General features: G+C 39.8%; 3 protein-coding genes and 1 long non-coding RNA gene across 15 annotated transcripts; 2 read left to right on the plus strand and 2 right to left on the minus strand.

Annotated features, from left to right (window-relative positions):
* Nucleotides 1-3,988: 3,988 nt before the first annotated feature.
* On the minus strand, nucleotides 3,989-57,676 carry RNF168 (ring finger protein 168). 10 transcript variants are annotated; one of them, XR_016392912.1, is made up of 10 exons: nucleotides 57,118-57,676; nucleotides 56,693-57,029; nucleotides 32,585-32,661; nucleotides 29,154-29,333; nucleotides 26,830-26,951; nucleotides 21,469-21,550; nucleotides 17,820-18,723; nucleotides 16,614-16,681; nucleotides 14,267-14,396; nucleotides 3,989-6,683 (listed from the first exon to the last, which is right to left on the minus strand). XR_016392912.1 is itself a non-coding variant. In XM_089910015.1 (9 exons), exons 2-8 carry the CDS (start codon nucleotides 56,991-56,993, stop codon nucleotides 16,653-16,655), a joined length of 1,695 nt encoding a protein of 564 aa, XP_089766141.1. In that variant the 5' UTR covers nucleotides 56,994-57,029; nucleotides 57,118-57,676; the 3' UTR covers nucleotides 3,989-8,290; nucleotides 16,614-16,652. The 10 variants fall into 10 exon arrangements, 3 of the variants coding, with proteins under 3 accessions (XP_089766141.1, XP_022424231.1, XP_022424218.1); XR_016392909.1 differs by lacking the exon at nucleotides 14,267-14,396 and adding an exon at nucleotides 8,077-8,290 and having other exon boundaries at nucleotides 16,614-18,723; nucleotides 57,118-57,675; XR_016392910.1 differs by lacking the exon at nucleotides 14,267-14,396 and having other exon boundaries at nucleotides 3,989-4,854; nucleotides 6,533-8,290; nucleotides 16,614-18,723; nucleotides 57,118-57,675.
* Nucleotides 54,024-73,582, plus strand: LOC115802364 (uncharacterized). Its single transcript, XR_016392915.1, has 2 exons — nucleotides 54,024-57,835; nucleotides 60,316-73,582. It is a non-coding gene; the product is annotated as an uncharacterized LOC115802364 (long non-coding RNA).
* Nucleotides 61,435-100,906, minus strand: WDR53 (WD repeat domain 53). Of its 3 annotated transcripts, XM_089910027.1 has the most exons (5): nucleotides 98,702-100,165; nucleotides 94,541-95,036; nucleotides 86,933-87,107; nucleotides 64,249-64,393; nucleotides 61,435-62,233 (listed from the first exon to the last, which is right to left on the minus strand). In XM_089910027.1, the coding sequence occupies exons 2-5, from the start codon at nucleotides 95,018-95,020 to the stop codon at nucleotides 61,789-61,791; spliced, it is 1,245 nt and encodes a 414-aa protein (XP_089766153.1). In that variant the 5' UTR covers nucleotides 95,021-95,036; nucleotides 98,702-100,165; the 3' UTR covers nucleotides 61,435-61,788. The 3 variants fall into 3 exon arrangements, with proteins under 3 accessions (XP_089766153.1, XP_022424254.1, XP_089766152.1); XM_022568546.2 differs by lacking the exons at nucleotides 61,435-62,233; nucleotides 64,249-64,393; nucleotides 98,702-100,165 and adding an exon at nucleotides 100,172-100,906 and having other exon boundaries at nucleotides 86,481-87,107; XM_089910026.1 differs by lacking the exons at nucleotides 61,435-62,233; nucleotides 64,249-64,393; nucleotides 98,702-100,165 and having other exon boundaries at nucleotides 86,481-87,107; nucleotides 94,516-94,611.
* Nucleotides 100,306-119,607, plus strand: FBXO45 (F-box protein 45). The gene is made up of 3 exons (XM_022568581.3): nucleotides 100,306-100,949; nucleotides 106,512-106,868; nucleotides 111,586-119,607. The coding sequence occupies exons 1-3, from the start codon at nucleotides 100,641-100,643 to the stop codon at nucleotides 111,769-111,771; spliced, it is 852 nt and encodes a 283-aa protein (XP_022424289.1). The 5' UTR covers nucleotides 100,306-100,640; the 3' UTR covers nucleotides 111,772-119,607.
* The last annotated feature ends 24,572 nt before the right edge of the window (nucleotides 119,608-144,179 follow it).

A 144,179-nucleotide genomic window follows, 5' to 3' on the forward strand; every position in this document is an offset into this window, starting at 1 on the left:
TTTTCTGCAAACTGAAAATTTTAATACAGACTCAATATGAGATGACATTAGGCAATTATTAATTTTCTTAGATGAGATAACATTGTAGTTATGAAAAAGTGGTTTTTATTTCTCAGAGATGCGTTCTAACATATTTAGGGGTAAAATATTATGATGTCTGCAGTTTACTTTTAAATGGTTCAGAAAATTTAAAAACTATAACAGAGCTATGATAAAATGTTAACAATTGTTGAATCTAGGTAGTAGTATACAGGTGTTCTTTCAAATTTTCTGTATGTTTAAAACATATGAAATACCTTAAAAAATCTAATTATTGTATTTTTTATTTCTATAAATTCTATTTATATTTCAAATCTGGTTAGGTGTTTTTTTCCTTGGCCACGCCGTGCAGCTTGTGGGATTCCCAGCTCCCCGACCAGGGATGGAACTCAGGGCCCTGGTAATGAAAGTGCTGAGTTCCAACCAGTGGACCGCCAGGGAATTCCCAGTTAGGTATTTTTTTTAAAAAACATTTCTTGTTCCTTGCAGGTGCTTTCAAGCTAGTATTTTATTTCTCTAAACATGATAATCATAGTTATTTTTTAATCCTTGTCTGGTAATTCCAATATCTGAAGACTTTGCATGTCTGTTCATTCTGTCTGTTATTTATCCTGTTTCTCATCCACTGTGACTGGATTTCTCTGTGTATGCTTAGATTTTTTTTTTTTTAATGTGAGGTGCTTATTTTTTGCAACATGACTTATGGGAATTCTTTGCAGTTTAAGATGAAATCACATTTCTCTAAAGAAGATTTACCTTTGTTCCTGCCAGCCATTTAGAGGCACTACTGTAAAAAATTAATAAATAGAAACCTCAATTAAATAAGAATCTTGAGACCGGAAGGGGGAGCTCTCATTCACTGTGTCCATAGCAGAGCCCAACAGGAAGAGGAAAGATTTCTTTCCTAGCTATGACTCAGCCAATGAAAAGCCATGGACTCCTTGTTTACTCTAGCCCTCCCAACTTCCTTTTCCTCTCTATAAAAGCTTTTCCTTCCCTTGCTGTGTGGGAACTTACACATGGCTCACCATATTCACAGGCCCCCAGTTGCAGTTCTCTGGTGATCCTGAATAAACCCATCTTTGTTGGAGAAATATCTGGCAGTCTATTTGCTTAACGTCAACACTACCATGCCAGGAACAATTTATAACTCTTTTTTTTTAATTAATTAATTAATATTATTTATTTATTTTTGGCTGTGTTGGGTCTTCATTGCTGTGTGTGGGCTTTCTCTAGTTGCGGTGAACGGGGGCTACTCTTCGTTGCAGTGCGCAGGCTTCTCACTGCAGTGGCTTCTCTTGTTGCGGAGCATGGGCTCTAGGCACATGGGCTTCAGTAGTTGTGGCACATGGGCTCAATAGTTGTGGCTCGCAGGCTCTAGAGCACAGGCTCAGTAGTTGTGGAGCACGGGCTTAGTTGCTCCATGGCATGTGGGATCTTCCTGGACCAGGGCTCGAACCCGTGTCCCCTGAATTGGCAGGCGGATTCTTAACCACTGCACCAGCAGGGAATTCCCTACCATTTGGTAAGTATAAATCTTAGTGTACAAACTCATGTAACGAAAAATGCAATTTTATTTTTTCCATAACTCAGTTTAACTTTTATTATTTCCAGACCAGGGAATATTTATGTGGTCTAGGGGTTGGGTAGCCATCATTTAATCTCCCAAACATATTGCCCATACCCTGAGGTTGTTTGTGGTTTTGTTTATCCTGTTTCCTACTTTGTCATTGGCATTAGTTAGGAAAAGTTATCAATAACAAAGCTTGATTACAAGTGGCTTAAGTAATAGCAAGTTGTTTCTCTTACATAACAAGATGTCCAGGGGTAAGCAGGCTGGTACTGGTTCAGTGAAGTCAGGCCTGATAACGCTTAGCTTCTGCATTAATAGCTGTAGGTTCTCTTTGTGAATTTAGGAATTGTCCATTTTTACCACAAAGTAGTAGTGGTGGGGGCCAGGGAGAGAAATGTTTGCACTTCCCTAAACTCTTAGCAGCAATCTTAAGGTCCTAAATAATTCCTCCCCTGGGTGCCAGGGGCTAGACAGTACTGTAGAGACTAGCTTCATCCTCCAAAACTCAGTTTCTCACCACCTAACCAGGCCACAAATTTTACAGCAGATTAAGAGGTACACCAGTTCTGGAAGGGTTTTGAGTGCCTCTCTACTTTGGCAACTGGGGTTAGTGCCATTGAAATTACTATTCCTTTCCTAAAAAGAGGCTCAGTCTTTTAGAAATTCCCCCTGGGACAAGGGCATTATAATAACTGTAATAGTTTCCTAGGGCTGCAGCAAATTACCACAAAGTGGGAGGCTTAAAACAACAGAAATGTATTCTCTCACAGTTTTGGAGGCTAGGAGTCTAAGATGTCAGCAGGATCATGCTCTCTTGAAGACTCTAAGGCAGAATTTATTCCTTGCTTATCTCTTAGCTTCTGGTTTCACCATCAATCCTTGGCACTTGGTTTAGAGCTGTATAACTCCAATGTCTGCCTCTCCCATCACACAGCGTTCTTCTGTGTGTCTCTGCATTTTCAAATGGCCGTTTTCTTGTAAAGAAACCAGTGATATTGGATTAGGGGCTTGAAATAAGCCAGTATGACCTCATCTTAACTAATTATATCTGCAATGACCCTATTTCCAAATAAGGTCACATTCTGAGGTACTGGGGGTTAGGACTTCCAACATATATGTATTTTTTAGGGGCATGTAATTCAATCCGTAACAATGACCTCACTGCTCTCTGATTTAGGAAATTTAATCATAAATGCAAACTCTAACAAGGAGCCTTCTTTTATCAATCACCCTGTGTCTGTCAAGGAATTTAATCATTCTGTAGGCCTCTTTCATACTTGGTCTCATCACTGTCCACTGGTATTTCTGAAATCAGCAGAGATTTCTGAGGGGTCACATCAGTTCTACACACCAAGTTCCAACCAGATCATGGTCTTTGTCTCAGGATGGCTCAGCTCTAATCCTAGTCTAGGGTTAGTACTCAGTCTTTAAGCAGATACGGGTTACCCCAGAATTCTAAGACATCCTAGATGAGCCCCACAAATGGCTGATACTAATCTTTTTTTTTTTTTTTTTCTTCTTTGCAGTACGCGGGCCTCTCACCGTTGTGGCCTCTCCCATTGCGGAGCACAGGCTCCGGACGCGCAGGTTCAGCGGCCATGGCTCATGGGCCCAGCCGCTCTGCGGCATGTGGGATCTTCCCGGACCGGGGCACGAACCCGTGTCCCCTGCATCGGCAGGCGGACTCGCAACCACTGCGCCACCAGGGAAGCCCTGATACTAATCTTGAATGAGAAGTAGTTGTACAATATCTTTACTCTTCTATAGTTTAATTTAATTTCTACTGAGCCCTTGTCATCTGGGATGGCAAGTTTCAGTTAAGTTGGTTTCCTCATGTTTTACCCAAGTTGTGCCTAAGTTCTAGAGTGTCTTGATTAGTTCCCCTAGGGGATATATGTGGTCCTTGGTTGTCATCTATTCATACCACCATCTTTGAGATATTGGCACAGCCTGTCTGGTGCTTAGTGGCCCCCAGGCATTGTAGGGTTCTCCCTTGCTCCCATCTGCAGGATTCCTTCGGGTCCAGAGGCCCTCAGGGCTACATGTCTGTGTCACTCTTGAGCATACAGGAAATGCCTTACTGCTCCTATTCCACAATGGGGCAAAGCAAGCTCTAAGGTTGTCTGCTCTATTTCCATGTTGTTTTGGATATGTTTCTGAGACATGCATAGATCTGAGCAAAGGGTCTCCTTCTCTAGGGACACATACTGCACCTGAACTTGTGATGCTTCTCCTTCTTCTCCCCTCTACCAGCCCAGAGAGTCTTTATTTGGGCTGAGGTCAGGAAATCCTGTCTTACTCATGTAGGGGAGGAAAAAACTTTTTCCTCTACTCTTTAGTTATTGGGGTCATGAGAATTAAACTGACAAAAGACAGTTCAACAGAAGAAAAAAAGTTTATTTTCACATGCAATGCACATAAATGCAGGAAAACTCAGTGATGAGTAACTCAGAGGAGTACTTAGAATTTGGGGCTTATATACCATCTTAGTAGGTAAAAGAGAGGGAGAAAGGCACTTACAGGAAGATAAATGACTTTTTGGAAAGATTTTTTTAAATTGGGGGTTTTAGGAGAATAAACAGGATATAAAAAAGTCATAATAATCTTTGTCTATATAGGTATGAGTGGTCTTCGTGTCTACTTCAGGGCCATAAAATTTCCCTGGAGAAGGAATTTGGGGTAGATTTTATTCGTATTCTCCCTTCTGGGAGTAGGTCTGCCCTGAAGAGTAATTTATGGCAGCCTTATTTCCAAGACATTTTTGCTTTGAGTCACATAAAGAGGCTTTGAGAAGACTATTTTTCTGTGTCTGTTGAATCTCAAATGTCTTCAGCTTAAAATAATCTTTATACCAAGTAGCATATTTTGTTTTTGTTTTTGTTTCTTGCGGTACGCGGGCCTCTCACTGTTGTGGCCTCTCCCGTTGCGGAGCACAGGCTCCGGACGCACAGGCTCAGCGGCCATGGTTCACGGGCCCAGCCGCTCTGCGGCATGTGGGATCTTCCCGGACCCGGGCACGAACCCGTGTCCCCTGCATCGGCAGGCGGACTGTCAACCACTGCGCCACCAGGGAAGCCCCCAAGTAGCATATTTTGGGTTGGCAAATTCTGATTCCCTTCACTCAGCATCAGGTATTCTTACAAATATATACTTCTTGTGTTGAGTTCTCTCTGGGGAGTAGATTTTGAGACTGAAAAGCATAGAACTTCTTTTTCCTCTGCTTCTTCCTGGGTGAATCTTTCCTGAAGGAATAAACATCCAATAGGCCAGCTGACTAAATGTGGGAAGGACCAAATAATGCAAAGACAAGGTAAAACATTGGTTACTATTCCAAAAACCTATCCTGACACACACTTGCCATATCATTTCATATCCTCAACAACTCTGTGAGGAAGATCTTTTTGTTTCTGTTTTACAGTTGAGGAAACAGAGAGGTTAAGAAGACTGCCCAACCAGAAGCAAAATTTGAATCCACATCTATCTGATCTTAGAAAATTCTCCATTTTCTCCCCTCACCTCAGAACCTGCTCCAATATGATTTCTGCTCACAGTGCACCCAATCCACTTTTACTGGGGTCACCTAAGACCTCAAAGCTAATTCCTATAGACATTTATCAGTCTTTATCTCAACTGACTTTTCAATAGAATTTGACATTTCCTTACTCCCCATTCTTACAACAGTCTCACTCTTGGCTTCCTGGGACCACACCTGCTGATTTTCGACCTATCTCTCTGGTCCTTCCCTCCTCTTCTGCAGTTTATTCTTCTCTACCAGCCATTCACTGTGTCCTGAGACTTGCCCAGGCCCACCGCTCTTCCCCTCTGTAGGAAAAGGGAAATCTTACCATACTCTCACCAGAAATAAGTACGATTTACAAATTTCAGGTGTTATATAATCCTTATATTTATTTTATATAATTTATATTTAACAAGGCAGCACATTTTGCTTGAAAGAACATGGGCCTTAGACTCCAATCTGGATACAAATCCTGGCCTTTTCCACTTACTATCAGAATGCCCTTGGGAAGTGACACCTGCCCCGATCTCACGTTCTTCCTCTGTAAAATGGGGCACGCCATCCCTTTACTGGATGCCTAAAACTGCACACAATCCCTTCCTTTCTTATTATAAATCAGATCCTAGCTTATTTCCTTTTTGAACAGAATAGAAGAGTGAGTCTGAGTTCAGTATCTAGAGTCAAATAGTCCTGTATTCAAATCCTGACTTGGCCTCATTCTTGCCATCTGACCTTGGGCAAATAATCTCTTTGAGGTTCCGTTTCCTTCATCTGTAAAATAGGCACAGTAATAGTGTCTACCTCATACAATTGTTGAAAGGATTAAATGAGATATCAAGCACACAGTGCAGTGCCTAGCCCGTAGTTAGTTTTCAGTAAATGTTAGCTCCTGAGAATGTGATCATGTCTTACCTTTGTGCAGTCATATTTCAATTTTGATTAGTTGGGACTCTATACTTGTCCCCAAACAAGACTTAATTTAGAGGTGATGAATGAAATTGAATAGGTTGAGGCTCTTGGCACACATTGTAGCAAGGCTAATATCAGAATAAATTATAATCCTGAGTGTGACTCATAAGACTACCTTAATCTCAAACCCTGACATTTATGCCTGCAATTAGGACTTTAAAAGTATGTAATGATAAGTTGATTTCTTTTGTTTAGAGTGAGGGTGGAGAAATTTAATTGTTTCTGAATTTAATTAACATACTTATATTTATACTAAAAAGCATGTGATATTAATAGTGCAGTCCTTGACTCATGTCCAAGTTATAAAAGGATACACACAAAAGACCACACAGTCTCTTTCTTCCATGATACTGCTGCTGCAGCCCCCTCACCTACAGCCCCATTACCACAATAAGCCCTGCTAGACATTTACAAGAACCTGGAGATGCACAAACCTGAAAGGTGTTTTGAAAAGCAGAAATTCTGGAGAAAGTAACTTGAGAGGGAGAGCAGATACTGGTAGCATCACAGGCAAGGTCATTTTTCAACAGCATTTCCAGGAATGTTCTGAATTTTAACTTTTCTTCAAAGAAAATGCCTGGAAACCTGTCATTGAAATTAATAAATAATATTTTGAATACAATAGGTAGTTATATAATAGTACATGGGAATAGGTGTCTTTTCCTCCTAACTACTGGTTGAAAATAACTAAAATGAGGGATGGCAGGGAGAGAGTAGAGGAAATAGATGACAGTCTCCAAACTTAGAGTAAGGCTGTTGGGGCTTCCCTGGTGGTGCACTGGTTAAGAATCTGCCTGCCAGTGCAAGGGACATGGGTTCGAGCCCTGGTCCGGGAAGATCCCACATGCTGCAGAACAACTAAGCCTGTGCACCACAACTACTGAGCCTGTGCTTTAGAGCCCGCAAGCCACAACTACTGAGCCCGTGTGCCACAACTACTGAGCCTGTGCTCTAGAGCCTGTGCTCTAGAGCCTGTGCTCTGCAACAAGAGAAGCCACTGCAATGAGAAGCCCGCCAAAATAAATAAATAAATAAGTAAATAAATTTATTTAAAAAAAAAAAGTAAGGCTGTCATTTCCTAAAATCTGCAGACAGGAAGAAGAAATAGAGATGCACACATGCAGCTGAGGTTCAGTTCTCTCAGTACCTTAAGATTACAAACTTTAAAAAATATATCTTTTACACACTACTATATATAAGATAGTTAACTAATAAGGACCTACTGTATAGCACTGGGAACTCTACTCAATACTCTGTAGTGGCCTATATGGGAAAAGAATCTAAAAAAGAGTGGATACATGTATATGTATAACTGATTCACTTTGCTGTACACCTGAAACTAACATAACGTTGTAAATCAACTATATTCGGATAAAAATTAAAAAAAAAAACTTTACCTAAGGTATATTTAAATCTAAATCTAAAAAAGAATATATATGCATATATATGTATAAATAAATCACTTTGCTATACACCTGAAACACAACATTGTAAATCAACTATACTTCAATTAAACAAATATATATATTTTTGTATATACATCTTTATTCAGAACAAATATATAGAACTAGCATAGCAACTTGAGCAAGCCATGAAGGTTTTTTTTTTTTTCCTCTGTTAACTATTTTTCTCTGTGGTTCAGGGATCTCTTGAGTCACAGGGGAGCATGTAGGCAGGGGTCTCTTGTGTCATGGGAAATATGCAAAGGATCATCAAGTGAGCCATGGGAGCCAATGGGCATGGGTCCATTTCATGGGCTAATTTTTTAAAAATCAACTTTATTGAGGTATAATTTACATGTAATAAAAGTGCATCCATTTTAATAGTACTGTTTAATGAGTTTTCAAGATATTTGAACATTTCCATGACTTTTAATATCTGGTATGCTTCTTAGTGTAGCTAACAGTACCAGTCAGGGGCCTGGTGAGAAATAGATGGCCCAGTTAAACTGGATAATTTGAGAAGAGGGATTACTTACAAAGGCGTGGGCGTGGTGTAGGGAAAGCACAAGATGGTTCTTTGTAGCAATGCCAGAGAGCTGTTCCCACCGCACCAGAGGGGCAGAGAGGAGGAAGCAGCTGCCAGAACCTGGAAAGAGAGGCTGTGTGGTGAGGGAGACTGTGTGGAGGGTGCACCTTCACAGGAGCTCTGACTTCCAGTTGAGGGGCATAGCCAGCCAGACTTCGGTGATCCTGCAGAGAAGTCAGGGAGATTAATGTTCCAATCGTACTCCCCTCTCTCTCTGATTTCCTGCTAGGGCTCCTCTTGGCATAATTCAACTAGACATCAGAAGGTCAGGGAGCCCCCCGATTTAGTCCTTACAGGTTACAGTCCTCCCGGGGCATTCCCAGGACAAGGGTGAAAAGGAGGGGCAATCAGAAGATACGTGTTATACTGTTTAGTGAGTTAGGGTTAGTTTAAGGACAAAGTAGCAAGACTTCTTGTGAGAAGGTGTTTTGGGGGCAGTGAATGGGGAGGAAAGGCCATTTCAAGCTGGGTGGTTTCTCAGTCCATGCCATAGGACCTGTATTAGTTGATGCACGACAATATAACCCTAATGTCTTGATATGACACACCTATATTATGCCAGCCAGGGGTCTGGGCACGGTTTAGCTATGTTTTCGGCTAGGGTCTCACCAGGCTGCAGTCAACGTGTTGGCCAGGGCTAGTTCTCATTTGGAGGCTCCACTGGGGGAAAGACCCACTCCCCTGCTTGCATGGTTGTTGGCAGAATTAAGTTCCTTGCAGCTGTAGTACAGAGAACTTCAGTTTTTTGCTGGCTGTTGGGTGGAGGCCACCCTCTAGCTCCTAGAGCCCATTTACAGTTCCCTGATGCATGAGACTCCCCAGCATGGCCTCAAACACTTTTTACCAGAATAACCAACCTGGGGAGCTGAAAAGGTGCAGTGGGGAAGAATGGGAAGTGCCAAGGGGTCCTAAAGGTAGGATCTCAGAAGAACATCAGCAAGCATTCATCTGCAGAAGGTGAGGGCCCCGTTCTGAGTGGAAGTCCTATGAGCGGATCTGAGAACAGAGTCAGGCAGAGCATTTGGAGAGGGTGGCAGGGGAGGTGGAAAGGAAAAGTCAAAAAATTACATAGGTCCAGTGGTGGCAGATTTAAGAGAGGGAATCCTTTTAGAAAGCAGAGGCAGTATCCTTTGGTAGCAGCCACTGGTGATGAAGGAAAGGAAGTGGCTGGGGGTAAGAGACTGACAGCAACAGAATGAGATTCTAGAGTTGATATGGAAAAATAACAAGAATAGCTGAAATACTGTGGGAGAAAACAAAAAGCAATGAGAGGTGACTTGCTGTATCATAAAACTTCAGTAACTAAAACAATATGCTATCAATGCACGGGTGGGTAGCATGCCAATGGAACAAAGCAGGAAATCCAGAAATAGACCCTAACATGTACGGAAACTTAGCATATAAGTAGGCTCTCGGATTAGTGGCAATAACGGACTTAAAAATAATGGTGTTGGGGAAACTGAATAAACAATGAAAAAAATAATAAAGTTGGACCGTACCTTACTCCCTACACCAGGTTGAGCATCAAATGAGAAAAAAATATTGAAATGTAAAAAATAAAACCATATAAAATATACATGTATTGAGGGGAAATGGTAACATCTTTATAGCTGTGAAGAAAATTCTTTCAACAAAAAAAATCCATTTTTTCAAATGATTGAAAAATTAAACTATTTGAAGGTCAAAAACTTCAGCGTGGGGGAAAAAAAAAGCACCTCATAATTAAAGTCAAATGATAAATGGCAAACTGCTGTCAAAATATAAGACTAAGGAATTCCCTGGCAGTCCAGTGGTTAGCACAGGTATGCTGGTGGTCAGGTGACTGCACTGCACAAAGAAAACCTCAGATCTCACAGGGAAGTGTGACGGTGTTGGCTGTGCAGGAAGTGTGTTTACTGGCCTGAGACAACTGATTAGCTGGTTTTCAAAGCATGAGGCTGTCACTGATTGGTTGGTTTTCAGAGGTGTGTTCAATGAACCAAGTTGTCATTGATTGATTAGACAGGTTTATAACCTGTTCTGGTGGTTACTTGTTACCATGGCTATCAAACAATCAATCTTTTCCCAGGTGTGTGGGGACTCATTCCCATGGGGAAAATGTTTTGTAACTCATTACTTAAAAGGGTCAATCTTCCTAATACATTAAGAGGCCCTAGAAACTGAGAAGAATGTCTGACAACCTAATAGAAAAATAAGCAAAGAATGCAAACAGAAAATAAATACAAATGGTCTTAGAACATTGAGAAAAAAAACCCAAAACAACAAAAACCCTCAACCTCATTTAAAATAAATGTTTTCTGTAGTGACTCCTCTCAAGACTCTGGAGAAAAACACAAACCACATTCCATAAAATTAAAGTGTCAAAATAAAGTTTTGACATTTAAAGATAATTTAATGTAGAAGCCACTAAATTTGTTTAGATTTTTTAAAAATATATTTTAAAACATTTTATTAAGTATAGTTGATTTATAATGTGGTGTTAGTTTCAGGTGTACAGCATAGTAATTCATATATATATATATATATTTTTTCTTTTTCTTTTTCGGATTCTTTTCCCATATAGGTTATTACAGAATATTGAGCATAGTTCCCTATACTATGCAGTAGGTCCTTGTTGGTGATCTATTTTATACATAGTAATGTGTATGTGTTAACCCCAACCTCCTAATTTATCCCTCCCCAGAAGCCACTAAATTTGGAATAAAGATTTCAGTAAAATACATGACGCATAAATTATTATTATTATTTTTTGCGGTACGCGGGCCTCTCACCGCTGTGGCCTCTCCCCCTGTGGAGCACAGGCTCCGGACGTGCAGGCCCAGCGGCCACGGCTCACGGGCCCAGCCGCTCCGCGGCATGTGGGATCCTCCCGGACCGGGGCACGAACCCGCGTCCCCCGCATCGGCAGGTGGACTCTCAACCACTGCGCCACCAGGGAAGCCCCATAAATTATTTTTTTAAACCAAAGAAAAGAGGCATGGTTGGTTCAGCTCCCATTTTTTGGGTAGTTTTTGCTATTATGCAACATTAAAATTGCCACTTCTCCCCAACCAAGGACCTAAGTCTTAGGTAATTAGACCTCTTATCTACTTTTTGGTTTGTGACATGCTAATCAGCACCAAAAAAAGTATTTTTCTTCTAAAAGTAAACCAGTTAACTAATGTAATTTGTAGCTTTATACAAATAAAAGCTTTAATTATAAGTTTTCTAAGCATTTTACAATAGAAGGAATCAAGTACATTTTTTTGTTTACAAGGTGCTTTTCCAAAAGGACAATCATTTTGAACACTTTTCAAGTCAATGAACTTAGAATACATTTGTATAAACTATAGCACTTCAAGTTCTTTGGGAGTAGAAAGATTCTGTCACATTGAAACCAAACTGATTAGGTATTATCTCAGTGCCTCTTGCTAAGATTATTACATAATTCCTGTCATCTTATTTTTTGCAATCTAGGATTACTCTGGAGTTGCTTCATTATGATCTATTCCAATTACTAAAATGCCCTCCTTTAAATCTTATCCTGGTGTTCTATTATTTCTAGGGCGCACCCTCCTAGGATCTCTGGGAATTTAGCGATGATGTCTGATGGCCTTAATTTTCTGTAGAAGAAATTTCAGAGGGGTTCTTGGCATCCTGGTAGGTGAGGAATTAGAAAGCTTTGTAGGCACTCGGGACAATGGTGGCTTTAGGTGATTGTTACCTTCTGTATAGGGTGGCACACACAAACCTTACTCTCTAATCATCAGTTCTGGTCGAGATGGGGACACTTGGGGATACAGGAACTGAACAATTGGCAGGGCTCTCTACACGTACTTGGGAAGGTTCTCCAGTTTTCTTCCATAGATCCTTTATGAGGTTTTACTTCTTCTGGGCATTTGTGCTTAAGCATAATTTCCCACACATATTACTCCATCTTAACAGGATAGGAACTTTCCAAGTTTTTGCCTTAGAGATTTCAAGACATCTTTGTACTAGAATCTATTTACGGAAAACTTCTCTGCTGTATTTTTTCCCCCTCTTATCTCCTAGCTCCTGTCTTCTCAAGCCTGCCATTCTAAACTCCGCTGGGATATAAAAAACACTTTTCCAGACTCTCCCAGACTCCTTTGCCAGCAAGCTTCCTATTAAGTTCTATTACCTATAAGAGGTACTAACTAGAAGGGAAGGGAAAAAGGGACATTTTTTTTGCTGTTCCTATCAGTGTTGCCCCAGCAGTGGCAGCTGACCCCAGCTTCCAAATGCCTTCAACTCTTCTAGAACCAGACTCACCGGGCCCTTTCAGAGTACCAGCAGTAGCTGGGAGGTGTTTCTTTCTCAAAGGTCTGAACACCAAGTCTGCAGGGCCCGCTCTCCAAAATAATCCTGAGCACCTACATTCTAGTAACCAAAACCCTTCCTGTGTGTTTCCCAGCTTTGAGAGTGGTAGCCACTTCCTGCAGTTATCATCTTTGGGTTATCTGTGTTCCCTTTTGTTTCAACACCTGTCTAACCAATTTCCTATACTGCATTTCCTCTGTTGAAATACCTATTTTGGTTGCTTTCTTAAGTGGATCCCAAGCAACAGATCCAATATAATCTACATTTGTCTAGTATAAACTGACCAGGGAGTGGGATTCCAATCCTGCAGTAAAAAACAGAGACACCCAAACTTTTTATGGGTCTTAAGAAATGAAGAGGAATGATACAAAAGATGGGCAAACTCAATTTATGATCTCCAATTGAGAGAAAACCTTCTGGATTCAACTAGTTTCATGGGTAGAGCCTAACTGCAGCAGCCTGGGACCACAAAAGCCAAGTTGAAGAGAAACGTAAAGTGAAATGTAAAGTAAGAGAACGGTCCCCTAAGTTGAACTCAGGGTCCATGTTGCTCCAAGTCCTGCCAAAACAAGGAAATATATATTGGGGAGAACAAAACTGACTCAAAACTTGAAGTCATGATTGTTTTTTAAGATCTTTACACAGGAATTAAGATATGGGCAAACATACAGTAGTGGCCCAACTCCCCATTTCAAAGTCTGTAGTGATTCACAAACCTTTATGCATACCAAATGTGTAGAACTTGTATAGGAATTTGAGGAAGCCACAAAATATTTCTGAGAAATGGTTTCTTCTGAGGCCAAAGTCTCTTGCAATCTGGGAACTGTGACACAGGGGAACTTATGGGCAGGGGTCTCTTGTGACATGGAGCTGTAGATACATCTGGTAGGGGAGAGGTGAGTAGTCTTCATGAGTAGACAAAAGGTAACTTGCAATTTACTGGATGCCACACGTGGGTACTTACAGTACACAAAGTCACTGGATAAAGTGAAACTCTCCCAAAAGTGGGAGTGATGGAGTAGTGGGGCTGAAGGATAGCCAGGAGAGTCACTATCACTTATTAAGGTTCTTTTTTGAGTCAGGGCCTGTGCCAGGTGCTCTATTACTTCCCTTAACTCTTTTTTTAAAAAAATTAATTAATTAATTAGGCTGTGTCGGGTCTTACTTGCGGCACACAGGATCTTTCTTGCGGCATGTGGGATCTTTCATTGAGGCACATGGGCTTACTTGCCCCGTGGCTTGTGGGACAGTTCCCCGACCAGGGATCGAACCCGTGTGCCCTGCATTGGAAGGCGGATTCTTAACCACTGGACCACCAGGGAAGTCCCACTACCCTTAACTCTTGATAGCAACTCTTGGTTACACTGATTCCCATTTACAGATTAAGAAAGTGAGATTAACAGGTAGAGACCAAGTTAAGAAGGAAATTATTCTTTCTTCCCTCCTGCACGACATGCCCTTGTTTTGGTGGTCCAAAACTCATGCACAAATTACTAGTCCCATCGTTCAATTCCTTATATGTGAACTAAGGAATCGAAGAGCCATTTAAAACCATTCTTAGCTCACAGGCCCTACAAATATTGGCGGCATGCAGATTTGGCCCCTGGGATGCAGTTTGCAGACTTCTGGGCTAGGGCTTTCAATTGAGGCCCTGGTGTGTTCAACAGGCTTCCTTCCCCGGTAGGTCCTGAACTCTGTTCTTGTCTCATCAGCAGTGTGAGCCTGACGACAACTCCTCTCTGCTTTTCAGAGGTTTTCAGCCTTTTAGCCTCTGCTCTGAACAGTTTCAAAACTGCAGTTATCTTGATGGGAAAACCGACCTTGTGTTTGATGACCCTCAAGTCTCCAATACTGTCACTCTAGCTTCATGAGATGGCCCAGAGCTCTGCCGGTTTCTCTGTTCACCAGCAGCAGCCTTGATTCTCGTCCTGCATTCAGAATAGGCACATGCTACAAGCGAAAAAGTGGTTGCAAACATCAGTTTACCTCTCAAATCTCCCCTCTCTAGAATCTTAGCCCCTAAGTTAGTCCTCATTGTTTCAGTAGCTTTCTGATGCTTTTAAGTAAAGCATTTTAATTTTTAAATGTAAAAATTTTACATTTTTATCTGGCTTTTCTCATTGTTCTCAGCAGGACTGCAGGTCTGCAGCATTGCTACCTGAAAAGCATAAGCTTTGCTTTCAAATAATTTAAAAATAGTATATTAAAGCTAAATATATTCAAATTCATTCACAACGCTATTTCCAAAAATTTGCATTATTTTTTTTTTTGCACCGAAAAACCTTCCTATGAATCTTAGAATTTAAAGGCAAAAAAGCACTGTCTAGAGTGGTACAGGTTGAGATGTCTAAGTATCCTTAATCTTGTAATATTTTAAGAACATTTAAATTTTGAGATGATATATTCAATATGATTGAAAATTTTAAAAGTATAAAAGAACATACAGAGAAAAGTCATTCTTCCACTCCTGTCTCCCAGCCACCCAGTTTCTCTCCCTGCTGGCAACACTGTTTATCTCTCTCTTAAATATATATTTCTCTTCTTTGGATAAATGGTTGCACACTATGTACACTACTCTACATCTTGTATTTTTTGTTTAACTCTATATCTTATAGTTCTTTTTGTATCAGTAAAGTGGGTTTTTTGCTTAATTGCTGTATAGTATTCTATTTTACCATATTTATTTAGTGTTTCCTGATATGATTAAGGTTGTTTCTAAGCTTATTACAAACAATGCCAAACAAAAATGTTTTATGCATGCCATTCTACATATATGTGAAAACAGCTTTAAGAAATTCCTAGAGGTAGATTACCAAGTTACCTCACTAGGGCTTTAAAAGTTTCTATACATACCAAGCAACATATAAGAGTGCCTATTTACCCACATGCTTGCCAAGACTGGGGAAAAAAAAAACCCCAAAACAAAACACCTTTACTAATCTGAAGGGTGGAAAAATGTATGAGTATTAGTATAAGTGATATTATGCATCTTTTCACACATTTAAGAGCCACTTATATTTCCTTTCCTGGGAACTATGTTTCTTGGGGACATAAACTTTTCTAATTTTCCTTTTGGGTTGTTAGTCTTTTTCTAAATGTATTGGCAGACACTTTATATAAAGGAAATAAGCTCTTTGTGATGAGTTGTATCTATTTCTTCTCAAGTTTGCCATGTCTTCCAATTTTCCTTTATGGTAGTTTTTGTTATGCAGAACTTTTTATTTTCATGTGTTAATTTTTATTTTTAACTGTGAAAAACACATAGTCCATTTCAATTTTTAACAATTATTTTAATTTTCAGATTCTCAACCTCTGCATAGTTTTAGCACTCCCTGAGAAATTAAACATGCCCATATCCCTTCCATAAAAATGGGAGGAAAGTATCAGTAAATTCTAATAACTGACACAAAACATTTACTAGTTTCTCACAAAAATGCATACACGGTAGTATCAGAAAGACTAATTGAGAAATTATCTTATGGGCTTCCCTGGTGGCACAGTGCTTGAGAGTCCGCCTGCCGATGCAGGGGACACGGGTTTGTGCCCCGGTCTGGGAGGATCCCACATGTCGCGGAGCAGCTGGGCCCGTGAGCCATGGCCGCTGAGCCTGCGCGTCCGGAGCCTGTGCTCCGCAACGGGAGAGGCTACAACAGTGAGAGGCCCGCATACCGCAAAAAAAAAATATATCTTAAAACCAACTTTAGTCAGGAAGACTTCTTCACAGACAAATGAGTGGTTATATATGTAAATCCTAAATACATTATACTATTTTCCCCCCTTTTTGGTCATGGACTATTCCAGGAAGATTTAATTATATAACTTTTAATTTGAAGAGTCACTAAAATGTAAAGCAAAATTGGTCTTAAAAAATATTGGTTTGATGAAAAGATATATTTTAGACAAATTTGGTTAGCTTCTAACTACATTTCAGCACAATCATTACTGAGGGGACAATCACTTTTGAGAAAAGGCAAACCAAAATTTAAATCAGCATCAGAATTCTACCCATAATTACCCAATCAATATTGAAGTAGACGCCATCAAGTATGCAAAGATTACAGAATTTCAGTTACAAAATTTGGAGGAAAAAAATCTTAATTATGTATAAAAACACTGACAAATTTAAGCTAGAATTATTAGCTCTAGGACAGTTCATTGCATTATTACCTTAAAAGGATGGCTAACTAGATATCAGCAGCAATGCTGTTAAAACAGTTGTTTGCTCAAAGTTGTTCCTATTAATGAAACAAAAGATTAGTAGTCTCTAAGTTAAATTTCACAAAATGAAATTGCAGCCTTCTGATTTAGCTTTCGGGGGCAAGACAGAGCAAAACCCAAATATCATACTTTCTATTTTTGTCCATAAACACAAATAAAAGTCAGTATCAATACAAAGGTTAACATAAGGAAATAAACACATGATTAGTCAGGTTCTACAACACAGGATACTGCGACATAACTCTCCTACAGTAAATCCCCCCCCCCCGCTTTTTTGGAATAGCAGATTAGATAGTATGGTATGAAAAGCTGTTAAAACCCAAATGTTTTCTGTGCCATCCAGCAAAGAAAGCACGAGGAAGAATACTTTGCCAAACTACACCTGCTACTCCAGCCTGGACCCAGTTGTCTGATCATCCACTCAGTTTCAAGGCCTCCAAATTGTCAATCTACCCCACTCAGCCTCATCCCAAGCTTAGCTACTTTTGCATCAAGAGTCTAGTTTCCTTTCTGTCAGCTAAGTCCTAATTTTCCAGAAAACTGATTTTTCTGCTTTCACGTTGATCCTAACCCATTTTAAGTAAAAAAAAAAAATGCTATAATACTTAAAGTAATTGAAGTGGACATGGAAATTAGATTACTTTAGTGTTATGAAAGATGTACTTCAAGTGCTCTGCAAATATATGGGAAAGTTGCAAGAAAACTGAGATTCTAAACCCTGCCTGGATTCCTTAGCTACTTGGTAGATTATAATGTTGCTTTGATTACTAGTCAGTAGAAAAAGGTGCGTGAAGGCCACAAAACATGCATATGGGGGGAAATGCATGGAAATGAAGATTTCTTGGGAGTTGGCCAAGGCATTTTTATATCCATAAGGACTGTCAACTTAAATTTAGTGCACCAGTGATTAAAAAAGGAAAGGAGTGGGACTCTTGCTTACAACCGAGTTTGGCAGAAACACATTTGTATATTCCTCGCCTGTAATCACATCGTCCTTTAATTAAGGACAGTGAGTATGCCCACGGAGCAGAATTAATGAAAAATTTAAAAAGAATCTATGATAGAGAGCTTCACTAGATTATACAACACTCCCCTTACCCAAGCACTACTTTGTGTATCTCTGAAACATCTGAAAAATACTTTTCTGTGACTTACTAGGCTGTAGGGAATGAGGAGTTTTAGATACATTACAATTATCTCTAGTAGAATTTGTTATCTTTCTTCCATTAACTGAACGTTTCAACTGGATCTTAAAAGAAGGTTGCCAATTTTCATTTTTTGAGCCTCTCCTAGGTTTTGGATGCTCTAGATTAGTTTGTCTTTTGAAGTTTCTATCTTTGGAATTCTTCCTTTGTTCATTTAGTAATTTGTCTGGAGGTGAGGATGTAGCACGTAACTGATATTCATCTGGGGATCCTTTTTGCCGGTTTGGCCTCATCTGTTCTTGATCCACCTCTTTCTGAAGCTGTAATGCTAATAACCTGTCCTGTTCTTCTTGCTTACGTCTCTCAAAAAGTAGACATTCCAAATCTATCAGTTTTTGGGTAAAGTTGATTTCTGTTTCTTCTTGGTCTGAGGAAGCTTTGGGGAACATTTTTCTTCTTTTTGCAGAAAAGCATGGATCCCTGACTGCTCCAGACAAAGATTCCTGGTTTTTTCTTTTGGAGATATCTTTACCTATCAGTAGGTGAGACTCTTCATTTTCTGTCTCAGCTGTGTTATTTCTAATTATCTGTGTCATATCTGATACAGTGCACCGACTCTCTGTTTTGCCACAAGGCTTAACTGCAGCTTCTCCAGAGCAGGGAACTCTGGCTTCAGGTCCCTCATGATTTATGACACACAACTCTTCTTCATGACTGCTTGGTCTTGTTCTGACTTTTCCTTCAGGCCACCATTCTTCACCACTGGCACGTAACTGAGGCACAGGTGGCTCCAGTGAAGATTGTGCACCTTGCTCATGAACTTCAAGGCATATCTGAGGAGAAAGTGTTGGCATATCTTCCTCAATTTCTGTGTCTTGCCATGTAGGGCTCTTCACATCACTGCTGTCAGTTTCCTGTAGAAAACAGAAAAACACTGAGTGAACCAGGGGAAAACATCAAGTCATAATACATAAGTCTAATTACACTGATACCAAAGCTGAGTTGTCACTATAAGGTAATTATTATTACTACTAATAAGATATATTAATTCTTAATAGTATTTTTATTCTGTGTGCCAATTTAGATTAAGGTATTTCTTCATTTTCACTCCCATGAAGACCTACAGTTTAAAATCCACAAACTAGTTCTATATATGGCCAGGAGCTGGCACGATGACTTGACTTCTCATCTTACAAACTTCCTCTAGCCCAGGGATTTTTAATCCCTTTTTGTGTCACAAACCCTCCTCCTTTTGGCATTTTTGTGAAGCTTACAGACCTCTTTGAGAATAATATTTTTAAACATAACAATAAATACACAGGGGGACTTCCCTGGTGGCTCACTGGTTAAGAATCCACCTACCAATGCAGGGGACATGGGCTCGAGCCCTGATCTGGGAAGATCCCACATGCCGCGAAACAACTAAGCCCGTGCGCCACAACTACTAAAGCCCGCGTGCCTAGAGTCCGTGCTCTGCAACAAGAGAAGCCACTGCAATGAGAAACTCACATACCGCAACAGAGAGGAGCCCTCACTGGTTGCAACTAGAGAAAGTCCGCGCGCAGCAACAAAGACCCAACACAGCCAAAAATAAATACATACATACGGAACAATTTATATTGCAACACAATTATTAAAATCTTACAATTTATGATGTAATAATGCATATCTATTAATAAATTAAATAATAAGATCTAGTGGCAAGTCTAATAATTTGTAACACTGAAGGAGGGATGAGTATAAACGATATTTCAAGAGATCTGCAACAAATGTAATGTGATTAAAAACCTGTGTTATCTATTGGTGACAAAGTCACAGGTACTGTTAACAGTATTATGGTTTACTGCCTACATTCATAACTAAAGGAAACGCTAAAATGAGAGGTCAGGTGGAAGTAAAGATAAACTTTTCCTTATATCTAGGTTCATATGTACTCTGTGGATTCTACCCACAGACCTTAGGTTAAGAACCCTTGCTTTAGCCAGTATAGTTCTTCTCACTTACAGGTCTTGGGTAAGTTAAGACCTAGGATCAGTTTTGACCATGAGAAAGCCTTAAGAAGAAAGGTTTCGGTACTTCCCTGGTGGCGCAGTGGTTAAGACTCCACGCTCCCAAAGCAGGAGGCCCGGGTTCGATTCCTGGTCAGGGAACTAGATCCCACATGCATGCTGCAACTAAGGCGCCAGCGAGCCGCAACTAAGGCATGCTGCAACTAAGACCTAGCGCAACCAACCAACCAACCAACCAACCAAATAAATAAAATAAATAAAAAAGAAGAAAGGCTTCAATGAGAACTTGCTTCAAAACAAAAATTCCTCCTTGTTTGCGATCTTAAATCTGTTCTTTTACCTACTTTGCTTTGCATTTATCATTTCTCATAAGATTTTTTATGAACCAATGTAGTTTGGATTGGACAAATTCTAGGTTGCTTACCTAGTTTTGCTGTGAATATTAACACCAGGATAGGAAAAAAAATCCCAGCCTACAATGCCTCTCCCATCAATCCTTAGTTCCAGCATAAGCAGGCCATCTGGACTTGAATTCTCCCTCTAAAACCTCTACTTAAGAGACACTGAGCAATTCTCTTGCCTCTGCATGCCTCAGTTTTCTCAACTATAATTGGGCACAAGAAGGGTACCTTATAGAGTTGGTGGCTGTGATGAAGATTAAAGAAAATAAATACATTATTTGGCACATAAACGTCCATTAAATGTTAGGTGCTATAAAACCACCTAGCTAAACTGAAAAAAGTTTAGGAACCTGTGAGTAAAGGGCTAATAAAACTTCCATGTAGGAAACTGAGCTTGGTGTCAGCTGGCTTTTCCTAGTTCTATTTTCCTGGAAGCCTGATACAGGTGAAATGTCACCTGTGTTACTAGGCCACATAGTTTATGGTAAAAATGACCCTTACTGGTGAACTGCATCTGTACTAGGAGAACTAGGAGTGATCTATAAATACCTTGCAGGAAGCCAAAGCTCAGGGCTTCTGTAAGTGACTTACAACTCTTTGGCTGTGTTCCTTCCTAAGACCCCTGGAAGCCACACCCATGAGTTGTTACAGTGAATAATTTACTCTTATGGGGCATGGGACTTCTAAGTCTGGGTGGTTACTACACTCCTCTGCATAGTCTCACTTCCAGGCCATCACTTAGGAGCTCTGCAGTGAGGCCTCTTGCTGAACAGATACGCCTGATGTCTGATGCTACCTACTAGCACGCTTTGTTTACCATTGTGTAATCCTTTAAGTGAAGCTGGTACCAGGGGTAGCCTATTTAGTTTTGTGAGTCTGATGATCTCGGTCAGGGATGTACAAACTACAGCCCATGGACCAAATTCAGCCTGGTGCTTGTTTTTGTACAGTTTTACTGGAACAAAGACAAGCTCATTTGTTTATATATTGTTATGGATGCTTTCAAATGACAACAGCATCATTGAACAGTTGTGACTGAGACCATTTGGGCCACAAAGCCTAAAATATTTACTATCTGGCTCTTTAGAGAAAAGGTCTGCTGACTCCTAGCCTAAGTGAGCCTAAGGTGACTAAGAAAGGTTGTTCCACTTATTATAGTGACTTAAAAAAAGTTAGGGAACTGCAAGTATTAACATTCTATAGCATTAATAAACTTGCCAAGCCAAGAATATCTTTAGCATCCACATACCTTAGACATGGAGTCTTTCCTGTCTTCTTGCACAACTTCAGACTGTGATGCTGACCAAGGTTGAGATTTAGGTGACAAATACCTTAAAAAAAAAAAAAAGTTTGCCAAAATTTGAATGCTTTGAAACACAAGTGGCATGTATCCAATATAATAAAGCCAGATTAGCTATTTATGCTGAAGGCTGTCTGGCTTGCTGCTTGGCTGATTTATCAGAAAGAGTGTAATTCATCTCCCTGTCTCAGGTATTTTGGTCTATTTCTGGAGCAAAACTTAGAAGTCTGACTATTGATATATTTTAGTGAAAAGCAGCAGAAAAGGAAGTAAAAGTCAAATCTAAATTATTCCTTAATTCTCAAAAGAATTTAAACAGGTAGGTACTAGCATCAAAACAACGTAAGACTGTATACAGTCTTCCCAAAAGTAATGGAACTGACATTTCAAGTCAGGAGAAGGAATATGTTAGTTTCTTTTTAATGCCAGAAATTCTACATTTTTTATCTCTATTTGAAAAATGGTCTATGATTAGATTCTTTACCATTTTGGTATAGAGATTTTATTATATACATATTTTATATCAACTATCTACTTAGAGATATAAAAGATTTATCAATGTATCAGCATAAGAGCACATCTCTAAATATCTAAGCATCTTTAATAGGCTGTTTGCCACTGAAAATATTAAGTCTGTAATATAATGGAAAACATAAAAGAAATGGGAATAAAAGGACAGGGTATAAGAGGTTAGGTATATTTTTTAAATACTTTTTTTTGGATTTTGTTTGGATTTTGTTAAAAAAAAATCCAAACACATACAACAACTCTGCTCAAAAATGGCACAAATGTTGGCTGTCTTCAAGTGGTGGTAACTTTGGGTGATTTTCAAAGAGCAGCTAGCTTTTATAATTGAAGAAAACAATGGAAAAATGTCTGATTGCAAATATGTAAAATCATAAGTTCCACTGTCCAAAGCACCAACGTGTAGCATGTAACATTAAAATAAAATCTAGACAAAGATCTCATATAAAGAATAAATATCCCTTATAGACAAAACAGTATCCAAACCACATATTTAGTTGCATCAACCTAAATATTTACTCTGAAAACTTATGAGAATAAGAACTACCTCTCAGTTGATAAAACAGGAGTCCAGGTTTAGTCTCATTTTAATTTTGTTTCCCAAAGCTGAAGAATTCCTTCTGCCAATGTTAGACATTAGTAACCAAGTATATTAAAACCAACATAGAATTATTACAGCTTAATAGTTGTTCAGAAATCCATAAGCAGAAAACAAAACAAAGTGTGATCAGATACCCATCTAACATAATTGGTGAAGATTTGTGAACTCTCTGGGATATTGTTTATTTATAATAACCAAGTAATACATGAATACATGTAGGAAATATGTGTCATCATCCCTTTCCATTCTTATTTGCTTCCTCATATGTAACCAATTTTTTAAAAAATTATTTCTATATACTACACACTATCTTTTTTTAAAGCAATCATATTCTTTTGTGATTTCCTTTTTTCACTTATGTCATAGATCTTTATAAAAAACTATATACATAGGCCTACCTCATAAAAACAAATAGTTTACAAGAAAATAGTTACAAAATATATGTAAGGGGTGGTGGTGGTGGTGATGTGATGAATTGGGCGATTGGGATTGACATGTATACACTAATGTGTATAAAATTGATGACTAATACATCATAGTTACAGGGAGGGAGATACTGACTGGGAAAGGATACGAGTGAACCTTTTGGAAACAGTCTGTATCTTAATCTGGAGTGTGGTTTATACATATGTAAAAATTCTCCAGAAGTTACATTTAAGATTAATATATATATATATACTTTAAAAAGTTTTAAAATCTTATATTATCGTAAAAACCCATATACTTATCACTCAGTTTAAGGGGAAAAAAATCACTGATTTTAAAATTCTTTATGGGGCCTTCTCTTTGTGCCCCAGCTGACAGGCTACAACTATCCTGAGATGCTCTTATCTCTTGCTTTTATTTATTTATTTATTTTCCCCTTGGTCTATTTTATTTTTATTGGGGTATAGTTGTTTTATAATGTGTTAGTCTTATGTCTTGCTTTTAAAAATAGTCTTAACACACACTAGTAACCCTAAACACTTTATTGCTTAGTACTGCATGATTTCTGAACTTTACATATATGGAATCATACTACATGTATCTTTCCACAACTTGACTTCTTCACACAACGCCTTCCTGAATCAGGCATGTTTTCCTTAGCCAGAATTCATTTTCATTGCTGGAAAGTAACAGTATTCTGGTCCACTGTTGGACATGTGGGTGCTTCTGGCTCTTTACTGTTACTAATGGTACTGCTGGGAACATTCCTGCACATGTCTTCTGGGGTTTTAGTGTCTACACTCCAGTCATAGAGCATCAACCTTTTACACTCCCACCTATAGTGTAAGTGCTCCTTATCCTCTAGGATACTTAATATTGCCAGAAAGTTTAATTTTTCCAATAGGGTGAGTATGAAATGTTACCTCATCATTATTTTGTTGCTGTTTTAATTGAGATGCAATTGACATATGACATTATATTAGTATCAGGTATACAACATAATAATTCAATATTTGTATATGTGAAATGACCTTACTGTAATTTTTAAAAAATTCTATTGAAGTATAGTTGATTTACAATGTGTTAATTTCTGCTGTACAGCAAAGTGATTCAGTTATACATACATACACACACATATATATATTCTTTTTTATATTCTTTTCCATTATGGTTTATCACAGGATATTGAATGTAGTTCCCTGTGTTCCAAGTAGGACCTTGTTGTTTACCCATCCTATATATAAAAGTTTGCACCTGCTAATCCCAAACTCCCAATCCTTCCCTTCCCCACCCCACCCCCTTGACAACCGCAAGTCTGTTCTCTATGTCTGCCTCACTGTAATTTAAATTAAAATTTCCTTGATTACTAATAAAGTTCAATCTTTTCACGTATGTTTTGGCCTTCAGCTTTCGTGTTCTGTGATGTCAAAATTTTTTGCCTCTTTTTCTGTAGTTCTGTCTTTTTCTCACAAATAGGTGGGTATTCTTTAATAATAAACTTTTTCCAGTAAATAAGTTGAAATATCTTCTTTTAGAGGGCAGCTTATCTTTTCATTCCCTAAAGGTATTTTGATAAAGACATTTTAAATCTTATTATAGTCTATTTGGTTTGCTCCTTAAAGCATCCCTCTCTACAGATATCCTCCTTTGTTATCTTCCTAAAGATTTTTTTTATGTATATATGTATATATTTACATACCTGCTTGCTTACTTATTTACGCATGCTGCGCTGCATGGCTTGCTGGATCTTAGTTCCCGGACCAGGGATTGAACTCGGCAGTGAAAGTGCTGAGTCCTAACCACGGGACCGCCAGGGAATTCCCTTGTCTTTTTAATAGGTCTTTAACTCGCCTTAATTTTTATAGATAGTATGAATAGAGGTCCAAGCTAATTTTCCCCACATATTATCCACTGTCCCACAGGCATTTATTGACAAGTACATCCTTTCCCCACTGACCAGCAACGATGACTACTGTGTTGGTTATCCAAAGTACCCCAAAACTTAGTGGCTTAAACCAACAAACATTATCTCATAGTTTCTGAGGGTCAGGAGTTCAAGAGCAGCTTAGCAGGGTAGTTCTGGCTCAGGATTTTCATGAGGGTCCAGTCAAGATGTTGGTCAGTCATCTGGTCAGTAGCCTGACTGAGGCTAGAGGATCACCCTCCAACCAGGCTCACGCACAAAGGCTATTCTGGAGGTCTCACCTCCTTACTGGTTGTTGGCAGAAGGCCCCAGTTCCTTACCATGTGGGACTTTCCATAGGGCTGCTCACAACATGACAGCTAACTTTCCCAGAGCAAATAATCCAAAAGAGAAAAGTCACTTTAGGACTTAGTCTCTGAAGTGTACAATGTCCCCCTCTCTGAAGTGTACAATGTCCCTTCTGGTAATTCTATGTGTATACTTAAGTCCAGCCCACATTCAAGGGGAGGGGAATTAGGCTCAGTCTTTTGAAGGGAGAAATATCAAAGATTTGTGAACATATTTTAAAAACACCAAAGCTAGGGCTTCCCTGGTGGCGCAGTGGTTGAGAGTCCGCCTGCCGATGCAGGGGACACGGGTTCATGCCCCGGTCCAGGAAGATCCCACATGCCGCAGAGTGGCTGGGTCCGTGAGCTATGGCTGCTGGGCCTGCGCGTCCGAAGCCTGTGCTCCGCGGCGGGAGAGGCCACAACAGTGAGAGGCCCGCGTACCGTAAAAACATAAATAAATAAATAAAATAACCATTTTAAAGCGTACATTTAGTACATTTACAAAGTTGTGCAACCATCACTTCTATCTACTTTGTTGTTTATTTTTAAGAATTCTTTATATATTCCAGAGACTAGACCTTATCTGTTTTTAACTTTGTGTACCTTTAACCCACCAGTTTCTCCAATTTCTGCTTTTAAATTCATCAGTTTATGCTTATATTTCTAGTAAAGTTTTATCTTTATATATTTCAAAATATATATTTAGATTCATGACAGTTATATCCTTTACGCAGAATAGTATTATATCAATATGAAATATCCCTGCTTTTCTTTTAATGGTTTTTCTCGACTTCTACTTTGCATTATATCAGGCATTAACAATATTGATGTTACATGTCTATTTCTTCTTTTAATAGCAACCACCTCATTTAATGCTGCCCTCTTCCCATCTATCTCCATCTCCCTGTCCCAAATTTCCACCATCTAAAATCCTAAATTTCTATGAATTTTGAAAGGAAGCAAATTACCTGCACATATTTACCCAGTTGAATCAAAAGCCCTTACATGTTTTTGAAGTCTAGATTGTAGCTGATAAACTTTTTCAACTATGAATTACTATGGAAAAGCTTATATCCTCATAGAGTCATCAACTCTTCCTGCTGCTAAGAGGGGCACTCTGGGGCAACTAAATTCACTCCACTGTTGACTACCTGACTCATGTTTTTTGTACAGTGGGGAAGAAATGTAATATATAAACTGGGAAAAAGAGGGTGGGGTAATGATCTAGATGCCAAACTGTAAACTCCTTCAATGAGGATGACCTTATATGGAACTAGATTCTCACTTGAATCTAAATCAAGAGAAAAAGGAAATGGGAACAACATGGAAATCCTGAGCAATGAAGATAAAAAAGGTTTCACATCCCTCTTCATGCTAGCCAGGAATCTAAGCTATGTGAGCATCTCTCTTATTTTCACTTTACATCAACCTCAGACTATCTGGAGGGTTTTCATGCAGAGCTGATGGGCCAAATTTTGATATAGCAGTAAACTATATTCACTTACTTCTGAATATCTCCAGTGTTCGTTTGTTTGTTCTTACTTTTCTTCTGTGACTTGGTTGTGAGTGGATCAGATTTTTCGGAATTCAAGGGCGAAGCCAAGATACTTCCCTCACAGAAATTGTTCTTCAACAGCAGAAAAAGCATAAAACAATTTTAAAATAAAATAAGCTATTAATCAATTCAGAATCCACAATAGAATTTTCCAGGAATTATTAAATTCTATATATCCTTTGAATAATACTGACCATGAAAAAATTAATATAAACAAGATAAAGTTTATCTAAGTTGGTCTAAATTGCATTTTTACTCTACATTATAAACACAAAGAGCATGATGGTACTAATCTCATTAGCTGATAATTTCTGCTAACTTTTCTAATGAATAATTTCATATTTATAACTACCGTAATCTGTAGGGAAAAATTCAGAGCTGTGGCTATACCTGGTATAAAATTTATTTTACGTTAAATAATTTAATTTGGGGATTTAAGGGCATACCAATAAATATCATCAATATTTACTTGCTGTCTTACGGCAGTCTCATAAGTTTCTTACTACACTATTGGAAAAATTAATATACTTGGTGGTGGTAGACATCTGGCCTAGGACGACCAAACTTTTACAAGTAAATGAAAAACTATTTTAAAATATCAGTAGATCTGCTCTTATAAGCCCATGTGAAAACACGAAGAATTAAAACAATAACTCTTGAAAGACAAAGTTGACCCCAGATTTTCCTCTCTGATATATTTTCTCTCCTATCCCACTTGTTATTCTATTGATCTATGTCTTTTTTTTTTTTTTTTGGCCACGCTGTGCAGCTTACAGGATCTTAGTCCCCAACCAGGGAATGAACCCAGGGCCATGGCAGTGAAAGCGCCAAGTCCTAACCACTGGACTGCCAGGGAAGTTCCATAGTCTATGTCTTTTATTTAATTTCTCAATTGTGTACTGCTCCAAAGCTATTCCACTTAAATTTTAAAAGGAAAAACATTTTTAAAAAGGGCATATAGGGCTTCCCTGGTGGCGCAGTGGTTAAGAGTCCGCCTGCCAATGCAGGGGACACGGGTTCGTGCCCCGGTCCGGGAAGATCCCACATGCCGCGGAGCGGCTGGGCCCGTGAGCTATGGCTGCTGAGCCTGCGCATCCGGAGCCTGTGCTCCGCGGCGGAGAGGCCACAACAGTGAAAGGCCCGCGTACCGCAAAAAAAAAAAAAAAAAAAAAGGGCATATAATCTAAAACTTGGGTATATTATTATGAATGGCAGGCCTCTCAAAAATGGGGAAAAAAAAACACAACCCAATTCTGGATATACTTCATTTTGGTAAGTATATTTTAAGATATTTGTTGTTTGAAAGCAGAGGAATTGTTTTTAGAGGCTCTCAAACCTGAATGTACATCAGACTTCCCTAGATGCCTCTGGGAGTGGTATTCCCTAAATCCCATCCCCAGAGATTAAGTATTTTAAAAGAACTACAAGTGATTCTGCCAGGTTCTTTCAAATCACTGGGTCCCACTGTATCCTTTGGTCTTACAGTATGTGTTTTATCATCCTTTCTTTAATTCATTGTCCCCTGGGCAGTAATTTAACTACAGCAAGATAACAAAATCCAGGTTTAATATGTTATTTAAGAATTTAGGGACTTCCCTGGTGGTCCAGGGAAGCACCGTTAAGACTGCGCTTGCACTGCAGGGGACACTGGTTTGATTCCTGGTTGGGGAACTAAGATCCTGCAAGCCGCACAGCGTGGCCAGGGAAAAAAAAGAAGTTAAAAAAAAATTTAATGTGCTTCACTTTCAAAAAGTGATCTGCATCCATACAATGGAATATTTTGCCACTCTTACAAAAGAATTATACACTATATGTAGTAATATAATAGGAAAAATCTCTAAGAAATAGCGAGTGAAAAAGGTCAGGAGAAAAACAGTGTGATTCACACATCCTTTTTAGGTAAAAAAAAAAAAAAGTTATAAGAAACTGTTAATAGTGCTAACTAACCTTTGGGGAAAAAGACTGATGTAATGGAATAGGAATAGGAGTGGAGAAGTGTGTGTGTGGGGGCGGGGAATGGAGCTTTCATTTTCCACTGAATAGCTTTCCTGCATAACTGAATTTACTAACAACTTACAAAAATGTTTTTTTTAAAGCATACTTGGATTAGAGCAAATATATAACAGTATGCCAAAAAAGTTTTGCTTTAAGTAGAGCAAATATGTCAGAAATAGTTTCTAGTTATGGTGAATGCTTCCTTTTTTAGATTGTTCAAACTCACATGGTCAAAGCAATAGGAATGTAAATACTTCAAAGTTCTTTCTTAAAACTTACAATATTAAGGCTTAGCTTTCTTGCCAGCTCTTCATCACTTTTCAGTTGTTCTTCCATCTCTCTTTGCCTTTTTTCTACCTGTCTCTTTTCCTCTTCTTCCTCCTCTGCCAGTAATCTCTGTATGTATTCTTCACTGGCTTTGTTTTCTTCTTCCTCATTGGCTCGTCGCTCTGCCTCCACCTTAAAAATGATTAATAAAGAACAATCCTTCTCTGAACTTTTTAGCATACTTGCAATATTTCTTTCTTTTTTTAAAGATTTAATTTTATTTATTTTTGGCTGTGTTGGGTCTTCGTTGCTGTGTGCGGGCTTTCTCTAGTTGTGGCGAGGGGGGGGCTACTCTTTGTCATGGTGTGCAGGCTTCTCCTGTTGCGGAGCACGGGTTCTAGGCATGTGGGCTCAGTAGTTGTGGCTCGTGGGCTCTAGAGCGCAGGCTCAGTAGTTATGGCGCACGGGCTTTGTTGCTCCACAGGATGTGGGATCTTCCCAGACTAGGGATCGAACCTGTGTCCCCTGCATTGGCAGGTGGATTCTTTCCCTCTCAAACACCCGGGAAGTCCCAATATTTCTTAATAAGAATAGAAAAATTAAAAAAAAAAAAGAACAAATTGGCAGGAATTAAAATTTCTCAAATGAAGTACAAATCTGGAGACGCAAATTCCTGTAGAATAGTTCAGGAAGTCTCCTTCAGGAAGCCTTCCCCAGTCCAATGAAACCTTGATCAAAGTCTCATCCTTCCACATTTCGGTCCTTATCACATTTTCCATTACACTGTCACACATTTTTGGAAGTCTTTCTAGGTGATACTTTTCCTCAGTTAACAGAAGGCCATGTTCTGACTAATTTTGGCATAGGTTTCTGAACTAAACCCTAGCAAGGTAGAATGGAAATGATAAAAACTGACTTAAACCAAACAGTGTCCTTCCCTGAAGTTGGGATGAATCCCCAAACATGGTGGGCAGGGGTGAATAGTTGCTGAAGAAACAACCACAATGGTCATTATATGATTTACAGATGAGGAAAGACACAGAAAAGCTTTCCTAGATCAGAAAGTGATCTAACTTTCTTTTCTTAGCTCAGTAATTGGCAGCGGGGAGACTCAAAACTCAAACTCAGCATCTAGGACCTAAGGCCATGCTTGTGGGCATCTGAACTATACTTCCTGAAAGAAATAATGTAACAACTACTTTAGACATCTAAAGAATTTGACTCAAGAATAAGTCCTTGACCCAATTCAAGTGAAGGTGACATGAGTAAAGGTTTGTTAAGGAACTTTTAAGTCTTCTTGCTCTTAAAGGAAAGCCACTGGAAGAGACAGCTGGTTCTTCCTCTGCATACTGTTGTATATGCACCTGAGGTTCAGAAATGTGCGGCTACCTTGTTATTAGCCTGAGGAGAAAGCCAGCTGACAGAAGTTAGCAAAGAAATGGAACTAGAGCTCTGGATGAAACCGACCCTGAAGCCCCTATTAACCTCTGGAATTCCAGTAAATTACAATTTTCTGTCACCGGTACTCAAAAGCATCCTGAAAAAACCTGTTCTCACTATATTGTTGTAACGATTAAATTACTCCTTACTTAAGGAACTTCCCTGGTGGTGCAATGGTTAGGAATCCGCCTGCCAATGCAGGGGACATGGGTTCGATCCCTGGTCTGGGAAGATGCCACATGCCACAGAGCAACTAAGCCCGTGTGCCACAACTACAGAGCCTGCGCTCTAGAGCCCGCATGCCCTAGAGCCCGAGCACTGCAACTACTGAAGCCTGCGCGCCTAGAGCCCATGCTCCACCACAAGAGAAGCCTGAAAACCACGAGGAAGAGTAGCTTCTGCTCGCCACAACTAGAGAAAGCACGTGCGTAGCAAAGAAGACCCGACGCAGCCAAAAAATAAATAAATAAAACCCTTACTTAAGAACATCGTCTAGACAATATGCTGACAATTAACTATCATAATTATTTACTAGTTCTTCTAGAGCTCTCATGGTCTAATACAGTAGCCACTAGCTACATGTGGCTACTGAGTAGTTGAAATGTGACTAGTCCAAATTGAGATGTATTATAAGTACAAAATACACAATTGCACACTAAATAAGAAAAAAAGTCAATACTTTCTATACTGATTACATAATAAAATATTTTAGATATACGGGATTAAATAAAATATACATAAAAATTAATTTCATCTTTTTTAAAAATACTTTTTAAAAATATTTATTTATTTTGGGCTGCATTGGGTCTTCATTGCTGCACGCGGGCCTTCTCTAGTTGTGGCGAGCGGGGGCTACTCTTCGTTGCGGTGCGTGGGCTTCTCGTTGTGGTGGCTTCTCTTATGGTGGAACATGAGCTCTAGGGTGCACGGGTTTCAGTAGTTGCGGCACATGGGCCCAGTAGTTGTGGCCCGCGGGCTCTAGAGCACAGGCTCAGCAGTTGTGGCACACAGGCTTAGTTGCTCTGCGGCATGTGGGATCTTCCCAGACCAGGACTTGAACCCATGTCCCCTGCATCAGCAGGCAGATTCTTAACCACTGCACCACCAGGGAAGCCCCTCATCTGTTTTTTGTTTTTTTTTTTAAATCTTTAAAAAACGTGGCTAATAGAAAATTTTAAATGATATATGAACCCACACCATATTTCTATTGAACAACACTGCTCTACATTAATCAGGGTAGGGGGAGTACTAGGGCTTTCCTAGTACTAGTGAAGTTCAAAGGCCGTAAGCACCACTCCCTCTTTTCATATTTAGGTTCTTCACAATTAGCCCTTTATGCTTTCCTCACCTAAATGCATTGTTTGTGCCCCCCAAACTTCATATATTGAAGCCCTAACTCCCAATGTGATGATATTTGGAGGTGGGGCCTTCGGTAGGTAAGGGTCATGAGGGCGGAGTCCTCACGAAAGGGATTAGTACCCTTAGAAGAAGACACACAAGACAGATGATCTATCTCTCCCTTCCTCTCTCTGCCATGTGAGAATACAGTGAGAAGGCAGCTGTCTACAAGCCAGGAAGCAGGCCCTTGCCCAATACCAGATCTCCCAGTGCCTTAATCTTGCACTTCCCAGATCCAGAACTGTAAGAACAAATGTTTGTTGTTTAAGTCACCCAGTCTATGGTGTTTTTGATATAGCAGCCTAAATGGACTTAAGACACCCATAATCTACCACCTTTTCCCCATCCTTTATGCTCAAAGCTTCCCGGAAATTAAAAAAATTTCCTTCATACTTAAATGCTTACAGATCACTATCACATAAGAAGAGCATGTATAAATATATTAAAGCAAGTTTTAAACTATTTTGAACACATGTAAAAAATGGAGCCTTTATAAAGCACATTAAAATTATTAACATTTCAATATATACTATTTATTTACATAAGCACATAATGTAAACACAGCAGAAAATTTTTCCAGAAAACAGCAACTATTTAGTACTTACCTTGCTTATCTCCTCTTCATATTCTCTTCTTAATTCCCCAGGTTTACTTAATAGGCGAACTGGCTGATAGTCATCAACTGTTTCAGATCAAGAAAGAAAATTATATTATAGGCAACACCGAATTCTATGGCTAGCTTTGATCTTCCACTAAACCTGTATTAATATAAAAATGCAAAATTAAAATAAACATACAATTATTAACAGATATAGCAATATTTTTTAATGGAATTCCATTTTAAAAGAAAGGCCAGGACTTCCCTGGTAGTGCAGTGGTTAAGAATCTGCCTGCCAATGCAGGGTACATGGGTTCGATCCCTGGTCCGGGAAGATGCCACATGCCATGGAGCAACTGAGCCCATGCGCCACAACTGCTGAAGCCCATGCGCCTAGAGTCCATGCTCCGCAACAAGAGAAGCCACCACAATGAGAAGCCTGCGCACCACAGCAAAGAGTAGCCCCCACTTGCCACAACTAGAGGAAGCCCGTGCACAGCAACGAAGACCCAATGCAGCCAAAAAATAAATAAATAAAATTAAAAGAAAAGAAAAGAAAGGAATCTACGTTCCCTGGAATTAACCAAATACAAAAAAAAAAAAAGGTCAGGGACTTCCCTGGTGGTGCAGTGACCAAGAATCTGCGCTCCCAACGCAAGCGGCCCAGGTTTGATCCCTGGTCAGGGAAATAGTCCACATGCTGCAACTAAGAGTTTGCATGCCACAACTAAAGATCCCGCATGCCACAACTAACACCTGCCTCAGCCAAAAAAAATAAAACTAAAATAAATAAAATAAATAAATAAGTATTAAAAAACAAAAAAAGAGGGTTTCCCTGGTGGCGCAGTGGTTGAGAGTCTGCCTGCCGATGCAGGGGACACAGGTTCATGCCCTGGTCCAGGAAGATCCCACATGCCGCGGAGCGGCTGGGCCCGTGAGCCATGGCCGCTGAGCCTGCGCATCCGGAGCCTGTGCTCCGCAATGGGAGAGGCCACAACAGTGAGAGGCCCGCGTACCGCAAAAAAATAAAAAATACATAAAGACCAAGGTTTGTGGCAAAGGATCCTTTAAAAAAAAAAAAAAAAGAGAGAGGCCAGAGGTTTTCAGGTTCAAAATGGCACATGAACACATATACTTAGCTCTTTCTCTAGAATCCTTTAACATAATAAAGGAAGTTTTTAAAAGTAATCCTACAATAATAGCAAACATATATTTCTCAAAAAAGGTATATACAAATGGCCCACAAGCACACGAAAAGATGCTCAACATCACTAGTCATCAGGCAAATCAAAACCACAAAGAAATACACTTTGTACCCATTAGAGTGGCTACTATAAAACAAACAAAATAACAAGCATTGGCAAGGAGATGAAACTGCAATCCTTGTGCACTGTCAGTGGAAGTGTAAAATGGTATAGCTGCTATGGAAAACAGTATGGCGGTTGCTCAAAAAACTAAACATAGAAATACCGTGTGATCCAGCATTTCCACTTTTAGATACATATCCAAAAGATCTGAAAGTAGGGTATCAAACAGATACTTATACACCATGTCATAGCCAGCATTATTCACAACAGCCAAATGGTGGAAGTAACCCAAGTGTCCATCAACATGAATGGATAAATAATATGGTAAATACATACAATAGAATATTATTCAGTTGTATAAAAGAATGAAATTCTGACACATGCTACAATATGGATGAACCCTGAAGACACCATGCTAAGTGAAAGAGGTCAGACACAAAAGCATAAATACCTACTTTGTCCTCTACTTATATGAGGTACCCAGAGTAGTCAAGTTTGACAGAAAGTGGAATGATGGTTGCCAGCGGTTAGTTAGAGGAAGGGGGAATTGAGGAGATATTGTTTAACGGGTCAGTTTCAATTGTGTAAGATGAAAAAGTTCTGCGGATGGATGGTGATGGCTGCACACCAATATGATGTTCTTAATGCCACTGAACTGTACACTTAAAAATGGTTAAAATGGGGATTTCCCTGATGGTAAAGTGGTTAAGAATCCGCCTGCCAATGCAGGGGACACGGGTTCGAGCCCTGGTCCAGGAAGATCCCACGTGCTGTGGAGCAACTAAGCCCGTGCGCCACAACTACTGAGCCAGCGCTCTAGAGCCCGTGATCCACAACTACTGAAGCCTGCACGCTCTAGGGCCTGTGTGCCACAACTACTGAATCCACATACTGCAACCACTGAAGCCCACACGCATAGAGCCCATGCTCCGCAACATGAGAAGTCACTGCAATGAGAAGTCTGTGCACTGCAACAAAGAGTAGCCCCCGCTCACCACAACTAGAGAAAGCCTGCGCACAGCAACGAAGACCGAACGCAGCCCAAAAAAAAAAAAAATGGTAAATTTTATGTTATGTATATTTTTACCACAATAAACAAAACTTGATAAAAAATAAATCACTTTGGGAGTTCCCCGGTGGTCTCGTTATTAGGATTTGGTGCTTTCACTGCCGTGGCCTGGGTTCAATCCCTGGTAGGGGAACTGAGATCCCAAAAGCCGCGCAAAAAAAAAGGAAAAAAGTAAATCACTTTACACATTAGACACAATACAAAATAGCTAAGATAATTTAGAAAAAGAACAATGAAGAGAGATTTATTGTATTAGATATGAAACACAATTAAGTAGAATTAAATGAAGAAGGCGTGGTACAAACACAGCCATCAAGAAACAGTTAAAAAAAAAAGAAAATCCCCCAAACAGCTCTGGAAAACAAGCAGACTGTTGTTTGATTAGGTAAACAGTATACAATGAGGATGTATTATTCACCAAGCAGTGTGGTTCCCCAGGAACTTTCAATTCCTGGGGGGAAGAAAAGTTAAGATGGCTGTTTTACACAATACTCAGATTGCAGGTGAATTTTAAAAAATTTAATGGAAACTAAAAATGACTGAAGAAAATATAAATGATAAATTCAAAATGTTAAGATAGGGTAGATTTCCTGAATAACAGAAGAAATACCCAAACAATACTTTTATATGATGACAAACATCACAAAGTTAAAAACAACAAACTGGGAGAAATTATTTGCAAATACAGAAATCAATAGACAATTAACATGCAGACTATAACAAGAACTTCTACAGATTAAGAAAAACACACTTCAGTAATGGGCAAATGAAAGGAACATGCAATTTACAGAAGATGCTTAACTACTCACTCTATAGTAAGCAGAGCATTGTAATTAAAAAAAAAATTGGGGACTTCCCTGGCAGTCCAGTGCTTAAGACGCTGCTCTTCCACTGCAGGGGGTGTGGGTTTGATCTCTGGTCGGGGAACTAAGACCCCACAAGCCACACGGTGGGGCAAAAAAAAAAAAATTTTTTTTAATAGAACTACTGAGATTTTTAATGTTTACTTATTTGTACACAGGTAAATCTAAACTAAGATCAATAACTTTTTCAACCAAAAACACAACAAATTTAAATTGCCTTAATATGCTTCCAATAATCTAAATGCAGCAATTATTTGCTGTTTCTTAAACAATTTCTAAGAGTATGACAAATTAAAAAAAATCCGTTTTATAGACTAGAAGCGACTATGACAGTCAGTAAGTGCCATCTGTTTAAAGTACCTCACAACACTCATTTGTGTTAGTTAGCTCTAAAATTTCTCTCGTAAACTACTGAAATTAAATGTTCCCACTGTACTTAATATTGCTTTCTTACGGTGAGTGTTCTTCTTAAGAAGTCAAGATTCACTAAAGGAAATTTATTCCCATATTTTTTATTTTACTCTGAAAGAAAAATCCAAGTTAATTAAAGAACTAAATGTCCAATACTGGACCAAAAATAAAAACAAATAATAAAACCTAACTTGAACAATTAGGCTGTTTATAAAATTATTCTTCCATCCCTCAATTTGACTCCACTTGCATCATCAAGGAAACAGTTTCTACTCCCAATTAAATTAAATTTGCTCTGTAATACCAATCTCCCTCTGAAACCTGTAGGAATTATTGACTTTTTCTAGCTTCTGGTGGTTTGCCAGCAATCTCTGGTGTTCCTTGGCTTACAGATGCATCACTCCAACCCTCTGTCTTCACACAGTATTCTCACTGTGTGAATTCACATCATCTTCCTTCTGTGTGTGTGTGTGTCTGTGTCCAAATTTCCCCTTTTTATGAAGAGACCAGTCATAATAGATTGCAGCCCATCCTAATGACCTTAACTTGATTACCTCTGTAAAGACCTTATTTCCAAATAAGGTCACATTCAGAAGTATTAGTGGTTAGAACTTAAATATATCTTTCTGTTACGTTACATGTAACAATGTGTAATATATCCTCACTGAAAAACTAAAAAACATTACTGAGAGGAATAAAGATCTAAATAAGTAGAGAAATATACTATTTTCATGGGTATGAGGGCTCTATATTGTTAAGATGTCAATTCTCCCCAAATTGATCTATAGATTCAGTGCAACCCCAATCAAACTCCCACTAGGCTTTCAGTAGAAACTGACAGGTTGATTTTTAAATTTACATGGAAATAGAAAGGACCTAGAATACTCAAAGCAAACATGAAAAAGAATAATAAAGTTGGAGAACTATTACTGTTACTGACCTAGGCTCTTGGACTCTTTAATCAACAGAAAGTGGTAAGAGGCCAGATGAGAAATTCAGGCAAGCCTTTACTGGGACTTGTGCTACAGCACAAGGGAGCAAGAACAAGTAACAGGTGCCCCCGTTCGCTCCCCAAGGGGCGCAAGCTGGGTCCTTAGATGGGGTGAGGGTAGGAGTGGACTGGTGGGTTGGGCCAGAGGGGTGGCTTAGGTGGTCTGCCCACCCCCTTGGTGGTGCTGTGTGCAGGGAGCATGCTATTGCTATTGCTCCTGGCACCTCAAAAGTGGCAGTTGGGTTTTGGCCTTTTTGTGTCTCATTGTCCATAATTTGCCCCAAATGCCCATGAATGTAGTTATTATTTTTAGTCCCTTATAGTTTTTGTTGTATTCTGTTGGTTGAGGAGATGTTTGTCCAGGCACAAGCACTCCAGTAAAGGGTCTCACGGCCCAGGTCATCTCATTACCATAAAGCTACAGTAATGAAGACACTGTGATTTAAACATTAGAATCAACAAATCAATCAGTGGTGGGACTTCCCTGGTGGTCCTGTGGTTAAGACTCCGTGCTCCCAATGCAGGGGGCCCAGGTTCAATCCCCAGTCAGGGAACTAGATCCCACACGCCACAACGAAGATCCAACATGCCCCAACTAAGACCCAGTGCAGCTAAATAAATAAACATTAAAAAAAAAAAAGTCAGTGGAATATAGACCCACACTTACAAGAAAAGCTTTTACAAGTGATAAAGGAATAACTAATATTCATAAGGAAAAAAATAACTTCTATCTCATCCACTATCCAAAAATTAATTTGAAATGGACCATAAGCCTAAACATAAAAGCTAAAACTGTAAAGTTTTTAGGGGAAGAAAAGGGGAATATTTTCATATTCCTAGGGTTTTCTTAGATAGGACACAGAAAGTAATAGCCATAAAAGGAAAAGTTTATGAATTAGACTTCATGAAAATTAAAAATTACAGCTCATCAAAAGACACCATTAAGGACTTCCCTGGTGGTGCAGTGGTTAAGAATCCCCCTGCCAATGCAGGGGACACGGGTTCGAGCCCTGGTCCGGGAAGATCCCACATGCCACGGAGCAATGAAGCCCGTGTGCCACAACTACTGAAGCCCACACTCTAGACCCTGTGAACCACAACTACTGAGCCCATTCGCCTAGAGCCTCCACCACAAGAGAAGCCACCGCAATGAGAAGCCTGTGCACCACAACAAAGAGTAGCCCCCGCTCGCTGCAATGAGAGAAAGCCCACGTGCAGCAACGAAGACCCAACACAGCCATATATAAATAAAAAATAAATTTATTAAAAAAAGGAAAAAAAATGAATATGCAAACCACAGACCACAGAAAATATTCACAAAACACATCGGGCAAAGTACTGATACATATCACTACTTAACTCCTACACTCAATAATACAAAGATAAAACTCAACGGGCAAAAGATTCAAGCAGGCACTTCACAATGGAAGACATACAAGTGGCTGGCCAATAAAAAATGAAAAAAGATTCAATATCATTAGTTACCTGGGACATGCAAATTAAAACTACAATGAGATACTACTACAAATCCCAGAAGGATTAAAATTAAAAAGATAGGTAACAGCAAATGTTGGTGAGGATATTGTAAGTGAACCAAACGTGTCCCCTCGAAATTCACGTAGAAATCTTAATTCAATGTGATGGTATTTGGAGATGGGGCCTTTGGGAGGTCTAATTAGCTCACGAGGGTAGAGATCCCATGAATGGGATCAGCACCCTAATAAGAGGCCAGAGAGCTGGCTAGCTCTCCACTATATGAGAACATAATCAGGAAGAGGGCCAAGCCAGGAACCAAATTGGCCAGCACCTTGATCTTAGACTTCCCAGCTCCAGAACTGTGAAAAACAAATCTATTGTTTAAGTGACCCACTCCATATACTTTGTTACAGCAGCCCAAACTAACTAATGCAGATGAGCAGAAGCCAGGATTTGTATGTTGTTGCTGGGATTAGAAAATAATACAACCACTTTGGAAAATGACCTGGCAGTTTATTTTATAACCAAACATATACCTACTCTATGACAGAGCACTTCCACTCCTAAGTATTTGTTCAAGAAAAATGAAAACATATGACCACAAAAATAAACTTGTACAAGAATCTTCACAGCAACTTTATTCAAAATAGCCAAAAGCTGGAAACAGCTGAGGGACCATGAACTGGAGAACCAACAAGGGAAGTGGATGGAGGAAGGGAGCCCACAATCAGCTCCACTCAGCTCTGCAGCACTGAGCTGGAAGTGATAAGAAATGCTGGCATTCTGCTCCTCCTGGAGGGATGCTTGACTGGGAGCTAGGGAGACAGGGAGCCCTGTCTTCCTGTCTTGGCCACACCCACTTGGAGTGGAGCTTCCCTCTTGCTGAGTTAGGGAGGGAGGAAAGCAAATTGTGGCTGCAGAGAACAAGGGAATTCCCTGGTGGTCCAGTGGTTAGGACTCCACGCTCTCACTGCCGAAGGCCTGGGTTCAATCCCTGGTGGAGGAACTAAACTCCCACAAGCTGTGCAGCATAGCCAAAAAAATAAGAAAGATTAAAAAAAAAAAAAGTATAGTAGAACAATACTTAAAAAGAAATAAACTACTAATAATCACAAAGGGATAAATCTGGAACATTATACTATGTAAAAGAAACGTGTACAAAAGAATACACACTGTATGATTACTGTTACGGATTGAATTGTGTGCCCCCAAAAGATATGCTTAAGTGCTAACCCCTGTACCCAAGAATGTGATCTTATTTGGAAATAGGGTTGTTGTAGACATAACTGAGTTTATACTGGAGAAGGGTGGGCCCTTAATCTAATATCACTGGTGCCCTTGAAATAGAGACAAAGAGAAGAGATGACTTTGTACAGACACATAGGGAGAATGTCATGTGACTATGAAAGCAGAGGCTGGGGTTATGCAGCTGCAAGCCAAGAACACCAAGGACTGTCAGCAACACTCAGAAGCTAAGAGAAAGGCATGTAACAGATTCTCTGAGAGGCTTCAAGAGAACATGTGTCTGGACTCCTAGCCTCCAGAATTGTGAGAAAATAAAATCTGTTATTTTAAGCCACCTGATTTGTGGTAGTTTGTTATGGCAACCCTAGGAAACTAATAGAATTCCATTTATATGAAGTTCTAGAGCAGACAAAACTCATCTATGGTGGGAAAAAATAAAAACAATTGTTGACTTTTGTGGGGTGGAGGTAGGGCTTAACTGGAAGGGACATGAGGATAATTTCAGGTGTGATGATAATGTTCTACATTTTTATAGGGGTTTGTGTTACAAAGGGTTATACTTATGTGAACACACAGTGAGTTACAATTAAAATTTGTACATTTCAATTATATGTAAATTTTACAGTGAAAGAAAAAAGTTATAAGCTAATATTTATCTTTAATAATATGTATACTTCTATGTGAAGATGTGGCACATATATACAATGGAATATTACTCAGCCATAAAAAGAAACGAAACTGAGTTAATCTGTAGTGAGGTGGATGGACCTAGAATCTGTCATACAGAGTGAAGTAAGTCAGAAAGAGAAAAACAAATACTGTATGCTAACACATATATATGGAATCAAAAAAAAAAAAAAAGGGGGGTGGTTCTGAAAAACCTAGAGGCAGGACAGGAATAAAGACACAGACATAGAGAATGGACTTGAGAACACGGGGAGGGGGAAGGGTAAGCTGGGACAAAGGGAGAGAGTGGCATGGACATATATACACTACCAAATGTAAAATAGATAGCTAGTGGGAAGCAGCCACATAGCACAGGGAGATCAGCTCAGTGCTTTGTGTCCACCTAGAGGGGTGGGATAGGGAGGGTGGGAGGGAGACACAAGAGGGAGGGGATATGGGGATATATGTATATGTATAGCTGATTCACTTTGTTGTAAACCAGAAACTAATACACCATTGTAAAGCAATCATACTCCAATAAAGATATTAAAAAAACCAAAAAACAAAACAAAGCAAAGTAATATATATACTTATATGTATATTTAAGGGGAAATGAAATAAAAAAATAGGAAATCAATGGGTGGATAGATGAAAAGATATATGACAACAAGTATAGCAAAATGTTAACTGCCACATCTGGTTATGGATATGTGAGAGTTCACCATAGAATTCTTTCAACTTTTCTCTATATTAAAATTTTTTCATAATAACATGCTGAAAAAAATGTAAGCATACTACCAAAATCCCTTTTAGAAAGAAAGGAGGGAAGGAAGGAAGGAAAGAAAGGAGGGAGGGAAATAAAAACAAAAACAAAAACCAAGGGTTGGCAAGGTGTAACTACACCTCTCGTACACTACTGCTAGGAGTGTAAATTGGTAAAACCATTTTGGAAAACTGCTTGGCAGTATATCCTAAGGCTTACCCTACCTGTAATACCCACCACGGGATAGCCTTTGGTTCTATTAAACATTCAAACTCAAAATGACCATAAGGCCACGTTTGGCATCAATCTAACAGCATGAAAGCAAGCAAGCCAGGTAACCCCTACGCCACAGAAGCCAACAACTCTTGTGGCAACAATACAGGCACAGGTTCCCCACAAGAAAAATGCCCAGTTACAGTGGTCACTACACTCAAGAGAAGCACAAAGCATAGTATCCCAATCAGCATTATCATTCCTCCCAAGAAAGACGTAATTTGTGAGTCAGAAATAATTTTTACCACAACCAATGCTTGCTACCTAGTAACATCATTGACATTCTTACCCTCATTCTGTTGTGGGAGAAACAAAGCTAGAGATTTCATCAAAGGACAGATTTTCATATAGCACAGGAAAAGATTTAACTCTTCATCCACATTCTATGACCCCCAAACCCCACTCTATATCCAACAGAAATGTAGGCATATGTTCACCAAAATACAAGTATAAAAATGTTCACAGTAACACTATTCATAACAGCCTAACAGGATACAGAATTTTTCATTGCTTTCACTATTTAATATTTATACAACATAGTACTATGTAGCAATGAAAATAAACCATAACCACATGTATCTCATCAATCTAACAATGAGCTGAAGAAGCCCCACACAAGAGTACATGATTCCATTTCTAAAAATGTTCAGAAACAAGCAAATATGAGCCATGGTGTTACAGGCCAGAATAACATCAACAGTTACAGGAACGGGTGAGTGAACAGATTCTGAAAGAGATGATTCAGGAGTTCTGGCAAAGTTCTGGGTCTTGAATGTAGTACTGGTTACACAGACATGTTCACTCTGAAAATTCACTGAACTGTAGACTTATGACTTGTACACTTTTGCATGTACCTGTCAATAAAATTTACATGAAAAACAAAGTAAAGAGGATCAACTTCCAGAATCGTAGAGTAAGGAGATCTGCAGACTTTTTCTTCAACAAAACAACCATAACTGGAGAAAGGTATAAAAAAACTGGTAGAATAAAGTTCCTGAAAATTGTCCTAAGAGCCCACAGCAAAAGAAGAAATATTTCCCCCACCCCACCAAATTTACTAAATCTCAGCAAGAAAAGTGAGAATCTGTGGCACTGCAGCCACAACTGCTCTGCCCCCTCCCTAACTCAACAAGAATGAAGCTCCACTCCAAGTGGGTGTGTCAAGACAGGAAGACAGGGCTCCCTATCTCCCTAGCTCCCAGTCAAGGGGTACATCATCCCTACAGGAGGAGCAGCATAACAGCATTTCTTATCACTTCCAGCTCAGTGCTGCAGAGCTAAGTGGAGCTGATTGTGGGCTCTGCTCTTCCATCCACTTCCCACTCAGGCATAATATGGAACAATAACGGGGCCCCACTGCCCTCATCACAGCTCACTCATAGGGCCAAGGGTTCTAGGACAGGCAAGCCAAGGAGAATAGACTACCATGCCTGTCCACTGGCCTGTTCCTAAAGAGAGAGGTAAGCCATTGTCTCTGCCTCCAGCTGCAGAGCAGTGGCTCAGAGATTTTGCCAAGGGAAAGAGACAGCCCTTAAGAACTGAGGGCTCCAAAGATTTCCCTCAAAGAAAATGACTTTATCTGGAAGAGAATGTGGATTAGTTCAAGCCTAAAGGCACTCTTGAAAACAATGGCAATTTTAGTGGTAAACACTTAAAGAGAAGGCAGGGTGGGACTTCCCTGGTGGCTCAGTGGTTAAGAATCCGCCTGCCAACGCAGGGGACAAGCCCTGGTCTAGGAAGATCACACATGCCGTGGAGCAACTAAGCCTGTGTGCCACAACTACTGAGCCTGCGATCTACAGCCTGTAACCCACAACTACTGAGCCTGTGTGCCACAACTACTGAAGTCTGCGTGCCTAGAGCCCATGCTCTACAACAAGAGAAGCCACAGCAATGAGAATCCCGTGCACCACAACGAGTAGCCCCTGCTCGCCACAACTAGCGAAAGCCCGCGCATAGCAACAAAGACCCAACAAAGCCAAAAATAAATAAATAGATAATTTTTTTTTTTTTTAAAAGAGAAGGCAGGGTGGAGTGATGTCAGCAAAATGGCTGAGCAGGCAGCTCCAAGCTCTCATCCCTCCACAGAAACGTCCAAAAAGGAGAAACTACCAGAGCCAACACTTTCAGAACTCTGGAAAACAAAGGTTTAGAGCAACCAAGAAAATGGTGAACCAAGAAAGAGGCAACTTCAGGAAGATTAGTTCAGGATGGTGCAGTAGAAGGAGTTGTGCTCACTCCCTCGTGCGACGGCACCAAAATCACAAATAACTGCTGAACAATCATCAACAGGAAGACACTGGAACTCACCAAAAAAGATACCCCACATCCAAACACAAAGAAGCCACAATGAGATGGTAGGAGGGGCGCAATCACAATTAAATCAAATCCCGTAACTGCTGGGTGGGTGACTCACAAACTGGAGAACACTTATACCACAGAAGTCCACCCACCGGAGTGAAGGTTCTGAGCCCCACATCAGGCTTCCCAACCTAGGGGTGCGGCAACGGGAGAAGGAATTCCTAGAGAATCAGACTTTGAAGGCTAACGGGATTTGATTTCAGGACTTCGACAGGACTGGGGGGAACAGAGACTCCACTCTTGGGGGCACACACAAAGTACTGTGTGCACTGGGACCCAGGGGAAGAAGCAGTGACCTCATAGGAGACTGAACCAGACCTACATGCTAGTGTTGGAGGGTCTCCTGCAGAGGCGGGGGGTGGCTGTGGCTCACCGTGGGGACAAGGACACTGGAAGCAGAAGTTCTGGGAAGTACTCCTTGGCGTGAGTCCTCCCAGAGTCGGCCATTAGCCCCACCAAAGAGCTGGGTAGGCTCCAGGGCTGGGTCGCCTGAGGCCAAACAACCAAAAGGGAGGGAACCAAACCCCACCCATCAGCAGACAAGAGGATTAAAGTTTTACTAAGCTCTGTCCATCAGAGCAACACCCAGCTCTACCCACCATCAGTCCCTCCCATCAGGAAGCTTGCACAAGCCTCTTAGACAGCCTCATCCAGCAGAAGCCAGACAGCAGAAGAAACAAGAACTACAATTCTGCAGCCTGTGGAACAAAAAACCACATTCACAGAAAGATACACAAAATGAAATGGCAGAGGACTTTGTACCATATGAAGAAATAAGATAAAACCCCAGAAAAACTAAATGAAGTGGAGATAGGCAACCTTCCAGAAAAAGAATTCAGAATAATGATACTGAAGATGATCCAGGACCTTGGAAAAGGAATAGAGGCAAAGATAGAGAAGATGCAAGAAATGTTTAACAAAGAGCTAGAAGAATTAAAGAACAAACAAAGAGATGAACAATACAATAACTGAAATGAAAAATACACTAGAAGGAATCAATAGCAGAATAACTGAGGCAGAAGAACAGATAAGTGACCTGGAAGACAGAATGGTGGAATTCACTGCCATGGAAGAGAATAAAGAAATAAGCATGAAAAGAAATGAAGACAGCCTAAGAGACCTCTGGGACAACATTAAACACAACAACATTCGCATTATGGGGGTCCCAGAAGGAGAAGAGAGAGAGAAAGGACCCGAGAAAATATTTGAAGAGATTATAGTTGAAAAATTCCCTAACATGGGAAAGGAAATATCCACCCAAGTCCAGGAAGCGCAGAGAGTCCCAGGCAGGATAAACCCAAGGAGAAACACGCCAAGACATGCAGTAATCAAACTGAAAAAAATTAAAGACAAAGAAAAATTATTGAAAGCAGCAAGGGAAAAACGACAAATAACACACAAGGGAACTCCCATAAGCTTAACAGCTGATTCCTCAGCAGAAACTCTACAAGCCAGAAGGGACTGGCATGACATATTTAAAGTGATGAAAGGGAAGAACCTACAACCGAGATTACTCCACCCAGCAAGGCTCTTATTCAGATTCAACAGAGAAATCAAAAGCTTTACAGAACAGCAAAAGCTAAGAGAAATCAGCACCACCAAACCAGCTCTACAACAAATGCTAAAGTAACTTCTCAAAGCAGGAAACACAAGAGAAGAAAAGGACCTACAAAAACGAGCCCACAACAATTAAGAAAATGGTAACAGGAACATAATTATCGATAATTACCCTAGACATGAATGGATTAAATGCTCCAACCAAAAGACATAGGCTCGTTGAATGGATACAAAAGCAAGACCCATATATATGCTGTCTACAAGAGTCTCACTTCAGACCTAGGGACACATACAGACTGAAAGTGAGGGGATGGAAAAAGATATTCCATGCAAATGGAAATCAAAAAGAAAGCTGGAGTAGCAATACTCATATCAGATAAAATAGACTTTAAAATAAAGAATGTTACAAGAGACAAGGAAGGACACTACATAATGATCAAGGGCTCGATCCAAACAGAAGATATAACAATTATGAATATATATGCACCCAACATAGGAGCACCTCAATACATAAGGCAACTGCTAACAGCTATAAAAGAGGAAATCGACAGTAACACAATAATAGTGGGGGACTTTAACACTTCACTTACTCCAATGGACACATCATCCAGACAGAAAATTAATAAGGAGACACAAGCTTTAAATGACTCAATAGACCAGGTAGATTTAATTGATATTTATAGGACATTCCATCCAAAACCAGCAGATTACACTTTCTTCTCAAGTGGGGACGGAACATTCTCCAGGATAGATCACATCTTGGGTCACAAATCAAGCCTCGGTAAATTTAAGAAAATTGAAATCACATCAAGAATCTTTTCTGACCCAAACACTATGAGATTAGAAATCAATTACAGGGAAAAAAACGTAAAATACACAAACACATGGAGGCTAGACACTACATTACTAAATAACCAAGAGATCACTGACGAAATCAAAGAGGAAATCAAAAAATACCTACAGACAAATTACCACGAAAACACAATGATCCAAAACCCATGGGATGCAGCAAAAGCAGTTCTAACAGGGACGTTTACAGCAATACAAGCCTACCTCAAGAAACCAGAAAAATCTCAAATAAACAATCTAACCTTACAACTAAAGGAACTAAAGAAAGAAGAACAAACAAAACCCAAAGTTAGTAGAAAGAAAGAAATCATAAAGAGCAGAGCAGAAATAAATGAAATAGAAACAAAGAAAACAATAGCAAAGATCAAAATAACTAAAAGCTGGTTCTCTTTGAGAAGATAAACAAAATTGATAAACCTTTAACCAGACTCATTAAGAAAAAGAGGGAGAGGACTCAAATCAATAAAATTAGAAATGAAAAAGGAGAAGTTACAACGGACACCACAGAAATACAAAGTATCCTAAGAGACTACTACAAGCAACCCTATACCAATAAAATGGACAACCTGGAAGAAATGGACAAATTCTTCCAAAGGTATTACCTTCCAAGACTGAACAAGGAAGAAATAGAAAATATGAACAGACCAATCACAAGTAATGAAATTGAAACTGTGGTTAAAAATCTTCCAGCAAACAAAAGCCCAGGACCAGATGGCTTCACAGGTGAATTCTATCAAACATTTAGAGAAGAGCTAACACCCATCCTTCTCAAACTCTTCCATAATATTGCAGAGGAAGGAACACTCCCAAACTCATTCTATAAGGCAACCATCACCCTGATACCAAAACCAGACAAATATACTACAAAAAAAGAAAATTACAGACCAATATCACTCATGAATATAGATGCAAAAATCCTCAACAAAATACAAGCAAACAGAATCCAACAACACATTAAAAGGAACATACACCATGATCAAGTGGGATTTATCCCAGGGATGCAAGGATTCTTCAGTATACTCAAATCAATCCATGTGATACACTGTATTAACAAATTGAAGAAGAAAAACCATATGATCATCTCAATAGCTGCAGAGAAAGCTTTTGACAAAATTCAACACCCATTTATGATAAAAACTCTCCAGAAAGTGGGCATAGAGGGAACCTACCTCAACATAAGAAAGGCCATATACGGCAAAACCACAGCAAACATCATTCTCAATGGTGAAAAACTGAAAGCATTTCCTCTAACATCAGGAACGAGACAAGGATGTCCACTCTCACCACTATTATTCAACATAGTTTTGGAAGTCCTAGCCATGGCAATCAGAGAAGAAAAAGAAATAAAAGGAATACAAATTGGAAAAGAAGAAGTAAAACTGTCAGTTTGCAGATGACATGATACTATACATAGAGAATCCTAAAGATGCCACCAGTAAACTACTAGAGCTAATCACCGAATCTGGTAAAGTTGCAAGATACAAAATTAATGCACAGAAATCTCTTGCATTCCTATATACTAATGATGAAAACTCTGAAAGAGAAATTAAGGAAACACTCCCATTTACCACTGGAACAAAAAGAATACCTAGGAATAAACCTACCTAGGGAGACAAAAGACCTATATGCAGAAAACTATAAGACAATGATGAAAGAAATTAAAGATGATACCAACAGATGGAGAGATATACCATGTTCTTGCACTGGAAGAATCAATATTGTGAAAATGACTATACTACCCAAAGCAATCTACAGATTCAGTGCAATCTGTATCAAATTACCAGTGGCCGTTTTTACAGAACTAGAGCAAAAAAATCTTAAAATTTGTATGGAGACACAAAAGACCCTGAATAGTCAAAGCAGTCTTGAGGGAAAAAAAATGAGCTGGAGGAATCAGACTCCCTGACTTCAGACTATACTACAAAGCTTCAGTAATCAAAACAATATGGTACTGGCACAAAAACAGAAACATAGATCAATGGAACAAGATAGAAAGCCTAGAGATAAACCCACACACCTATGGTCAACTAATCTATGACAATGGAGGCAAGGATATACAATGGAGAAAAGACAGTCTCTTCAAAAAGTGGTGCTGGCAAAACTGGACAGCTACATGTAAAAGAATGAAATCAGAACACTCCCTAACACCATACACAAAAATGAACTCAAAATGGACTAGAGATCTAAATTTAAGACTGGACACTATAAAACTCTTAGAGGAAAACATAGGAAGAACACTCTTTGACATAAATCACAGCAAGATCTTTTTTGATCCACCTCCTAGAGTAATGGAAATAAAAGCAAAAATAAACAAATGGGACCTAATGAAACTTCAAAGCTTTTGCACAGCAAAGGAAACCATAAACAAGATGAAAAGACAACCCTCAGAATGGGAGAAAATATTTGCAAACGAATCAATGGACAAAGGATTAAACTCCAAAATACATAAACAGCTCAAGCAGCTCAATATTAAAAAAACAAACAACTCAATCCAAAAATGGGCAGAAGACGTAAATAGACATTTCTCCAAAGAAGACATACAGATGGCCAAGAGGCACGTGAAAAGCTGCTCAACATCACTAATTATTAGAGAAATGCAAATCAAAACTACAATGAGGTATCATCTCACACCAGTTAGAATGGGCATCATCAGAAAATCTACAAACAGCAAATGCTGGAAAGGGTGTGGAGAAAAGGGAACCCTTTTGCACCGTTGATAGGAATGTAAATGATACAGCCACTATAGAGAACAGTACAGAGGTTCCTTAAAAAACTAAAAATAGAAGTACCATATGACCCAGCAATCCCACTAATTGGGCATATACTCAGAGCAAACCACAATTCAAAAAGACACATGCACCCCAATGTTCATTGCAGCATTATTTACAATAGCCAAGACATGGAAGCAACCTAGATGCCCTTCGACAGACAAATGGATAAAGATGTGGTACATATATACAATAGAATATTACTCAGCCATAAAAAGGAACGAATTTGGGTCATTTGTAGAGACATGGATGGATCTAGAGACTGTCATACAGAGTGAAGTAACTCAGAAACAGAAAAACAAATATAGTATATTAACACATATATGTGGAGCCTAGAAAAATGGTACAGATGAACCAGTTTGCAGGGCAGAGATAGAGACACAGATGTAGAGAACAAACATATGGACACCAAGGGGGGGAAAAGTGGAACAGTGGGTGGTGGTGATGGGATGAATTGGGCGATTGGGATTGACATATATAAGTTAATATGTATAAAATAGATAATAAGAACCTGCTGCATAAAAAATAAATAAAATAAAAAAGAAAACTTCAAAAGATAATGTCTTGCTGTTTCCAATGGGGTTTTTTAGTGGTTTGTCTAAGACATATCTCTATGGAGATCCTAGTGTTGTATCTTTCTTATTCTTCTAAAGCCGGGTAAATGTGAATTATAACATTAAATGTTTAAAAAAGAAGAAAAAGAAAAAGCCAATCTCAAAAGCAGTAGGGGGCTTCCCTGGTGACGCAGTGGCTGAGAGTCCGCCTGCCAATGCAGGGGACACGGGTTCATGCCCCGGTCCGGGAAGATCCCACATGCCGCGGAGCGGCTGGGCCCGTGAGCCATGGCCGCTGAGCCTATGCGTCCCGAGCCTGTGCTCCGCAATGGGAGAGGTCGCAACAGTGAGAGGCCCGCGTACTGCAAAAAAAAAAAAAAAAAAGCAGTAGGAAAATTTTGGGGACACTTTACTTGTTCTTGCCCCACACCCTCCTCAGCATACTGGCAGTCTTTAAGAGGGAAACCCACGTTCTCAGATTGGGACACTTGTTCCTGGTTCTGGAGGGAAATGAGCAGACTCAGGGCAAGATACACGCTCAGAAAACATCTGAGCAGACCCTAAGCTTTCACCTTGGGCTGATCCCAGGCTCAATTCAAGGCTGGCTAAGAGTTGAAGGGCAGCCTTGGCACCAAGCCAATGTGCCAAGACAGAGAAGTGCTTCTTTGTTTTGTTTCTTTTTCTTGTTTTTTTCGGCTCCTGACATTCAAAGAAATCTGTCAAAACACTAACCGAACACAAACTAAGACAAAGACTCGGTGACCACACACATTAAGGAACATAGTCTTTGCAAAAATAGTTTGGGAAACTCAGTAACAAATGGCCTATTATAGCCTTCAACAATCAAAAAAATGGTAAACCCCAGGGAAAGGGAAGAATCTGATTCCCAGAGTTACCACATTGTAATATTCAAATGTTCAATTTTCTCCAAAAAACCAACCACAAGGCATACTAAGAAACAAGAACATCTGGACAATTCAAAGGAACAGAAACCATCCCTAAGGAAGTCTAGACATCAGACTTACTAAACAAAAACTTTAAAATAACTGTCTTATCAACAAATGGCACCAGGAAAACTGGATATCCACATGTAAAAGAATGAGGTTGGACCCTTCCCTCACACCATATACAAAAATTAACTCAAAATGGGTTAAAAACTTAGGGACCACTGGCAGTCCAGTGGTTAAGACTCTGCGATTCCAATGAAGGGGCGCAGGTTCAATCCCTGGTCAGGGAACTAAGATCCCACATACTGCACAGCACAGGGGGTGGGGGTGGGGTGGGGTAAAAAAAAAGGATATACAACCCAATAAGAAAAAAATGAGCCTGAGATCTGAACAGACTCTTTACCAAAAGAGACAGACAGCAAAAAAGCGCATGAAAAGATGCTCATATCAAAACTTGTCAAATTGCAAATTTTAAATACACTCAGTTACTGCACATTAATTATACTTCAATAAAGCTATAAAAATTTTAAAAATAAACACATAGCACTCACAGAAAAGCAAACAGATGTGCTCACGTGACATACAATGGCTTGGACTGACTATAGATAATAACACTGTATCATGAAGGCTGATTTTAAAGAATGACATTATGATGAACTCTGTTAGTTTCCTATTTCACACCCAGTCTTCTTTGCTTCCTTATTAAAAGAACCTCAACTGTGTACAAGAAAGTGTGTCCAGCTAAAACAAGCAGAACTCTTATCTGTGGCTGTTTTACCTTTGTAACAGAGACGCCACCCCCTTCCCTCCATGTCCATGCTGGAATACGGGAGCACAGCATTTGTACTGTGACCACGAGGACACAAGCCAATACTAAGGATGGAGGGGGGAAAAAACGGGGAGGAACCTGGCTCTTTGATGACATCCACATGAGTCAAGTCCTAGACTGCTTGCCTCTGAACTTCTTGCTGAGAAAAGACGTCTTCCTTGTTTAAGCCATTATTTGTTGCTGTGTCTCTTGCACATAGTTGATCAAAATTTGTAACAGTGAGAGAATTTAGTTCAGAAGTGGGGTCTGAGGTACTAGTCACCCAAATCAGCCCTATGTCACTGTCCAATTTTATGGTCCCACTCTTTTCCCTACTAAGTCCCTTAACTTTTATAAGAGATCTAGTGAGATTTTAAACTCAATTTATGTTGTAATTCATCAACTCACAAGCTCAGGCTCTGGTTTTTGACAGTATCAGCCTATGACTGTAAAAGATGAGAAAACTCTCTTAGGGAAATCACAGAAACTTCCTGGGTTTTTTAATGCCTTAAGAAAGAATTCTACTTAAGTAAAATTTCTGAGTAATGGAGGGGGGGAAAAAAGAATTCTATACAAACCCATGGCAAGCACCCATAGCCTCTCCTTAAGTGGGCACTTTATTCTAGGTAATATTGGACTGCTAAAGTCACATCCTCTGTAACTAATTTTATCCTCACTGCCATCAAACCCAAACAGTTGCTACAACCAATGTGAGATTCCCACATCTTTGAAGGTCTCCTACTTGCAACTAATCTTGCTATCAATTATCAAACAGGTCTGCCTAGTAATAGCATATTATAGAAATCAAATATAGAAATAACCTTTGGGTGGGCCTGAGACCCAGGTCCTAAAGGTATGTAACCAGCAATAATGCCCAATTACACCATGAGAGTTGTTCTAGCAAAAATACCATTTCTGCTCAGACCTGGATTCCAAAAGTCCAAGCAGTGCTGCCCCTGAAGAAGTGGGTTTCTCTGTCACCAGGCTTGCAGGTCAGTCTTCCTGCTCAATGCTACATATTCATATTGTTTACTTCTAAATCCAGGTCTTAGGTCACATGCCTGACCCTAGGCGATGGGAAGTATGAATCCTGTAATTTTGTGGAGAAGACAGAACCCTGAGGTAGGAAACTATCAAAACGTAAGATGTTGTGCAGCCACAAATTGTAACTGTCCACCACTTACATTATTATCTTTACCATCTTAACCTCAAACATTTTACACAAGACACTTCTATACAATGACAGTTAATTGCCCATCACCACTTTTTAGTCATACTTACTGAAAGGCCACCTAAAACTACATATAAAGCTCCTGAAGAAAACAGGGGAAAAGCTTCATGACATGGGATTTAGCAATGATTTCTTGGATATGACACCAAAAGCACAAGTAACAAAAGTAAAAACAGACAAACGGGCTACATCAAACTTAAATACTTCTGTCCATCAAAGGACACAATCAATAAAGTGAAATGGCAACCTATGAAATGAGAAAATATTTGCAAATCATATCTGATAAGGGTTAACTCCAGAATATATTAGGAATACTAACAACTCAATAACAAAAAAACAAATACCCGATTAAAAAATGAGCAAAGGACCTAAATAAACATCTTTCCAAAGATATGCAATGGCCAATAAGCACATGAAAAGATGCTCAATATCATTAGTCATTCGGGAAATGCAAATCAAAACCATAATGGGATAGCATCTCTCACCCACTAGGATGGCTGTATCAAACAAACAAAACAAAACCATAAAGTAACAAATGCTGACCAAGATATCCTAAAAAGGAACCCTTGCACATTGCTAGTGGGAGTGTTTAAGATTGTACAGCTGCTATGGAAAGAGTATAGCAGTTCCTCAAAAAATTAAACATAGAATTACCATGTGATCCAGCAGTTCCTTTCTGGGTACATACCCAAAAGAGTTGAAAGCAGGGATACAGACACTTGTACACCAATGTTCATAGCAGCATTATTCACAATAGCCAAAAGGTGGAAGCCAAAGATGGAAGTAACCCAAAGATCCACTGACAGATGAATGCATAAACAAAGCATGGTAAATACATACAATGAAATATTATTTAGCCATAAAAAGGAATGAAATTCCGACTCATGCTACAACATGGATGAACTCTGACATTATGCTAAGTGAAAGAAGGTGGTGATCATTTTGTAGTGTATAAAAATATCGAATCACTGCTGTACCCCTGAAACCAATACTGTAAGTCAATTATACTTCAATTTTTAAAAAAATTGCCCAATTGCCCTCCTGGAAAAAAGAGAGAGGACAGGAGAGGAGAGAAGGGCAGGGGAGGGGAGGGGAGGGGAGAGAAGGGAAGGGGAGAGGAGGGGAGGGGAAGGGAGGGGAGGGGAGGGGAGGGGAGGGGAGGGGAGGGGAAGGGAGGGGAGGGGAGGGGAGGGGAGGGGAGGGGAGGGGAGGGGAGGGGAGGCGAGGGGAGGGGAGGGGAGGGGAGGGGAGGCGAGGGGAGGGGAGGGGAGGGGAGGGGAGGGGAGGGGAGGGGAGGGGAGGAGAGGGGAGGGGAGAAAAGGGAAGAAAAGGAAAGGAAAGGAAAGGAAGAAAGAAGCCACATACAAAAGCACAAACAGCTACTATGATTCTACTTATATGAGGTACCCAAAGTAGTCAAATTCATAGAGGCAGGAAGTAACACTGGTGGTTGCCACGGGCTGGAGGAAGAGGGAATTGGGGAATTGTTGTTTAATGGGTATGCAGTTTCAGTTTGGGAAGATGAAAAATTTCTGGAAAGGGATGGTGGTGATGGTTGCACACCTATGTGAATGTACTTAATACCTTGGACTGCACACCTAAAAATGGTTAAAATGGTAAATTTTGTTATGTATACTTTACCACAATTTAAAAAACACACTAAGCTACCACTTAACACCTCCTAGGATGGCTGTAAAAAAATTAAAAGAAAAACAAAAAGAAACCCCAGAAAATAACAAGTGTTGGTTAGGATGTGCAGAAATTGGAACCATTACACATTGTGGTGGGAATGTAAAACGATGCAAACCTGTGGAAAAGTTTGGCAGTTTCTCAAAAAGCTAAACATAGAATCACCATATGATCCAGCAAGTCCACTCCTAGATATATACACAAAAGAAATGAAAACATATTCAAACAAATACTTGTACATGAATATTCATATCAGCACTGTTCAAACAGCCAAAAGATGAAAACTACCCAAATGTCCATCAATGGATGAGTGAAAAAAATATAACATATCCATAAAATTATTCAGCCCTAAAAAGGAAAGAAGTACTGATATAACCTCGTATGAACTTTGGAAGCATTATGCTAAGTGAAAGAAGCCAGACACAACAGATCACATACTGAATGAACACACTTATATGAAAAACCTAGAACAGGCAAATTCATAGAGATTAGAAACTCCGGAAAGGGGGAGGGGAGCGGAAGAGTCATTGCTTAATGGTTGAAGAGTCTGTCTGGGGTAATGAAAAAGTTTTGGAAACACAGTGGTGATGGCTGCAAAACATTGTGAATGTAATTAACAACACTGAACTGTACACTTAAAAATGGTTAAAATGGCAAATTTTATTTACCACAATAAAAAGAATTCCAAAATAAGGCAAGTAGACCAGAGCATAAGCACCACATTCAAAGCCTAAACATGAAACACCACATGACTTATTGATCACGTGAGTGATCAGGCTGCTAGAGTCCAGTGTTCAGTTTGGAGCATAATGAATAGTACATACTGTGGAGAGCTATGAATAAAAATGGATGAACTAGATGGAACTGGCCACAGAAAGCTATTTTAGGCTCCCAGTGTAACAGGGAAGAGGCAAATCAGACTAGATGTAGGATCTGTTTTTTACTTTAACCTTTGCTTCCTGTTGCTTTTGTTCACTAAAAGGATACTGTCTACACATAATGGCTTGCCTGGGGGAACCCTGCCTCTCTGCCTGAATGTTAAACCAAAGTGCCTTTGCTCAAGGAAACATCTGGGATATTTGCAAAATTTATGGCTTTTTTACTTTACTTCCTCATCTCCTCCCCCTCTCTGTGCTATAAAAGAAACTGGCATCCAAACCCGGTTAAGATGGTTATTTTGAGACTTTAGTTGGCTATCTTCTTGGTCTGCCGACTCGTATTCCTTTCCTCAACACCTCGTCTCTGATTTATTGGCCTGTCGCCAGGGAGCAGAGAGAGCTTGGATACTGTAACACTTGCAAGCTGAAGAATTAAATGAATGGCGATGCACGGCAAGTAAGTTAGAGAAAGTAATTTAAAGTGAAAAAGATATTAACACAAGAATCCAGTAGTTTCCTTACTTCTGCTGTTGCTATACTACACTATTGCTCATCTGTGACTATGTAACTTTTCACATGACTTAAGACTCTAGCAGGCAATTCTTTTGTTCTAGGTTTTTTCTTTTCATTTTTAATCCAGCAAATATCAACTGAATACAGCCTGCGCTGTGACAATGAACAAAATCGTGCCACTGACCTTAATCAACATTTTGGGACCCATAAAACCCAAACCCTAAAAAATTTAGACAAACACTAACCGGGCTTTCTGTTTTATTCTTTAAAAAAATGGATTAGGGGCTTCCCTGGTGGCGCAGTGATTAAGAATCTGCCTGTCAATGCAGGGGACACGGGTTCGATCCCTTTCGACCCCTGGTCCGCAAGATCCCACATGCCGCGGAGCAACGAAGGCCACGCACCACAACTACTGAGTCTGCGCTCTAGAGCCGGCGTGCCGCAACTATTGAAGCCCGTGCGCCTAGAGCCCGGGCTCCGCAACGAGAAGCCACTGCAATGAGAAGCCCGTGCACCCCAACACAGAGCAGCCCCCGCTCGCGGTAACTAGAGAAAGCCCACACGAAGACTCAACGCAGCCAACAAATAATTAATTTAAAAAAGTGGATTAGTGGTGATTGGCTTTTTTTTTTTTTTTGGGGGGGGGGTACGTGGGCCTCTCACTGTTGTGGCCTCTCCCATTGCGGAGCACAGGCTCCGGACGCGCAGGCTCAGTGGCCATGGCTCACGGGCCCAGCCGCTCCGCGGCATGTGGGATCTTCCCGGACCGGGGCATGAACCCATGTCCCCTGCATCGGCAGGCGGACTCTCAACCACTGCGCCACCAGGGAAGCCCGGTGATTGGCTTTTAAAAGGATTTTTGATTTTAGATAACAAACGCGTTGGGTTTTACTCACCAATTTCCTCTGATTCTTGCCCAGAGGCTCTAAGCTTGCATTCCTCTGTATAGTGTTTTTGAATTATCTCCCACAGTTCCGTATTGACAAGAGAATTTGTTCGGGTATGGTACCGAGTCCACGAAGAGACCCGGCGGCGACAGAAGGGACAGCACAAATTTGCCTTTTCAACAGTCGATTGGAAGCATGGTTTACAGAGCGTGTGGTTACAAGGGAGTGTCACAGGCTCAATTAGGATTTCCACACAGATCTGGCACTGGCATTCCAACAAGGAAGGGATGGCGTCTTTGGGTACAGCCATTTTAATATGCTAATAAGGCATATTCAACATCAACACCTGAAAGAGAAAGAATCGTATTTCCAGCCCAAGTAAGGAAAAAGCAAATTAACAGTTTTGTGTTTAAATATTATGCTCAGCAGCCTACCTGAATTCAGAGATTGGGAGTATCAAACGTCTTGAAGTAAAAAGATGTTCTGCTGGCAAGGTAAACAGTACGACCCTGGAAGGCGGTGTATTTGTCCATGTTTAAGACAAACATCCGGAAAGAAAACAAATGAACCTTGGCTGCTCCCAGGCGTTAACAACCGCTGCGGCAAGGAGAACGGTGGGCTCTGGCTCTTTGGCGCCGCAGGAGGCTCGCAGCAAGTTCCCCTCCTCCCTCTTACCAGGTGAGGATGCTCTCTTAGTTCCAGGCAGCCAAGCCCGAGGCCGCCTAGGCGCGCAACCACCAGGCCACCGCTCGAGAAAGAACGCTGCTTCCGCCCGGACGCCGGCCTCTGCTGGAGCGGGACTCCAGTCTTACCGCTGCTGTGGGGCCGCAAGCGAGCACTTCCCGGGGCTCTGAGCCCACCCCTCGCCTTTCTTCGGTTAGCCAGAAAGCCTCATGTTGGCTGCAGTGCTGTAGCAAACCGACAAGGGCTAGTGACGTCACAACTGCCCGCCAAAACGGCCCCTCCCACCTTAGAGAACCGACCAAGAGCAGAGACGGCTAACATTTGGCCGGGAGGGACTTCCGGGCCTGCGCGCGCCGCCCGCCCCGCCCCCGGGAGAGGGCCCTCCCCTTGCGTCGCAACCCCTGCGGCTCCACTTTTCCCGCGTGATTCTTGCTCCCGGAGGCTGCGGAAGCCCGGAAGTGTCGCAAGGTTAGTCTCTGGGCTGAAAATGGGAAACCTCAAAACAAACTAAAAACCGAATAGTAATTTAAAAAATTCTTTCCTCAGTACTCTACAGAATACACTTCTGTTTTCGTTAATTTGTAACTAAGCCTCTTAGGTCGCTTTCCAAAGTTCTTGGAAAAGCATCTCCGAGAAAGGCTGTGGTCAGAGAATCCACAAACTTGCTGCAGTTTAACAGGCACTTGGGAAACAAACTTTGGTGCTGCTGCCACGATCTTGGGCTTAACTACTTTATTGTTAAATTTCAGTCTAGAGCAGTCAGAATTACAAAGGAAGTCAAAAGGAAAATATTTCATATTTTTATGCTTTTGGAATAAGTTTTTCTACTTTGGTATTGAGTTCTTTTACTGACAACTGATCCTACTGAATTGAGTTGTATGAAAAAGTAGATTTTGGCTAAGAAAGCGGTGGGGATTATATAAAGACTGTGATCTCTAGTACTTAAGAACCAAGCTTCATAGAGACAAAGTAGAGTTATTATTTAATGGATATAGAGTTTCAGTTTTACAGGTTCTGGAGACGGATGGTGGTGATGGTTGCACAATTTTATGAATGTAAATATTTAATACTGCTGAACTGTACATGTAAGAATGGTTAAGGTGGTTCTCACTACTGCACTTGACTAGTCTTAAAAAAAATAATAAAAAATTTTTTTAAATGGTTAGGGTGGTGAATTTTATGTTATGTGTGTTTTACCTCAATTTTAAAATTTTTGGAAAAAAAACAGGTCTGAGTTTTCTGAGGAAATGCTAAATAGCTGTGGACGAAGAGGAAAGAAAGTCACTGCGCATGTAAATAGTCATTAAGGTCTTTTAGGTTTGCTGAGGTCATTTAGGTGCTGGAGATGAGTGGTTTACAGATGAAGGCAAAACTAGGAGGTGTGGATCCTTTCTAGAGAGCTTTGGAAGTTTCATTTTTTTTAACTCGAGTTCAAAAAACTGGTTGTCATCCAGTTGTCCATAGTATCAATCCCTTAATTCCAGGCTCCCTAATGTGATCCCAACCTCCTTTTCCTGTGGAATCTCCTATTATTCTTTTAAACATTCAGTTATGATCTATTCACTGTCATACAAATCTTGTGTTTTGGGGCCATTGCTTGAAATCTCAGTTCATCCTAAATGAGTTGCTTCATGGCTTTGCCTCGTTCAAGGCACTTCCTCTAGGAGATACTTCTCCACCACACGATGATACCCCTCCTCTGAACTCACTCATTTGTATATTGCCTAGTGATTATGGGGTTTTTTGTAATCTTATTTTAACTCTTGCATTTTGATTTCTATTTTCCGGTACCTGTGTCTTGTGTAATGGATACATTTTATGTGCTTCCTCAGATTTCCCTGGCCTCGTTTACTTTGCAGACCCACAGTCCTTTCCTCTGCCTGGGGCTGACCAGTTGCATTACTGGAATCTCTGGCTTCTCCTGCCACTTCTGGGATCCTGTGAAACACTGCGCTGAACAATGCAGTCACTGGCTTCCCAGTGGCTGCTAGGAGGGCTTAGATGATGCATCCTGGAAGTATGAGGGGGTCACTCCCCACAGAGCCAATTTTGACCAATTGAAAACAGTAGACTTTGTGAGCACAACAGAGAAATTTTCCTTCCTTCTTCCTATTGAAACCAAGCCCCTCTAAAATCGAGTTTCCCTGCCAAGTTTATGATTAACCTCTCTGTAGAAAACTTTATTCCCTTTTTTGTTCCAGTAGGATTGAGGAGTATCAAAGAAAAGGGGGGATTGAAACCAAGCAGGACCCTGCAGGGCCCTTCCGGCTACAAAGGCCCCTCCATGTTTCCTGTTTCTTGTAGGAAACAAAGGCTTTTGTTTCCTAGCCCTTCCCTGAGTTCCAAAGAGCAGACTCAAGCAGTTACAAATTAGGGAAGGGAGGAAATGCAGAAACAAAGGAAAAGCAGCCAAGTAGAAAAATTAATAATAGGTTAAACAATACTTCAGTGATAAAACACTTCTAGTTCCTTCTCAAGGGATGTACACGATCTGATGTATATCTTTTGAGTTCTGAAGAAATTAAGGCTCACCCCACCCAGGTGGAGGATGGTGACTACATGCTGATCACAAGCACTAGACCCTAAACTTGTAGAAATCGGTTGATGATTAAGATTCCGGAAACATCACCCTGTTACCTCACAATCAACCAATCAAAAAAATCCGTGAGCTGCAACCCTCACATCAAAAGGTGCCTTTAAAACCCTTCTCTGGAAGCCACAGAGGAGTTCCTGTCGTCTTTCCAGCACTAGCTGCCCGTTCTCTTTGCTTGGTGCCCTGCAATAAACGCTGCACTTTCCTTCAACACACCCCCATGTCAGTAGGTTGGCTTTGCTGCATGGCGGGCAAACAGACCAAGTTTGGTTCAGTAACACTTCCAACACATGGTTTCTCTCTCTCTCTTTTTTTTTATTTGGCATGGTGTCTCTAAACAATGTGTCTGGAGAAGGACAAGACTGAGTGCATGGATCTAGCAAGCAACCTATTGTCAAGGAGGAGCCAGCAAGGTAACACATCATCTTGTATTACTTCTCATCCTTCTCTACATAACAGCCTTCCAAAGTGTTACTCATTCTGGTTGTCCTGAATTTGTACCTCCCAAATAAAGCATCAGTGTTTAACTTTTACCTGTAGGGCAGGATCCACATTTTAAAATGTTTCTGTTATTCACACTACCTAGTGCATGGCATTTATTCAAAAAATATTATAGGGCTTCCCTGGTGGCGCAGTGGTTGAGAGTCCACCTGCCGATGCAGGGGACACGGGTTCGTGCCCCGGTCCGGGAAGATCCCACATGCCGTGGAGCGGCTGGGCCCATGAGCCATGGCCGCTGAGCCTGTGCGTCTGGAGCCTGTGCTCCGCAACGGGAGAAAAAAAAAATTATAAATAGGACTTGCCTGGTGGTCCAGTGGCTAAGACTCCACGCTCCCAGTGCAGGGGGCATGAGTTCGATCCCTGGTCAGGGAACTAGATCCCACATGCCGCAACTAAGAGTTCGCATGCCACAACTAAAGATCCTACACGTGGCAACGAAGGTCCCGCATGCCACAACTGAGACCTGGCACAGCCAAATAAATAAATTTTTTAAAAAATTATAAATATATGGTCAGTGTGTGAGAATTCCCTTTCTAGTACAAGTAACTATGGAACTGTACTAGAGAGAAAATGCACATCAACATACAAAATATATTAGATGTTTTATTTATTTATTGCTTTTAGTACATACATTCACATGGTTCAAAATTCAAAAAGTACAAATAGATTAACATTGAAAAGACTTCCTCCTACATTTGATCCCTAGCTTCTCAGTTTTCTTCCCTAAGAAAACCAGTGTTACCACTTTTTAATGTATTTCTCCAGAAGAAGTTTATGAAGTTTATAGATATAGTAGCCTATATGTTTGTTTTTGCTCGTTTTTTTCCATTTAGCAATATATATTGGAAATGAATATTTTATTTTATTTTTTTATTTTTTATTTTTTTTTGCGGTACGCAGGCCTCTCACTGTTGTGGCCTCTCCCGTTGTGGAGCACAGGCTCAGGATGCGCAGGCTCAGCGGCCATGGCTCATGGGCCCAGCCGCTCCATGGCATGTGGGATCTTCCCGGACCGGGGCACGAACCCGTGTCCCCTGCATCGGCAGGCGGACTCTCAACCACTGCGCCACCAGGGAAGCCCTGGAAATGAATATTTTAAAACAACACATCTTGGTGATAACTGCATATTACTATACGATTACATGAAGAGCTTCTTCATTCTCTTGTATTGCTACACAGAAAGTATCCACTGTATCAGTATATCATAATTTAACACTCTCCTCACTTTTGCTATAAAAATAACCCTGTAATAAGTTGCATGTATGTATTTTTTCCCATTTGCAAGATAAATTACTAGAAGCGTAATCTCTGGGTCTAGGGTTACAGGTTAGCTTTTGGCTGATGGTATCAACTCTTCTAGGGATGACTTTTGCTCTTCAGGGGCCCTCACTGCTTTTCCCTTCTCAATGACCTGAACAGCCTTTAGCAAACCATCCTGCAGAGCCTGGTTCTTTACCATATTAGTGATCATGAAATTGACATCTTTTATATACATTTGCCTTACTTTAGCAATGTAGTGTTCTGCCTTGTTACCATGTGCTACAAAGAAGGTACACAGTGCTGTGATATCTTCTTCTTGCATCCCATGCTCCTCCAGAACAGATTCCCATACAACTCTAATGCGCTTGTTCTTGACTTTTCGTCTAAGGATGGAGGCTAAGGTGGGAAGACCTCTCACCAGATCTGGCAGCTTCTCAAGCACACGAGTGTGCAAGCGGATGAGTACTTCAATGACGTAGCTGTATAAAATATTCAATTCCATTGGAGTGAACCTACAAAAAATGTGGAGAGCTTCTTAAGCATTAGAACTCTTTACATACAAACATAAAATGAATTTTCTTAGGATAATTCAAAGAAGTATAAACCTACTAGGATAACTGTAAGCAGATACAGTAGGAGGTCCCCAGAGAAAGAGAACCAGGCATGGCTCTCTTGACATAAGAGAAGCCATTTTTTGTTTGTTTGTTTTGCGATATGTGGGCCTTTCACTGTTGTGGCCTCTCCCGCTGCAGAGCACAGGCTCCGGACGCGCAGGCCCAGTGGCCATGGCTCACAGGCCCAGCCGCTCCGCGGCATGTGGGATCCTCCCGGACCGGGACATGAACCCATGTTCCCTGCATCGGCAGGCGGACTCTCAACCACTGCTCCACCAGGGAAGCCCAAGAGAAGCCATTTTTGACCTAAGCCATTTTGTGATCTAATCCTGGCCACAGTGCTTGACCTTGAACAGGTCTCAGTAATTCATGATTTTAATGGTAAGTGAGGGAATGCAGGGACAAAGGAAAAGCTTCAAGAAAAAGTAGTTTAGTAATAAGAGTCCTAGTTCCTCCTCAAGGGATATATATAATAATCTGATACATATCTTTTGAGTTCTGCAGGAACTGAGGTCCCCACCCAGTGGAAGATGGAATAATGATGTTGACCTTTTCTGACCCTTATGACTTCAGTCAACTAAAGCTTGGACTCTGTCAACCTTTGCCCCAATTTGCTGCTGAGTTCTCCTCTATTCAAGCCCCTTCATGATTATGCATGTACCCTTAGCTTAAAACTTCCCCAGTTTTGCTGTTTGGGAAGACGCTGCTTTGGGGAAGATCCCTGGTGTTTTCCTTACTTGCTGCAAGTAATACATCCTTTCTTGTCCCAGTCTTTGGCTTGGTTGTCTTTTGGTTCAACGCCCACCAAGAGTTGAACCCAGTTTTCAGGTAACAACCAGCTGTTGCAGTTTAGAAAATGCTTACTTTAGAAATAGGGCCTGCCAGTGTTCATAGTAGTTATTTACAATAGCCAAGACATGGAAGCGACCCAAGTGTCCATCGACCAATGAATGGATAGAGAAGATGTGATACATATATATAGAGGAATGTTACTCAGACATAAAAAAGAACAAAATAATGACACTTGCAGAAACATGGGTGGCCCTAGAGATTATCATAATTAAGTCAGACAAAGACAAATGCCACATGATATCACTTATATGTGGAATCTAAAAAAATTATGCAAATGAACTTATTTACAAAACAGATTCACAGACATAGAAAACAATTTTACGGTTACCAGAGGGGAAGGGGAGAGATAAATTAGGAGTTTGGGATTAACAGATACACACTATTAAAAGAATTTTAAAAAAAAGAAAAGAAAAGAAATAGGGCTTGCACTAAACTGGATAGCTTAGATCTCAGGCCACTCATACTGTAAGTTTCTCCATGGCAGAGGAGTTATATTATCCATCTCTATGTTAGTAAGACTTTGGCAAGCAAGGGACTCTGAGATGTGTACCACAGTTCTGGCAAGTAAACAGGTGCTCAAATTAATCTCTTTTGAATGAATGAGCTTAAGAAAATGTAACTTCTTCACAATCCATTGTTGGAACCATATTAAGAAACCCAATTTTAGGGACTTCCCAGGTGGCACAGTGGTTAAGAGTCTGCCTGCCAATGCAGGGGGCACGAGTTCGAGCCCTGGTCCAGGAAGATCCTACATGCTGCGGAGCAACTAAGCCTGTACGCCACAACTACTGAGCCTGTGCTCTAGAGCCTGTGAGCCACAGCTACTGAGCCCGTGTGCTGCCACTACTGAAGCCTGCGTGCCTAGAGCCCATGCTCCACAACCAGAGAAGCCCCTGCTTGCTGCAACTAGAGAAAGCCCGTATGCAGCAACGAAGATCCAGCGCAGCCAAAAATAAATAAATAAATTTATTTTTTTAAAAAAAAGAAACCCAATTTTAGAATGAGCACAGCAAGCTCTCACAAAACCACAAAATTCCACTGATTTCTGATTGGATACTCACTTGAATGACAGAACTGCTGTCCACAGCTCATATTGGGCAGCTTGGTTTGCCAGAGTCTTGCTATGATGTTCAAATTTCTGTGTCAGATTATCCTTGGTGAAGTCCAGTTCTTTAAACTGTGCTTCTAATGCTTGGAGTTTGTGGTCTACTCTATAGGATAAAAGAATCAAGGGTTAATTTAGGTCAGGGCACAAAACTAAGGTTCTGTCTTAATATAAGGCTATAATACATTGTTTATAACCACTATCAAATTTGAGTAGCTATTTACATTTTAAGATTATGAACAGTTGTTCCCATTTGCCGTTCTCTCTAGTCATCATCCTAGTTCTGGCATTCCTTATATTGCCAAACATGTGAATTGTCTAATTACCTCAATTACATGCCATGTCTTGTCTTCGTACCATACTTTATACGTTAAAAAATATTTTATACAAGCTTTAATTTGATTCTCACAACAACCATTAGAAGTAAAGCAGTCATTTTTACTATTTACGGATAAAGAAATTGAGTCTCAAAAAGAGTTTTTCATGATCTAAGTTGTAAGCTCTTGGAGGGAGAGGATCAGAGACTATTTCTTGGACATCTTTATGCCTGTCCCCCAATACCTATAAGAGGTCTTACACAGAAGTAATACAACGTGTCTCCTATGATTGACATTTTTGATGTTAGTGAAATGCTAAGCAGTGCAACAGCAAAAGGGGGATCTGAGTAGCTCTGAACAGCCCTGATCATTAGAGGGCGCTGTGGCACCAAAATTATGTCTAACTGAACCACAAAGAATTGGAACCACACAACTCACTTGCCTGAAGCCACCCACATTGTCTTTCACGAAGGAAATGATACGCACACAGCCAGTTCCCTGAGTTTCTATGTCCCCAGTCACCCGAATACTGTTGTGGTTGCCTAGGGTTCTATCCTTGACCATTTTCTCTTCTTGGTCTTTACTTTCTCCCAAGGCTAATTTAGCTTCAGGTACGACCCCTCTCCTAAGCTCTAGACCTGTATATTCAGCTATGTTTTGCACATCTCCACCTGGATAGTGATGTCAAACTCAACTGTCTTAAGCTGAATCTACTAAGTCCCTCCTCCCTCCTCTCGCACCCCATCTTCAGAAATTTCGGCAATGGAATTTTCTCATTGCTTTGGATTCTATTTACATATAGATAAGGCTCTGTACGAAATGTGCATTTTTGTAGTATAGGCCTGCATGACCTAATATGCCAGTAATCTCTGTCTGCAAGTCAAAACTATGGTATCTGGCAAACTCTTTGTATTAACTTTTAGACCTTTAAGAAGATACTGCTTTTAGGTCATCTCCAGCTTGAACTCTAGAGGGAAACTCTAGCTTGTCATTCAGTATAAAGGTTTACAATTGGAGCATTTCTTTGGAATCTTTTCACCAAAAGGCATTCCCGATCATTCCACATAAATCCTAAACAACATGTCTGCAAATCTGCATTTCTACTACAATTCTCCAGCTCAGTTAATGACATCACCATCTACCCAATTCCTCGAACTAGAAATCTCAGAATAACTCACCATTTTTTCCCTTTCTCTCCATCAGTGTGTCTCTAATCTATCCCGTCCTATCTCCAGTAAGCCAGTTAATCGCCATCTTTCACTTGGACCTAGGATTACAGTAGTCTAACTTGATTCCTCCTTTTCACGTCCAATCCATTCTCCAGAGATATTCTTCTAAAACACAATTCTGATTTTATAATTTGACTATTATATACGTTTTATGCTGCCAACTTGCCCAGTGATATTGCTGGAGCCAAGTTGGACTTCCTCAGCAGGAAACAGGCTCTTTGCCCTTCGCCCCCATCTTCTACCAGTCCTCTCACACATCCTAGTCACCAGTCATATGAGACATCTAGCTGCTGACAGAATACCATATGCGATTCCAAGCTTCTATGCTTCCATGTACTGTTTCCTCAGCCTAGAATTCCTTACCGTATTTTTATTTCTTGTAAACTCCTACTCACACTTTCAGATCCAGCCTAAATGTCCCTCTATGAAGGGTTCCCTTTCCTAGTGTCAAAGGCAAAATTCATTCCTCTCTTCATGTTCTCATAGCCCTTTAGGAACATCACCATTATAATGTCAGTCACATTAAATTGTAAGCATTTTTGAATACTTCTGTTATTCCTAAGGCTGTGAGCTCCTTGAGGGCAGAAACCACATGTTACTTATTTTTGCAAACCTGGCATATAGCACATACATTAATTGAATGGAATTATAGCACCTGGGAGTAGATTTTTCTTTATTATTAATTGACATTTTTTGAACCTGAACACGTTAACAGAGAAAGAATTCTAATTAGCATGTCCATAGTTCTTTGCTTATTTTTATTCTTCATTCTTCTCTTACTCATCTTCCCAGAAAAGCAGACCCATGCTTGCTCCCTCCCTGTAGCCATTAGCAACCTTTTCATTGCCTCCTTTAAGGATATCAGGGTTGTGGTTTCATTGTTCATCTTCTTAAGGCAAAATGAAAAAGAAAACAAGCAAAACAAAAACCCAGTAGAGGTTTGAATCCAGGGTTTTCTGCTCTCTTCCACTCAGCAACAGGCAGCAGCAGTGTGAGTATTCGATCTAAATTCTGCCTGAAAGGTCACTCAGTACAAGAAGCTTTTAATAGCTTGTACATCCAAATATAGTTTCAAAGGGCTGATCCTATGAACACAGGTGTCCTGGGATACACTATAATATTTGCCTTTGAAAAGTGACCATAGTTCATCAACCTAGTACAACAGCCAGATGTAATTGTGGCTCTGTGTATATTCTGGTAAATGGATATACGGGTACACAATGTATACATATACTAGGATTAAATTTAATGGAAATATTACTCTCTAATTTTAAGACCTTAATTATTCACTTATAATCTCAATTAGATTTAAAGAAGCCCCAGACTTTTTATGATGTATTATATCAATGCAAAAAAATCCGACCATCCTTAGAAACTTATATTTATTGTAGTATTAGATTAGGTATTGGAAATAAAAACAGACATAAAACAGGATTCCTGAATTCAAGGGGTTTAAATACTAACTGGGGAGATACTTAAAAGATAATATATACTTAAAATATATATAAAATGTGTGCTGAGTAGATACAGACCGTAAAAATCATAGATGATGAGAGAGTAGGTCACTGAAGCCTTGGATAACTGAGAAGCACTCACATTGAAGGTGGGATTTGGTCTTGGCCTTAAGGGAAATGTAGGTCTCTGATTATCAGAGAAGAGAGAGAAGAACATTACAAACTGGAGAAACTGTGGGTAAATTCACAGGGGTGGTTGGCAAGGTACATGATGTGGTCAGGGAACAATGAGTGAGTATTTTGTTGACTTTCTATCAACAAAAGATTCATGTGAGAAAAAGAAAAACGACACAAACTGGTAAAAGTCAGGTCATGGATTTATTCATTCATTGAATAATTTATTTACTTATTCAATATTTGCTGAACACCATAAATATAAATTGAATGGGCAAAACCTATGAATGAATGATCAGCACTATTCCAGGTATTAGGAATAAAATGAGTAAGGCAAAATCCTTGCCCTAAGAAGCATACTATTAGGGAGACTGAAAACGAGGATTGCAAAAGGGTTCTAGCCAGCCTGGTAAGCAGTTTGGACATATGTGCGGTGTTGGTTCTGTAAGTTATTCTAGCACTGGTGTTTAAGATGGATCCAAATGGGAATGAAACCAGAGGCAGAGATGTTCCTCAGGAGACTGGTATCACAGTCAGAGGTGAAGTGATGAGATTACAATGTCTGTCCTTGGAGTGAAAAGGGAAAGGGACAGACCTGAGAGACAGTATGAGTCCCCAAGGCCTCCTGGGGGCTGGAGTCAGTAAGTCTCACATGAATTTTCAGAAAAGTTTGGGTGTCCTGAAGGAATCAAGTCCTTCCTTGCCTCAGTGGGGAAACCTTGCTAGGGTCTTTGTATCCTACCCAGTGGCCATCCTCCCCAATACCTCCCCATCCCCGCTATTTTTTCCTCATTAACAGAATCTAAATCCAAATATTGTTCGAGCATTGGGCAGCTGTGTACTTCAGGGGACTCTGGGTCTACCCACCCCCTTAGTCACAAGGGTGGTGAATCTTGATTAGACCAAACCAATCACAGTAATTTTATTATTGTTGCCATTATCATTGGTTTAGGAATTGGCAGGTGGCAGAATTCTGCCCTATGAAATGTGAGAGGAGATTTACTGTGGGGCTTCTGAGAAAACATTTTTTTAAACTTGTGATAAAATATACATAACATAAAATTTACCATTTTTGGTTGGGGGGGTGGGTGAAATGGGTGAAGGTAGTCAAAAAGTACAGACTTCTAGTTATAATAATAAGTCCTGGGGATGTAATGTACAGCATGGTGACTATATTTAATAACACTGTATTGTATATTTGAAAGTTGCTAAGAGACTTGATTTTAAAAGTTTTCATCACAGGAAAAAATTGTAACTGTGTGTGGTGATGAACATTAACTACACTTACAATGGTGATCATCATGTACTGCATACATGTATAGAATCATTACGTTGTATACCTGAAACTAATACAATGTTATATGGCAATTATATCTCAATTTAAAAATGTTACCATTTTTGACCATTTTAAGTGTACAGTTCTGTGACATTAAGAACATACACACTGTTGTCCAAACATTACCACCATTTCCATCTCCAGAACTTTTTCATCTTCCCCAGCTGAAAGTCTGTACCTATTAAATACCAACTTCACATTCTCCCCTCTCCTCAGCCCCTGAAACCACCATTCCACTTTCTGTCTCTGTGAATTTGGCTATTCTGACTCCTCACATAAGGGGAATTGTGTCTTCTTGTGACTGGGAGAAGAGTTTTTCTGATGATAAAAAGAAACACATGGGAGAAAATGTTCTCTTCATCCCTCAATATTGTTGGATTTTCCTTCATATGATGCCAGGGACTGCAGCATCCAGCCTATTACGGCCGTGAGGGGAACCAGCCTCAGGGAGTAAGCCAGGGCAGCAGAGCAGAGAGAGGAAAAGAACCTGTCCCAAAGGAAAATAGTATGGAAGTTCCTCAAAAATTAAAAATAGAACTACTACTCTGATCCAGCAATCCCACTTCTGGGTATATATGTATATCTGAAGGAAATGAATACCGGGTATCGACGAGAGACCTGCACTCCCATGTTCACTGCAGCATTATTCACAATAGCCAAGATATGGAAACAAGCTAAGTGTCCAAGAAAGAAGAAAATTCTGATGTTTGCAACAACATGGATGGACCTTGAGGGCATTATGCTAGGTGAAATAAGTCAGACAGAGAAGGACAAATACTGCATGGTACCACTTATATGCGGACTCTAAATATAAAGTTAAATTCATAGAAACAGAGAGTAGAAAAGTGGTTGCCAGGGACCGGGGGGTGGAGGGTGGGGAATAGAAAGAGATTGGAAAAAGGGTAAAGTTTAAAAAAAGGAAGAAAGAAGCTGTCACTGAATTAACCTCCCCTAGAACTCTTTCATTGCTAATGTGCTTATGAGCATTAATAACTTTGCCTTATTGATTAAGCCTTTTATAGTTGGGGCTCTGTCCTTAAGGAGCTCAGCAAAGTGAAGGAGACTTTTTTTTTTTTTGCCACACTGTGCGGCATGTGGGATCTTAGTTCCCCCACCAGGGATCAAACCCGGGCCCCCTGCAGTAGAAGCAGAGAGTCGTAACCACTGGACAGCCAGGGAATTCCATGCACGAGACTTTATACATCAAGTTCTTTGCTGGGGTTTCTTCAGAAGCCCTTCATTTCTCTGGAGCTAACGCTAGTTTTCTGATGGGTAGACCTGTGGCCAGTACCTTGACAAGGAAATAGAGAAGGAAAGAAACAATGGTGGAAACTCTCACGTAACCTGGCATCTCTGTCCTCAGCGCACTCAGCATGAGCCATTGGGGGACCAGCCCCCAGCCTCTGGAAGAATGTTTAGAACAGGGTAAAGAGCAAATGGTTTGGCTCTGGGATCAGAGCCTGCCAATTCCACCCACCAGTGCTGCTTCCTTTAGGATACTGCCTGCCCATCCAGATCCAATACTTGTTCCCTTCTCCCTACTTGCACTGACCACCTCTTGTCTGTACAGACCTAAACAGAACCTGCTGATCATTCCATTCTTGATTGCCTCTCTGCTATTTGGCCTGTTGTCTGCCCAATCTTTGAATTTCCTCTTCTCTTCTGCCAGGTTCACCTTCTGGACCCTCCTTGTCCCCTGTCATTTTGCTTTCCAAACTTTTTTTTTTTAACTAATGAACTTTATTTTTTAGAGCAGTTTTAGGTTCCCAGGCAAAAGAGCAGAAAGTACAGAGAGTTTTCATATATCCCTCCCCTCACACAGACTCACCCTCCCCCACAGTAGACATCCATGTACCACAGCGGTACATCTGTCACAAGTGATGAACCTACATTTTCACATCCTTATTATCCAAAGTCTCTAGTTTACGTTAGGGTTCACTCTAGGTGTTGTCCAGTCTAAAGGTTTTGACAAATGCATAGTAATCTGTATCCACCATTGTAATATCATACAGAATAGTTGCACTGTGTGCTCTGCCTATTCATCTCTCCCTCCCCACAAATCTCTGGCAGCCACTGATCTTTTCACTGTCTCCCTAGTTTTGCTTTTCCCAGAATGTCATATGGCCAGAATCACACAGTATGTAGCCTTTTCAGATTGGCTTCTTTTACTTAGTGATATGCATTTAATTTTCCTCCAAGTCTTTTCATGGCTTGATAGCTCATTCCTTTTCCTTTTTTTAAAAAAAAAACATTTTAAAATATTTATTTATTTTTGGCTGTGTTGGGTCTTCGTTGCTGCATGTGGGCTTTCTCTAGTTGTGGCAAGCGGGGGCTACTCTTCGTTGTGGTGCACGGCCTTCTCATTGCGGTGGCTTTTCTTGTTGCAGAGCACAGGCTCTAGGTGCACGGGCTTCAGTAGTTGCGGCTCGCAGGCTTTGTTGCTCCGCGGCATGTGGGATCTTCCCGGACCTGGGCTCGAACCCATGTCCCCTGTATTGGCAGGCGGATTCTTAACCACTGCACTGCCAGGGGAGTCCTGTTAGCTCATTTCTTTTTAGCACTGAATAATATTCCATTGCCTGAATGTACCACAGTTTCTTTATCCATTCACCTACTGAAGGAATCTTGAATGCTTCTAAGTTTTGGCAACTATGAATAAAGCTGCTATAAATACACATGTGTAGGTTTTTGTGTGGACATAAGTTTTCAATTTATTGAGTAAATACCAAGGATCTCGATTGCTGGATTGCATGGTAAGAGTATGTTTAGTTTGTAAGTGTCTTCCAAAGTGGCTGTACTATTTTGTATTTCTACCAGCAATGGAGTTAGAGTTCTTTTTGCTCTGCATTCTTGCCAGCATTCGGTGTTGTCATTGTTTTGGATTTTGGCCACTCTAATAAGTGTGTAGTGGTATCTCATTATTTTAATTTGTAATTCCCTAATGACAAATGATGTCGAGTATCTTTCATATGCTTACTTGCCGTCTGTGTATCTTCTGTGAAATCTCTGTTCAAGTGTTTTGCCCTTTTAAAATCAGGTTGTTTTCTTATTGTTGAGTTTTAGGAGCTCTTTGTATATTTTGAATAATGGTACTTTATCAGTTGTATATTTTAAAAATATTTTCTTCCACAAACCTTTTTCATAGCAAAGCTGCAACCTAGATTTCTGCCTGCTTTCTGTTTCAGGGTACAGATCTTTGAAAGAACGAGGAACTCAAGACCTAAACAGCAGTGCCAAGAACTAAATAGTACTTTGGTCTGCTAAAACAAGCATCTGAGAAACAAGCTTCTAAAGCAGCAGCAGGTTTTTGTTGTTCATCCTAGAGCTGAATCAAGTACTAACAATTAAATACTTTGAGTACTATCTTTGAGTGCTGAACTCAAAGTACAGACAGTAAGAGAGTAATGTTATTTCTGACCCAGGGAAAAGATCCAGGAGTTTTTGCCAGAGATGAAGTTACCAGTAGTAAGTTTACTAATGGCCACCTTACCCTAAGAGTTCTTGTAAGAGTAGCACATGTGGATGGAAATAGGGCTTGTTAAAATGATACTTTGTCAGGGGGGCTGCCAACCTGGTTTATCCAACTTTTTTAGATTGCTCATAGTGCAACCTTCAGGAAAATGCATTCAGTCCAGATACTTACCTACACCAGTACATCAGAGGAAGGGGTTCTTTAACTTATGAATTTATAAAGACTACAAAAGGATTCATTGAGAATGTCTGAGCTCATATTCTTGAAAGAGAATTCCATACATTTCATTAGCTCCATCACCAGACTCAACCTTTCACCTGACCCAGTCATCATATAAAAGCAAAATTCAGACACAGTGCCAGTTCCAGGCGATCACTCAATTTGCTTGCAACCTGCTTGCATTGGTTTCCTTTTCCCTCATTTCTAGATTCCAGTTTCTAAAACCTGGCTTGGTGTCCTTCAGGCTAAACTGTCATTGGTCTCTGATCAGATTGGTACAAATTCTTGTTCTACCACTTCTTAACTCTGTGAGCTTGTGCAGATTACTTAATATCTCTCATCCCCCATTTCTGTATTTTAAAATGGGGGCCATCATCAAAAGGACTTTAGAGGGATTGAGCCTCAACTACCCACAGAGGGAACCTGTACTCTGTGTTGGCTATCTTCCCTTCTCTGTCTCACTTTCCTACTTCTGTACTATGGGTGCTTCCTGAAATTGTAACTGAGCAGGACGCTATGGGGCCTTCCTGGGACAGAACCCCTACACACACACATTTCCTCTGCCTGCCTATTATCTGTAGAAAAACTTTAGCCTCCTAGGCCTTCCCTGAGTTCCAATGAATAAATTTAATCAGAGAAGTGAGAAAATGCAGAGACAAAGGAAAACAGTCAAATAAGACAAGATAATAATAGTTTAGCCACTAAACAAAATCAAGGACCTTTAGTTCCTCCTCAAGGACTATAGATAATATTCTAAGCCATATTCTTTGAGCTATTTTGCAGATACTGAAACGCTTGCCAGATGGAAGAAGTTAATTATATCCCGCCTACAAGCACGTAGACTCCAGACTAGTCAGAACCAGAAGGTTGATGCTGTTGACTCCTGAGTACCTCACCACCAACCAATCGGAAGAATGTCCATGAGCTGATCACATAACCCACAACCCTCTCCTCAGGATGTATCCCCTTCTTTTCCAATATAATTTCTGAGTAAAACCTGGGAAGTCAGGAGTTTGTTCTTTGGGACGAGTCCACCTCTTCCCCAGGATTGCAAGCTTCCTCAGTAAAGCTGTCTTTCCTTTTACCCAACACTTGTCTCTCAGTATTGGATTCTTGAGTGATAAGTGGCTGAACCTGAGTTAGGTGACAGAATCATCTCACAAACTACATGCAATTCTCATCTCAGGTCCTACTCTGGGGTAAACCAAATTAAGACTTCACCCCTATATCTGTTTGACATTTCTTGTTCAAACATTAATCTCAAAGAATCTTAGCAGACCCCACTAGCTAGATTGGCTATTGACCCCCACTGTGTCTGTGTGATAGGCATGTTCATAGACAGTGGGGTTCTTACGGAAACTTCCATTAATGAACTGGTGAAAAACAAAAATGGTTTAGCTACTTCAAATCTCCTGATTTTTTTTTTTGGCCACACCACATGGCATGTGGGATCTTAGCTCCCCGACCAGGGATCAAACCTGTGCCCCCTGCAGTGGAAGTGCAGAGTCTTAACCACTGGACTGCCAGGGAAGTCCCCCTGAATTTTTTTAAATTAATAAGGGTTTTAAAAACATCAAAGTGTCGGGGGCTTCCCTGGTGGACAGTGGTTAACAATCAGCCTGCCAATGCAGGGGACATGGGTTCGAGCCCTGGTCTGGGAAGATCCCACATGCTGCAGAGCAACTAAGCCTGTGCACCACAACTACTGAGCCTGCACTCTAGAGCCCGCTCGCCACAACTACTGAGGTCACATGCCACAACTACTGAAGCCCACGTGCCTAGAGCCTGTGCTCCACAGCAAGAGAAGCCACCACAATGAGAAGCCTGCACACCGCAACAAAGAGTAGCCCCCCACTCGCCGCAACTAAAGAAAGTCCACGCGCAGAAAAAAGACCCAACACAGGCAAAAATAAATAAATAAATTTATATTAAAAAAAATCTAAGTGTAACATGCACACAGAAAGCTGTATATTGTAAACCTGTGAAAATTAATAAAGGGAAACCTCACTAAAAATGGCATCAAGAGGCTAGGAGTGGAAGCTCTCATGCAGTACCACTCAAAGTCAACTACAGATCCCAACAGAAGAATGATCAACAGGAAAAAATCACCAATTACAGGCCCCAACAGGAAGAGGTGTATGTTGAGTATCCTACAAGAATTCGACTACCCCAGCAACTCAGCCAATGAGGAAGTGTCATCACCCTGAACCCTCACTTTTCTTCAGTGTGCTTTCATTCAAAACAACCTTTTCCAACTTCCTCCATTTTCTCTATAAAATAACATTCCTCTCCTTTGTTTGTTGGACTTGCCTATGGTTTTTGCTGTGGCTTATTTGTCCTGAATTGCAACTCTCTGCTATTCCCAATTAAACCAATTTTTGCTGGTAAAATAACTGACTCTTTTATTTTTAAAATCAACAAGCTTGATGACTGTGATATTTTGATATAATAAGAAATACATATTTGGTCTTTGTCCTGGTTCTTGGCACAGAGCTTCTAAAACTCTTTATCACTTCCTAAGTGATAAGAGTACTAGGAACATCTCTTGTTATAATTGTTTTTTCTCCCTGGATCCTAAAACAGGTGAAAGAAGCATCTTTTATTATAATATTTGGTTTTATCCCCAGTTGCTGAAATACCTACAGAGTGATAAAGATGAAAGGAGTGTCCTTTGTTATTCATAACAAGCCACTTTCAAAACACCTGAGTTTGTTAGTGAGGCAATTTTTATATTTTATTTATTTTTAATTTCTTTTTTTTTGCAAATTCAAAGCAATAAAATTTGGTATCCTTTAATCCATTAGATCACATATCCCTGACAATATGTACAATGTTTCTATTTTTGTGTTTTTTTTTTTATACAGCAAGCTCTTATTAGTCATCAATTTTATACACATCAGTATATACATGTCAATCCCAATCGCCCAATTCATCACACCAGCACCACCACCGCCCCACCACTTTCCCCTCTTGGTGTCCATATATTTGTTCTCTATGTCTGTGTCTCTATTTCTGCCCTGCAAACTGGTTCATCTGTACCATTTTCCTAGGTTCCACATATATGCGTTAATACATGATGTTTTTCTCTTTCTGACTTACTTCACTCTGTATGACAGTCTCTAGATCCATCCACGTCTCTACAAATGACCCAATTTCGTTCCTTTTTATGGCTGAGTAATATTCCATTGTATATATGTACCACATCTTCTATATCCATTTCTCTGTCGATGGGCATTTAGGTTGCTTCCATGTCTTGGCTGTCGTAAACAGTGCTACAATGAACACTGAGGTGCATGTGTCTTTTTGAATTATGGTTTTCTCTGGGTATATGCCCAGTAGTGGAATTGCTGGATCATATAGTAATTCTACTTTTAGTTTTTTAAGGAACCTCCATGCTGTTCTCCATAGTGGCTGTATCAATTTACATTCCCACCAGCAGTGCAAGAGGGTTCCCTTTTCTCCACACCCTCTCCAGCATTTATTGTGTGTAGATTTGCTGATGATGCCCATTCTAACTGGTGTGTGATACCTCACTGTAGTTTTGATTTGCATTTCTCTAATAATTAGTGATGTTGAGCAGCTTTTCATGTGCCACTTGGCCATCTGTATGTCTTCTTTGGAGAAATGTCTATTTAGGTCCTCTGCCCATTTTTGGATTGGGTTGTTTGTTTTTTAATATTGAGCTCCTTGAACTGTTTATACATTTTGGAGATTAATCCTTTGTCCATTGATTCGTTTGCAAATATTTTCTCCCATTCTGAGGGTTGTCTTTTTGTCTTGTTTGTAGTTTCCTTTGCTTTGCAAAACCTTCTAAGTTTCATTAAGTCCCATTTGTTTATTTTTGTTTTTATTTCCATTACTCTAGGAGGTGGATCAAAAAAGATCTTGCTGGGATTTATGTCAAAGACTGTTCTTCTTATGTTTTCCTCTAAGAGTTTTATAGTGTCCGGTCTTAAGTTTAGGTCTCTAATCCATTTTGAGTCTATTTTTGTGTATGGTGTTAGGGTGTATTTTGATTTCATTCTTTTACATGTAGCTGTCCAGTGTTCCCAGCACCATTTGCTGAAGAGACTGTCTTTTCTCCGTTGTATATCCTTGCCTCCTTTGTCATAGATTAGCTGACCATAGGTGCATGGGTTTATCTCTGGGCTTTCTATCTTGTTCCATTGATCTGTATTTCCGTTTTTGTGCCAGTACCATATTGTTTTGATTACTGTAGCTTTGTAGTATAGTCTGAAGTCAGAGAGTCTGATTCCTCCAGCTCCGTTTTTTTCCCTCAAGACTGCTTTGGCTATCAGGGTCTTTTGTGTCACCATACAAATTTTAAGATTTTTTGTTCTAGTTCTGTAAAAAATGCCATTGGTAATTTCATAGGGATTGCACTGAATCTGTAGATTGCTTTGGGTAGTATAGTCATTTTCACAATATTGATTCTTCCAATGCAAGAACATGGTATATCTCTCCATCTGTTGGTATCATCTTTAATTTCTTTCATCAGTGTCTTATAGCTTTCTGCATATAGGTCTTTTGTCTCCCTAGGTAAGTTTATTCCTAGGTATTCTTTTTGTTGCAATGGTAAATGTGAGTGATTCCTTAATTTCTCTTTCAGAGTTTTCATCATTGTTATATAGGAATGCAAGAGATTTCTGTGCATTAATTTTGTATCCTGCAACTTTACCAAATTCGGTGATTAGCTCTAGTAGTTTTCTGGTGGCATCTTTAGGATTCTCTATGTATAGTAACATGTCATCTGCAAACAGTGACAGTTTTACTTCTTTTCCAATTTGTATTCCTTTTATTTCTTTTTCTTCTCTGATTGCCATGGCTAGGACTTCCAAAACTATGTTGAATAATAGTGGTGAGAGTGGACATCCTTGTCTCGTTCCTGATCTTAGAGAAAATGCTTTCAGTTTTTCACCATTGAGAATGATGTTTGCTGTGGTTTTGCCATATATGGCCTTTCTTATGTTGAGGTAGGTTCCCTCTATGCCCACTTTCTGGAGAGTTTTTATCATAAATGGGTGTTGAATTTTGTCAAAAGCTTTTTCTGCAGCTATTGAGATGATCATATGGTTTTTCTTCTTCAATTTGTTAATACAGTGTATCACATGGATTGATTTGAGTATACTGAAGAATCCTTGCATCCCTGGGATAAATCCTACTTGATCATGGTGTATGATCCTTTTAATGTGTTGGTGGATTCTGTTTGCTAGTATTTTGTTGAGGATTTTTGCATCTATATTCATGAGTGATATTGGTCTGTAATTTTCTTTTTTTGTAGTATATTTGTCTGGTTTTGGTATCAGGGTGATGGTCGCCTCATAGAATTAGTTTGGGAGTGTTCCTGCCTCCACAGTTTTTTGTAAGAGTTTGAGAAGGATGGGTGTTAGCTCTTCTCTAAATGTTTGATAGAATTCACCTGTGAAGCCATCCAGTCCTGGACTTTTGTTTGTTGGAAGATTTTTAATCACCGTTTCAATTTCATTACTTGTGATTGGTCTGTTCATATTTTCTATTTCTTCCTGGTTCAGTCTTGGAAGGTAATACCTTTGGAAGAATTTGTCCATTTCTTCCAGGTTGTCCATTTTATTGGCATAGAGTTGCTTGTAGTAATCTCTTAGGATGCTTTGTATTTCTGCAGTGTCTGTTGTAACTTCTCCTTTTTCATTTTTAATTGTATTGATTTGAGTCCTCTCCCTCTTTTTCGTGATGAGTCTGGGTAATGGTTTATCAATTTTGTTTATCTTCTCAAAGAACCAGCTTTTAGTTTTATTGATCTTTGCTATTGTTTTCTTTGTTTCTATTTCATTTATTTCTGCTCTGATTTTATGATTTCTTTCCTTCTGCTAACTTTGGGTTTTGTTTGTTCTTCTTTCTCTGGTTCCTTTAGTTGTAAGGTTAGATATTTTATTTGAGATTTTTCTTATTTCTTGAGGTAGGCTTGTATAGCTATAAACTTCCCTCTTAGAACTGCTTTTGCTGCATCCCATAGTTTTTGGATTGTTGTGTTTTCAGTGTCATTTGTCTCTAGGTATTTTCTGATTTCCTCTTTGATTTCTTCAGTGATCTCTTGGTTATTTAGTAACGTATTGTTTAGCCTCCATGTGTTTGTCTTTTTTACATTTTTTTCCCTGTACTTCATTTCTAATCTCAGAGCATTGTGGTCAGAAAAGATGTTTGATTTGATTTCAATTTTCTTAAATTTACTGCGGCTTGATTTGTGACCCAAGATGTGATCTATCCTGGAGAATGTTCCATTCCCACTTGAGAAGAAAGTGTAATCTGCTGGTTTTGGATGGAATGTCCTATAAATATCAATTAAATCTACCTGGTCTATTGAGTCATTTAAAGCTTGTGTCTCCTTATTAATTTTCTGTCTGGATGATGTGTCCATTGGAGTAAGTGAAGTGTTAAAGTCCCCACTATTATTGTGTTACTGTCAATTTCCTCTTGTATAGCTGTTAGCAGTTGCCTTATGTATTGAGGTGCTCCTATGTTGGGTGCATAAATATTTACAATTGTTATATTTTCTTCTTGGATTGTTCCCTTGATCATTATGTAGTGTCCTTCCTTGTCTCTTGTAACATTCTTTATTTTAAAGTCTATTTTATCTGATATGAGTATTGCTACTCCAGCTTTCTTTTGATTCCCATTTGCATGGAATATCTTTTTCCATGCCCTCACTTTCAGTCTGTATGTGTCCCTAGGTCTGAAGTGGGTCTCTTGTAGACAGCATGTATATGGGTCTTGTTTTTGTATCCATTCAGCAAGCCTGTGTCTTTTGGTTGGAGCATTTAATCCATTCACGTTTAAGGTAATTATCGATATATATGTTCCTATGACCATTTTCTTAATTGTTTTGGGTTTGTTTTTGTAAGTCCTTTTCTTTTGTATTTCCTACTTAGAGAAGTTCCTTTAGCATTTGTTGTAGAGGTGGTTTGGTGGTGCTGAATTCTCTTAGCTTTTGCTTGTCTGTAAAGCTTTTGATTTCTCCATCAAATCTGAATGAGGTCCTTGCAGGGTAGAGTCATCTTGGTTGTAGGTTTTTCCCTTTCATCACTTTAAATATGTCATGCCACTCCCTTCTGGCTTGTAGAGTTTCTGCTGAGAAATCATCTGTTAACCTTATGGGAGTTCCCTTGTATGTTATTTGTCATTTTTCCTTTGCTGCTTTCAGTAATTTTTCTTTGTCTTTAATTTTTGCCAATTTGATTACTATGTGTCTCAGTGTGTTTCTCCTTGGGTTTCTCCTGCCTGGGACTCTCTGCACTTCCTCCACTTGGGTGGCTATTTCCTTTCCCATGTTAGGGAATTTTTTGACTATTAATCTCTTCAAATATTGTCTCGGGTTGTTTCTCTCTCTCCTCCTTCTGGGACCCCTATAATGCAAATGTTGTCGAGTTTAGTGTTTTCCCAGAGGTCTCTTAGGCTGTCTTCATTTCTTTTCATTCTTTTTTCTTTATTCTGTTCAGCAGCAGTGAATTCCACCATTCTGTCTTCCAGGTCACTTATCCATTCTTCTGCCTCAGTTATTCTGCTATTGATTCCTTCTAGTGTATTTTTCATTTCAGTTATTGTATTGTTCATCTCTGTTTATTTGTGCTTTAATTCTTCTAGCTCTTTGTTAAACATTTCTTGCATCTTCTCAATCTTTGCCTCCATTCTTTTTCCAAGGTCCTGGATCATCTTCAGTATCATTATTCTGAATTCTTTTTCTGGAAGGTTGCCTATCTCCACTTCATTTAGTTGTTTTTCTGGGGTTTTATCTTGTTCCTTCATCTGGTACATAGCCCTTTTCATCTTGTCTGTCTTTCTGTGAATTTGGTTTTTGTTCCACAGGCTGCAGGATTGTAGTTCTTCTTCTGCTGTCTGCCCTCTGTGTGGAAGCTTTTAAATTTGATGGAGTCCCACTGTGTTTTCTTTTGTTGTTTGTGGTTTTGGTCCAAAAAACCATTGTGAATACTGATATTGAGGAGCTTCCTCCCTCCTGGTGAGGAGGTCTTCTGTTTAAGTCTTTATGGTTTCAGGTCTTATGTTTAAGTCTTTCAAGTTAATTTCAAGTTGGTTTTTATGAGTAGTGTAAGATAGGGGTAAAATTTCATTTTTCTGCATGTGGTTATCCAGGTTTCCCAACACCATTTGCTGAAGAAACTATCCTATCCCAACCTGATGTTCCCAGCTCACTTATCAAGTAATAGCTGACCATATATGTGGAAGTTTAATTCTGCACTATTTTCTTCCATTGGTCTGTGTGTCCATTTTTATGCCAGTACCATACTCGTTTAATTACTATAGCTTTATTGTGTAGTCCCATATCAGGATGTGTGGTGGCTTTGTTTTTCTTTCTCAGGATTGCCTTAGCTATTTGGGTTTTTTTGTGGTGCCATATACATCTTAGGATTATTTTTTCTCTATTTGAAAAATGCCATTGAAAGTTTGATAGGGATTACATTGAATCTACAGATGGCTGTGTGTAGCATGTTCATTTTAACAATATTAACTCTTCCATTCCATGCGGACACGTGTCCTTCCATTTGTTTGTCTTCTTCGATTTCTTTAAGCAAGGTCTTGTAGTTTTCATTTTACAGATCTTTCACTTTTTTGGTTTATTGATTCTTAGGTATTTTATTGTTTTGTTTTGCTTTTTTTTTTGCAGTATGCGGGCCTCTCACTGTTGTGGCCTCTCCCGTTGTGGAGCACAGGCTCCGGACATGCAGGCCCAGCGGCCATGGCTCACGGGCCCAGCCGCCCCACGGCATGTGGGATCTTCCCGGACCGGGGCACGAACCCATGTCCCCTGCATGGGCAGGCGGACTCTCAAGCAGTGCGCCACCAGGGAAGCCCCATTTTATTGTTTTGATCCTATTGTGAATAGGATAGTTTTATTCCTTTTCAGATGTTTCACTATTGGTGTATAGAAAAGCAACTCATTTCTGTGTATTCACTTTATACACTTCAACTTTACTGATTTTATTGAGTAGAATCAACAGTCTTTTAGTTGAGACTTTTATATCTTAATTTTTAATAAAATATTAACATTTGCATTTATCTAGCCACACATTGGTTTGTAACATGTTTAACCATCTTGTTCATAACAGAAAAATGCATTCAATTTTCAGGTTGCTACCTATTTGTGACCTGTTGTGTCAACATTTATAAGTCAGTTAAGAATTGGGGTTTTCTTGGGTTTTGTTTTTTGGCTACGTTCGGTCTTTGTTGCTGCACGCGGGCTCTCTAGTTGTGGCAAGCGGGGGCTACTCTTCATTGCATTGCATGGGCTTCTCATTGCAGTGGCTTCTCTTGTTGCGGGGTGTGGGCTTCAGTAGTTGTAGCATGTGGGCTCAGTAGATGTGGCACACAGACCCTAGAGAACGTTGGCTTCAGTAGTTGCAGCACGTGGGCTCAGTAGTTGTGCATGGGCTCAGTAGTTGTGGCTCTTGGGCTCTAGAATGCAGGCTCAGTAGTTGTGGCGCATGGGCTTAGTTGCTCTGCAGCATGTGGGATCTTCCCATACGAGGGATTGAACCCGTCTCCCCTGAATTGGCAGGCAGATTCTTAACCACTGTGCCACCAGGGAAGTCCCAGTAAGAATTGTTTTTATTGATACTTGATCACTGCATGCTCTGGATGCTTCTTCATTCATTGCCTAGAATGATTATAGGAAAATCATGCTCAAGTGAACTTTGGGTCACTCTCCTTAAGCGTTTTTTATGGCTATAGAGAAGAAGACCTGATGGAGGCTCTGTTAAACCCCAGCCCAGTCCTTTCCTCCACCAAGGATACGAGGGTATGGCAGGGGCTCTCTCCAGGTATATGAGGGTTGTTCTGAATTTCTCCCATGTCCTCTACTGGGCCTAGATTAAATCCTCTTTCTCTAGTTGGAGTATGGCCCAGGTGGTGTTGGTGATAGGGTATTTTGTTCACTCCAGTTGAGACTCATGTCCTCACTCTTCAACAATGTCCCTTTTGCCTGACAACTTAGTCTCTAAAATGAACCTTAGCCCAGAGGAAGGGGCAGTGTTCCCCACTGGGGATGTGCCACGGGAAGAGGGTTGGCTACAAGGGACACCTATCTCTGTTCAGACCCCAGACTAAGCCACAAGGTCCTTCTTGTTCCCTCTCATTTCCATAAGCCCTGCCCATGGCTGAGGGACCCATCTTCTGCAGTTCTGGCTGCCACCCTCTCTCACCACCAGACTTCAGTGCAGTAAGGACGATATTAGTCACAATTGGCTGGCTAAGGGCAAGAATGTGAATTATTGCTAAGTTTCTTGGGTATGAGATCAGTACTATGGTTATATATAAAAGTATCCTTTTTAGGAGATGCATGCTGATGTATTTTGAGGTCAAGTGTCATGGTATCTCACTTTCAAATAGTTCAGAAAACCAAATACACACACACAGCACATGTGCAGTATAGTACTCTGTTTTTCATTAATTCTTTGCATGTAAATAGGAAAACTGAGGTCATGGGAGAGCTATTCATAGGTTAAGGCATCAGGATTATACATAATTCTGCCAGAGGGTGACTGATTAATCCTGAAGGTATTTCTGCTCTTGGAAGGGAGAAGCAACTGGGTGGGCACTGCATCAGCCTCAGGATTGTCTATCCTGGAGCACAACTGATTGTAATTTGGAGAGAACATCAAATGTGAAATGATGAGCATGTCTGGGTGTTTGTGAATTGAGCACTGGTTGGGAGAGCCATGTTTAGTCCTGATAGCTGGTGTTAAAAATAACCTGAAGCATTACAAAGAAAGGGTTCAATCTGGTTGCCAGGCAACCCTGCTACTAGCTCCCTTCAGGTTGACCTTTATTGTTATTTTGTTCTATCCACATCTCTTAACATTTTCACCTTCTGGACTTCCCTTGATTCATTTAAGATTTAATGATGATTTTTTTTGTGTGAGCTGGGTGGTTCAGGTCAGGCCAAACCACAAGCTCTGAAACTCAAAAGGCAGATCCTTGCCCCCAAGCATCTTACACTCTAATAAAGTATAAAGGTAAGTATACAATTATGTTCCTTTAACATAATCCTTTACTATTTGTAACTTATATCTACAAAGATCCTTTTACCAAATAAAGTAACATTTACAGGTTCCAGGGATTAGAACCTGATATCTTTGGGGCACATTTTCAGCCTTCTATAGATTGGGGACATTGGATGCCCACTTCTAAAGCGAGGCCACTTAAGTTCTTACTCAGTTATCTGAGGGGCCAGCTGACTAATCGAGCTAAGAATATTCAAAATAGTATCCTGGGACTTCCCTGGCAGTCCACTGGTTAAGACTCTGTGCTTCCACTGCACAGGGGGTGCAGGTTCAATCCCTGGTCAGGGAACTAAGATCCTGCATGGTGTGGTAAAAAACAAACAAACCCGCCCCCCAAAACCCCAAAACCAAAATGGTACCCTGATTCTCTGTAAGCCCAGGCTGAGGCACTTTATTTTGCTTACTTTACCATTCTTCAAACTCTCATTAACTAAAGTAATCTGGGTGTATCTTATTGTTTGAAAATTGAAAGTCAAACTGTAGTAAAATGGCTGACCCAAGAAGGGTTCATTTTGCATATAATTTTCACACTGTAAATCTGCCAAAATCTCAATTGTTGGTTGTAGATCTTTGGGGACTATTAGTTCAGCCCATACTCCCCTTCCCTGAGAACTACCTCCCCACCTATGGGGGCCCCATTGGCAATGTTGATACTAAATGACAACACCCCCCTGATCAGAGCTGATTGGATCAGAGCTAGGCACTTGACGAAGTTAGACCAATCAGATTCTCTTCAGGGCCTTGGAACTTAGACACTACTCAGCTTCTGGAATTGAAATGGGTTGCTGATGTAGCCCTGGAAGGCCATCTTTTGTCAGGTGAAAGGCACTATGCAGAAAGAAGCAGAGACAAGTGACCACAGGAACTCAGAGAGACAGAAAGGGTAGCTGCTTTGGTTCTTGATGGCTTCCCTGGTTAGAGATTTCCCCGGTTAGAAACGTAGAGCCAAGCGACATTTCTGTTCTGGGTTGAGAGAATTCTTCTCCTCCACTCCCCATAGTAAATTTCCCTTTTTGCTTAGGCAGTCTGAGTGGGTATCTATTATTAGCAACAAAAAGTTTAAAACTAATGTTTCAATCCTGGTTAGGGGGAGGGAGAGGGACGGACTGGGAGTTTAGGGTTGCAAACTATTACATTTAGCATGGATAAACAATAAGGTCGTACTGTGTAGCACAGGAAACTATAGTCAATATCCTGTGATAAACCATAATGGAAAAGAATAGAAAGAAAGAATGTATGTATGTGTATAACTGAGTCACTGTGCTGTACACCAGAGACTGGCACAACACTAAATCAACTATACTTCAATAAAAAAAAAAAATCAATCCTGGTTTAAATACTTCTTACCTTGTTCCCATAACATTATTCAGGCTCAATAGCTAAGATGATGCTGTACTTGGGTAACTTTTCAAAAGATTCCTCTAATCTCCAGCGATTGCCCATGATAATTAGTCTTTACTGACATTTTAATAAATATTAGAATCACTGGATAAACACAGTATTATGACAATGTTTTCATTTCATAAAACAGTGGCATGGAAAGGACCTTAGGGGATGTCTAATTCAACCCTTCACTTTCAAGAAAGGAAATCAAGGCCCAGAATGGCCAAGAACTTTGCCCATTGCTGGGATTAGAAACTTGTTTCTGTCAATACTCAGGCCAAGGTCCTTGTCAATGAATTTTTTAGGGCCAAGATGGTATTCTCCTTGCTTTAAATTTTAAGTGAGATCACTAAACAATATTTACTGACCACCCACTTAATTGGTCAGGACACTTTTAGTCACAAGTTAAAAAAAAAAAAAGGCTCCAGAAATAACTTGTTTCAGGCATGGCTGGTTCCAGGCTCAACATTACTGTGAGGATTCTCTCACTCCATCCCTAGGAAAGACTTTTCACAGGTGAGGCACCTATAAGACTCACATCCTTTCAGCTTAGCTACCTCAGCAGTACAAGCCTGATTATCCTTGGACTTCTCAGTTACATGAGCCAATAAATTCCTTTTTATTCCCTTAAGTCAATTTGAGTTTGGTTTCTGTCATCTGCAGCAAACATTCTGACTAAAATTGAGCTTATCAAAGAGTTCTCCACAAACAAGGATAATGGTAACCAACAATCAGAATCTCTCTTTAAACCTCTGAATTTAAGAGTAAGCAATTTAAGCAGAAGCTGAAAGGACATGCAGAGAAATCAGCAATCCAGGGCATGATGAAAAGAAAACTTACTCTCTACACAGTCTTGGCTTCTCTTCTCTACTTCTTCTATCTACCTTACATCTTCTGCTTAGTCAGAGTTTCTTCTTATTCATAACTTCAGCTTATTCTTGGTCCCATCAGCATCACAGCCTGGATTGCTTCGTAATATCCTAAACTGATTTGACCTGGAACACTTTTCTTAGAAATGGCAAAAGGTGATTGTCAGCAAAGCCTTCTGGGCTTTACACAGAACAAGCAAGAACAGGTTTCCTCTTTCAACTTGGTAAAGTTCCTCATGACATCCTAGGATCAGAAATTACTAATGTTATAACTAATGTGGTGACCATATTTGGATCAGGATGTGGGCTTCCCTAGGGCAGGAGGCTTGACAAGACAATGAAGATCCTTTGCAGGTAAGTAATCGTGCCTGCAATTTTCTTGGATCCTCAAGTTACTTAACATCTCTGAGTCTTTGATTCCTGTGGCAAAAAATGAACAAAGTAACCCACTTCACTGATTTGGAATAAGAAAGGAAACATGTAAAATGGCTGGTACACAAGCAGTACTCAGTGAATATTAGTTCTCATTCTCCAAATTTTAATATGTCATTTACTATAACAAGTGTTACCCAATTATCTCCTTTTGCTCAAATGTTTTAAAATTTATATGATGGAATGGTATTATTTCCACATATGACAAATAGTTCAAACAAAGAATCAGGATTTTTTTTAACCCATAAAAAGTTCTGCAGTTTTTCAAATGTTTTATTGGATTTAAAATTCTTTTAAAGGATATACAGATATACAATTAGTTTGGTCAGCTACCAATATATTTTGGTATCCCTTTATTTTTGTACCCAAGAGCCAGTTCACTTTTTCTCCATGTTCAATACTTAACTTTGGTAAAATTTTGCCATGTTCATCTTCACCTGCTACTGAAGCATGAGTGTTTCCACCCTGCTTGGTATAAGCTGCCCTTTTGGTTTTCTTCTTGTGGGTATGTTTTATAGGACTCTTCTGTTTTTTCTCAACTTCACTGCTTATATCCCACAACATTATCTTCCCATCATTCCCTCCAGTAAGCAGCAAATAGGATTCTGGCAGAAAGCAGACATGGGATACCCCTAAGGTGTGGCCCTTAAATCCCAGTTCCTGTTCACACTTGACTCCCATCACCCTAAAGATTCGAATCTTACCATCTTCTGCACCACAACTAAAAATATTGCCACACGATGCCACAGACACAGAGTGGGCTAGGGCAGGGTTTAAAAGCTGACCAGGTGATTGTGGGTCTTCCATTTCTTCTGTTTCATCCTCCTGCAAATTTGTAATCCAGAGCGGCCGGGCTTTCTGAAGGTTCCACAGCATCACCTTTAAATAAGAGGAAGTTACATAGTTACGGTTCTAGTCAGTTTGTTTAACTAACATGCTTATTCCACTTCTAACAAAATCATCAAAGTAGTCTGAGAATGATTAGTAGGATACATTTCCAGCAATATTAAAAAGAAAAAAATTCAGATGGCACCACGACATGCTAGTGGGATGCAACCCTGGTGCCAAAACTAGAATGCCAATGGGCAGTAAGGAAGATAGAATTTAGAAAACAAGATCCTGAGTAACTTTCGATTAACAAACCCATTAAAGTGTAATCTAAATTCTTAAGCAGATGCCAGTTTCTTTGAGTCATTCTACCCTGATCTCTGCAGGTAAAATTGAAGATTATGAAATTTATTAATTTTCGTCTATGCTTGTTAAAGTAAAAATACCTATCAACTAAATAAACTAAACTAGAATACCACTGAAATCATTTTTATCTGGAATGCTTTTCCTTTCCTTTCACATTACCCAAATTACTCATCCTAGGGGCATAGCTCAAATTGTGTCCCTCTAGGAAGGCTTTCCTAACTATTCCAGCCCCCTTCTCTCTTTCCCATATTTAATCCCTGTTCTATTAATTGACATATACTACTAGCTTTTCAGTTTCTTGAGATTTAATTCATCTTTGCTAATGCCTAGCATAGTACCTGGAGAAAAGAGCAGAAATTCTAAACAAGTCTGTTGACTAATTTGACATCCTGGTATACTTAGCTTTTTTTTTTTTTTTTAACATCTTTATTGGGATATAATTGCTTTACAATGGTGTGTTAGTTTCTGCTTTATAACAAAGTGAATCAGTTATACATATACATATGTTCCCATATCTCTTCCCTCTTGTGTCTCCTTCCCTCCCACCCTCCCTATCCCACCCCTCCAGACGGTCACAAAGCACCGAGCTGATATCCCTGTGCTATGCGGCTGCTTCCCACTAGCTATCTACCTTACGTTTGATAGTGTATATATGTCCATGCCTCTCTCTCGCTTTGTCACAGCTCACCCTTCCCCCCCCCCCATATCCCCAAGTCCATTCTCCAGTAGGTCTGTGTCTTTATTCCTGTCTTACTCCTAGGTTCTTCATGACATTTTTTTTTCTTAAATTCCATATATATGTGTTAGCATATGGTATTTGTCTTTCTCTTTCTGACTTACTTCACTCTGTATGACAGACTCTAGGTCTATCCACCTCATCACAAATAGCTCAATTTCGTTTCTTTTCATAGCTGAGTAATATTCCATTGTATATATGTGCCACATCTTCTTTAGCCATTCATCCGATGATGGGCACTTAGGTTGTTTCCATCTCCAGGATATTGTAAATAGAGCTGCAATGAACATTTTGGTACGTGACTCTTTTTGAATTTTGGTTTTCTCAGGGTATATGCCCAGTAGTGGGATTGCTGGGTCATATGGTAGTTCTATTTGTAGTTTTTTAAGGAACCTCCATATTGTTCTCCATAGTGGCTGAACCAATTCACATTCCCACCAGCAGTGCAAGAGTGTTCCCTTTTCTCCACACCCTCTCCAGCATTTATTGTTTCTAGATGTTTTGATGATGGCCTTTCTGACCAGTGTGAGATGATATCTCATTGTAGTTTTGATTTGCATTTCTCTAATGATTAATGTTGAGCATTCTTTCATGGGTTTGTTGGCAGTCTGTATATCTTCTTTGGAGAAACGTCTATTTAGGTCTTCTGCCCATTTTTGGATTGGGTTGTTTGTTTTTTTGTTATTGAGCTGCATGAGCTGCTTGTAAATTTTGGAAATTAATCCTTTGTCAGTTGCTTCATTTGCAAATATTTTCTCCCATTCTGAGGGTTGTCTTTTGCTCTTGTTTATGGTTTCCTTTGCTGTGCAAAAGCTTTGAAGTTTCATTAGGTCCCATTTGTTTATTTTTGTTTTTATTTCCATTTCTCTAGGAGGTGGGTCAAAAAGGATCTTGCTGTGATTTATGTCATAGAGTGTTCTGCCTATGTTTTCCTCTAAGAGTTTGATCGTTTCTGGCCTTACATTTAGGTCTTTAATCCATTTTGAGCTTATTTTTGTGTATGGTGTTAGCGAGTGATCTAATCTCATACTTTTACATGTACCTGTCCAGTTTTCCCAGCACCACTTATTGAAGAGGCTGTCCTTTCTCCACTGTACATTCACACCTCCTTTATCAAAGATAAGGTGACCATATGTGCGTGGGTTTATCTCTGGGCTTTCTATCCTGTTTCATTGTTCTATGTTTCTGTGCCATACTGTCTTGATTACTGTAGCTTTGTAGTATAGTCTGAAGTCAGGGAGCCTGATTCTTCCAGCTCCGTTTTTCGTTCTCAAGATTGCTTTGGCTGTTCGGGGTCTTTTGTGTTTCCATACAAATTGTGAAATTTTTTGTTCTAGTTCTGTGATAAATGCCAGTGGTAGTTTGATAGGGATTGCATTGAATCTATAGATTGCTTTGGGTAGTAGAGTCATTTTCACAATGTTGATTCTTCCAATCCAAGAACATGGTATATCTCTCCATCTATTTGTATCATCTTTAATTTCTTTCATCAGTGTCTTATAATTTTCTGCATACAGGTCTTTTGTCTCCTTAGGTAGGTTTATTCCTAGATATTTTATTCTTTTTGTTGCAGTGGTAAATGGGAGTGTTTTCTTGATTTCACTTTCAGATTTTTCATCATTAGTGTGTAGGAATGCGAGAGATTTCTGTGCATTAAGTTTGTATCCTGCTACTTTACCAAATTCATTGATTAGCTCTAGTAGTTTTCTGGTAGCATCTTTAGGATTCTCTATGTATAGTATCATGTCATCTGCAAACAGTGACAGCTTTACTTCTCCTTTTCCTATTTGGATTCCTTTTATTTCCTTTTCTTCTCTGATTGCTGTGGCTAAAACTTCCAAAACTACGTTGAATAAGAGTGGTGAGAGTGGGCAACCTTATCTTGTTCCTGATCTTAGTGGAAATGCTTTCAGTTTTTCACCATTGAGAATGATGTTGGCTGTGGGCTTGTCATATATGGCCTTATTATGTTGAGGAAAGTTCCCTCTATGCCTACTTTCTGCAGGGTTTTTATCATAAATGGGTGTTGAATTTTGTCAAAAGCTTTCTCTGCATCTATTGAGATGATCATATGGTTTTTCTCCTTCAATTTGTTAATATGGTTTATCACATTGATAGATTTGCGTATATTGAAGAATCCTTGCATTCCTGGAATAAACCCCACTTGATCATGGTGTATGATCCTTTTAATGTGCTGCTGGATTCTGTTTGCTAGTATTTTGTTGAGGATTTTTGCATCTATGTTCATCAGTGGTATTGGCCTGTAGTTTTCTTTCTTTTTGACATCCTTGTCTGGTTTTGGTATCAAGGTGATGGTGGCCTCGTAGAAGGAATTTGGGAGTGTTCCTCTCTCTGCTATATTTTGGAAGAGTTTGAGGATAGGTGCTAGCTCTTCTCTAAATGTTTGATAGAATTCACCTGTGAAGCCATCTGGTCCTGGGCTTTTGTTTTTTGGAAGATTTTTAATCACAGTTTCAATTTTACTTAGCTTTTTGTTCTTGTTCCCTACCATGATCTTGGACCTACTAAGCGAATTTAAATTAAATGCTAATTAAAAACTGTTTAAAACAAAACAATAAACTCTGTGAACTGATTTTACTCTATTATCTAGCAATTTTTTTCCCATAGCAACCAATTTGAAAAAGAAAATATTCTTCATACTTTCAGAGAAAACAGACAGCTGTATTTTACCCCCTAGTACTATCCCTGAATTATGACTCACAATTTAAAATGGACACTAGGATAAGCATGACCTTCTTTAGTCAAAAGCACAGATCTGAATTGACAAGATTACTACTGTTGATTATATTAAGGATTTGGTTTTCTATTCAAGGTAACTTCCTTTAACTCGGCCTACTTTCAAAAGAAGCAACATCTGGTAACAGTTATATTCTGCTTATACTAGGGAAAACACTGAAAATCTCTTTGGATTGGATTTATAACATTATACCAAGAGGCCACCAATTGTTATACATATGGGTGAAGCCAAAATACTAATAAATTGAAATAAAGTAAAATTTTAAAAATCAGAAAATATAACAAAAATGAATGAGTAATAAAACTTGAGGGAATTCCCTAGTGGCACAGTGGTTAAGAATCCACCTGCCAATGCAGGGGATGTGGGTTTGATCCCTGTTCCGGTAAGATCCCACATGCCACGGAACAGCTAAGCCTGTGCACCACAACTACTGAGCCTGCACTCTAGAGTCTGTGTGCCACGACTACTGTAGCCTGCGCGCTTAGAGCCCGTGCTCCGCAACAAGAGAAGCCACTGCAATGAGAAGCCCGCACACTGCAACCAACAGTAGCCCCTACTCACTGCAACCAGGGAAAGCCCGTGTGCAGCAACGAAGCCCCAACGCAGCCAAAAAAAAAAAAAAAAACTTGACATGGCAACAATCTCTATAAAAAACCTGAACACAAGGAAAATGGACATTCCAAAATATACTAGCTTAACTGTATGGCAGGTATCCCCAAATTCTTTTTCACATAGCCCCATAATGCCTGGATTATATTTTCTGCCCTAAGACATCCAAACATGAACTACACCCAAAGTGTTTTCAGCAGCTTAAACATTTTTGTATTTACTTAAATCATCTAAACGTGTTAATAGCCATTTCAAATTGTACCAACCCAGCAGTCATTTCCAAGTGTTGAAGATTCCCAAATTGTTCCTGCCTGGACATTCCCTTTGTACTTCTTTACTCTTCCTAACTGCCCAAGAGTCCAAGGTATCTCACAATTTCTCAACCACCTGATCAAGCAATATCACCCTAAGCAAGAGAGGTAAGGTATTAAAGGAAAAGAATATTAAAGAAAATTGATTTGAAGGAAAAGTATAGAAGCGTTCAGGGCTTAAGGTCTAATAAAACGTCAAAGGGAGAGAAAGTGGACAACTGGCAAATGTTCAGAAGTGAATGCAAGCATATCAAAGTGACCCTGCTCAAAAATTTCTCCTACAAAAACATTTCTTTCCACATAAAAGATTCATTTTCAAGGGGGTAAAAAAAAAAGGCTCCTCTACTGTCCCAGTCCTTAAGTTCTGTACTAGAGATCTTTCAAACTCCAGAAAGAACAAACCTTTGAACCATTTATTTTCAAATGTGGAAATAAGAGAGAAAGAAAACCAATGTGTATGCTACAGAAATTCATGATGGCTTCAAATTTCCAAAGGTCCTTATAAGAAAAAACTATATTTGAGTGGTGGTACACATGTATTTGTTTAATGTTATTTTTTATACCTTATACATATATTATGAATATTATTTTGGGCCTATTTAATAAAAGATTAAGCAGTCTCAAGTGACTTAATAAATCATACTTCATTCTTAAGGTCCCTGCCTCTTTGAGTAAGCATTGTCTATTTAATTTTATTTATTTATAAAATTTTATTTATTTATTTATGGCTGCATTGGGTCTTTGTTGCTGCACACGGGTTTTCTCTAGCTGCGGTGAGCGGGGGCTGCTCTTCGTTGCAGTGCGCGGGCTTCTCATTGCAGTGGCTTCTCTTCTTGAAGAGCACAGGCTCTAGGCACACGGGCTCAGTAGTTGTGGCTCTTGGGCTCTAGAGCGCAGGCTCATTAGTTGAGGTGCATGTGCTTAGTTGTTCCACGGCATGTGGGATCTTCCTGGACCAGGGCTCAAACCCATGTCCCCTGCATTGGCAGGCGGATTCTTACCACTGTACCACCAAGGAAGCCCGCACTGCCTATTTAAACCTATCTAAATCAAAGGGTATAATTTTTATAATTTGTATAATAACAAAGATAGGTGTGTTGAACCCATCTATTTTATATGGCAATAATTCAGTTCCTGCCTTGAGATAAAACACACTTGTTCAGAGAGAAATAACTCATCATTAATCTGATAAGAACTCCCTTCCACTATTATGCCTACATTCTTGGACTCCCCCATAGACTAGCTATTCTTAAGGTTTAGAAAAATACCAGATAACCAGGTTTTAAGAAATACTGATAAATTGGAAGAAATTATAGTTTCAACGTCAGTTAAAGAAGTAATTTTTTAAAAGTGTGGCTGTATTATCTTAGCCACTGTTGTTACATCACAACCCAATGCAGAAGTTAATCTACAGTGTATTTTTAGCAATTCTTGACAGTCAAATCAAAATGCAATTACCAAAAAAAAAGAAAAAAAAAAGCAATTACCTAAGCCTTCTTCTCACAAAACATTTATTTCCTATACTGTTCTCTAGCAGCTGCCTGCCACTAAACATTCTCATCTAGAACTGGAGGTAAAATGGTAAATTCTGGGTGCCTGCTTCTTATCTAATCTGTGATTGCTGCACACCTAATTGTTTATTGCCATGCCTAGTAGTTAATGAACCAGTGATTGAAAACTGGTATATCTTAAGGATGAAAGAATGACTAGTCAAAGAGACACTGTACAATCTGCCTACTTAAGACAGGTATCTGACTGGTTGTGTAGGTCTTTCTGCCTAACCAAGTAAGCAGATTATCTCCACTAGGATAGAAAATATAGGAGGTTTATTAAAGTTTTGGACAAGACCTAGGAGTAGAAAAGGAGTTCAGAGGTTATGGGGTCACTATGCCTTGTAGGTATAAATGATTCTCAATAGAGGCACTACAAATTTTTGGTCGGACAATTCTTTATTGTTTAGGGGCTGCCCCAGCACTGCAGGACAACTACCAATTCTTCCTACTAAATGCCAGTAGTTTGTGGGGAGGGGCTGGCAGTCATAGTGACAACAACTAAAATTAGCCTCATTATTTCTAAATTATAAGGAGGTGTGGAGGGTAGAGGAGGGAATGGTAAAGACCACTGGCCAAGAAGTGGCCACAAGTCTTAGAAGATACTAATATATAGTTGGGAATGTAGATTAAATGCCTAGAACAGTGCTGGGGGAGCCCCTAAACAATGAAGCAGTGGGAAGTAGTAAATGTAAAGCAGTGGGAAGTAGTAAATGCTCACCAAAGAGAAGCCATGACTATTCTCACTCCAGTGATTTTTAGAGTAAAAACAATAATAGATCCAGGCCCTCCAACTTTTTTTTTTTTTAAACAACAGACTTTGTAGAGAGTGGGTGATAAACTCTGACTTTAGCATGACTTTGTTTAAACAGATGTTTAGAATCAAATATTTGAATTCTCATGTTTTAGGAATGTCTTAAAGCATAGAGAAAGGAACAGTAAAAGATTAATAATTACTCTGTGAATAAAATCTACTAAACTTTGTCAAGTTAGCATTAAACATGCAGTAGAAGTAAAGCTTATGGTTCATAAAATACATAAGACATGTTAGTAGAGAATAGAAAATGGAAAGATATATTTAGCCCAATTAATAATTTGATTCTGTTACCAAATCGCATCTAGAAATTACCCAAGTACTCTCTGCAAGACATCACCTGCATATCCAGTCCACATGACACCAGGCTCTGAGGTCTTTGAGGCCGAAAAGCTACAGAAGAACAGATATTGGAATGTCTCTTCAGTGATCTGCTAACTTTCTTATTTTCCAAGTCTAGGATTTTGATTGTTCCGGAGTCATCAGCAGAAGCCAGAAGGTTTTCAGTTTCATTCAGTGAAACACAGTTGATTTCTTCTTCATTCGCATGAAAATCGTCCAAGGATCCTTTGAGAGACCTGACATCCAGTATGCTAATGGTTTCTCCATGTGAGGCATAGAGCTTGGTGGGGCAGGAGGGAGCGAATAAGACACTGGTAACATCGTCTGCCCCTTGGAAGCGTGTGTGTCCTAATGGAGTCCCATCTTCACCCCAAACCATGAGATCTCCACCTTCTGCTCCAGAAGCCACTAGCCCTTCTTGACTTGCATTCAGGCAGAGAACAGGAGAAAAATGTCCACCAGTCCACTTGACTGCCATAATGGCTCAGATGACTCTGTGAAGAAGGGGGAAAAATTATAATCTCGTGTTTTATCTAAGAACTTCATGAGAGACATATTCAATAAGCAGTATTTCATTTAAATATTAAAAGACATCTAAAAAACTCAATCAATAAAAAAAGACATTTGAAGATCAAGCCTACAAAGCCTAGTTGAACACAAGATTGTGGTGCACCTGGCTGGCACATGCCTACATGGGCTTTCCTTGCAATCAGAGGCACAGGTAAGCCTGGTCCTCCAGCCTTTGATGTGAGGCTCACATAAGAATAAACAATAAATATATTTATTTTAAATTAAGAAAAATCCTTTTTAAGAAAGGGCTGCACAATCATCAGGTTATATCCTTTATCTGAATAATGTTTATAGAGAATGAGCCCTAGAACTAGACTCTCTGGGTTTGAATAGCTCTATTACCTATCAGCTGGGCAACTCTGGGCACATTACTGAATCTCTCTATAATTCACTTTCATTCTCGATAAAATGGGGGTAATAATAACATCCATTTCACAGGATCAGATCGGATTAAATGACATAATAAATGTCAAGCACATATAACAGTGCCTGGTACATAATGAGGGCTCAACAAATATTACCACTGTCACTTTTCTTACTTTTATTAGGCTAGTCAAAGTGGCATCATATATACTACACAAATGGTCCTCAAAGTATAGTCTCCAGGAGCATTAGCATCACCTAGGAACTTGTTAGAAATATAAATTGTTGGACCCCACTCTAGACCCACTGAATCAAAACTCTGGGGTTGGCACCCAGCAATGTGTTTTTTGTTTTGTTTTGTTTTGTTTTTGCAGTACGCGGGCCCCTCACTGCTGCGGCCTCTCCCGTTGCGGAGCACAGGCTCCAGATGCACAGGCTCAGCGGCCATGGCTCACAGGCCCAGCCGCTCCGCGGCATGTGGGATCTTCCCGGACTGGGGCACGAACCCGTGTCCCCTGCAATGGCAGGAGGACTCTCAACCACTGCGCCACCAGAGAAGCCCCCAGCAATGTGTTTTAACAAGCCCTCCAGGTGATTCTGATGTATGCTAGAATTTGAGAACCTGTACTACACCAGTAATCCTCAGGGGAACTGGTTAAAAATGCAAACCCCTGGGTCTTACCATCGGAGACTAATTCAGTACATTATTTAATTTTATTCTCAAAACAACACTTCTGATTGGTAAATATTATTCCATTTTACAGGTAATAAAACTGAGTCTCAGAAATGTTAAATAATTTTTCCAAAGTCACCTGGCTCTTAGGATTTGTACTTGGGATCTAATATAAAGGGATCCTAAACTTCTAAACAATGAAGACCTTTTTCTAACAATTCTACTTGACAACAGGTTTAACTTGTTAGTATTCTTTGAAAGTGCAGAAAACGATCATTAGAAAGCTGCTAATAATTCATTACTGCTTCTAAATATATTCACATATTTTTAATCACATTATCACCTACTTGAACTTATATAACACTAGTACTTATGTGCAAAATTTAGTTTCCTGATACGCTAGGCAGCCTGTATCTATAATTGTAACTGCCACATAATACTACCCCCTCTCGTAACTACCTCCTGTGCAAAGCGAAAAAGGAAATAGGGGCAATTTCTACAACTCTAAGTGGTCAAAAGGAAGCAAACAAATCTATCTAGATAAATTTAATTTTTCATTCCACAAGACAAGGGAGAATTTATCTAGTAAGAAACTGCCATAGTTGCTTTACTATTTTCAGATACAATACCTGAATTTAGTTCAATTGTACAGAGATAAATTTCCTAAAATTGTTTTGAAAATAATTTTAAAATAATCTGATGATCTGCCTAAAATTTCTATTCCCAACACAAAGGTTATTTCCTCCACTTTTAGCCACACACACAAACAAAATCACTAACTAGACTGCAAAAAATCACCAATCTAATAGTAATCGAAGTAACAGAAACAAGATCACAAAATCAGCAATTTTCATACAGATAAAATGGAAAAAAGACAAAAAGATACATTTTTAAATTTCAGCAGAAGCACTCAACTAGTAAACAGAGGAAACTAATTAAATAGAGAGTGAAACAAGTTTTAAAGGAGAGGTTTGGAGAGGAAATAACTCAAAGGGAGATAAAGACAGGGAACTCTGGTGGTTTGATTTTTGCCAACAAGTACTGAAATAGTAGTTAAATAACAAAGACTTTTGCCAAATGTTCCAGATAAACCAAGGAAAAAGGACACTTAACACAATTTAAAATGAAAGGTATTAATATTATTTAGGCTTAGGAACTGTCATTTGTGGTGACTATTGACTTATATGATAAATACAATATCCTACCTTAAAATATGAAATTTGAATTAATCACTGAAAAGTTACAAATAGTTTTATTTAACTCTGTCATGAATCTTTAGGGTATTGACCACTTATTTCCTAAGTCAGAGTTTTAATTTTTCTACAATGAATTAACTTTAAAGTCCAGAAGTCTGCCCCCTACAGCTTTAGGATTTTGTGTCCATATAGGTTTTGGATCCCTGTTGGGATATGTTAGGTTTTTGCTAAGACAAGAATGAGGCAGGGTTTCTAGTACTTCTATTTCTCCATCACAAATCTACTCACAAGGGACCTAAGGAAATGCTGACTAGCAGACAAAAGTTTTAGCAGGTTTTCTTCCTAATATAACTCTTTTCCAGAAAAGATTAATTCAATTTTAAAGATACATTTGGTTAAATTCACCCCAAAGTGTGAGAAGTTAGGCAATAAACGAATTTTGTACTTAAAGAGACTATTATAGACAACGCCACAGTTCCTGTAAATTTTTCCATAATGGAAGCAGTAGTAACTCTTGGACTATTACTCTCACAAGTCCAAGGTCAGCTCTACCTTAATCTCTATGCACCAGAGTAAAGAGCAAATTAAACTTCTAATCTCTACACCACATGGATGATATTCACCGATCACCTAGCTAGTCAGAAAAATTAAAATAGAGACCTATTATGTGGAATGTTAGGAAAAAGAGTTGGGAAAGCCCCAGAAATCCATACATTCTGAGGCTTTTAATTTTATCATGCAGAGTATTGATCAGGGATTCAACGAGAGTCCCCCAGATCACCTGTTTACTTAGTCTACAAAATTAAAATTATTTGTTATTATTTGAAACACATTCGAAGATCACCATCAAAAAGTGTTAAACAATCAGACTGCTGCGGTACGAGGTAGTGGGAAAAATTACGTATGGGTTATATCAAAATAATCTTTCAGAAATGAGTTGGCAAGCCACTGTTTCTTGTTTTTCTTTTACTGGGACTGGAAAGCCTACCTGGAAATAGCTAAGTGCCACTATCCCCACACTCAGGTATCAAGTCAACTAGCTTTTCTCTTAGGCAGATGACTAAAGGGTCAAGCACAGTAATTAATCATATCCCAGTGTGAATTAGTTTAATTAGATACTGGATTCCTTCCTTCTTACACCTAATGAGATCATGGAGTGAGAGGGGGCGAGGAAGGTGGGGTACTATGAGAACATTTTTATAAAGGGTGCAGTGCAAAGATGGAAGTTCTAAACAGTGAGAGGGTAGAAAAAGGGTACTGAACATGGCGGAGGGGACATGATCAGGAGGGTGATGAGCAGGCAAGAAAGAAAAGGAGGTAGTGATAAAGGAAATCTTTTCCTACTTTGAAATCCTACCTGGGCCACTTGGGGGGTACTTTGCCACAAACAGTCACCTCACTGAGTGGACAAGATGCGCCAGAATTATTTCATCAGATCCTTCAAAGGCTCTACCTCACACCATGGCAGACAGGATAGAGGGCAATGTCTTTAATAACTGAATGCTCTCTACTCTAAACACTTACTCCTGTCATACCTCCATGTATCCATTTGTCCTTTTCAAGTGTCTGTGCCTTTAAAGCTATTCATTCTGTCTGTTCTTTGTCCCCTTCTTGGATGGACTGACTCTACTTATCCTTGAAGCTGTAAAAGAAACTTCAGTGCCTTTCCAGACAAATCTTGGACCGTCTTCCTTTGATGGCTGAAAGCTGAAAAATGAATAAAACTCCGAAGCCTGACATCTAAATAATGTGATAGTCACTATCACTGTAATAAGTATAGGTCAACTTTTCTTGACATGTTTGAGTTTTCCAAAGTTGGTCTCGATGTGGAGAAGCTAGATAGCAACCGAAGAGGCTGAAGGGCTGTGGCACTGGCACTAGTAGGAATGAAAAGTATCTGGGTTACTAAGCTTGGAGGAAAAAACATCTGGGAAGAAGGGACTGGCAAGTAATAACCAAACACCACCCATCAGAGAGTAGAGATGGTAGGTGCTGTTCTTTTGTTTTTACTGGAGAACAAGAAATTGACTATACACAGCAAGGGAGCTTTTGGAAAGATTCCTTACTACGTAAAGGCAAGACAATAGAATTGACTACTAAAGGAATCTGTGAAACCTATTATTATAATAATTATCTCATAGTTGTTTAGAGAGTTATATAAACACCCCTGTAAAGGGCCTCAGTCGGTTGCCTGGCTCACATGATAGATATTATTTTCTCGTACCAAGCATTCTTTAAAGGCTGTCAGAAAACGTTCTGGCCACCTAGGAAAACGCAATATGACTAAATAATGATGAAACTCTTTCCCTTCCAAGAAGCCTTCTATAATTATAGCCTCCATGTCAGTCTCCCTATTGGAATGTCTCATTAGTTAAAAACACACTGCTTTAATTCGCCTACCAATCGTGGGTTAGTAGGAAAGACTAGGAAAAGCCACATTTTGTCCAAAAGAAGGTAGCACTTAATAAGCACTTAAATGGCACTTTAAGGTGATCCAAACACTGGGGGGTGGGGGGGTGGGGAAGGTGTTCAAATGTGGCGACCTCACATGCTGTATACACGCTGGGACACACGTTCTGATAAGCACTGGTACTAAGGGAGAACAAGAGGGCCTGACCAGAAAAACACGACCTCACCTGCCGAAGGACTGGCTAATAAGGAGACAGAAATTTCATGCGTTAGATTGGAAAGATGAAGCAGGGACCCAAATGACTCAGCGAAAACTTATAGGAAAAGTGGTCCAGAAAAGCCGACGCGAAACCACTAGATTAAAAAAGGGAAAAGGCACCGGAGGATAGCCCGGAACCCACCGGCGATAGCCTCATACCTGCGCTTCCAGCTTCTCTCCTAGGCGCCTGGTGATGACCTCACCCGTGGGCGCCCAATCCCATCTAGCGTAGTGGGGGGAGGCGCCTCAGCCAAACAGTCACATCCGGGGCGGAGAGGAACCGCGCGAGCTGGGCGTGCGCCCTTGCTTCGTGCCCTCAACCCGCATGGCGGAGGCACGGGCGCGCCGCCGGGAGGCCGTGCGAGTCGGGCCGTTCCGGCGCCCGCGCTGAGCCGCGGGGGAGGGGCGGGGGACGCCCGTGCGGCCGGTGCGTCTGCCCTCAGTGAGGCGGGGCGCGTGGCGGACGCCCCCGGGCAGGGGCGGGAGTGGTGGAGGGGCCGGACGGTAGTCTGTGAAAGGGGCGGTGAGCGAACTGCTCCGATCTCAAGGCGAGGCTTGGCCTCCGGAGCAGAGACGGGGGGAAGCGGCGGCGGCGGCGGCAGCGGCCCTCGGGCCGGCTGTTGAGGCGATGGCGGCGCCGGCCCCGGGGGCTGGGGCAGCCTCGGGAGGCGCTGGCTGTAGCGGTGGCGGCGGCGCGGGCGCCGGCTCCGGGGCCGCTGGGGCCGGGGGCCGGCTGCCCAGCCGGGTGCTGGAGTTGGTGTTCTCCTACCTGGAGCTGTCCGAGCTGCGGAGCTGCGCCCTGGTGTGCAAGCACTGGTACCGCTGCCTGCACGGCGATGAGAACAGCGAGGTGTGGCGGAGCCTGTGCGCCCGCAGCTTGGCAGAGGAGGCTTTGCGCACGGACATCCTCTGCAACCTGCCGAGCTACAAGGCCAAGGTGAGGGACCCCCGCGCCACGCCGCTGCCCCCGGTCCCGCTTGTCCGGGCCGCTCTCAGTGCTTCTCAGCTAAGCTTTTGAGTCGGAAGCCTCGCCTCACCATCCCGCCTTTCCACCGCTCCAGTCAATACCTTACCTTACCTTACCTCCCCGCGCCATGAAGATCCTCTTCTCTTTGGGTTGAAGTTCTGGTCCTTAACCCACCCCACTTCCGCGATACACTTTTTGAAGGGCCAGGTGGTTTCCCATCCCTGTTTTCCGTCACTCATTCTACTTTGCACAGCCTTTACCCTTAAAAACAGACCACCTCATTGTTGTAGGTTTCAATACTCTCATCCTATTTTTCTCCCTGCCCTTTATTAAATCACCTTGGCTGCCTTAACATCGGCTTAGTTTCTCAGATCTTTGCTTTCACCGCACCTTTTCCAAGCTCTGATTTATAATCATCTTTTCTTTATTTTTGCCCAAGCACTCTTTAATTCCCTCCACTATGTTACAGGCTTATAAATGAGTGTGGTCCAAGGCATCGTGCTGACTTTCAACATAGAGGCTTTAATAGAACATCCTCCCATCGGCACCACTTAACAGTCATAATACTGCCATGTCCCACTATTATTGGCTACTTCCTTGCCACCTTTTTCGTAGTTCCACCTTGGTGTTGTGTCTCTTATGTTCTATTTGTCATCTAACATGCTGATTCCATTTTTGCTGCCTTTTTTCCCCTGCCAGATTCTTGTGATTAGTCTTGCTTTCATATGCAAGTAAAAATGTCAAGTAGCAGATAATGGTAGGACTGAGAGGATTCTTCAAGCAATATAAATAAAAGGCCTTAAACTTGGGTTCAGTTTGGATGGAGACAGCTCTTCAGAATAGCAGTCACCAAGAGCATATATGAGACAGGATAAAGTCTGACCTAGAATATGGTAAACATAAAAATACATTAACAACTAAAAAGGGAAAACATACCTTTTTAATGCTAGACTGCCAGTGGGCCCAGAATAAGGAGTAAATTTTTTCTCCATGTGAAATAGATGTAAAATGTATTCTTCTGTAATAAAACAGGTTTTAGTTTAATAAGATAAGGAATATCGCTTTTTAATATGTCAACTGTCAAGTTGTTTTTCTATTAAATGAAATAATGTTAATTTGCAAGGACAGTATTTGTACATGGTAGATTCTCAATGGATACTATTTGTAATTCATATAGTAGAGTGCAGTAGATTGCAGTTTTGTCTTACTGTGCCTGATAAACGTGTAGATTTCATGAGTCTTATTTTTTACTTTTCCATAAAGTTTATTGTTTTTACTTATTTTAAATTAAGACATTTTTGTAATTGGTCTGTAATAGTCATGTTCACATGATTCAAGATTCATATAATAATATGTAATAGATAATGTAATTCATGTGAAGAATACATGATTCAAAAGAAGCAAAGTGATGTAAAGCAAAATGTCTTCCTTTTGTCCTTATACCACCACCATCCAGGTTGGAGGCAACCTATGTTACCTATTTCTTCTGTATCCTTCCAGAGATATTTTAGGTTTCATAAGTTTTTAATACTTTGTATGCCTTTGTACTACTTGCACTATAGGTATTATAGACCTGTACTAATCACATGTACATTCAGATACTGCAGGACTTTTCTTGAATATCTTGAAGATAAAAGATTAATTCAGAAGGAGTCATATAGCCTAGTAGGGAAGTCCTCAGTCTAGTAGAGGAGAAAAAAATGTATAGAAATAACTAGTGGTTATTAGTTAGAAATGGTAGAAATTGTTGCTAACTGTTAGAGATGTAAAAATATATATATACTAGAAGTTTACTGAAAGAGATTTACAAGTTGAGTGGATGATTGTAGAAGGTTTGGGGTTGAGATTGTATTTGAGCTGAACTTTAAAGATGGGGAGAATGTGAACATTTTACTAAGAGGAAGCACCCTGAACAAAAGCAAGGCAATGGAAAGCAGAGGGTTTGTACAGCATATATTTTTATTTAAAAAAATATGAATGTTAGGCACTATGCTCAGTTTTGCAGATGCAATGGTGAATAAAAACAGATACAGACTCTTATGGATGCCTTGCCATATGGCACTTACAATCTAGTGCAGGGAAGTGGGTATTAATCAAATAGTCACACAGTTGTAAAATTGCATTTGTGTTAAGTCCTACGAAGGATGGATACATGATGCTCTGAATGTCAGTAATGGAGAATTTGAACTAAGTAGGGAGGTCAGGGAAGGCTTTCTCTGAGGAAATAATGCATGAACTGAGACCTGAATGATAAGGATAAATAGGCCAGAGAGAGAGAAGAGCCTTCCAGGAGGGAACCTGATGAGTATGAGGGACAGAAAATAATCAATGTGGCTGGAGCATAGACAGCAAAAGTGAGGCACGTTTGAGAAAGATGGAAGAGGTGGACTGGGGCCAAACAAAAGGAAGCCATTTTAAATTGTAAGCAAAAGGGGGTTAGGAGTGTGGGGATTGGTGATGTGATATTTTTCCATTTTTTAGAGGTTATTCAAACTTAAGAATGGAGAACAGGTTGGAGGGGGACCTTAGAAATATGAGTATTAGGAAGTATGTAGTAAAAGAGATGGGGAGAAATTTAGAATAAATTTAGGAAATAAAATCTACAGGACTTGGCAATAGATTTGAAATAGCGGGGAGGAAGAGGGAGGTGCTCAGGATGACTCCTAGGTATCTGGCTTATATGATATAGGGATTACCTCGGCTAGATTTTGGATGAATAACAATGAGTTCAGTTTTGGTAGAACAGAGTTTACAGTGTTTTTAAGACATCCAAGAGTTTTCAGATAGGCATCTGTTACAATTTGTAGCTTGGAGGAAAGGCTAAAGATACAAAATAGTTTAGTTAGATTGAATTGTGATAGGAAATATGATTGTAAAGGTAAGCTGAAACTAGATATATCGTGGAGGTCCTTGACATACAGCCTTCAGTCTGTAGTTTGGGCTTTGTCTTACAGCTGGAAAACACAGAAATTTGAACAAAGGAGGGACGAAGTAAGAGCTGTGCTTTAGAGAAACCAGTCCATAAGGTGAATTCAGGAAGGCAGGGGTTGGTGCCTATACCAGAGGTACTTAAGACCAGAACAAGTGTATAGAGCAGAGAAGGGGGTGGCTGGGAGAGGAATTGCAAGGAAACAAGTCCACATAGGTGGACAGCTGACTGGGTGAGGTGGGATGAAGAAGAAGGAAGGGTCAAATAGGATTTCCAGGGAGCCTGGGTAACTGAGAAAATGATGAGAACAGGCTTGAGATGGCATAAAACTGGAAGGTATTTGGAGTTGTCAATCTAATTAGGATTTGTCTTCTTTTTTTCTTTTTGCGGTACGCGGGCCCCTCACTGCTGTGGCCTCTCCCGTTGCGGAGCACAGGCTCCGGACGCGCAGGCTCAGCGGCATGGCTCACGGGCCCAGCCGCTCCGCCGCATGTGGGATCTTCCCGGACCAGGGCACGAACCCGTGTCCCGTGCATTGGCAGGCAGACTCTCAACCACTGCACCACCAGTGAAGCCCCTAGGATTTGTCTTCTTTTTAAAAGTTCATGTTTTACATATTACCAAGTAGCATCAGTTATTCCAGTCATACTTGGCATCTAGCTATAATTGTCTAAATTTCAGACTTACATCCTAAACTAGGTCTTAAAGCTGTTTGCTATAATGCAAAATCCAGGTTACGCATGAGACTGTGTAGCAAGAACTATAGATTGTTTTTATTTATTTGTGTATTTATTTTTCCATTTTATCTGATTTTTCACATTATCTCTAAAAGATAAGGACACTTAATCACAATACCATTAGTACATCCAAAGTATAAAGAAATTAATGATAATTCCTTTATATAAAAAGTTTGGTGTTCAAATTTCCAATTGTCTCATAAATGTCAAATGTTATATCTTTAATTTTCAGTTTATTTAAGCAAGATCTATATAAAGTTCCCATGACAAACAGTTGATATGTCTCTTAAGGCTATTTTAGTCTACAGATACACCCTCCATCTCTCTCACCTCTTACCCCGGCAGTTTATTTGTTGAAGAAACCAGGTTGTTTACCCTGTAGAGAGGTTCCCTCAGTCTGGATTTTGCTGATTTCATTCCCATGGTGTTGCTTAACATGCTTTCTGTCCTCTGTATTTCCTATAGAAGTTTGATCAATTTAGGTGAGATTAGATTTTTTTCAAGATATGTTTTACTAGAGTCAAATGGTTGAGGTGTGTACAGCACTTTTAGGTGCTTAAAAGTGTGTTATAATAAGAACAGATCGGAAAAAATTTAGGTATACTTCAGGTTTACATCCTGTTTATGAAAATATGGGATACCTGAACCAAGGAGGTTTTTTGTTTTTGTTTTAATCTGTCCTCTGGAGTACAACAATTAAACAGTGAAGTACTTGCTAATGGTAAATGAGAACTGGATGAGGGGACTGGATGCTTGACTTCTCTTTGGGGCTCTTGTGCTAACTACCTGTTGACTTTACACGTGTGTCCCCATCCCTGAGTTGAAGTAGGTGAACTTTAACGTCTTTCCTAATGCTGAAATTCTGTGATTCTGGAGTTGATTTCTCAGGTTAACTAAAGCAATAGGTCCCAGCCTTCAGCTGCTTTTGGGTTGTTTGAATAAAGAAGGGATTTTCTAAAAAACGTACAAACTAAAACCTATACATTATTAAAACATGAGAGAATGTTATTATTTGTACAGAGTAGCAATTTTCATATTGTCTTTATTTTGGAAACTTAAAAAACTGGTGATTACTGAAGGTCAACTATCCTGTCCTGTCAGTGGTAGCTGCTGTTAATGACTATCTCTTTATAAATTTTAGTGATTGAATTTATGCTATCTAGGGGATTATTTGATTTGGTAAAATGAGAGTGGTGATGTCTCAGTGTATGAGTGATACCTAGCAAGGAGGCTGTGGATCTAAGATAGTTTGTGGTTATTAAAATTTTTCATAAACTCTAGAGCTGATATGCCTAAGTTCTCTATTTTACTTAAAATACAGTTCTTTTTGGTGGCAGCATTGCCAACACGAAAACTGTGCATATCTTAACTTTTTAATGTAAAAATATCGAATATAAACAAGAGTATAGAAAATAACCTCCCTATACCCATCACGAAGCTTTACCAGTGATTAATTCATGGGCAGTCTACTTTCATGTCTACCCTGCCCACTCTCCCATTCCATTCCTGGATATTTCAAAGCAATTCCCAGATATGTCACCCATAAACATTTCAGTACTATCTCTAAAATATAAGGATTCTTGTGTATATCTTTTGATGTGTTAAGAAGTCTATTTGGAGAAATTATACTGTGGTTTAGAATTTTAGTCAATAATGAAACAGCTGGCAGTTTTATTTTTAATGTTGCATAGTTTATTATGTTAGGATCCCATGCTGAAACGTGAGCCATTTTTGAGAAATAATTACTGTATTACTTAAAATATATAACTTTATTGTTTAAAAACATGTAGCCTAAAGTTTGGGTACTTTTTAATGTTTAAGAAAAATTAAATTTCTATTTCTTTTGTGTGCTTTCCACCTTTTCAGATACGTGCTTTCCAACATGCTTTCAGCACTAACGACTGCTCCAGGAATGTCTACATTAAGAAGAATGGCTTTACTTTACATCGAAACCCCATCGCTCAGAGCACTGATGGTGCAAGGACCAAGATTGGTTTCAGTGAGGGCCGCCATGCATGGGAAGTGTGGTGGGAGGGCCCTCTGGGCACTGTGGCAGTGATTGGAATTGCCACAAAACGGGCCCCCATGCAATGCCAAGGTTATGTGGCATTGCTGGGCAGTGATGACCAGAGCTGGGGCTGGAATCTAGTGGACAATAATCTACTACATAATGGAGAAGTCAATGGCAGTTTTCCACAATGCAACAATGCACCAAAATATCAGGTGAGAAACTGGCTTAATTTGTTTTAAATTTACAAAATTTTATATAGCAGCATTATTTGTCTTTTTGGTAACTTTTAAATAAATAGTGTAACTGGCCTTTTTTGGCTACTCTGACAATAATCTTTAGTATCTCAATATTTGTTTCCTAATACATATTCAATCTGAGCAATCTGTCTTTAAATCAGGTTGGCAAACTTTTTCTATACAGGGCCAGATAGTAAATATTTTAGGCTTTGTTGTCCATACTGTCTCTCACAACTGTGCAACTATGTTGTTATAGCACAAAAGCAGCCGTGAATTATGTAAATGAATGAGCATAGCTGTATTCCAGTAAAACCTTATTTATAGACTGCAAGCCAGATTTGGCCCAGGGGCCATAGTTTGCCAACTTGTGCTTTGGATTGTAATCTTTCTTATATCATGCACATCCAAATTTACTTTTTCTGGATACCTCACCCCCTCACCCCCACAAATGCACCTGTGTGCATGTGCATACATACTTACCCTCTGCTACTTATTAATCTGGATTGTATTTAAAGCGTCTGGAGGTGTCAGCAATTTCCATAAACATAGGTGAGTTCAGGCACACTACTGCATATTTATTTATTTGGCCACCCCGTGCGGCATGCGGGATCTTAGGTCTCTGATCAGGGATCGAACCTGTGCCCCCTGCAGTGGAAGCACGGAGTCTTACCACTGGACCGCCAGGGAAGTCCCAAACTACTACATTTAAAAATTCTTTTTTAAAAAAATATTTATTTATTTATTTGGCTGCATCAGGTTTTAGTTCTGGCACGCAGATTTTTCGTCGTGGCGCGCGGGCTTCGTGGTCTCACGGTATATGTGAGATCTTAGTTCCCTGACCAGGGATCAAACCCGGGTCCCCAGCATTGGAAGGCAGATTCTTAACCACTGGACCACCAGCGAAGTCCCTAAAAATTCTTAGCCTTAAGCCATACTCACTTGATTCTAGGGTCATAATTATAGTTCCTATTTGTAAAAGCTATATGATTACCATAGATTCAGCAGAGTGTAAAAAATAATAATCTGATAAGAACTTGGAAATTTTAAGGAATTATAGATAGTACATTTCAGAGGAACATGTGGTTTGAAAGCTCTAGCCTCAGTAATGACCTCAAGTGAGACATAATAAAGTAGAAGAACTAAAATATATCCCATTTCCTGATGTATAAAAGCCTGGAAGGATTTTCTTTCATAGAATCCTTTCCTTACTGTCCTTTCAGGCTCTGCAAATGCCCTAAGGAGAACGGACTTAATAATCATTGACGATAAAGACCTATGACTAACCTTGTGACTTTGTAGTGAAAGTCCTTTATTCTTTGTTTTTCAGAGAACATACTCTGTATGATTTCAGTCCCTTTAAATTTATTGCAGCATGTTTTATTCCCAGCATATGGTTTACCTTGATAAATGTCTATGTATGCTTGAATATATATTCTGTTGGATGGAATAATCTATTAAGGACAGCTAGGTCAAATTGGTTGGTAGTGTATAAGTCTTCTATCTGCTTTCTGTATGTTCTTTCTACCTGTTCTTTCATTTACTAAGGAGTATTAAAATCTCCAACTATAGTTGCTGATTTATCTATCTCTTCTTCCAGTTTTGTCACTTTTTGCTTCATGTGTTTTGGAACTGTTATTAGGTGCATATACATTTAAAATTGTTATATCTACCTACCTGGTTAACTCTTTTATCATTATGAAATGACCTTCTTTGACTCTAGTAATATTCCTTGTCTTTACGTCTATTTTGTCTGATATCAATAAAGCCAATCCAACTTTCTTATGCTTACTATCGCAAAGTACATCTTTTCCCTCATCCTTTTACTTTTAGACTATCTTTGTATTTAAAGTGGGTCCCCCAGACAGCATGTAATTGGATCTTGCTTTTTATCTAACCCAGTCTCTTGATTTGAGTAGTTAGTCCATTTATATTTAATGTAATTGTTGGACTGCTTGATATCATCCTTGTTTCTGTGCCTCTGAAGCTGTGTTCTTTTTTTCTCTCTGTTTTTTGGATTCATTACTTTCTGTTGTTCTGTCTTCAAGTTCATAGATTTTTTTCTTCTTGTCATTTGAACTCTGCTATTGAGCCAGGCTAGTGAATTTTGGTTATTGTGCCCCTCAGTTCTAAAATTTTCATTTTTTTTTTTTTTTTCTTTACGGTACGCGGACCTGTCACTCTTGTGGCCTCTCCCGTTGCGGAGCACAGGCTCCGGACGCGCAGGCTCAGCGGCCATGGCTCACGGGCCCAGCCGCTCCGCGGCATGTGGGATCTTCTCGGACCGGGGCACGAACCCGTGTCCCCCGCATAGGCAGGCGGACTCTCAACCACTGCGCCACCAGGGAAGCCCTAAAATTTTCATTTTTATAGTTTCCATTTCTCTACTGAGATCTCTATTTGTTCATTTATTAATACTATATTTTTCTTTAATTCTTTGGGTATATTTTATAACTACTTTAAGTCTTTGCCAAATCCAGCATCTAAGGCCCACTTGGAGTCTGTTTCTACTGACTGCTTTTTTCTCCATGAGTATGAGTTACACTTTCCTGTTTCTTTTCGTATCCAGTCATTTTTTAAATGAAAATTGGACATGGTAGAGACTCTGGAATGTTTTGTTTCTTTAGAAGCTACTTTGTACTTCTGAAAACTGTAGGTTTTCTTGTTCTAGTAGGCAGTTAACTTGCCTGCACTGAAACTATACAGCAGCTTATGTCTTTATTCAGTTTTTTTGGCCTCTAGCTGCTACTTTTTCTGCCTGGTTCCCTGGGGGTTTCCCCTGTGTTTGTGTAATACAGTCATCACATGAGGATTTGGGCAGAGTTTATTTTCAGATTTTGGGGCTCATCCTCTTTGTGGTTTTTTGCTTGCAGAGTTCCTCTAAGTTTCCAGTTGCTCTGCTGTCTCCAAATTTTGTCCTCTGACACCTAAAACTGTAAGACTGTCTTTCTGCTGTCTGTGCTATGTGTATGTATGCTGTATGCTCAAAGGTAAAGCAAACTTGCAGATTTCACTTGGAGTGGTTCTATTTTGTTATTTTCATCTTCTGTAAAACAGGGATAACTCCTAGGATTGATATGAGAATTAAATGAGATAATATAAAATCACTCAACAATACTCATGAAAATATTAGCTTTTATTTCCTTTTTTTTTTTTTTGCGGTACATGGGCCTCTCACCGTTGTGGCCTCTACTGTTGCGGAGCACAGGCTCCGGACGCGCAGGCTCAGTGGCCATGGCTCACGGGCCCAGCCGCTCCGCGGCATGCGGGATCTTCCCGGACCGGGGCATGAACCCGCATTCCCCGCATCGGCAGGCGGACCCTCAACCACTGCGCCACCAGGGAAGCCCCTAGCTTTTATTTCTGATTTTTGCTGTTGTTCGTGTTTTGTTTGTAACAGTAGTGATGATGGTGATTTGGAGGTTCTTAAAATGGGGTTAATCTGTGAGTTGGGCAGAGGGAGAGAAAAAGTAGATGTTGGTAGTTATTTGTGATAGGAAATACAATGAAGGAAAGTAATGATAGCAGCAGGGGGTATCATAATTGGGAAGTATTAAATTATGATTTTTGATTGCAAATGTTAGGACTTTCTGCCTCCAAGTATATAGATGCAACAGCCTTTAATACATGCAAATTATAAGGATAAACATGCTCTTTCTTTGTTTACTTTTCCAAATGGGAAAAAAATTGGGTAATTGTGCTTCCAGTTTAGTTTAACAATCAGTACTGCTATTTTTATAACAAACGGGTGTTTCAGAGTAGTGGACCACAAAGTGATTGTTTAATAAGCCTATTCTGCATCTTTAGAACCTATAGTCAGATTTGGCTATTCATGATTATGTAGGTTCCATGTTGTATGTAGAACTGCTTTGTAAATTTTAAAGGTTGTGGAAGTGTTCTATTATAGTAATTTTTTTTATTGTGGTAAAATATACACAACAATCTTTATTCTTTTAACTATTTGTAAGTGTATAATTCAGTGGCATTAAATACATTCATAATGTTGTATAACCATCATCACTATATATACCCAAAACTTTTTCATCATCCCCAGCATAAACTCTGTGCCCACTGAACAATAACTCCACATTTCTTCCTCCCCCAAGCCTCTGGTAACCTCTATTCAATTTTCAATCTATATGAATTTGAATATTCCAGGTGCTTGATACAAGTGGAATCATATAATATTTGTATTTTTGTGTCTGGCTTATTTCTCTTAGCATAATGCTTTCAAGGTCCATTCATGTTGTAGCACATACTAAAATTTCATTTCTTTTTAAGGTTGAATAACATTCCATTGTATGTATGTACTATAGTAATTTGAGAAAATTTAGGTAGCCTTTTTTGGTAAAATATGCCAAGTTATAGATTTTAGTGGTAACCTTCTTAAGAAAAGTCTTTAAAAAGAATAAATAAAATCTGGGGACTGTTCAGGAAGAATATTTAAATTTTCAGTATTAAATATAAATCCCACACAAGTCTTAAGTTTTTTTAAAAAAAACTATCAAAACAAACATTTATGATGAAATTGATGTATGTTCTTTTTCTAGATGTTTCTCCCTGACCAAATAACTTTTTTGGTTTTTCTAGATAACTTTTGAGATATACATATTCTTAATAATATTTTCAACTTGATTACATCTAGCTGTGCCTTTGATGGGTTTTCTTCTTACCTTCTTTTGATGTCTGTTTGCAGATAGGAGAAAGAATTCGAGTCATCTTGGACATGGAAGATAAGACTTTAGCTTTTGAACGTGGATATGAATTCCTGGGGGTTGCCTTTAGAGGACTTCCAAAGGTCTGCTTATATCCAGCAGTTTCTGCTGTATATGGTAACACAGAAGTGACTTTGGTTTACCTTGGAAAACCTTTGGATGGATGACAGTGGCTTTCTTGGGATGAAAGACAGAGTGGAGGAGATACCTGCTTATGGAAAGTAGAATCATGAAGTGACAGTGTCATACATGCATGCCCAAGAAACATCCTGAAAAAACACATGATATTGTTAACTGGAGAAGCAACTCTACAGCAGAGATTATCTTAGTGTTTCCTCTTTTCTACTGGGCCAGAAAAATCCTCAGGGTTGCAGTTGGCTGAGTGGGCAGTTGACATATGCATGTTTCAACAGATTTTGTCTCTAAGTTAGCGATGTGATATTTTCAACTTTTAAGGTGAGATCTTAGAGATGGTGTAAAAGGGATAAGATAGGGAACTAGCAAGAGTTTTAAGTAGTGTGTTTGTGAAGAAAGACTGATCCTGTTTTACAACTGCCTGTTTTTTCTCCAGACCCTTTTTTCCAGCCAGCTTGACTATTAGAAAAGTATGAAACTGGTTGGATTTTATTTAATATTTTTAATATATTGAGAAGCATGGTCTGCCTGGACTGCACTTCTCTAACGGTGAGATATAAAATTGTGCAGCTATTTTAAAAGTTGTATATACAATATGTGTGTAAAAAAAAACTGTAAAAAAAAACAGGACAAAGGAGTTGCTTTGTTCTAGTTCAATTTCTTAAAAACCACTACATGGTACAAAATTAGAATAACATTTAGGGACAGTTTGGTAACTACAAAGAAGAAAATTTTAAGAGGAGATGTGTTGTATTGGCTCATTTTGTATTATATTTGGCTTATAGTTTCCATGCTTATTACAGTCTGATTTATTTTTTTAACCATCAAAATTATTATACAGATCCCTCAAATCTCCAGGCTAAGATTGAGGGAAGGCAAATCTATTTCTAATCATTCATATATCAATAATAATAATAATGTGCATCTTATAGAATCTGGTTTTATTTTTTGACCTTGCAAGAAGGTGTCTCATAAGAACAGAGAACATTGCCATTTGTTCTTATAGGCCTCAAATATGAAAGCTGTTAGTCACAGACCTTAAGAAAATAATTGATCAATGGTCCTTTTATTTTGTAACTTTATAATGCTGTAGATATTATAATTTTTAAATTTCATATTGTTTACATCATGCAACAATCTAAGCCTCAAACTCTTCATTGGGGTTGTCAAGAAAATGTTTACTCATCCATCTGAAACAGTGCCAACCTGGACCCAGCTTAAGAATGTTGTTTATCTCATTATAAATAATTGCCCCCATGGGACTTGAAATAAAACACCTTATGCTGGAAACTTCAGGTTGGTGATATTTTGAAGGTTTTACTGTAGAAGAGTTTAACGTTAATTCCTATTCCGAATTTTTGACTAAGAAATCTGATTTCACTAATACTCTTTCAAATTAATAATTCAACGTACATGAGCTGAGATTTCCTTTTGTTAGAAAGGAAACAAACATCTTTCTGTATGAAAGTATAAATTGTATGGTTTCAGATACATCTTTGTGATAAGAAGTGACTAAGGCAAGTGGAATCTTTGTAGTTTTTAGGTTTTGCCGTATGCATATTTTGTTTCGAATCTAAAAAAATTAGGGACAGCAAGCATCTGGCTGTGGTTCTTGGGTTGCTGCTTGCGAGTTAATATTATCAGTACTCCTGTGAAACAAGGGATTTCAGTCATGAACAAAGATTTCATTTTTGCCACCTGAAAGGTTTACAAGTATTTGTTGTGTATTTGGTGTGTTGCTTGAAGGTGTAATCTGTTAAAGATCCTTTTTGATACCCACATCAAGAAAGAAACCTCCTAGAAACCATATTTAATACTACAGAGTGAAATTATATGTTAAATGTATTAGAGAACATAGCTGCTACAGAAATTGATTTTTCTTGGTGTAGAAAACTCAATTTGGCAAAGTTTAAAATTTAATTAAAGAAGAGATCTGGTTCAGGATAAAGATTGAACTAGTTAGAAAGCTATAAGGTCTTTTAAGCACTTGTTTCTTTTTCAGATTGTGATATGGTCAATTCTAAGAGCTTTTGCTCAGAGTTTTGTTTATATCTTCTGTTTTGTCTTATTAGTAAACATTCATTTGTAACAAAGTTTGGAAGGTGCTGAATGGAAAATGGAAACACATGGTTATTGCATATTGAACCTAGAATCAAATGATTGCCTAAATATTTAATAACAAGCCATTCTTGTCTCAAAGACTTAAATTCTTTAATATCCAATTTGCAAATTTTATAAAATGGAGGTTCATATTTAGCATGAGCATCAGGGGAATGAAGAGCCTTCATTTATAACCTGGTAAATTAATTTGTTACTGGAGACCAATAGTAGTTGTACAGAATACTAAGACAAACTGTTATAATGTTTGAGGAAATGGAATCTCTTTTTCATTGGTGCTGAGAGAGCACTTAGGTAGAAGCCAGTTGCCTCTGAATATTGAATATAAATCATCTAAACCAGTGGTTCTCAACCTTGGCTATAGTTTAGAGTCACAGGCATTTTGAAAAATATTGATGCTTGGGTCCCATACCCTAATATTCTGATGTTGGTCTGGGCTATGACATGACCATAAGGATTTTTAAAAACTTCTTAGGTGATTTCAATATGTTGCCAAGGTTGAGAACCACTGATCTAAATTCACCTTAAGTTTTCTCATCTGCAAAAAAAAAAAAAAAAAAAAAATCCTTGCTCCCTCCCTTCACTACCTCATAAGGATATTGGGGGTAAAGAAGAAAATAATGGGAAAGTGCTTGTGCTATGGATAAAAAGTGCTATTGAAAGGCAAAGTTATATTTGTTGTATTTCAGCTGAAACTATGATCAGGAAGAAATGTGTAATTGAATTTGCTCTGTTGACTTTGGAAACCAGGAGCACTCTCTTTGGTTCTTAAATTTAGCAAAGCGTGCAGATGGGTAAGAAAACATTACTATTACTCTTATTCATTCTATGGTCTTCTGTCATACTTGGGATAGGCTGGTTTAATTATCTGGTTTTACACAGGAAAGAAGAAATATTAAGTTTTAAAGTCTGTAATGGTCAATGGCTCACAATTCATTAAAACTTTTCATACAAAGAATTCTGTGGTTAATATATGTCATTTCTTAGTTGCCGTTATTTTTTCATTATCTGACTTTTGAATATTGAACCATTTATTTCACCTCCTTCATTCTTATTCCTGTAAGTTTGGATATAGATTTGATAAGGCACCTAAAGCAAGTAGGTGTTGCTCAGTTGAATACTTCAAATGGTTCCGTGATTAGGCATCTTCCGTCTTTTAGGTATGATTTGACCTGGGAGAGAGAGTTTTTAAAAGAACAGAGCCCTAACCCACATAGTAGGTATCAGTTAACTTTTCATTTATGTCTCCAAACTGCTGTTTATATAGACTGTAATATTTATATTTTTGATCGTCTAAAAAAATGAACAGTTTGATAAGATAGAAACTTGAATTTTAAAGATGAGTATTGAGATTACATTCTAGAAATCAAGACCACCACTTTAAAGCCTTCCTGAAAGGAACAGTTCATACCTAACCCAAATGCTATTCTAATAAAGCACTCCTCAGTTTCTCCAGCTGAATGTAATCTCTCCTTCCTTGAAATTTCCTTGTCTTTATATTTATCTATACATAGCTCATGCTGTATTACTTTGTACCTTGTATAAATTTATTTATATTTATTATTTGTTTATGTCTTAGCTCCCCTAAACATCTTAAGAAAGAACCTCTGATGGACTCATCTTTATGCTCATGTTATCAAACCCAATGTAGGAAGAAAAAAAGCTCTGAATTTACAGACGATAGTAACTAAAGGTAGATGAGAAAAATTCTTTTTGTATCCTATCCAAGTGAAGCAAATCTGAGGCTTGTAAGGAAGAAATAGTGACTGTGAATGCATTTTAGCCATTCCCCTTTATTCTTAAATATTGGTAAACTCTGATACTTAGTTCTTGGTATAGATTTCTTATTTGTTTAGAATTAAAATTAGAATTCTGTATATTAATTTTTTGAAATTCTTTTTTGCTTTAGTTTCTTAATAAAAAATTAAGACAAACATTAATCACCTGTGATTGCTTACATTTAAAACAAGGAATTTTTTTATATACTGGTCAGAAAGAAAAATGGTAATACCTTAGTAGCCAAATGTGTTGATGGAATTTACCTATAAATTCCATGCCTTTTAATAATGGAATCCACATTTTCCATGTTTAGAATGGACCATGGCCAGGGAATAATAATTCACTAGAATCCTGTTTCGCTATCGCCTCCACCCCCAGCTAACAGTTGTTTGATAATGCAGTTGTTTGCCAAGAGTTATGAGAAGCAGGCATGGCTGAACAAATGGCTCCTGTGATCTAAAAGCTTAAAAGAATCAGTTGATCATGTTGCTGAAAGTTGCTTGATGTATTAATATGTTAAAATTTATACAAAGAGTTTTAATTTTCTAAAGGAAAATTAAGTAGGTGTAAAATTTCTGTATCCTTTTGTTTAGTGGGAAGAGATACCAGGGACAGCTTTACCAGTCTGTTGTCCTAATTTCTTTTTTGAATCCTCCCCCAAGCCATTTGCTTTTTATTTAATGTAGTCATTAAAATATTTTTGAGAGCAACATGTTCTCTACTTTTCAGAATATAGTTTGTTGAAAGAAGTAGCCCCTCAAGATTTAAGGTTGTCATTGTTCCGCTTCTGTGTATAGGATTTCATGATGAATGAGTGACTCAAGAAGTAAGAATCATTTAGAGCGTTTTCCTTAGGTCGCTCTGTTGACAGTCCTTAATTTCTGTTTCTTTTCTGAGAGGAGGGGAAAACATATAAGAGAAAGATTAGGGATTGTCTTTCTTCTCCCTCTTTTTCTCTATAAATGAAATGGAGGATGAAATTGAGTAATGGGAATGGTTTAGAGGTCCTATCTCCTTTGAGAAGGCTCCTGAAATGATTTATTAAAATGCTAATATCCATTTAGATTAATTAGAGGCATATTGTAATGGGAGTAGGCCAGATATCTTTATTCTAATGTAGCTAATGTATTCATGTTTTCCAGCAATGTTTAAAAGGTTTTTTATTCAGCCGTGCCCTTTGCTGATTACCTTTACTTTCGAAAGAAAGGATACTTAAGGTTCAAATGGGAGGGGGCCAGTGACTTCTCTCCCCGCTTCAACAGTCCAGAGAGTGATATATGTAGTTCACAACTAAATTGCCCAGAGCTCTACCAGCCTCACTAGACTCCACAACCCAGTGGGCAGAGTGAGGGGAGGGTACGCCTGGAGTACATTGAAAGGACAACCAACTGCTCTTTTAAGTAGTGACTCTACCAGGTAAAGGCTGGTGGGGTTTTTTGGTTTTGTTTTAACTCTCATGGCCTACATCTGTGTAACAATCCCTGCACTTCAGATTTTTTCAGATGCCTCTTTTAAAATGTTTTGAGGAGCTCAGTAATGTTCTAGCATTTTGGTTTTAAGGTAAGAACACTGGAGTAATAGTTCAGGAGTCACAAGCTCTAAGGCCTGGCAGTCCTGGTAGCCATGACATGATTCCTGAGCAGATTTCTTCCCTTTTAGGGCTGTTTCTTTATGTGCTTAAATGAGGAGATTGACCCAGCTCAGTGGTTCTCATTTTGGGCTGCTCACTAGAATCACCTGGGAAGCTTTTAATTTTTTAAACATCTTTATTGAGATATAATCAACATATAGTAAGCTACACTTATTTCAAGTGTGCACTTTGATAAGTTTTGACATAGGTATACACCCATCACAATCAAGTTAATATATACCTGGGAAGCTTTTAAAAGATAAGATTTCCAGGCAAATTAAATTAGATGGGGTAGGGGGGATGCACTCAGGCATCAGTAACACTATTTTTTTTTTAAGTTCCCAGTAATTCTCCTCTGACTAGAAATCACCATTCAGGACTGACTTTTGAAGAGACTGAGAGCGGAGGCAAAATCTCTTTTATGACCAGGAAAAACAAAACAAAACAACAACAACAACAAAATATATCTATATAGTTTATATAATATATAATTTGTTTTATATATATATATTCATATATAAAACTCTAGCCCTTTACTGAGAACAAGTCAATGGCAGAGCCAGAGCTAGTAGCTAAGGCATCTAATACCTACCTCTTCTGTTTGTCCTTCTGTCATCCTTAGATAAATATATGCAGTCATTTAAAAGAGAATGGACTTGAGGACACGGAGAGGGGAAGGATAAGCTGGGGCGAGGTGAGAGAGTAGCATGGACATATATACACTCCCAAATGTAAAATAGATAGCTAGGGGGAAGCAGCCACATAGCACAGGGAGATCAGCTTGGTGCTTTGTGACCACCTAGAGGGCTGGGATAGGGACGGTGGGAGGGAGACGCAAGGGGGAGGGGATATGAGGATATATGTATAGGTATAGCTGATTCACTTTGTTATAAAGCAGAAACTAACACACCATTGTAAAGCAATTATACTCCAGTAAAGATGTTAAAAAAAATAAAAGAGGTCAGTGTCCTTATTAGGATTCTTTCAGGGACAGTGGATTTAGTATCCTTCCTGAATCAGGGGGGTTATGAAATTTGAGTGCTAAACCAAAGCTGAGAAGCTGCACCTGTGGTTTGTCACTGTTAGAATCAAACTTTTGACCTCTTCGAAAAAAAGGGAGATATAATCATTGAAAATTGCTGCAGGAGAGAAATGGTAAAAGCTGGTGTTACGGGTTGAGTTGTGTCCCACCCCCACCCCCAAATTCATATGTCAAAGTCCCAGGTGCCTCATAATGTGACCTTATTTGGAAATAGGGTTGTTGCAGGTGTAATTAGTTAAGATCATACTGGAATAGGGTGGGTCTCCAATCCAGTGTGATTGGTGTCCTTATAAAAAGGGTATATTTGGACCCAGACATGCGCAGAGGGAGGATACCACGTGAAGATAAAAGCAAAGATTGAGCAGAAGCCACGGAATATCAAAGATTGCCAGCAAAACTACCAGGTGCTAGGACAGAGGAGGCATGGAACAGATTCCTCCCTCACAGCCCTTAGAAGGAACCAGTTCTGCCCACACTTTAATCTTGGACTTCTGGCCTCCAGAACAGTGAGAAGATAAATTTCTGGTATTTTGTGTGTTTTTTTTGCGGTACGCGGGCCTCTCACTGGTGTGGCCTCTCCTGTTGCGGAGCACAGGCTCCGGACGCGCAGGCTCAGCGGCCATGGCGCACGGGCCCAGCCACTCCACGGCATGTGGGATCTTTCCAGACCGGGGCACGAACCCGTGTCTCCTGCATCGGCAGGCGTACTCTCAACCACTGGGCCACCAGGGAAGCCCCAAATTTCTGTTTTTAAGTCACCCAGTGTGTGGTATTTTGCTATGGCATCCCTAGGAAATCAATATACCTGGTAAGTTTTTGCTCTACCAATTTTCCTATTTCTCTCTGGGGGCAACTTCGATGCTGTACTGTGTTGTTCACTGCATCAAGAGTAAGGCCAGGAAATATTTTCAAGGGTGTTATAGATTTGTTGGAAGGTCTTTTGTCAGGTTGCATTGGTAACCCAGAGTTTGTAAAGTACAATACGTAGTGTATGGTTAAGGGCATGGATTCTGGAGTCAAGACTGCCTGGATTCAACCCCAGTTCTACCACTTAATAGCTGTGTAACTTTGGAGAAGACATTTGATTTCTCTGTACCTCAGTTCTCTTCTCTGTAAAAGGGGAACGGCGAGGGGAGTGCTAAATCGTTTATAGGATATGGTGAGGTTGAAATGAAAGGCACATTGAGCTGCTTTAGAACAGCGCCAGGAACATAGTAAGCATTCAGTACATTTCTCATTATAATAGGTAAATATCATTAAGAACCAACCTTGAGGAAAAAAGCAATTGTGTGTGTGTGTGTGTGTGTGTGTGTAAAAAAAAATTTTTTTAACACATTTGGTCCTAAAATTAGGAATAGGAAACATTAAAAAGAAAGTATTCAAAGCAAGAGAAACTTTAGGTAGTTTAAGCAAAAGAGACAGATTAAGGGGTATTTCACAGAGGACCATGGCAAGAATGCAGCTGGACTTCACAAGGGACTTGCACAAGGCAAGGGAAAGGCATCAGGAGCCTGGGAGTATCGCTTCTTCCTCGTCTCTGAGACATCTCTTCACTCTTTCTCTTCTACATAGTTCACTTTGTGGAAAATGGCTGCCTTGTACCTCTTCGTTCAGATATCAACCCAGGATGAGATTGGACCCCTAGTCCTAATACCAAATTCGAAAGATAGGGACTCCACTTCCCACTCCAGTCAGCTGTGGTCATGTCATAGGGTGGGGAGCAGGTTCACTAGTACCGAAGCTGCTAGGGTCCCAAGTCTGTACCCAATGGCTGGGAGGGGAGAGGAGGGTAGTTGGGAGGCAGTCACAGAGAAGAGAGGCTGGATACCACACAAACACCAACAAACGTGCTTTTTGTTTTGTTTTGTTTTGTGGTACGCGGGCCTCTCACTGCTGTGGCCTCTCCCGTTGCGGATCACAGGCCCCGGACGCACAGGCTCAGCGGCCATGGCTCACGGGCCCAGCCGCTCCGCGGCATGTGGGATCCTCCCGCACCGGGGCACGAACCTGCGTCCCCTGCACCGGCAGGCGGACTCTCAACCACTGTGCCACCAGGGAAGCCCCCAAACATGCTTTAAAAAAAAAAAAAAATTTATTGGAGTATAGTTGATTTACAATGTTGTGTTAGTTTCAGGTGTGCAGCAAAGTGAATCAGTTACACATATACGTATATCCACTCTTTTTTTTTTTTAGATTATTTTCCCATATAGGCCATTATGGAGTATTGAGCAGAGTTCCCTGTGCTATACAGCACGTTCTTATCAGTTATCTATTTTATATATTGTAGTGTGTTTATGTCAATCCCAATCTCCCAATTTATCCCTCCCCGCCTTATCCCCTGGTAACCATAAGTTTGTTTTCTACATCTGTGACTCTACTTCTCTTTTGTAAATAAGTTCATTTGTACCCTTTTGTTTAGATTCCCCATGTGATATGATACTTGTCTTTCTGTGTCTGGCTTACTTCACTCGGTATGACAGTCTCTAAGTCCATCCACGTTGCTGCAAATGGCAATATTTCGTTCCTTTTTTATGGCTGAGTAGTATTCCACTGTATATATGTACCACATCTTCTTTATCCATTCCTCTGTTGATGGACATTTAGGTTGCTTCCATGTCTTGGCTATTGTAAATAGTGCTGCAATGAACATTGGGGTGCATGTATCTTTTTGAATTAAGGCTTTCTCCAGGTATACGCCCAGGAGTGGGATTGCTGGGTCATATGGTAGTTCTATTTTTAGTTTTTTAGGTAACCTTCATACTGTTTTCCATAGTGGCTCTACCAATTTACATGCCCAGCAACATGTAGGAGGGTTCCCTTATCTCCACACCCTCTCCAGCATTTATTATTTGTAGACTTTTTGATGATGCCCATTCTGACTAAGGTGAGGTGATACCTCGTAGTTTTGATTCGCATTTCTCTAATAATTAGTGATGTTGAGCTTTTCACGTGCTTTTTGGCCATCGACCATGCTTTTATTTCAAAGTTTGGCCATATAAAGAGTAGCACGTTTAGGGACTCTGAGAGGGGGGAAAAAACCAGGAGGCTGAAAGGGGTGAGGAGAAAAGGATACAGAGAGGAGAGCAGGGCAACCCCATAGAGGGATGGAGGCTCACAGCATGATAGCACCCGAGGGAGAGGACCAGCGACTCCATGCCAGACTCAGTCCTGAGAGGCAGCAGACACCGCCTGGGCAGCAGGGGCTGCACCTTAGCAGGAGCTGGTTTGCTAAATAGAGGGCGAGAATAAAAAGCTCAGGTCCTGTGGATCTTGAAAAAAGAAACTATGCTTCTTGCCTCATACTTCTGTTCCCTGCTTTAAGACAGAGACTAAAGGATGGTGAGATTTGAAATTCAAAGGAAAGCCAGCTCCATGATCTGCTTTTTGTTTGGCTGATCTTGCATCATTAGCACCCAGCTACTCATTGGCTGCTCATTCTGAACAGCCAATGTGTTGCCCTCCGTGAATGTGAAAAATGGGGGTAATTGCATTGTTAATAAGTTGCTCCCTCTCTTGTGGGAATCATGCTTACATAGTTCATTGGATTCCTTTCCTGGAGGACCCCAAGTTTAATTTTGATTGTTTTGGGGGTCCTGAAGTGAACTTAGGGTCACAGCCTGGAGGGGAGTTTGGTGATGTGGTGAACTGAGGAAATATTTTAGGGAAAGGACAGATCTCAGTCAGCTCAGGATGCTATAGTGAAATATTATAAACGGAGTGGCTTATAAACAACAGAAATTTATTTCTCACATTTGGAGGCTAGAAGTATGATATCAGGGTGCCAGGGTATTCGGTTTCTGGTGAGAAATTCTCTTCCAGGTTGCACACCTTTCTAGTTGTATCCTCACATGGCTCACAGCAGAGCAGAAAAAGCAAGCTCTCTTGTGACTTTTAAGGCCACTAATCCCATTCATGAGAGCTTTACCCTTATGACTTCATCTATCCTAATTACCTCCTAAGACCCAACCCCACCTCCTAATACCATCACTTTGGGGGTGGAGTTTCAACATATAAATTTTGAGGGGACACAAACATTCAGTCCATAACAGCAAAGGAATCATATGTTCAAATCCTCTACTGCTTCAACCAAGTGAAATGTTCCTGCTTCGCATGGGGTGAAACTTAAGAGCTGCAGGTTTTGAGGTAGAAAAGGAGCTCTTATAGGAAGATGGAGCCAGGCATCCTCCCAGAGGGGGCTCAAGAGGACCTACTGCACTGTCCGCACCCTCCTCCCTGCCCAAGCGTGTATGTGTCTCCTGATTCCATGACCTGTTGTGGCCTGCCACACTTGCACCCATGTCCCTGACCTAGGGACCCTCACGAGGAGTTGAAGTCTCTTCTGTGCAGCGGCCCCTCCCATGAGGAAGCACAAGATACAGTAAAGAACAAGGGTATTACAAGGTTTGTCCTCTGTGCATCTCTCACCCAAGGCCTTATCAGAGGTGGCTCGTGGAAAATTATGATTGACGCTTTCTTATCTCTTTTCCCATCAGCATCATGACTAGTGGCATGAATAAAATACTAAGAGCCTCTAGTGTAGGGAATCAATGTAGAGCTCACTCTCCTCACTTGGATGTTCATTCATCTCTCATACATCTATTGAGCACCTTCTTCATAGCATGTACGGTGCTGTGTTAGGACCAGGTCCCTGCACTCCTGATCTTCGTAGATGTCATGCTTAATATTTCTGAGCACCTGCTGTGTGCTTTGCCTACATTATCTCATTTATTTATCACAACATCTTAATGGTATTCACTTTTTTGGGGATGTGAGTTGATTTACAATGTTGCGTTAGTTTTAGGTGTAGAGCAAAGTGATTCAGTTATACATAAGATAGCACAGGGAACTATACTCAATATTTTGTATTCACTTTTTATGGGAGAGACCTGAGGCTCTCAGAGGATAAGTGACTTGCTAAGTTTCGGAGTTGGGATTTGGACCCAGATCTATGACTCAAAAGCTTGATCACTTTCCATTCAAGGGGGAGGCAGACACGTCAATAGACAAACAACCCATAACAAAGTGGGTGTTCTTGAAGAGGCAGACACAAGTAGTGGTGGTGGCCGACTTGCCTGGAAAGTCAGCAGAGACGCTGTGACAGTTGCTTTATTCATTAGGACTGGGAAGACAAATGGACACAACACATGTTCCCTGCCCTCAAGCCACATTCAGGGTCTGTGCTAGCTCCTCTTTGCTTCGTCTCTCACCTCTGTGAACTGTCCCCTTTCGTCCTGCCTATTAGTTATGATCAGCAGTATGAACACAACCCCTGACCTTTGTCTGGGTGGCCAGATAAAATATAGGATGGCCAATGAGATATGAATTTCAGATAAATGAATACTTTTTCAGTGTAAATATGTTCCCAGTGTTGCATAATATGTACTTATGCTAAAGAATTATTCATTGTTTACATAATTCAAAAAGAGACACGTACCACAATGCTCATTGCAGCACTATTTACAATAGCTAGGACATGGAAGCAGCCTAAGTGTCTATCAACAGATGAATGGGTAAGGAAGATGTGGCACATATATACAATGGAATATTACTCAGCCATAAAAAGAAACAAAATTGAGTTATTTGTAGTGAGGTGGATGGATCTAGAGTCTGTCATACAGAGTGAAGTAAGTCAGAAAGAGAAAAACAAATACCATAGGCTAACACATATATATGAAATCTAAAAAAAAAATGGTTCTGAAGAACCTAGGGGCAGGACAGGAATAAAGATGCAGACCTACTAGAGAATGGACTTGAGGACATGGGGAGGGGGAAGGGTAAGCTGGGACGAAGTGAGAGAGTGGCATGGACATATATACACTACCAAATGTAAAATAGATAGCTAGTGGGAAGCAGCCGCATAGCACAGGGAGATCAGCTCGGTGCTTTGTGACCACCTAGAGGGGTGGGATAGGGAGGGTGGGAGGGAGGGAGACACAAGAGGGAGGGGATATGGGGATATATGTTTATGTATAGCTGAGTCACTTTGTTATAAAGCAGAAACTAACACACCACTGTAAGGCAATTATACTCCAATAAAGATGTTAGAAAAAAAAAGAATTATTCATTGTTTATCTGAAATTCAAATTTCACTGGGTGTCCTGTATTTTTATTTGCTAAATCTGGCAACTCTAAACCCAGCCAGAGACCTCTTGTTTGGTCCTCACAGCCAGAAGCCATACCTTTCTTAGCCCTTGGCTTTTCTGTGTAGCATCCTGATAGCAGCCTGGCCCTGGGCTCCTGGGCTCCACCCAAGCACCCTCACCTGCTGCTGTACATGCCCCAGCATGGGAGCGGGCTCTGCTGCTGCTGCAGAGAAAAGCTTTCGTCATATTTTCTTGCTCTGCTTTCTCTGATAGCACCTCCCTGGCACCACACTGGCAGGCTGGCACAGTCGGCAGAGCATGCAGGTAGAAATTGGCAGAGCTTCATCTCAAAGGAAATGGCCCAAGAGGGGAAAATGTTGAAACAGTAGAAGTCTGTGACCTAAACTCAAAGCACAGACTGTTAATAAATATCCTTCACTTTGCAGGTTGGAAGAAGCAGACATTTTTAGTTACTCGGTTCTTTCCTCAGTTAGGGCTCCTGGTCCCTCTCCTCCTCTTCCCTGTTCAGATGTTTACTAAGGACCTACCATGAACACCATACTATCAGACAGGCAGAGATGAGGAAAACTTCTCCCTCAAGGATCTCATGGCCCAGCAAGGAAACCAAGGTCTGCCTAAATAGCTGTAACATACAGTAGAAAATTAACACCTGAGGGAAGTGCAGAGAGAAAGCTATGGGACTTCAGAAGAAGAAGAAGGTGAGGGAGAGGGTCAATCCAAGCTCCTTTGTGAAGGAGGTGTCTTTTGAGCAGACCCTCAAAAGATAAATAGTATTTAAACATTCTCATTTTGCTAAATAACAAACTGTTGAACACTGATTCATTAACAGCAATTTATAATTTGTCAAATGACCAGTTCACTAAAACCTTGTTTCTTTTAACTATTTGTAGACTTTATAGCAATTTGTTTTTTACCAAAACTTCCAAATATTGTTTATTATTGTTTTTTAAAATCTCAGGCAATGTTCATGTCCCAAATATCAAAAATATCATAAGGTTTATTTCTCTCTTCCACCCAATTTTATTTTTTAATGTCTAAAAATTGTATCAGTTTCAGGTGTACAGCATTATAATTTGACATCTGTATTCACTACAAAGTGATCACCATTACAAGTCTAGCTGCCATCCATCACCATAGAGTTGATCCGCTTCATTCATTTTGCTTACCCCTTAACCCCTTCTCCTCTGGTAACCACCGATCTCTTCTCTGTATCTGTATACCTGTATCTGTGCATCTGTTCTTGTTTCATCCTGTTTGTTCATCCGTTTTGGGTTTTTTTTAGATTCCACATATTGGTGAAATCATATGGTATTTGTCTTTCTGCACCTGACTAGTTCACTTAGAATAATACTTTCAAGGTCCATCCAAGTTGTCGCAAATGGCAAAATTTCATTCTTTTTTATGGCCGAGTAGCATGCCATTGTATATATACACCACATCTTCTTTATCCATTCATTCATTGATGAACACTTAAGTTGTTTCCATATCTTGGCTATTGTAAATAATGCTGCAATGAACTTGGTGCATTTATCTTTTCAAGTTTGTGTTTTCATGTTCTTCAGATAAATACCCAGAAGTGGGATAGCTGGGTCATACAGTAGTTTTATTCTTAATTTTTTGAGGACTCTCCATACTGTTTTCCATATTGGCTCCACCAATTTACAGATTAGTAAGTGGATCCCCATCACCTATAGTCCATGTGATTTTCAATCTGGTGGTTTTACCCTGGTTTTTGGGTAGAGTCTGCTCATGAGCGCTTTCAAAGTAGGTTTTCCAGACTGGTGGTTGCTGAGGGGGAGGGGGTTGCGGGAGGGACGGAGTGGGAGGTTGGGGTTAGCAGATGTAAACTTTTATATATAGAATGGGTTAACAACAAGGTCCTACTCTATAGCACAGAGAAACATATTCAATATCCGATGATATACCATAATAGAATACTTTTTAAAATAATGTATATTTTATATATATGTATAACTGAATCAATTTGCCATATAGCAGTAATTAACACAACATTGTAAGTCAACTATACTTCAACTTAAAGAAAAAAAGGGAAAAAAGTGGGTTTTCCATTCCCTGCATTTCTATAGTCTTCCTGAGCATATTCCCCATTGGTTTTTCAAAGCCAAGAGCTTGGGATGCTTGACTGGCTTGTCTCTCCCATGCAGGATCTAGGGGTTGGGGTGCCTGATGTGGAGCTCAAATCCCTTGTTCCTCAGGGAAGAGATTCATACCTTTGTGATCCCTCTGCGTGTGGATCACTGTGGCTAGGGTGTGAGTTTTTCTTTGAGGAGCCCGTCTCTCTGCTTCTCTTACCCATGTCAATGCTGTCCTTCTACCTTTTGTTGTGGAAGCTCTGTTCCTCCAGTTTTCAGGTCCCCTTCCGAGGGGATTATTCCATACATAGTTGTAGATCTCTTGTGTCCACGGGAGGAGGTGAGTTCAGGATCTTGCTACAACACTGTCTTGAACCTTCTCTTTCCTGATGAATCTCTTCCAACCAACTTTAAACTCATTTCTCTGTGTACTTGGGCTTCTGCGACTCCACTGACTTGATTCCCACGGGTACAATTTTCTGCAGACACATGCTTGAAGCTTTCTCTATCGCATGACTATTCCTATGTAATTTTGACTTTTTTGAAATAAGCAGAATAATAAAGACAATAACAACAAACACCCACTGTTCAGCTTTAGCAAATGTTAACATTTTTCAATATTTGCTTCAGATAATTTTTCACTAGAAACAAATATTACAGATACAGTTGAAGCCCCTATATACCCTTGCCTGTGATTTGATTCCTTTCCTTTCCAGAATCTGAGACTTCTCTTTCCCATGTTAATTTTTATACTTTTCTACATGTGCATGATTCCTTAAAGGTTTAGCATTGTTTTGCATATCTAAAAACTATTTATGTATGTACATATATATCATAATACCGTTTATGTCCTTCTTTAACGTTATGTCCTTATGATTTATCCATACCTAAGCATAGAGCTGTTAATTCATTTTAGATTACTGTATAGCATTCCATTTTACAAATATACTACAATCTATTCATTCTTCTGTTGATGGACGTTTAGGTTATTTCCAATTTTTTATTATTACAAACAAAGCTGGAATACATTCTGTACATACACTATAGTCTCTCTAGAATATATTACTAGAAATGGCATTCTATAGGTTATACTCATCTTCACCTTTGTTAGGTATTGCCTAATTGATTATCAAAACATTTGGACCAATTTACTCTCACTAGCAATATTTCTGTTTATCGAGCAAGGGGCAAGGGCAAACCCCACAGATAACACGTGGTACATGCATGTTTCAACCTGCAGGTATAAGGGAAAGTATGTGGTGCCTCAGATTCTGACCATTTCATGAGGAAGTGTGCTCAGGCCAGGCACAGCTGGACACACTATGTATTGTGTACAGGAGAAGGACTACACATTTCCTGTGACCTCACATGTTTATAGAGGTGTATGGAGGAATCAGGATCATCTGAACAAGCTGGCTTTGTGATTAAGATTTTAGCCTTCCTGGCACGAGAAATGTGTCGGAAACAGCCCAATAATTTAGAGAATTTATAGACCGGAGGTTCTGCAGCCCTCCCCGAAGAGCCAGCTCATTGATAGGCTCCCTGAACAAGGCTCACAACAGTCGTCCAGCAGACAGTTGGTTTATCTCTCTACATTACACCTCTGGCCTTGCTAAACATAGGCCTTCTGACGCAGGGAATGTATTAACCGACAACATTGTGACAAATGTGCATCACGGGCTATGAAAGGCAAAAAGGTATTTTGGGACTTCTTGTCCACATCTGTAATACAAAGGAAGAAAGGGTGTTTTAAATTTTTTAATATAGGTCTTTAATCTATTTAGAATGTTTTGTTTTGGAGAAAGTAGAAATTTCATTATTAAAAAATATGATTAACATATTATCCTTGTCCTATTTATTAAACAGCTTATACTTTATTCCATTGATTTACAATGCCCCCTCTGTCACTAATCAAGTTTTCATACATACATGGTCAGTTTGAGGGCTCCCTGTTCTATTCCTCTGGTCTATCCTCTACACATAGGCTAACACCATACACTCTTAGTTATTCTTACTTTATAATCAGCTTTCATTTTTGAAAGAGTAAGTTCCTCAACCTTGTGATTTTAAAAAATTGTTTTGGTTTTTCTTGGCCATTTGTTCTTCCATAGAATGTTAGATCTAACTTGTCAAGTTACCTGAAAATTCTGTTGTGATAAGTATTAAAAATAGAAAACATAAATCAATATACATATTGAATTAATAGATTTGGGAAGAACTGATTTTTTTTAAAAGAGCTTATATCTTTATGATAAAGTGTATTCTCATCCATGATCATGGTATTTCTCATTATCTTTTATGTCTTTCAATGTTATCTTTAAGGGTACGATAATTAGATAGGGTTCTCCACTTGGATTTGGAACAAATTGAGAAATAAAGGAGTAGTACTTAGGAGACAAAGATATTACCTTTTGCTGATAGAGACCAGGTTAGAGGATATGGCTTTGGGTCAGATAGTCAAGTTCTTGGTACTAAATATCAGTAAGCATTCAAAAGATTTATACAAACAATCTCAAAGATAGAACTATATATAGGACCCTGTCAGGAGTTTGCACCCCAAGAAGAAGAAAAACAGAACTGAGCCTAGCACGCCCACATTATTCTTCCTAAATTTACTATTTAATATCACTCTGTCCTCCAAGGAGCAAAATGAGTAAAGGGGCAGAGAGACTGAGAGGGTTTGTCATACCAGTAGAGCTCCTTTCAAATGGATAGAAATCTTACAAGTAGGAAAAAATATTCTTTCTTTATATTATATACCTTATATTAGGTTTTAGTCTTTTTAAATTGAGAATGGAATTTGTTTCCCATTACACTTTTTCATTGGTTATCATGGGTATATAGGAATTCTATTGATTTATCTATGATGACCTCATTTTCAGCAACCTAACAACCACCTTATGAGGTAAGTAATGTTATTATTCTCTTTTAGGTAAACTGAGGCAACGGAGAGTTTAAGTAACTTGCTCAGGGTCACAGACGTAGGATGTGGTAGAGCCTGGCTCTTGCCTAGGCAGTCTGATTCCAGAGCTTTCACTCTAAATCCCCATGTAACCTTCTTTCACATGAACGCATAGTATCCGTTGTATGGATGACCCATCATTTATATACTCAATCCCTATTGATGAACATTCAGTTTATTTCCAGTCTTTCCTTATTACAGATACACTGCAACAAGTAACCTTGTACATATGTTATTTTAAACACATGACATGAAATAAATTTCTAGCATAACAAGATGTCCTAGGTTCATCTTGCACTTTTCCTGCCCCAGACCTGGAATCAATTGTTCTATCAAGGAGCCTGGTTACTTTTAGTGGGGAATAGTATTTAGAAACCAATATCTGGGCTTTTGACACGTATCTTTTACTGAGACTCTCTTAATCTTTAAATGTCTAGAAAATGTCTTCATTTTGCCCTCACTCTTGAATAAGTTTGACTAGGGGAACAAAGTCTAAGTTAACAATTCCTTTTCCTTAGCACTTTGAAAATATTACTCCATTATTTTCTGGCATGATAAGAAGTTTGCTGTCAGTCTAATGATCACTTCTCCATAGTTAATCTTTTTTCTATAATGGCTATTAAGATTTTTTCTATAAACTTATTATTCCACAATTTCACTTCAATGTAACCAGATGTGAATTTATTTTTATTTATCTTGCTTGATACTCAGCATGTACTTTTTATATGAGAACTCATGTTTTTCTTCAATCCGAAAAATTTTTCAACTATTTTTATAGCTTTATTGAGACATAATTCACATACGATAAAATTCACCTTTATAAAGTATACAATTCAGTGGTTTTTAGTATATTCACAAAGCTGTACAACTATCACCACTAAGTCAAGAACATTTTCAATACAGCAAAAAGAAACTCCATACCCATCAGCAGTCATTCCCCATTCCTCCCTTCCCTGATTCCCTGGCAATCACTAACCTACTTTCTCTCTCAATAAATTTCCCTATTCTGGACATTACATATAAATTAAATCATGTGTGACCTTTTGTATCTGGCTTCTTTCGCTTAGCATAATTTTTTCAAGGTTCGTCCATGTTGTAGCATGTGTCAATATTTCTTTCCTTTTTATGGCTGTATAATATTCCATATGTATATACTGCATTTTTTGGTCCATTCACCAGTTGAAGGACATTGTAATTTCCACTTTTTGGCTACTAAGAATAATGCTGCTATGAACATTTGTGTCCATATTTTTAGACAAACATGTGCATAAAAATATGATTTCAATTCCCATCAGTGGAATTCCATAGGAGTAGAATTGCTGGATAATATAGTAACTCTAACTTTAAAGTTTTGAGGAATGGCTAAACTGTTTTCCACAGTGACTGCACCATTTTACATTCCTACTAGCAGTGTATGAAGATTACAACTTCTCCAAAACCTCACCAACACTTGTTCTTTTCTTTTTTTTCTTTTTAAAAAAATTCTAGCCATCCTAGTGGTAGTGGTAACTTGTGGTTTTTAAATAATTTTGAATATCTTCTTATGTACTTATTAGCATTTACATAAGTTCTTTAGAAAAACGTCTATTCAAATTTCTTGCCATTTTTAAACTGAAAAACTTGTCTTTTTATTGTTGAATTGCGGATGTTCTTTATATACCCTAGCATGATGGTGCCCTCTTGAAGTACACAAACTTAATTTGATGAAGTCAAATTTATCTGTTTCTTCTTTTGTCAGTTGGATTTTTGGTATCATACCTGAGAAACCATTGCCTAATCCAAGGACATAAAGATTTATTCCTTTGTTTTTTTCTAAGAGTCTAATAGTTTTAGTTTTACATTTTAGTTTTACATTTAGGTCTATGGTCATTTGGAGTTAATTTTTGTTTATGGTGTGAGGTAGGGGTCCAACTTCATTCTTTTGCAAGCAGGTATACATATGAACTTTTTTTTAAACATCTTTATTGGAGTATAATTGCTTTACAATGGTGTGTTAGTTTCTGCTTTATAAAAAAGTGAATCAGGTATACATATACATATATCCCCATATCTCCTCCCTCTTGCATCTCCCTCCTATCCTCCCTATCCCACCCCTCTAGGTGGTCACAAAGCACCAAGATGATCTCCCTGTGCTATGTGGCTGCTTCCCACTAGCTATCTATTTTATATGTGGTAGTGTATATATGTTCATGCCACTCTCACTTCCTCCCAGCTTACCCTTCCCCCTCCCCGTGTCCTCAAATCCTTTCTGTACGTCTGCGTCTTTATTCCTGTCCTGCCCCTAGGTTCTTCAGAACCATTTTTTTTTGGATTCCACATATAACACATGCACTATTAATTTTCAAACATTTCTTCCTCACAATTCTCTCCATTCTTTTCTTATGAGACTTTTAAAAGAGATTGGAATGGAGACTCAACCTATTCTCTATGTCACTTGACTGCTGTTACATTTTTTACATAAGAGTATTTTTCATAGTGTTTACTCCTCTGTCATATTTTAATTCACAAACTTTCTCTTTGTGCTCCGGTTTGCTAATTTTTTAAATCATTGAATAAAGATTATATTTACAATATTTCTAAACTATTTTTTCTGATTAAGGAAAAACCCATTTAATTAATTTATTAGTTTTGAATATGTAATATAGGCACATTGTACAAAATTCAAAAGATATAAAACATAATGAAGAGGTTAGTGGCTTTTTAAAAACACATCTGTTCTTGTTTCATTTTTGCCAGTTTTTGTTTCATAATTTTGTATCTGTGTAATGCATATTATTCACAGAGCTAGATGAGCAGCGGGACGGATAGGAGAGAAGCCCTGATGGTGAAATGACAATGGGAAGGAAAGAGGGAGGGTTTGGGAACAGTGAAGAGTTGAGTTTGATAGGAGAAAAGCTTGTGCAATGAAGTCTAGTGGGAGGCAAGGCTGGAAAGGTGGGTTGGGGTCAGTCTGTGGACTTTGGAATAAAAGGTGAGAAAAGGTTAGTTGAAAAATTTGAACATTATTCTCTTAGCAATGTAGTCTTTGAAGATGTTTTTCACCACACAACAAATACTGTGCTTTAGGAAGATTAATATGTTTTAAATAGGCCAAGGAGAGAAGATTGGTAGTCTAGGCCTCATCAAAAGCTTTCTGTCTCAAGTGAGTACTCTCCCCCTTGCTCTGCTTGACCTCCTTTTAAAAAAATAAAAATAAAATGTCATGTATTGATTTTAATTTTTATGAAAGCAATGATCTACATAGTTTTTTTTAACCTCTTTTAACAGGTCTATATGCTGATTCTAAGCCAGATGTTTCAGATATTTCCTGCAAGGCTTGATTTTAGTGTCAGTCTGTAGTGAAATACTCTGTTTTGTTGACTGCTCCTTAGAGTTCCCACTTCCACTCTGGGTGCGGAAAGGGGCCACCCTCCAGAGGCACCCGGCTCCCCGGGTCCTGCAGCATTCTCCCAGCAGGGGGCAGCAGCGGCACACTTCAGAGTCTCAGGGGAGGGTGGGGTGTTGTGGGGTGCCCAGTGGGGAGGAGCTCACAGAAGGAAACCCATTGAGTGCAAAAAGTTAACTAGTTCCTCGACCCACTTCAGAGCCAAACCCACACCCTGTGGTGGGTTGAGCCACAAACACTGTTTTCTGTAAAGCTGACAGAGTCTTCTCTTATGGAGGGAGGAGGATGCTCTCAATACTTTAGAGGACCTGGTTTTTTTTTTTCCTTTCTCCTAATTCTTTATCCTCTGCTTTTGCCCATGAAAGTTCTAGTTCCTCCAGCTTTCCTTTTCCATTCTTTCATTTCCTCCAGTTTCCCACCACCATGGTTGTGGGTCCATCCAAATAATCACCTCCTTGACACTGGGTCACACTGGGAAGAAGAGATGCAGCGTGAGGGAGGGGCAAGCTGGCTGGCTTCCTGAGCTCCTTGCCTCCCTAGAGGCATCATTTTTCGATTAGATTAGAGACTCGAATCACCTCTAATCAAAGACACCTGGCAATCTCTTGCACATCGTCCTGTTCCCACTCACTTGCTGAATCCTCTGCCTGGACAGGATGAGAACATGGGCACCACCCCTGCAATCTGGCCTGTAACTTGGTCTACACCTGCATGCCATGTGGAGAAGGAATTCCTGGGGGCAGAACACGTGGAGTTGGGGATCAAAGCACAGTGGTGGGAGATAGTTTTTCAAAGATCCCAAAAGAACGTGATCCTAGTACTTTCTCACTGCTTTCCCCCAAATCTGCTGTTACGATGCCCTACGCAGCATGGCCAGCCTGGCATATTACTGTAGAGGTGGTGTGGTGTAGTAGAAAGCACATGGGACCAGGACACAAGCCATACGCTTGACTTTACTGCTGTGTGGTTTGGGGCAAGTCACTTACCTTCAAGCCTCAGTTTACTCTCCTGCAAGTGGATATTGATAATACTGTCTATAACCACCTTACAGAGTGGAGATAGCCAAGTAAGATAATGATATGAAAAGGTTTTATAAACAACAGAATGCTTCAAAACTATCATTTGTCACAACTTTTTTTTTTTTTTTTTTTACTTAATTTATTTATTTTTGGCTGTGTTGGGTCTTCGTTGCTGCGCACGGGCTTTTTCTAGTTGTGGCGAGCAGGGGCTACTCTTCATTGTGGTGTGCGGGCTTCTCATTGTGGTGCCTTCTCTTGTTGCAGAGCATGGGCTGTCGGCACACGGGCTTCAGTAGTTGTGGCACGTGGGCTCAGTAGTTGTGGCTCATGGGCTCTAGAGCACAGGCTCAATAGTTGTGGTGCACGGGCTTAGTTGTTCCGTGGCATGTGGGATCTTCCTGGACCAGTGATCAAACCCATGTCCCCTGAACTGGCAGGTGGATTCTTAACCACTGCGCCACCAGGGAAGTCCATGACTATTTCTTTTTGAAGAGCAGTTTGGCTTCTGTTTCATGGACACAGAATCAGGTATTGGGACAAACTGGATTCTCGTGGGTTCCAGGGCTATTGGGAGACAAGTCAGGATAGAACAGAGTGGGACTATTTCTAGGGACTTGGCTCCTAGCCCTCTGTGAGAGGAGGGGTTTCTTTCTTTCCCTTGGGCCAAGGGAGACTAATAGGGTGATCTACCTCTAGAATTCTGGGTCTGGACAAGATCACCAAAGGGTCATTAGTCTTAGGCCATTTCCCTGTCTCTCACCTAAGGCTGCATCTAAACTACCTCAGATAGATAAGAAAGAATATGGTATATAGTCTGTTAAGCTGTTTCTGGGGAGATTCCATATCCTCTCCTGGCAATTCAGAATCAAGTATATTTTACAGTGAGCTGTCATTTGTATTTCATTTTTCGCCTTTTTCTGCAGTTGAAGGTTTTGAACGCTTCAAGGGCAGGAAAAGCGTGCGTTCATTTTCGTATCCCATCTAAGCCCAGCACAGAGTGGCCCTGGGGTCCAGTGTGTTTGGCTGAACTGTATTGTTCTATCCTCACCAGAACTAGGAAATATGCTGGTCACTGTTCTTTGACAGTTTTACATGTAGTATTTGCAAAGTTCAAAACAAACATTGCAGTAATTTGGCTTGCAGCTTCTCTCCTAATCCTTCCTCCTTTGGGAACTGACCAGGATGGGGGTAGGAACTGTCAAGACTGAGCTCCCTGTTTCTGCTCAAGAAACGCCCTGTGTTGGCTTGGCTTGGGCTCCCCTCCCTTTCTTATCAAATGAAATCAGCCACTGAAGGAAATTGGCTTCTCCAGATTGCGAGAGACAGGAAGCAGCATTGAGAAGCAATGTCCTGGGAGGGAAGCCAGAGAATTAGCTCCAGGCCCAGCCCAGTCAGTGCCTGGCCCTGGCCTCCTTCCCTACAGCTCTGTCCTGTTCTCACAACCTCCAGCCCCTCCTCTCCTTTTCCTGGGTCCTGGCATGTGAGGCTGAAAGGGACTGTAGTTATCATCAAGGCCAGTACTCCCAAGTCTTCCAGCCTGTGCTGGATGCTTCCAGAGATGGGAATTTTGCTGCTTCCCCAAGGAATCAGCTCCATTTTTGCCTTTTATCCAGATGAAATCTGCCTCCTCCAACAGTCCCCTCCTGCTCACGTGGGCCTCTCTCCTTCCTCCATGGGACAGCCCTTCAGATGCCTTAGTCTGACACCCCCAGGAGAGGTCCTAATAAAAGCATCAGTTTCTCAGAAACTTACAAACCCTAAGGGCATCTGAATTAGAATCTAAGTGGGAAGGAAATGCTGAGGACAATGCCATTGATCATCCCTTTCCTTGCCAAGGAGACCTGTGTGGTTTACCCTGATGTTTTGTATGGCCTTGACATACTGCTTTTGCCCCCCCCCCCCCACTGTGTGTCCAGTGTCTTCTAGAAGAATTTGTTTTCCCATCCAGCTCACTTTATTAATTTTTGCTAAAATATTTAGAAGTATATTTAAAGACATCATGACATTTTGCCCCTAAGTACTTCAGTATATATCTCTTTTTAAAACAATGGAACAGGGACTTCGCTGGTGGCGCAGTGGATAAGACGTCACGCTTCCAACGCAGGGGGCCGGGTTCCATCCCTGGTCAGGGAACTAGATCCCACATGCATGCTGCAACTGCAACTGCCTCCAACTAAGGGGCCCGCCTGCAGCAACTAAGACCTGGTGCAACCAAATAAATAATAAACTAAAATAAAACAGTGGAACAATATCTTTATTTTATTTTAAAATAATTTTTCAAGATTGAAGTCAAGTTGATTTACAATGTTGCGTTAGTTTTAGATGTACAGCAAAGTGATTCAGTTTCACATATGCATATTCTTTTTCAGATTCTCTTCCCTTATTGGTTATTACAAAATATTGAGTATAGTTCTCTGTGCTATACGGTAGGACCTTGCTGGTTATCTATTTTATATATAGTACTGTGTATATGTTAATCCCAAAGACCTAATTTATCCTTCCCCCCAGTTTCCTCTTTGCTAACCATAAGTTTGTTTTCTATGTCTGTGGGTTTATTTCTGTTTTGTATATAAGTTCATTTGTATCTTTTTTTTTTTTTGGCGGTATGCGGGCCTCTCACTGTTGTGGCCTCTCCCGTTGCGGAGCAACAGGCTCCGGACGCGCAGGCTCAGCGGCCATGGCTCACGGGCCCAGCCGCTCCGCGGCATGTGGGATCTTCCCGGACCGGGGCACGAACCCGTGTCCCCTGCATCGGCAGGCGGACTCTCAACCACTGTGCCACCAGGGAAGCCCCAAATTTAAAAAATTTTTAAACCACAAAAAATACTTTCCTGCAGAGCTGAAATCAAAATATAATACCCAACAAAATTAATTATAATTTCCTGATATTGTCTAATACTCAATCCAAGCTGAGAAGTAGAAGGGAGCATCCCATCTTCTGGATTTATCCGACTGCTTCCTTGTTGTAATGTTCTTCTAGCTGGTTCTTCTATGCCCTTTATTTCCTATAAATGGTAAGTTAGATTTTAGGGCTTGATTATATTCAAGTTAAACATTTTTAGCAAGGATATACCCTCGATGATGTTGGGACTTCACGTTGCCTCACATTGGGAGACATGTCTGGTTGTCCTACTATTGGTGATGCTAAGATTACCCCATGGATTAGGTGTTGACCCCTTCATTGTGTTTTTTCCATTTTGTGACCAGAAAGAAATCTGTGTGGTTGCTGTATTATAGCACTATACAAATGTCAAATGATGTGTATTTTAAAGTCACAATTGATCAGAAAAAGAAAAAGCAGGGCCGGGATGGATGGAGGTTCCATCTCTATTACTGTGTTCTGTTCTTGTATAAATCATTTAACACTCAAGGCGCCTCAGTTTTCCTATCTGTAAAATAAAGGGTTTGAACTAGACGATCTCTAAGGTTCCTTCTAGCTTCAAACTTCTTTTTAAAAAAGGTTCAATTGTAGTAAAATACACATAACATAAAATTTACCATCTTAACCATTTTAAAGTGTACAGTTCAGTAGTTATGTATATTCACATTTTTATGCAGCCGTCACCACCATCCATTACCAGAACTTTTTCATCATGCAAATATGAAACTTAGTACCTGGTAAACAACTCCACTTTTTCCCCTCCCTTCAGTCCCTGCTAACCACCATTCTACTTTCTGTTTCTATGAGTTTGACTACTTTAAATACCTCATATAAGTGAAATCATATAGTATTTGTCTTTCTGTGGCTGGCTTATCTCACTTAGCATAATGTCTTCTGGGTTCATCTATATTGTAGCATGTGTCAGAATTTCCTTCCTTTTTAAGGTTGAATAATATTCCATTGTATGTCTATACCACATTTTGCTTATCCATTCAGCTGTCCCCATGGACACTTGGGATGCTACCACTTTTGGCTATTGTGAATAATGCTGTTAAGAACAAAGGTGTACAGATATCTCTTAGAGACCGTGCTTTCAATTATTTTTCCTGTATATCCAGAGTGATATTGCTGGATCATATGGTAATTCTATTTTTAATCTTTTGACAAACTGCCTGTTTTCCATAATGACTGTACCATTTTACATTCCCACCTACAGAGTACAAGGGTTTCAGTATCTTCATACCCTTGCCAACACTTGTTTTCTGTTTATTTTTTGATAAAGCCATCTTAATGGATGTGAGATGTTACATGGTTTTGATTTGCATTTCCCTGATGATTAGTGATGTAGAGCACATTTTTCATATTCTTCTTGGTCATTTGTATGTCTCCTTCAGAGGAATGTCTATTCAAGTCCTTTGCCCATTTTTAAGTCGGGCTATTTGGTTTTTTGTTGTACAGTTGTAGGAGTTCTTTGTGTATTTTGGATAGTATCCTTATCAGATACATGATTTGCAAATATGTTCTACCATTCAATGGTTTTCCTTTTTGTACTGTTGACTGTGTCTTTTCATGCACATAAACTTAAATCTATAAAACTTGAACCACAATTCTTCTTCTCATCTTTGGCCCATAGCTGCAGCCTGAGGACCTTAACTTCTCTTCCCTAAATAAGTGGCATTCCTATCTCACTGCTTCCCTGATGATTCAGTTCTCAGAACAGAATTCTAATTTCTTAATGACTAGAGTAGACCTTAGAGGTCTCGCCCAACCTCATTTCACTAATGAACAGACTGGGGCCCATTGTTAGCAACAGAGCTGGATCTGAAATGTGGGTCTTATCCCTCTCTATCCGGGGCTCTTTCTATTTCACCAACACTGTGATTCAACTCCACAAGTCTACTGGTTATTTTAGTAAACTCAAGAAACATAATCAACTACAGGAAAAGACAACCAGGCTGTTAAGCGGGAATTTTATTCTACCAAAGCTCTGCCATGGGGAAATATGCATGTGTTTGTTATATGTAACCTATTTACATATTCAAAAACCTTTTTACATTCTAAAAGCAATTACACATACCTGGGATCATGTGAGTGCTGTTTTCTGGTAGGTTGGAAGCTGGCTTAGGGACCAGGAATAAGGGGTGGAGATCAGTGGGCTTCTCTGGGTGAAGTGTAACTTGCAGTATTTCCAAGGAATCAACATTAAACTTGTAAAGAGGATGGTCATTATTTCTTATCTGCCCAGGCTCCATCCCTCTTCTTCTGATAAAAGCACTGATTTTCTTTAGGATGCCACTCCTTCTCCACATTTAATTCATATAGTTTTGATGGAAATTCAAGAGTAAGCATATGACCCAGTCCACAAACATCAGTACGTTCTATCACCCAGCCACAGTGAATGGTGAGGGGAGAAGCACTTGACCCCAGGTCATACCAAGGAGACTCAGTCCTGGGACTTTTGCTGGGCTATTTTGAAAGAGGCCCTCTTTCTGCTGGGATTGCTAAACTAGTAGGATGTTGGCCTGGAACCGCCAGTAGCCATTCTAGATGCCACCTGGGAAGATTCTGCCTGATGGGGTGGCCACATGGAGGAAGATGGGGGTGAGACCTGGAGAGACAGATTTTTGAAAGCATTATTTGAGCACTTGGATTCAGGTTTGCCTTAAATCAGACTTTTTGAGTATATGAATCAATAAATTCCCCTTTTTGCTTAAGCCAGTTTGAGTTAGGTTTTTATCATTAATAATTAAAAGAATCCCAATTATTCCAGATTGTACTTTAAAATGCTTGTGTAAATTATCTGGAGGAGGGTATAAAAATAATGGACAAAGAGTGAGACTGATATTAATTTTTTTAGAATAAAAAGTCAAATTGATGGGAATAATTCTGTAGGGAAATTGTGTGAAACCACGTTATCGATAAGAAAATTGACTGTTAGGTTTAGGTTTCAGTATAAGCAAGTGGCTGGTAACATATTTAGGAAACAATAACCTAAATTCTGTTTATAGTATGACAAGTTGCAAGACAAAGAATGAGAGGCATTAAAGGCTCTTTAAGAACGTATTGTGCGGAGATGCTACTGTTGCCCCAACATATTGGAAAAGTATAAAAGGAAAAAAAAACCAGTTAAAATGATTCATTCCACCCTTGTGTAGAAGTACAGTGTGCCGGATTCATTCCGTTTGACTTTCTGGATCCACTCTCCACACTTTATCTATCCTGCTCTATGCTCAGGGCAGTGGACCTATATTGACTACATCAACCGTTTCTGTGTCCTTTGTCTTCTAGGTGGGATCCTTAACTGGGAGCCCTGACAAGAGATTAGAGGCAGAGAGGAGAGAGCAGTTGGGGTATTTATTTCCCTGGTTCCCTCCTATCAGGGTTTCTTCAGGGTGGCTGCTTCCCTAGGTCAAATGTCCTCTCCATGTCACTTTTGGACCTTCTCGCCTTCTGGATTCTGATCATTGTGGCCTCCCTTCAGTCCTAGGGATGTTAACAGCCCTTTGTGGCAAGTCCTGGGTTCCTGTACTACCACATCTTTTTACTAGTCCTTCTATTAAACCCTCCTCGAATTGCCTGATTTGCATGTGCCAAGTCTTCACTTCTGGGATCCTGTCTGATACTCATAATATGTTCACACTTGGAAAATTACATTTGTTTGTGATTGCTACGCCTCAAGAGAAATACAAGCAAAGTAGGAAAAGTCTAAAGGAGTGGAACCAATGTGATCAAGGGGCTAGGAGTGAGAGAAGAGTCACGTGGGGACAAATCACAACCTGATGCTTGGGCATAAAATCCTTAAATGAATAACTTATACATTAGATTACAGAACAGGATATTAGTACTGGGAGCACATCCTGACCTGCAGATATATTAAATAAATAAAATGAAGTATTACTTCATGGAGAGGATTGTACAGTTGTGAAGTTCATTACCCTAAGAGGTGGTATAATTTGAAAGTAAAGATCAATTCCAAAAATGACTTAAATACAGAAATTAAGGAATTTTAAGTCACTAAGGGAAACTTAAATTTTGAGGTTAATATTGGCATATGAGAGATGGAAATGGGCTGGCTGAAATAGAGCTGACCAGGAAATTCTTAATGTTTAACAATAAAATAAAATTTGAACATAAATAAAACTTAAATTAGCTTTCCATTTTCCACTTCAGTTAACCCTTCTGAAAACAAATACCTTCAATAGTATTATTCCCTCTTTTTTTTTTTTTGGATTCCAAACTAGGGTCCATGGACCCAAGCGGTCTGTAAATAGGATTCTATTTCAATATATTTATTTCCTTTATAACACTATTTATTTTATTTCCTACATTTAAAAACATGATTCTGAGCTAAAATATTACACAAATGACCTACCTGTGAAACAGAGATAGACTCACAGACGTAGAGAACAGACCTGTGATTGCCAAGGGGGAGGGGAGGTGGGGGGGGGATGGATTGGGAGTTTGGGGTTGGCAGATGCAAACTATTATACATAGAATGGATAATCAACAAGGTCCTACTGTATAACACAGGGAACTATATTCAATATCCTGTGATAAACCATAATGGAAAAGAATATAAAAAAGAATGCATGTATATATACATATACATATATATATACATATATATATATATATAAAAAACTGAATCACTTTGCTGTATTCCAGAAACTAACACAACATTGTAAGTCAACTATACCTCAATTTTTAAAAATGTTAAACACACAGACACACAGACACACGTGATTCTGAGGAGTCCACAGGCTTTTCCAGACAATAAGAGGGGTGTGTAGCATAAAGAAGATTAAGATTCCCTTGTGGACCCACCAGCCATCTGGGGTTCCCATGGTGTTACAGAGAATGACATTGCCTTGCTTCACAACTCTTGCAAGGATCCTGGTTACCAGGGCACTTCCCAGCTCTTGTAGAGGCAGGGAATGTTTTCATTTTGATCTAGATGCAGAGGGCACAGAGGACTGAGTTGGGGCAGAGACTGATAAGAAACATGCAGATAAGGGGCCTGGGATGATAGGAGTCATCTTCCAGGCAGAGCATGCCTTCCTTGGTTGCTGCTAACATAGACTCTCTCCTTGGCTGATCTCATCCTGCAGCTCTGGACTCACTTTTAGGACTGTCAGACCAATGCTTAGGTCTCTTCATCTTTGCCCAGCTCTTTAGAGGCTACACAGTCCTGAGCCAGCTTACTCAGCCAGTCATTGCTTTGTCCTCAGTGTATAACCCTTTGAGGAGCAGACTGATGACTCTGAGACTTTGGATCCCTCAGCTGGTGCTCCTAATCATGTGGCCCAGGGACCAAAGCCTCTGACAAGCTGAGGGCCACACCATATAGTTGTGCTGGATCCCTGCAAAAGAACACTGAGCAGAGGGGAGGAGTGGAGGCAGAAATCTCGCCTCTGTTTTACATGTGGGCTGTGTATCTCTTCTAATCACACAAAGACATTGTCCAGCAGAAGTCCTGAACCAGAACTACCAGTGGTACTGCCCACCTAGTAACAAATCCTTCCCCAGATGTTTCACTGTGTAGTTTAACCTTCATAAAATCATGGTCTCAGGCTTAGGGGGTGCTGAAGTTCTGAATAGCTACTTAGTCTTCTAACCCCAACCCCAAATACCATATCCAAATCCCCTTTGAATAAAGCATACATTTAGGTTCTTACATAATGCCTGCAGCAATCTCTCTCTCTCTCCTTTGTACTAACTCATTGTTTGCAGTATCCTCATGGATTAGTCAAGAAATAAATATAAACTATCTTTACTCTTTTATCTAATTCATAATGAATATCACTGGTAGACACAATCAACAGAAAATAAAACCAAAAACACCGCTTATACCGAAACATTTAAAAATGTGTTTTAGCTAAAAATTAAAAATCTTCTAGACAAAATTAAGGCCTGTAAAATTTGAGTCAGAAAATCTGGACTTGATAGAAACAAGAGCCATAAAGAAAATCCACAGTGGGTGTATCAGCTAAGGCATTTTCAGTTGCAAGGAACAGAAAGTTCAACTAAATTGGCTAAAAAGGGGGAGTGGGGGGAGATTTAATGGCTTGTATAACTGTGAAGTCCATAAATAGCTGTTTCAGATGTAGTTTGATCAGGGCTTCAGTTCAGTTTCCATGGAGACCTATAGGTCCTGTCCTCCTCTATATGGTGGCTTAGCCCTCAGCCAGGCTTCCCTCATGGCAATGAAATGGCTGCAGTGCTTCCCAGCTTCACAGCTTCATATCACACTAGTCAATGGAAGAGAAGAGAACTGCTTTCCCAGAACACCCCACCAAAAGTTATTTTCCAACCTCACTAGCCTGAATTAGGTCACATCCTACCCCTGCAATAATAACAGTTCACTGGAGTTGGGATTTTGCAGATGAGCCCTGGCTTGAGCCCTGGTCCTTTTTAAGCTGGGGGTGGAGTTAGCTTTCCTCAAATCCCCTGGATTGCCTAGTGGATATACGGTTACCAGACCAAAGTTGGGGTACTCACCATGAATAAGGAAATGGATGGGGGATGATGGAACAATCACAATGTCACTGAACATGGCAGAAACTTTAGTAAAATTTGATACAGATCTGATACAGATAAAGAAACCAAGAAATGAGACAAAACTAAATTTAAAGATTTAAATGAAAAAGACTTGATCCTAGTGAAAAACATTTCAGTTGAATAAAAAGAAAAATGGAAATGTTTCAAATGAGTGTCATAGAAAGATGATCAAAGAATTAAATTGATTTCATGGTGTTTGTTCCAGAAAACACATTCCTGATGAAAATTCATCAATGTTAGTATCATTCATTTGAAATGTTGGCACTGAAAACCTCCTTGGGGACAAAATGGCAGGGATGGAAATACTCTCTGGCCCCCTAGTGACGACTGCCTCTTTGAGGTGCCCATAAGCCATCTCATTAATAATCCATTTTGATCCTGGGACTGGCAATAAATACAATGGCTTGTGATGTGTAGAAGTGAATTTTCTCACTGTTTTGAAAATTGTAATGTGTCTGTCTCCAGAGGTCTGTCATTTAGACAATGCCTCAAGGATAATTCACCTGCAGGTCTCCCCGCAGTCTGGAAAATAATTTCTCTCTCTCTTTTTTTTTTTTTTTGCGGTACACGGGCCTCTCACTGTTGTGGCCTCTCCCGTTGCGGAGCACAGGCTCCGGACGCGCAGGCTCAGCGGCCATGGCTCACGGGCCCAGCCGCTCCGCGGCATGTGGGATCTTCCCGGACCGGGGCACGAACCCGCGTCCCCTGCATCGGCAGGCGGACTCTCAACCACTGCGCCACCAGGGAAGCCCTGGAAAATAATTTCTCTCGTCAGATTCTTGGAATTCATATAGAAACACTGGGGTTGTCTTTTGCAATTTTCCCTCCCACCTCGGGTTAACTTTCCTCTGGGCTTTTCTGTTCTAAGA

The sequence above is a fragment of the Delphinapterus leucas genome, chromosome 4 (genome assembly GCF_059928025.1).
Source record: "Delphinapterus leucas isolate spDelLeu-1000000601 "Yukka" chromosome 4, BTC_Dleu_Yukka2, whole genome shotgun sequence".
In the NCBI taxonomy this organism is placed as follows: Eukaryota; Metazoa; Chordata; class Mammalia; order Artiodactyla; family Monodontidae; genus Delphinapterus; species Delphinapterus leucas.

What these genes read in the sequence shown, in the direction of transcription:
- RNF168 (XM_022568510.3), bottom strand. Translation starts at nt 56,993, where the DNA reads ATGGCTGTACCCAAAGACGCCATCCCTTCCTTGTTGGAATGCCAGTGC. An exon ending in GCAAGAATCAGAGGAAATTG is followed by an intron (nt 32,662 to 56,692) that starts GTGAGTAAAACC and finishes GATCTGAAACAG; the next exon opens with TTGATGACTATCAGCCAGTT. An exon ending in AACACTGGAGATATTCAGAA is followed by an intron (nt 21,551 to 26,829) that starts GTAAGTGAATAT and finishes TTTTTTTTTAAG; the next exon opens with GTATTTGTCACCTAAATCTC.
- WDR53 (XM_089910027.1), bottom strand. Translation starts at nt 95,020, where the DNA reads ATGGCAGTCAAGTGGACTGGTGGACATTTTTCTCCTGTTCTCTGCCTG. An exon ending in CATGTGGACTGGATATGCAG is followed by an intron (nt 87,108 to 94,540) that starts GTGATGTCTTGC and finishes TCTTATTTAAAG; the next exon opens with GTGATGCTGTGGAACCTTCA. An exon ending in ACAGCAGTTCTGTCATTCAA is followed by an intron (nt 62,234 to 64,248) that starts GTGAGTATCCAA and finishes CATTTTTTGTAG; the next exon opens with GTTCACTCCAATGGAATTGA.
- FBXO45 (XM_022568581.3), top strand. Translation starts at nt 100,641, where the DNA reads ATGGCGGCGCCGGCCCCGGGGGCTGGGGCAGCCTCGGGAGGCGCTGGC. An exon ending in TGCCGAGCTACAAGGCCAAG is followed by an intron (nt 100,950 to 106,511) that starts GTGAGGGACCCC and finishes CCACCTTTTCAG; the next exon opens with ATACGTGCTTTCCAACATGC. An exon ending in ACAATGCACCAAAATATCAG is followed by an intron (nt 106,869 to 111,585) that starts GTGAGAAACTGG and finishes GTCTGTTTGCAG; the next exon opens with ATAGGAGAAAGAATTCGAGT.